Here is a 144,179-nt window from a genome sequence, read left to right on the forward strand (position 1 = left end):
GAGCTCGACTCCGTACTATGGGGACTGCGGACCACGCCGAATCACACTACCGGATACACACCATTCTTTATGGTGTACGGCGCAGAGGCGGTACTGCCCTGTGACATAATTCATGACTCACCTCGAGTGCAAATGTATGAAGAGAAAGAAGCCGAGCTTGATCGGCAGGACAGTTTGGACACCCTGGAGGAGGAGCGTGACGTGGCAAAAGCCCGTTCCGCACTCTATCAGCAACAGGCTCGACGGTATCTAAGCAGAGAAGTACGGGCCAAAAATTATAACATTGGCGAACTCGTTCTACGCCTACCGGAGAAGAAAAAGAACAAGCTCAAGCCCAAATGGGAAGGTCCCTTCGTTATCGACAAGGTTCTGACCGGTGGAGCGTACCGTCTGCGGGATGCATCGGACAATCGACTCGAGCCAAACCCATGGAACGCAGCCAGACTCCGAAGGTTCTACGCCTAGTGCCGGACTATGTGTTCGTCTCCTTACCTCCGTCAATTTTTTATATATACGTTATTTGTCTTTTGTCTCTTTCTTTCTTCCCTTTTGTTTTCTTCACGACCTTAAAAGGGTAAAATGCGTCGTGATTGCACAATCTTGACGCGCTAGCCGTGCTCATTATACCTCGGGGCTTCTTATACAGAAGCTTAATATAATTATATTCCGGGCTCTATGCCCCACACATGTGTTGCTTCTCCACATGTACCTTTTTTCGCCATTATATGCATCAATATGACTTAAGTTTTGGCCAAGATGGGTTGCCTGGCTCTTGTGTTTATGCCCTACGTTCCCGTTAATTTGGCTAGGGCATAAGGGGAGCACCTCTGCGATTGTTACTGCCGGGTCAGCCGGATGTGTACCTCAGACTGGGTGAAGCCGAAAGCTAGCGTTCTTAAGGGAATATTCGGTCGGTGAACAAAAGATGACTTTTATTTATTGTAATACATGCTCCCAGATGTTTATATCCTGCATCTCTTTTCGAAGTTCGGACATGCACATTAATGCATGCGTACCCAGGGAAAGGAACCCTTAACGGAACTATTCTCCCTGGAAGATGTTTCTTACTATCCATGTAATATAACATAGCTAGTTGGGTACTTGTCTGTTCAAGCACTTATGACCCCTACGCCTGGTTTCCACGCGTACCCCGGTTTTTACATAACTGAGCGGGTATTCGGATACACTCCGGACTGTCGGGTCCGGAGGTCGAAGCGAAAAGGTCCGCCATGAAAAATGATTTACAATCTGGCTAGGGACAATATATGTCACTTGAAGTACACAGTCACTTAGACTGACTAAATTCTTCCTCTATACCATCCAACATGCTGTCTAGCCTACAATCCTGTTGGGAATACTTTGCGGCTAATTTTACCTGGTCATACACCAAACTGACGGGGATCTCTTTCCCATCAAACCCCACAGGTCCGACCTCGGCCATGTGGTTCGGGTCAGCCTTGGTATATCGCGTCTTCACCATGGCCCAGGCTTCCCTTGCACCTTGTCGGCAGGCTGATATCTTCCATAATCGGAAGCGTCGCCGCGCTCCCTTGAGCTTTTCTACAAGCTCTCCCATGCCTCCTGGCAGGGAGGCGGATGGCCACAAGGCTTGGGCAATGCCCTGCATCACCTGCCGAACTTGTTCGTGCAGTTGTGAGAGCTCTGGTAGAAGATCACCCGCAGACCCGGGCATCTCCTCCGCGGGACGACCCGTCAGCATACCTACAGATATAACTCTGTTAGCCAGTTTCTTCGCCGAACTCTATACAAGTTCGTCCGAGCACTTACTAAAAATGCCGCGTCGAAGCCTCTTATTCTCCTTTATGGAGTCAGCAAGCTGGGCTCGAACATCTTTCAGTTCAACTCCCAGCCGGGTATTGGCATCTTGGAGATCGTTTTTCTCCCGCCTAACCCGCGTAAGCACGCGCTCGCTAGCCTTTAGCTGTCGTTGAGCATGTTGCTCATCCCCTAGCACGACCTCCGGATTCACTCCAGGGTCATCTACAGAATCTATTGTTAGATTTGCAAGCGTGTCGCATACTACCTGGTACATGTCATTCTTTGCAATAGAAACAATTGTTACCAGATGGGGCCTTCTCGGACTCCTTTACTGCGGCAACTGTGGCCTGAAGCCGGGCTTTGCACTCCTCCAGCTCTTGAGACAACTGGGTATTCTTCTCCATAAGAACCTATGCAAACAACGATCCTTAAATCAGTTGTGCCAACTGTTTCAAGTCTCAGGGGCTACTGATATACATAATTATTAGATTTTCTTACCCGTATATCCTTTACATACTGGTCCGTGGCTCTGGCAAGACCATTTTGAGCAGCTCAGATGTACGCGTCTCCTGAGTTGAAGGCATCGAACGCCTCTTGGGAGAAACAAGCATCGCGGAGTACGGCCCGGCGACGCCTGTGATTCATGGCACTTTCCACTCCGGAATTCGTAGCGGACAGCCTATACACATCCTCTGTAGGAGGAGCATCCGGTGTTGGCCCCATGTTAGCGTCCGCCTCTAAGTCCGTCCCTGGAGCGCGACTGGTGGAGGCGTGGTCGGCAACCTCTCCGGATATAGTCTGGCGAGCGTTTTTCCTACTAGGAAACATGGACGTTATTATATTTTAAAAGACGACAACCACGGAGCGGGGTTATTTTTCATACCTCTGCGACGGCGTCTCAGTCCTGACCGCCTTCCTTTTAAGCCTACCCGGCTTCGGTGCCCCTTGTTGGAGAGTCACTGCGGGTTCGGCATGGCGTCCCGAAGGCCTTCCCTGTAAGGCACCATATGTGTGAGGTAGGTGAAGTATAGGAAAAGGGATCCTTCTCGGAAGTTGGGACTCCGGTTTTACTTACATGCGATGCAGGGAGTAGTCCAGGATAATCGGCTATGATGGCCACCAGGGCATCGTCGCAGCTTAATTGATAGAACGTCCTGTCAATGAGCTCCACAAATGTGTCCGGATCTTCTTCGAGTCTGGGGTCGAGGGCCCGGTCAGGGTCCTCTAGTTGTGGAGGCGGGCTGTGGACCTCCCTCACAGCTTTTCGCAGTTCCTGCTATGAAATAGCAAGGTAAATACTTATGACGAAGAATGCGGGAAGGTTTGGAGTAAAAAGTAGCAGCTCACCCAGCTTGGGGGGTTGTACGTGGAGAATCCATCCCGTGGCTTAATGCGGATGAACTCCTCTTCCTCTCCTTTATATAAATCAGACATTATTTTTGCTAGAGCAGCGACGGAGTCCGGTCCCTTACGACCGCAGCGGGTGGCATCGTCTTCTCCATTGAAGTGCCACATGGGTTGTTCCCGATATTGAAGTGGCTGCACCCCCGCATTATACATATTGACATAACCTCAATTATCGTCAACCCTGATTGGGCCAGCGTCTTTATCCGGCCCATCAGGTAAAGGACTTCCCCATTATCTTCCTCCTGGGGGCTCCGAGGGCGCCAGCTGTGGCGCTTCTTCAAGGGAGCATTGTCGAACTCAGGGAGGCCCATCCGAATAGGTTCCGGAAGGGGGACGTCCTCCATATAAAACCACTCCGAAGGCCAGTCTTCGGATGTATTCTTCGGAGTACCGGACAAGTATCCAGTCCTGGCGATGCGCCATATCTCGGCTCCACCCACTTGATATATTGACCCCTCCTGTGTACGGGGTACGAGGCAGAATAGCCTCTTCCATAGCTCGAAATGAGCTTCGTAGCCCAAAAACAGCTCACAAAGGGCGACATAGCCAGCGATGTGTAATATGGAGGCGGGAGTAAAGTTATGCAGCTGGAGGCCGTAGAACTCCAGGAGCCCGCGGAGGAACGGATGGATTGGAAATCCAAGCCCCCTTAATAAGTAAGGGATAAGGCATACCCGCTCCCCCATGGAAGGGTTGGGAAAGCACTCCGCCTGCTCCCCGCCATTGTAGGTGGCGAGCCCGGCTCGAACGGGGACCATATACGCTGGAGGGAGAAATCCCTGGGTCTGTAACTCTACCAATTGGCTGTGTGGGACGGAACACTTCTTCCAATTGCTTGGCTTATGGCTACAGGAGCGAGAGGAGGATCTGCCGTGACCGGCCATGATGGGATGGGCTTTTCCGGGCGCGCTCCGATGGATACTCGCTGTGGGAGGATGGTGTGATCTGAATCTGAGGATCCCCGTCTCTTTAAATAGATGATTTACTTAAATGGTTAGGGTGGCAGGTGTAAAAATGCCCTGACTTCTCGCATTCGCTCGACACGTGGAGGATAGCCATTATTAGGCGCAGAAGCTAAGGAGTGCAACATTCATGGGAAGCCGGACACTACTCGACATGTACTCAGAATTTGGAGAAGAACCCGCCTTGCAATGCCGAAGACAATCTGCGCGCCGGACTCATCGTCATTGAAGCCTGGTTCGGGGGCTACTGAGGGAGTCCTGGATTAGGGGGTCCTCGGACAGCCGGACTATGTCCTTTGGCCGGACTGTTGGACTATGAAGATACAAGATTGAAGATCTCGTCCCGTGTCCGGGTGGGACTCTCCTTGGCGTGGAAGGCAAGCTTGGCAATTCGGATCTGTAGATCTTCTCCCTTGTAACCGACTCTGTGTAACCCTAGCCCCCTCCGATGTCTATATAAACCGGAGGGTTTAGTCCGTAGGACAACGACAATCATAATCATAGGCTAGCTTCTAGGGTTTAGCCTCTACGATCTCGTGGTAGATCAACTCTTGTAATACTCATATCATCAAGATCAATCAAGCAGGAAGTAGGGTATTACCTCCATCGAGAGGGCCCGAACCTGGGTAAACATTGTGTCCCCCGCCTCCTGTTACCATCCGGCTTAGACGCATAGTTCGGGATCCCCTACCCGAGATCCGCCGGTTTCGACACCGACACCCCCACCCCAATTCGGATTGGGCTTGGGGGGGGCCCACCTTGGCCGCCTCCTCCTCTCTCCCACTAAGGCCCATAGACTCCCCGGGGGGTTCCGGTAACCCCTCGGTACCCCGGTAAATGCCCGAACTCACCCGGAACCATTTCGATGTCCAAACATAGCATTCAAATATATCGATCTTTATGTCTCGACCATTTCGAGACTCCTCGTCATGTCCGTGATCACATCCGGGACTCCGAACAACCTTCGGTACATCAAAACACATAAACTCATAATATCGATCGTCATCGAACGTTAAGCGTGCGGACCCTACGGGTTCGAGAACTATGTAGACATGACCGAGACTCATCTCCAGTCAATAACCAATAGCGGAACCTGGATGCTCATATTGGTTCCTACATATTCTACGAATATCTTTATCGGTCAAACCGGATAACAACATACGTTGTTCCCTTTGTCATCGGTATGTTACTTGCCCGAGATTTGATCGTCGGTATCTCAATACCTAGTTCAATCTCGTTACCGGCAAGTCTCTTTACTCGTTCCATAATGCATCATCCCATAACTAACTCATTAGTCACATTGCTTGCAAGGTTTATAGTGATGTGCATTACCGAGAGGGCCCAGAGATACCTCTCTGACAATCGGAGTGACAAATCCTAATCTCGATCTATGCCAACTCAACAAACACCATCGGAGACACCTGTAGAGCATCTTTATAATCACCCAGTTATGTTGTGGTGTTTGATAGCACACTAAGTGTTCCTCCGCTATTCGGGAGTTGCATAATCTCATAGTCATAGGAACATGTATAAGTTATGAAGAAAGCAATAATAACAAACTAAACGATCATCGTGCTAAGATAACAGATGGGTCAAGTCAATCACATCATTCTCTAATGATGTGATCCCGTTCATCAAATGACAACTCTTATCCATGGCTAGGAAACTTAACCATCTTTGATCAACGAGCTAGTCAAGTAGAGGCATACTAGTGACACTCTGTTTGTCTATGTATTCAACCATGTACTAAGTTTCCGGTTAATACAATCCTAGCATGAATAATAAACATTTATCATGATATAAGGAAATATAAATAATAGCTTTATTATTGCCTAGGTATGACACCTAGATCGGATATGAACTCCTTCATCCAGACTCCTTCATTTGCTGCTTCCGAAGCAGCTATGTACTCCGCTTCACACGTAGATCCCGCCACATCGCTCTGCTTGGAACTGCACCAACTGACAGCTCCACCATTCAATAAAAATACGTATCCGGTTTGTGACTTAGAGTCATTCGGATCAGTGTCAAAGCTTGCATCGACGTAACCGTTTACGACGAGTTCTTTGTCACCTCCATAAACGAGAAACATATCCTTAGTCCTTTTCAGGTATTTCAGGATGTTCTTGACCGCTGTCCAGTGATCCACTCCTGGATTACTTTGGTACCTCCCTGCTAAACTAATAGCAAGGCACACATCAGGTCTGGTACACAGCATTGCATACATGATAGAACCTATGGCTGAAGCATAGGGAATGGCTTTCATTTTCTCTCTATCTTCTGCAGTGGTCGGGCATTGAGTCTGACTCAACTTCACACCTTGTAACACAGGCAAGAACCCTTTCTTTGCTTGATCTATTTTGAACTTCTTCAAAACCTTATCAAGGTATGTGCTTTGTGAAAGTCCAATTAAGCGTCTTGATCTATCTCTATAGATCTTGATGCCCAGTATATAAGCAGCTTCATCGAGGTCTTTCATTGAAAAATTCTTATTCAAGTATCCTTTTATGCTATTCAGAAATTCAGTATCATTTCCAATCAACAATATGTCATCCACATATAATATCAGAAATGCTACAGAGCTCCCAAAGTCTGTATAAAACCATATGCTTTGATCACACTATCAAAGCGTATATTCCAACTCCGAGATCCTTGCACCAGTCCATAAATGGATCGCTGGAGCTTACACACTTTGTTAGCACCTTTTGGATCAACAAAACCTGCTGGTTGCATCATATACAACTCTTCTTTAAGATATCCATTAAGGAATGCAGTTTTGACATCCATTTGCCAAATTTCATAATCATAAAATGCGGCAATTGCTAACATGATTCAGACGGACTTAAGCATCGCTACGGGTGAGAAGGTCTCGTCGTAGTCAACTCCTTGAACTTGTCGGAAACCTTTCGCAACAAGTCGAGCTTTGTAGACAGTAACATTACCGTCAGCGTCAGTCTTCTTGAAGATCCATTTATTCTCTATGGCTTGCCGATCAACGGGCAAATCAACCAAAGTCCACACTTTGTTCTCATACATGGATCCCGTCTCAGTTTTCATGGCCTCAAGCCATTTTGCGGAATCTGGCCTCATCATCGCTTCCTCATAGTTCGTAGGTTCGTCATGGTCAAGTAACATGACCTCCAGAACATGATTACCGTACCACTCTGGTGCGGATCTTACTCTGGTTGACCTACGAGGTTCGGTAGTAACTTGATCAGAAGTTTCATGATCATCATCATTAGCTTCTTCACTAGTTGGTGTAGGAATCACTGGAACTGATTTCTGTGATGTACTACTTTCCAACTCGGGAGAAGGTACAATTAACTCATCAAGTTCTACTTTCCTCCCACTCACTTCTTTCGAGAGAAACTCCTCTAGAAAGGATCCATTCTTAGCAACGAATATCTTGCCTTCGGATCTGTGATAGAAGGTGTACCCAACAGTCTCCTTTGGGTATCCTATGAAGACACATTTCTCCGATTTGGGTTCGAGCTTATTAGGTTGAAGCTTATTCACATAAGCATCGCAGCCCCAAACTTTAAGAAACGACAACTTGGGTTTCTTGCCAAACCACAGTTCATAAGGTGTCATCTCAACGGATTTAGATGGTGCCCTATTTAACGTGAATGCAGTCGTCTCTAAAGCATAAGCCCAAAATGATAGCGGTAAATCAGTAAGAGACATCATAGATAGCACCATATCCAGTAAAGTACGATTACGACGTTCGGACACACCATTACGCTGTGGTGTTCCGGGTGGCGTGAGTTGTGAAACTATTCTGCATTGTTTCAAATGAAGATCAAACTCGTAACTCAAATATTCTCCTCCACGATCAGATCGTAGAAACTTTATTTTCTTGTTATGATGATTTTCCACTTCACTCTAAAATTCTTTGAACTTTTCAAATGTTTCAGACTTATGTTTCATCAAGTAGATATACCCATATCTGCTCAAATCATCTGTGATGGTTAGAAAATAACGATACCCGCCACGAGCATCAACACTCATCGGACCGCATACATCAGTATGTATTATTTCCCACAAGTCTGTTGCTTGCTCCATTGTTCCGGAGAACGGAGTCTTAGTCATCTGGCCCATGGGGCATGGTTCGCAAGCATCAAGTGATTCATAATCAAGTGATTCCAAAAGCCCATCAGCATGGAGTTTATTCATGCGCTTTACACCAATATGACCTAAATGGCAGTGCCACAAATAAGTTGCACTATCATTATTAAACTTATATCTTTTGGCTTCAATACTATGAACATGTGTATCACTACTATCAAGATTTAGTAAAAATAGACCACTCATCAAGGGTGCATGACCATAAAAGATATTACTCATATAAATAGAACAACCATTATTCTCTGATTTAAATGAATAACCGTCTCGCATCAAACAAGATCCAGGTATAATGTTCATGCTCAACACTGGCACCAAATAACAATTATTTAGGTCTAAAACTAATCCCGAAGGTAGATGTAGAGGTAGCGTGCCGACGGCGATCACATCGACTTTGGAACCATTTCCCACGCGCATCGTCACCTCGTCCTTAGCCAATCTTCGCTTAATCCGTAGCCCCTGTTTCGAGTTGCAAATATTAGCAACATAACCAGTATCAAATACCCATGCGCTACTACAAGCATTAGTTAAGTACACATCAATAACATGTATATCAAATATACCTTTCACTTTGCCATCCTTCTTCTCCGCCAAATACTTGGGGCAATTCCGCTTCCAGTGACCAGTCTCTTTGCAGTAGAAGCACTCAGTCTCAGGCTTAGGTCCAGACTTGGGCTTCTTTACTTGAGCAGCAACTTGCTTGCTGTTCTTCTTGAAGTTCCCCTTCTTCCCTTTACCCTTTTTCTTGAAACTGGTGGTCTTGTTGACCATCAACACTTGATGCTCCTTCTTGATTTCTACCGCCGCAGCCTTTAGCATTGCGAAGAGCTCAGGAATTGTCTTATCCATCCCTTGCATATTATAGTTCATCACGAAGCTCTTGTAGCTTGGTGGCAGTGATTGAAGAACTCTGTCAATGACACTATCATCGGGAAGATTAACTCCCAGTTGAGTCAAGTGGTTGTGGTACCCAGACATTCTGAGTATATGTTCACTGACAGAACTATTCTCCTCCATTTTGCAGCTATAGAACTTATTGGAGACTTCATATCTCTCAATCCGGGCATTTGCTTGAAATATTAACTTCAACTCCTGGAACATATCATATGCTCCATGACATTCAAAACATCGTTGAAGTCCCGGTTCTAAGCCGTAAAGCATGACACACTGAACTATCGAGTAGTCATCAGCTTTGCTCTGCCAGACGTTCATAACATCTGGCGTTGCTCCTGCAGCGGGTTTGGCACCTAGCGGTGCTTCCAGGACGTAATTCTTCTGTGCAGCAATGAGGATAATCCACAAGTTACGGATCCAGTCCGTGTAATTGCTACCATCATCTTTCAACTTAGCTTTCTCTAGGAACACATTAAAATTCAGCGGAACAACAACACGGGCCATTTATCTACAACAACATAGACATGCAAAAATACTATCAGGTACTAAGTTCATGATAAATTAAAGTTCAATTAATCATATTACTTAAGAACTCCCACTTAGATAGACATCCCTCTAATCATCTAAGTGATCACGTGATCCATATCAACTAAACCATGTCCGATCATCACGTGAGATGGAGTAGTTTTCAATGGTGAACATCACTATGTTGATCATATCTACTATATGATTCAGAGCTCGACCTTTCGGTCTCAGTGTTCCGAGGCCATATCTGCATATGCTAGGCTTGTCAAGTTTAATCCGAGTATTCTGCATGTGCAAAACTGGCTTACACCCGTTGTATGTGAATGTAGAGCTTATCACACCCGATCATCACGTGGTGTCTTGGCACGACGAATTATTGCAACGGTGCATACTCAGGGAGAACACTTATTCCTTGAAATTTAGTGAGAGATCATCTTATAATGCTACCACCGATCTAAGCAAAATAAGATGCATAAAGGATAAACATCACATGCAATCAATATAAGTGATATGATATGGCCATCATCATCTTGTGGCTTTGATCTCCATCTCCAAAGCACCGTCATAATCACCATCGTCACCGGCGCGACACCTTGATCTCCATCGTAGCATCGTTGTCGTCTCGCCAACTATTGCTTCTACGACTATCGCTACCGCTTAGTGATAAACTAAAAACAATTACAGGGCGATTGCATTGCATACAATAAAGCGACAACCATATGGCTCCTGCCAGTTGCTGATAAGTCTATTACAAAACATGATATTTAGCACCATGTCTTGACCATATCACATCACAACATGCCCTGCAAAAACAAGTTAGACGTCATCTACTTTGTTGTTGCAAGTTTTACGTGGCTGCTACGGGCTGAGCAAGAACTGTTCTTACCTAGGCATCAAAACCACAACGATTTTTCGTCAAGTGTGCTGTTTTAACCTTCAACAAGGACCGGGAGTAGTCACACTCGATTTAGATAAAGTTGGAGAAACTGACACCCACCAGCCACCTATGTGCAAAGCACGTCGGTAGAACTAGTCTCGCGTAAGCGTACGCGTAACGCCGGTCCGGGCCGCTTCATCCAACAATACCGCCGAATCAAAGTATGACGTGTTGGTAAGCAGTATGACTATTATCGCCCACAACTCTTTGTGTTCTACTCGTGCATATAACATCTACGCATAGACCTGGCTCGGATGCCACTGTTGGGGAACACATTAATTTCAACAAATTTTCTATGCACACGCAAGATCCATGTAGGTGATGTATAGCAACGAGAGGGGAGAGTGTTGTCCACACCCTCGTAGACCGAAAGCGGAAGCGTTATGACAACGCGGTTGATGTGCTCGTATATCTTCACGATCCGACTGATCCTAGTATCGAAGATACGGCACCTCCGCGATCTGCACACGTTCAGCTCGGTGACGTCCCGCGAACTCTAGATCCAGCTGAGGTCGAGGGAGAATTTTTTCAGCACAATGGCGTGGTGACGGTGATGATGAAGCTACCGGCGCAGGGCTTCGCCTAAGCACTGCAACAATATGACCGAGGTGGAAATCTGTGGAGGGGGGCACCGCACACGGCTAAACAATCAACTTGTGTGTCTATGGGGTGCCCCCCTCCCCCGTATATAAAGGAGTGGAGGAGGGGGAGGGCCGGTCCTCTCATGGCGCGCCCAAGGGGGGAGTCCTACTCCCGGTGGGAGTAGGATTCCCCCTTCCCTAGTTGGAGTAGGAGAGGAAGGAAGGAGGAGAGAGGGAGAAGGAAAGGGGGCCCGCCCCCACCCCAATTCGGATTGGGCTTGGGGGGGGGGGGCGCCCCCACCTTGGCCGCCTCCTCCTCTCTCCCACTAAGGCCCAATAAGGCCCATAGATTCCCCGGGGGGTTCCGGTAACCCCCCGGTACTCCGGTAAATGCCTGAACTCACCCGGAACCATTCTGATGGCCAAACATAGCATTCCAATATATCGATCTTTATGTCTCGAACATTTCGAGACTCCTCATCATGTCCGTGATCACATCCGGGACTCCAAACAACCTTCGGTACATCAAAACACATAAACTCATAATACCGATCGTCATCGAACGTTAATCGTGCGGACCCTACGGGTTCGAGAACTATGTAGACATGACCGAGACTCATCTCCGGTCAATAACCAATAGCGGACCTGGATACTCATATTGGTTCCTACATATTCTACGAAGATCTTTATCGGTCAAACCGCATAACAACATACGTTGTTCCCTTTGTCATCGGTATGTTACTTGCCCGAGATTCGATCGTCGGTATCTCAATACCTAGTTCAATCTCGTTATCGGCAAGTCTCTTTACTCGTTCCGTAATGCATCATCCCGTAACTAACTCATTAGTCACATTGCTTGCAAGGTTTATAGTGATGTCCATTACCGAGAGGGCCCAGAGATACCTCTCCGACAATCAGAGTGACAAATCCTAATCTCGATCTATGCCAACTCAACAAACACCATCGGAGACACCTGTAGAGCATCTTTGTAATCACCCAGTTACGTTGTGATGTTTGATTGCACACTTAAGTGTTCCTCTGGTATTCGGGAGTTGCATAATCTCATAGTCATGGGAACATGTATAAGTTATGAAGAAAGCAATAACAAGAAACTAAACGATCATCGTGCTAAGCTGACCGATGGGTCAAGTCAATCACATCATTCTCTAATGATGTGATCCCGTTCATCAAATGACAACTCTTGTCCATGGCTAGGAAACTTAACCATCTTTGATCAACGAGCTAGTCAAGTAGAGGCATACTAGTGACACTCTGTTTGTCTATGTATTCACACATGTACTAAGTTTCCGGTTAATACAATTCTAGCATGAATAATAAACATTTATCATGATATAAGGAAATATAAATAACATCTTTATTATTGCCTCTAGGGCATATTTCCTTCAAACAGTTCTCTGCCGAAAGCCGTATGTGATTATTATTTGATCGAACACGCCTACTTTCTAGAAACTGTGTGGGTTGTTTGAGTTCATCGCCCACAGTGCTGTCTGAGTAACTGTCTGCAATAGAAACCCCAATAAGTAGGGTAATTAGCCTATTAGCGATAATCCATGTACTAATCAAATTGATATTTCTTATAAAACACACCAGATATTTGAAATCCGTATGACAACAACCATGATTTCATAATCGAATTACATCAGATAGCTTCGGCACTCAGTTACGCCATTACACAACAGCACCAAGTTTCACATGCAAAATCGAAAACCTTTGGAAAGTAGCATCATACATGGTAAATAGACAGATGCATGTCATCTAGGAAACTGCGGAAGCGGAAGGCAAATATTGAGCCTTTAGTGATGTTGAATGTCCTTGCAACTTTAGGCTAGTGGCTATGGATAATTGCCCGCCCAACCTTCGTCCTCTTTAGGAAGACTTCAATATTATACAGTGGGTGTTGAATGAATACCTTCCTCGCCTCTTGAACATGCAGGTGGTTTGAGAGGTAATCATCGGTGAATTGCTTTGAAAAGTACTGAAAACAAAGATATGCATAAATCGCTGTTATACATTTTGAAATAGTGCAAGGGGTAAAAATGAAGGAAATATGCCCTAGAGGCAATAATAAAGTTGTTATTTATATTTCCATATATCATGATAAATGTTTATTATTCATGCTAGAATTCTATTAACCGGAAACTTGATACATGTGTGAATACATAGACAAAACAAAGTGTCCCTAGTATGCCTCTACTAGACTAGCTCGTTAATCAAAGATGGTTAAGTTTCCTGACCATAGACATGTGTTGTCATTTGATGAACGGGATCACATCATTAGGAGAATGATGTGATGGACAAGACCCATCCGTTAGCTTAGCATAACGATCGTTTAGTTTTATTGCTATTGCTTTCATCATGACTTATACATGTTCCTCTGACTATGAGATTATGCAACTCCCGAATACCGGAGGAACACTTGTGTGCTATCAAACGTCACAATGTAACTGGGTGATTATAAAGATGCTCTACAGGTGTCTCCAAAGGTGTTTGTTAGGTTGGCATAGATCGAGATTAGGATTTGTCACTCTGTGTATCGGAGAGGTATCTCTGGGCCCTCTCGGTAATGCACATCACTATAAGCCTTGCAAGCAATGTGACTAATGAGTTAGTTATGGGATGACGCATTACGGAACGAGTAAAGAGACTTGCCGGTAACAAGATTGAACTAGGTATGATGATACCGACGATCGAATCTCGGGCAAGTAACATACCAATGACAAAGGGAACAACGTATGTTGTTATGCGGTTTGACCGATAAAGATCTTTGTAGAATATGTAGGAGCCAATATGAGCATCCAGGTTCCGCTATTGGTTATTGACCGGAGATGTGTCTCGGTCATGTCTACATAGTTCTCGAACCTGTAGGATCTGCACGCTTAACGTTCAATGATGATTTGTATTATGAGTTATGTGATTTGATGACCGAAGTTTGTTCGGAGTCCCGGATGAGATCACGGACATTACGAGGAGTCTTGAAATGGTCGAGAGGTAAAGATTCATAAATTGGAAGGTTGCATTCGGACATCAGAATGGTTCTGAGTGATTAGGGCATTTTTCCGGAGTACCGGGAGGTTACCGGAACACCCCGGGGAAAGATATGGGCCTTATGGGCCATAGGAGGGAGGCTAACCAACCCACAAGGGGCTGGTGTGCCCCCCACAAGGGAGGAGGACGAATTGGACTTGGGAAGGGGGCGCCACCCCCTTTCCTTCTCCTACCCCTCTTCTTCCCCTTTTCCCCCTCCGGTAGAAGGAAAAAAGGGTGGGGCCGAATCCTACTAGGACTGGAGTCCTAGTAGGACTCCCCTCTCCCTGGCGTGCCCCTTGTTGGCCGGCCTCCTCCTCCCCTCCTTTATATACGGGGGCAGGGGGGCACCCCAAAGGCACAACAGACAATCTCTTAGTTGTGTGCGGTGCCCCCCTCCATAGTCCAACACCTCGGTCATATCGTCATAGTGCTTAGGCGAAGCTCTGCGCCGGTAACTTCATCATCACCGTCACCACGCCGTCGTGCTGATGAAACTCTCCCTCGGCCTCAACTGGATCAAGAGTTCGAGGGACGTCACCGAGCTGAACGTGTGCAGATCACGGAGGTGCCGTGCGTTCAGTACTTGATCGGTTGGATCGTGAAGACATTCAACTACATCAACCGCGTTACTAAACGCTTCCGCTTTCAGTCTACGAAGGTACGTGGACACACTCTCCCCGCTCGTTGCTATGCATCTCCTAGATAGATCTTGCATGATCGTAGGTAATTTTTTTGAAATACTGCGTTCCCCAACAGTGGCATCCGAGCCAGGTCTATGCATAGATGTTATATGCGCGAGTAGAACACAAAGAGTTGTGGGCGATAATAGTCATACTGCTTAGTAGCATGTCATACTCTGATTCAGCAGTATTGTTGGATGAAGCGGCCCAGACCGACATTACATGACCGCGTTCATGAGACTGGTTCTACCGCCGTGCTTCGCACACATGTGGCTAGTGGGTGTCTGTTTCTCCAACTTTAGTTGAATCGAGTGTGACTACGCCCGGTCCTTGTTGAAGGTAAAAACAACACACTTGACGAAAAATCGTTGTGGTTTTGATGCGTAGGTAAGAACGGTTCTTGCTAAGCCTGTAGCAGCCACGTAAAACTTGCAACAACAAAGTAGAGGACGTCTAACTTGTTTTTGCCGGGCTTGCTGTGATGTGATATGGTCAAGACGTGATGATATATAAATTGTTGTATGAGATGATCATGTTTTATAACAGTTATCGGCAACTGGCAGGAGCCATATGGTTGTCACTTTATTGTATGAAATGCAATCGCCATGTAATCACTTTACTTTAACACTAAGCGGTAGCGATAGTCGTAGAAGCAATAGTTGGCGAGACGACAACGATGCTTCGATGGAGATAAAGGTGTCAATCCGGTGATGATGGTGATCATGACGGTGCTTTGGAGATGGAGATCAAAGGCACAAGATGATGATGGCCATATCATATCACTTATATTGATTGCATGTGATGTTTATCCTTTATGCATCTTAGTTTGCTTAGTACGGTGGTAGCATTATAAGATGATCTCTCACTAAATTTCAAGGTATAAGTGTTCTTCCTGAGTATGCACTGTTGCTACAGTTCGTCGTGCCGAGACACCACGTGATGATCGGGTGTGATAAGCTCTACGTTCACATACAATGGGTGCAAGCCAGTTTTTGCACACGCAGAATACTCGGGTTAAACTTGACGAGCCTAGCATATGCAGATATGGCCTCGGAACACTGAGATCGAAAGGTCGAGCGTGAATCATATAGTAGATATGATCAACATAGTGGTGTTCACCATTGAAAACTACTCCATCTCACGTGATGATCGGACATGGTTTAGTTGATATGGATCATGTGATCACTTAGATGATTAGAGGGATGTCTATCTAAGTGGGAGTTCTTAAGTAATATGATTAATTGAACTTTAATTTATCATGAACTTAGTACCTGATAGTATTTTGCATATCTATGTCGTAGATCAATAGCTCGCGATGTAGCTCCTCGTTTATTTTTGATATGTTCCTAGAGAAAAACTATGTTGAAATATGATAGTAGCAATGATGCGGACTAGGTCCGTGATCTGAGGATTATCCTCATTGTTGCACAGAAGAATTATGTCCTTGATGCACCGCTAGGTGACAGACCTATTGCAGGAGCAGATGCAGACGTTATGAATGTTTGGCAAGCTCGGTATGATAACTACTTGATAGTTTAGTGCGCCATGATTTACGGCTTAGAACCAGGACTTCAAAAACGTTTTGAACGCCACAGAGCATATAAGATGTTCCAAGAGCTGAAATTGGTATTTCAGACTCATGCCCGAGTCGAGAGGTATGAGACCTCTGACAAGTATTTTGCCTACAAGATGGAGGAGAATAGCTCAACCAGTGAGCATGTGTTCAGAATGTCTGAGTACTACAATCGCTTGAATCAAGTGGGAGTTTATCTTCCAGATAAGATAGTGGTTGACAGAGTTTTCTAGTCACTATCACCAAGTTACTAGAACTTCGTGATGAACTATAATATGCAAGGGATAACGAAAACGATTCCCCGAGCTCTTCGCGATGCTGAAATCGGCGAAGGTAGAAATCAAGAAAAACATCAAGTGTTGATGGTTGACAAGACCACTAGTTTCAAGTAAAAGGGCAAGGTTAATAAAGGGAACTTCAAGAAGAATGACAAGCAAGTTGCCACTCCCATGAAGAAGCCCAAAGCTAGACCCAAGCCTGAAACTGAGTGCTTCTACTGCAAAGGAAATGGTCACTGGAAACGGAACTGCCCCAAATACTTGGCGGATAAGAAGGATGGCAAAGTGAGCAAAGGTATATTTGATATACATGTTATTGATGTGTACTTTACTAGTGTTTATAGCAACCCCTCGGTATTTGATACTGGTTCAGTTGCTAAGAGTAATAACTCGAAACATGAGTTGCAAAATAAATAGAGACTAGTTAAGGGCGAGGTGACGATGTGTGTTGGAAGTGATTCCAAGGTTGATAAGATCACCATCGCACACTCCCTTTACCTTCGGGATTAGTGTTGAACCTGAAATAAATGTTATTTTGTGTTTGCGTTGAGCATGAATATGATGGATCATGTTTATTGCGATACAGTTATTCATTTAAGTCAAAGAATAATTGTTATTCTGTTTACATGAATAAAACCTTCTATGGTCATACACCCAATGTAAATGGTTTATTGAATCTCGATCGTAGTGATACACATATTCATAATATTGAAGCCAAAAGATGCAAAGTTAATAATGATAGTGCAAGTTATTTGTGGCATTGCCGTTTAGGTCATATTGGTGTAAAGCGCATGAAGAAACTCCATGCTGATGGACTATTGGAATCACTTGATGCTTGCGAACCATGCCTCATGGGCAAGATCACTAAGGCTCCGTTCTCGGGAACAATGGAGCGAGCAACTGACTTATTGGAAATAATACGTACTGATGTATGCGGTCCGATGAGTGTTGAGGCTCGCGGCGGGTATCATTATTTTCTGACCTTCACAGATGATTTGAGCAGATATAGGTATATCTACTTAATGAAACATAAGTCTGAAACATTTGAAAAGTTCAAAGAATTTCAGAGTGAAGTAGAAAATCATCGTAACAAGAAAATAAAGTTTCTACGATCTGATCATGGAAGTGAATATTTGAGTTATGAGTTTGGTCTTCATTTGAAATAAAGTGGAATAGTTTCGCAACTCACGCCACCTGGAACACCACAGTGTAATGGTGTGTCCGAACATCGTGACCGTACTTTATTAGATATGGTGCGATCTATGATGTCTCTTACCGATTTACCACTATCGTTTTGGGGTTATGCATTAGAGACAACTGCATTCATGTTAAAATAGGGCACCATCTAATCCGTTGAGACGACACCGTATGAACTGTGGTTTGGCAATAAACCTAAGTTGTCGTTTCTTAAAGTTTGTGACTGCGATGCTTATGTGAAAAAGCTTCAACCTGATAAGCTCGAACCGAAATCGGAGAAGTGCGTCTTCATAGGATACCCAAAAGAAACTGTTGGGTACACCTTCTATCACAGATCCGAAGGCAAGATCTTTGTTGCTAAGAGTGGATCCTTTCTAGAGAAGGAGTTTCTCTCGAAAGAAGTGAGTGGGAGGAAAGTAGATCTTGATGAGGTAATTGTACCTGCTCCCTTATTGGAAAGTAGTTCATCACAGAAATCAGTTCCAGTGATTCCTACACCAATTAGTGAGGAAGCTAATGATGATGATCAATGAAACTTCTGATCAAGTTACTACCGAACCTCATAGGTCAACTATAGTAAGATCCGCACCAGAGTGGTACAGTATCCTATTTTGGAGGTCATGTTAGTTGACCATGATGAACCTATGAACTATGAGGAAGCGATGATGAGCCTAGATTCCGCAAAATGGCTTGAGGCCATGAAATCTGAGATAAGATCCATGCATGAAGAACAAAGTGTAGACTTTGGTTGACTTGCCCGATGATCGGCAAGCCATTGAGAATAAATGGATTTTCAAGAGGAAGACATACGCTGATAGTAGTCTTACTATCTACAAAGCTCGAATTGTCGCAAAAAGTTTTTGACAAGTTCAAGGTGTTGACTACGATAAGATTTTCTCACTCGTAGCGATGCTTAAGTTTGTCCGAATCATGTTAGCAATTGCTGCATTTGATGAAATTTGGCAAATGGATGTCAAAACTGCATTCCTTAATGGATTTCTTAAAGAAGAGTCGTATATGATACAACAAGAAGGTTTTGTCAATCCTATAGGGGCTAACAAAGTGTGCAAGCTCCAGCGATCCATCTATGGACTGGTGCAAGCATCTCGGAGTTGGAATATACACTTTGATGAGTTGATCAAATCATGTAGTTTTATACAGACTTGTGGTGAAGCCTGTATTTACAAGAAAGTGAGTGCGAGAACTACAGCCTTTCTGACAAGTATATGTGAATGACATATTGTTGATCGAAAATGATGTAGAATTTTCTGGAAAGCATAAATGAAAGGAGTTTTTCAAAGAAAGACCTCAGTGAAGCTGCTTACATATTAGGCATCAAGATCTATAGAGATAGATCAAGACGCTTGATAAGTGTTTTCAATGAATACATACCTTGACAAGATTTTTGAAGTAGTTCAAAATGGAACAGTCAAAGAAGGAGTTCTTGCCTGTATTGCAAGGTGTAAAGTTGAGTAAGACTCAAAACACGACCACGGCAGAAAATAGAAAGAGAATGAAAGTCATTCCCTATGCCTCAGCCATAGGTTCTATAAAGTATGGTATGCTGTGTACCAAACCTATTGTGTACCTTGCCATGAGTTGGGCAAGGGGGTACGATATTGATCCAGGAGTGGATCACTTGACAATGGTCAAAATTATCCTTAGAAGACTAAGGGGATATTTCTCAGTTATGGAGGTGATAAAGAGTTCGTCGTAAAGAGTTACGCCGATGCAAGCTTTTACACCGATCCGGATGACTCTGAGTCTCAATCTGGATACATATTGAAAGTGGGAGCAATTAGCTAGAATAGCTCCATGCAGAGCACTGTAGACATAGAAAATTTGCAAAATACATATGGCTCTGAATGTGACAGACCCATTGACTAAGCTTCTCTCACAAGCAAAACATGATCACAGCTTAGTATTCTTTGGGTGTTAATCACATAGTGATGTGAACTAGATTATTGACTCTAGTAAAACCCTTTGGGTATTAGTCACATGGCGATGTGAACTAATCATATGGTGATGTGAACTATTGGTGTTAAATCACATGGTGATGTGAACTAGATTATTGACTCTAGTGCAAGTGGGAAACTAAAGGAAATATGCCCTAGAGGCAATAATAAAGTTGTTATTTATATTTCCTTATATCATGATAAATGTTTATTATTCATGCTAGAATTGTATTAACCGGAAACTTGATACATGTGTGAATACATAGACAAAACAAAGTGTCCCTAGTATGCCTCTACTAGACTAGCTCGTTAATCAAAGATGGTTAAGTTTCCTGACCATAGACATGTGTTGTCATTTGATGAACGGGATCACATCATTAGGAGAATGATGTGATGGACAAGACCCATCCGTCAGCTTAGCATAATGATCATTTAGTTTTATTGCTATTGCTTTCATCATGACTTATACATGTTCCTCTGACTATGAGATTACGCAACTCCCGAATACCGGAGGAACACCTTGTGTGCTATCAAACATCACTAACTGGGTGATTATAAAGATGCTCTACAGGTGTCTCCAAAGGTGTTTGTTGGGTTGGCATAGATCGAGATTAAGATTTGTCACTCTGTGTATCGGAGAGGTATCTCTGGGCCCTCTCGGTAATGCACATCACTATAAGCCTTGCAAGCAATGTGACTAATGAGTTAGTTATGGGATGATGCATTACGGAACGAGTAAAGAGACTTGCCGGTAACAAGATTGAACTAGGTATGATGATACCGACGATCGAATCTCGGGCAAGTAACATACCGATGACAAAGGGAACAACGTATGTTGTTATGCGGTTTTACGGATAAAGATCTTCGTAGAATATGTAGGAGCCAATATGAGCATCCAGGTTTCGCTATTGGTTATTGACCGGAGATGTGTCTCGGTCATGTCTACATAGTTCTCGAACCCGTAGGGTCCGCACGCTTAACATTCGATGACGATTTGTATTATGAGTTATGTGGTTTGATGACCAAAGTTTGTTCTGAGTCCTGGATGAGATCACGGACATGACGAGGAGTCTCGAAATGGTCGAGAGGTAAAGATTCATATATTGGAAGGTTGCATTCGGACATCAGAATGGTTCCGAGTGATTCGGGCATTTTTCTGGAGTACCGGGAGGTTACCGGAACCCCCCGGGGAAAGATATGGGCCTTATGGGCCATAGGAGGGAGGCTAACCAGTCCACAAGGGGCTGGTGCGCCTCCCAAGGGAGGAGGCCAAATTGGACTTGGGAAGGGGGCGCCACCCCCTTTTCCTTCTCCTACTCCCTCTCCTTCCCCTTTTCCCCTCCGGTAGAAGGAAAAAAGGGTGGGGCCGAATCCTACTAGGACTGGAGTCCTAGTAGGACTCCCCTCTCCCTGACGCGCCCCTTGTTGGCCGGCCTCCTCCTCCCCTCCTTTATATACGGGGGCAGGGGGCCACCCCAAAGGCACAACAGACAATCTCTTAGCCGTGTGCGGTGCCCCCTCCATAGTCCAACACCTCGATCATATGGTCGTAGTGCTTAGGCGAAGCCCTGCGCCGGTAACTTCATCATCACCGTCACCACGCCGTCGTGCTGACGAAACTATCCCTCAGCCTCAACTGGATCAAGAGTTTGAGGGACGTCACCGAGCTGAACGTGTGCAGATCGCGGAGGTGCCGTGCGTTCGATACTTGATCGGTTGGATCGCGAAGACGTTCGACTACATCAACCGCGTTACTAAACGCTTCCGCTTTCGGTCTATGAAGGTACATGGACACACTCTCCCCGCTCGTTGCTATGCATCTCCTAGATAGATCTTGCGTGATCATAGGTAAATTTTTTGAAATACTGCGTTCCCCAACAAAAAACAAGGTAAAAGAGTTAGTACAATCCTATAGTTGACTGATGTCTTCTTCATTGTGCAAACAAAGATCTTGCTGTTATTCTTCGCAAGTTTCTTCATCCTAACAATCTTTCTGATTTTCTTGACTTGACTGATATTCATGGACATCTCATTTACTCGTATGCAAAATGGGTTGAACAGTGGATCTAAGCCTGTGACAGCAGGACCTACATGTGCAAGACCAAATTGTAAGAAACCTAAATATTAGAATGATTCCTGCAACTGCACAATAATGTGCTATTAGCAAAAGAACTATGCATGAGCAAACCTCGATGGTAAACCGCAGTGTCTCCCATTGTTTCCCTGCAACACACATAAGGAAGATCTTGATCAGGTTAACTGAGATTTGCCATACTATCAGTAGACTATGTATTGAGTACAACCAAATTCGATTTATTTCACATGCATAACAATACAAAACTGTACCCTCAGCAAATGAAAATCAAATTGTAGAATGAACCAAACAGTTAAATGGACAGCAGACCAAATGAACCAAAACAGTTAATTGAGCACAACATTGCAGAATAGAAACATGTACTAGAAGATAAGAAAGTTAACAAAACAAAGAATGCTCGAGAATAGTACTAGGAAATGTAGCAATTGTTGGACCAAACTGTTAACTGAACATTACATTTCAGAGGACCAAACTGTTAACTGAACATTACATTTCAGAGGACCAAACTGTTAACTGAACATCAGATTGCATATTAACATTACAGAGGACAAATCACTAGAAGGCACTGGCGGTGGCCTCGAGAAAACAACACAAACTATATTTTAAAGTAGACAACCACGTGGCGGTGTCGACGGTGGCCTCGAAGACGAGGTGCTCCTCCAAGATCTGGCGGTCGGCACGCATGGCAGCCATAGCAACGTCGTGCGCGTGTGCGGCCGTGATTTGCTTCTCCGCTGCTAGATGCTACTGAGCTCCACGTTATACTGCGTGCAAAATGGCTGTGGGCGACGCTTAATTGGAGGAGGGGGACAATGATTTCGGCGGAAGGTGTCGTGCCGTCGGTCGGGGCATGTGGGACGGGAAAGGAGGAGGATTGTGTGGGTGGGGTGTGGATTACCTAACCATATCGATGAGGCCGCGCAACAAGGAGAAGGGTCGGCGGCGAGGAGGCGGCGCTGCAAGAAGAAGGGTCGTCGGCGAGGAGGCGGCGCTGCAAGAAGAAGGGTAGCCGGCGAGGAGGCGGCGCTGCAAGAAGAAGGGTCGTGGCGAGGAGGCTGAGCTGCCAGTAAGTAGCAGTGAAGGTTTGAACTTGGAAAGCAAGGAGGAACAGTGGAAATGTGGCTTTTGGTGGGAGGGAGGGGGCGGGGAGATAGATATTTCCGCGGTGGCAGAAAAATTTCGCTCGGTGCCGCGAGAAACTAGTGCGCATGTGTGGTTCAAGCGGGGGCGGTGGACTATAGACAACAAAGCTTCCTGCGTAAGCCAGACAAGACGGTGCACCAAGATATTTTATATCACATCCCACACGATTCTTTCTAGCAAACTGTTTGTAGTATACCTGATTTTTTCATTATGTTTTGAAAGACAAAATGGCGTTACAGAGGGAAAGGATGGTGTTTGAATTGCTAGAACATTTATGTACAGTGAACATGCAACTACATGAGTGTCATGTTTAAATTTGGAATTATTCCAGGTTCGTTTGGAATTTTTATGCATTAATTGAGTTTCTAGGCATTTAAAGTGCATAATTCAAATTTGAACTACAAGCACATGCTCCAGTGCACCAAAGTTTGTTGAAAAAAAAATCACATGTGTGTCTTTGGGTGAATTTATAGGTCCCATGCAAGAAATGGTAATGAAATTCAAACATCTGGGCGTCGTGGCTCGGCCGGGAACATTGAGTAACTTGGTTTTTAAATTCCTGGAAATTCAAAACTCGCCTGAAAATCATGAAACTTGGCATGGTGTCATTTCATGGCACCAACATGCTGTAGTAAAAAAATTGGCCACATTTGGACAAGTATTTGGTATAAGCTTCTTGCAAACCGGAGCTCTCTCAAGAAGAATCGTGGTTCCCGAGGGGGGACATGCCACCTTTGTGTGCGGAACGATACACGCTGCCTCCCCCCTTGATTTTACAAAGGCAACATAGAACTATATGAGTGTTGTGTTAAAATTTGGAATTATTCCAGGTTCATTTGGACTTTCTTATACATTAATTGAATTTCTGGTCATTTAATGTGCATAATTCAAATTTGAACTACAAGCACATGCTCTAGTGCACCAAAGTTGGTTTGAAAAATCACATGTGTGTCGTTGGATGAATTTCTAGGTCCCATGCAAGAAATGGGAATGAAATTCAAATATCTGGGCGTCGTGGCTCGACCGGAAAGATTGAGAAACTTGGTTTTTTAATTCATGTAAATCCAAAACACGCCTGAAAATCATGAAACTTGGCATGGTGTCATGACATGGCACCAACATGCTGTGGTAATTTTTTGGGCGAAATTGGGACAAGCTTTGGTACAAGCTTCTTGCAAATCGGAGCTTCTCTCAAGAAGGCTCGTGGTTCCGAGAGGGAACGTGTTACATCCGTGTGCGAAACAACATACGTACACTCCCTTCTCCCACCTTAATTTTTTTACACAGGCAAATTAGACCAAATGAAAGTATCGTGCTAAATTTTGGAATTATTCCGGGTTCGTTTGGCCTTTTTTATACATTAATTGAATTTCTGGGCATTTAATGTGCATAATTCGAATTTGAACTACAAGCACATGCTCCAGTGCACCAAAGTTGGTTGAAAAATCACATGTATCTCCTTGGGTGAATTTTTAGGTCCCATGCAAGAAATGGGAATGAAATTCAAACATCTGGGCGTCGTGGCTCGGCCGGAAAGATTGAGAAACTTGGTTTTTTAATTCCTGTAAATCCAAAACACACCTAAAAACCATGAAACTTGGCATGGTGTCATGACAGCACGCACATGTTGTTGTAAATTTTTTGGCCAAATTGGGACAAGCTTTGGTATAAGCTTCTTGCAAACCGGAGCTTCTCTCAAGAAGGCTCATGGTTCCGAGAGGGAACGTGTCACCTCAGTGTACGAAACGACATACACTGCCTTCTCCCGCCTTAATTTTTTTACACAGGTAGATTAGACCAAATAGAAGTATCGTGCTAAAATTTGGAATTATTCTGGGTTCGTTTGGGCTTTTTTATACATTAACTGAATTTCCGGACATTTAATGTGCATAATTCAAATTTGAACTACAAGCACATGCTCCAGTGCACCAAAGTTGGTTGAAAAATCACATGTGTGTCCTTGGGTGAACTTGTAGGTCCCATGCAAGAAATGGGAATAGAATTCAAACATCTGGGCATCGTGCCTCGGCTGGAAATATTGAGAAACTTGGTTTTTTAATTCTTGTAAATCCAAAACACGCCTGAAAATCATGAAACTTGGCATGGTGTCATGACAGGGGACCAACATCCTATGGTATTTTTTTGGCCGAATAGGGACAAGCTTTGGTATAAGCTTCTTGCAAACCAGAGCTTCTCTCAAGAAGGCTCATGGTTCCGAGAGGGAACGTGTCACGTCCGTGTGCGAAATGACATATACCGCCTTCTCCTGCCTTGATTTTTTACACAGGCATCTTAGACCAAATAGGAGTTTCATGCTAAATTTTGGATTTATTCCGGGTTTGTTTGGCCTTTTTATACATTAATTCATTTTCTAGGCATTTAATGCACATAATTCAAATTTGAAGTACAAGCGCATGCTCTAGTCCGCAAAAGTTAGTTGGAAAATCATTTATGTGTACTTGGGCGAACTTCTAGGTCCCATGGAAGAAGTGGGAATGGAATTCAAACATCTGGGCGTGTTGGCTCGGACGGAAACATCAAGAAACTTGATTTTAAAATTCCCGTAAATCCAAAACTCGCCTGAAAATCGTGAAACTTGGCATGGTGTCATGACATGGCACCAACATGCTGTGGTAATTTTTCTGTCCGATTTGCAAAGGCGCACACATTAACAATCAACAAAGTCATTTTGGAACAAGTGCTGTCACATTACAAATCGGAAACACAAGTATTATTGAAACCGTGGGCGTTCTACTTACCAATTACGTGCCGCCACGCGTCCCCTTTTTTTGGCTAGGAGGTGCCGTGCGGGGTAGCTATTTGAGTACGGGAGGCGTGCGATCAGACCCCTGCGCGTGCTCATCGAGAGGAGAGGCCTTTGACCTCTATCCGCCACGCACCTCCCTCCCAACGTCTCCATTAATGGCGCTCGAGCCCTTGTTTCACGGCGTGGCTATGTCTCACTGAATTGAGATTTAAGAGAGAAAAAAGAAAATCTAAAAAGAAAGTTTTGCACGGATCTTGATGCAAGATCCGACAGACCTATATAGCATCGACTGCGACTTATAGCAAGATTGATGAATATAAAGACGATGACAGTGGATAATAATTGTCTTACATATTTAGGAACATAATTAAAAAAGCCACATGCGACAATGCCCGAAATACACAAGGGCAAAAGAAGAAGGAAGACAACGATCTGGCTCGCTGATCTCTACTTTCTTGATGCATTGTTGCAGGCCGCGGGAACTAGTCTCCGCGGCGAGCGGCGATGAGCTCTTTTGTGTCCTCAAGATGCTGCTTGAGAGCATCCACGGATTCCTCCACCAGCCTTTTGCGCTTAATGCGCAACATGGCATTCTCTTCCATAAGTTTCTCGACGATGACGCTGGTCCTCTTCAACAAGGCAGTGGTCTCCTCCTGCTACTCCGTACTTCTGACGATCTTCGCCCTCAGCAGGTCGTGCTTGGCACGGAGCTTCGCATTGCTCTCCTTTAGTTGCCGGATGACGCCGGTAGCCTATTCAAATGAGGCTTTCATGTCGTCCTGAAACCTCGCCCAGCTGGAGATCTGATCCATATGGCTATGGACGATCACATGCATGCGCCTGTAAGAGTCCTCGTGCCTGCGAGACATTTTCCCAGGCCGCCGCAGCGCGGGAGGACATCTCTGCTGCATTCGCGGCGCGGCAGGATATCTCTGCTGCTTCCGCAGCGCGACCGGACTAGTCTGCTGCATCGACGGCGCGGCGGGACCTCCGTGCTGCTTCGGCGGCATGGTGGGACCTCTATGCTGCTATGGCCACACGGCAGGACATGTCAGCTGCTTTCGCGGCGAGGCAGGACATCTCTCGTGCTTCCGCTTCCATGCTCGCCTCTCCCTGGTGGCAATCTCTAGACCCAGAACTCACGCTCGCCATGGTAGACGCAAGGGAACGATGATGAATGACTTGTTTGTTTTTGTGGATGAGGATTTGAGGAGGAATGTGCAGTCATCTTGGAGTAGTAGTATTTATAACTGAGTACTAATACGCTCCTAAGTGGGAAATCATTTAGGTTTTGATCGGTGTGAACAAGTTGCAATTAAATATAGCGTGGTAGTAATTTGGAATGTGATGGGATGCAGGCTCAAAATTTATTCACGGTTCTATAATTTCTAAGTGCGGCACTATTCTCGGATGGCGTAACGTGGGCACGCTTTCTCGGCCACATACGTGGCGTTTGCACCATAGGGTGCACCGCAATAGGCAATGTCAGCACACGTCTTGTTCCAACAACCGTGCGCGCTCGTTATTACCATCGCGCATGCTTCTTTTAATTAGAATGTGTGCCCGTCTAGCGCACATACTGTGGGGTAATGCAGCAGAAAACAAAAATTTCCGACCTACACACCAGCCCAGGACCACTATGGAGGCTGCATACAAGGTTTGATCTTTTTTGTTACCGACTCGTAGCGCAGCGGAAGTAGAGTCGATGACGATCGGCGGTGCAGATCTCCGCAGCTAGGATTTACAACCTCCTAACCGCAAGGATGTATACCCTCATCTGCCCCTCGGACAGCCCTGCAGGAGGTGGTCGGACAGTCCCCCGGACGGTGTCGCGGACAGCTCTTCAAGAGGACCTTCGAAACTCGGACGGTCACTCGGACAGCCCTTCGGGAGGACCTTTGAAACTCGGACGGTCACACGGACAGCCCTTCGGGAGGCACTCTCGAACTAAGACCGAAACTACGATCTCTCTACAAAGTTGCACACATACGGTGTCATCTATCCGGCAAGGCTTCGCCGTCCAGAACTAGTTCCCACCGAAACCCAGAGAACCTTTCGGCTCTACGAAACTATTTCGCGGGGAGGGAGAGAGAAGCCAGATCATTGCAATGGCACTTGTATGTGAGAAAGAGTGAGTGTGGAGAGTGCCTCTCCACCTCTATTTATAGGAAAACCGAAGGGGTAGGGAGCACATGAAAACCCCAAAATGCCCACACTTTATGTCACACATAAAGGGCATAAAGGGCATAAAGGGATGACAAGTGGAGCCCCATGGAGGAGCTGCACCCTCCAATGTCCCACCTTCATGGGGGCCCCCAAAGGGTGTTCCTTGATCCCCAAGTCCTTCTAGAAGCCTTTTGGGAAAAGCCCCAAAAGGTGGCTTTCCATAAATATCCCAAAAAGCACTTTCACTATTCACGACGACATTTTTCAGCGTCCGTTCGAACTGAAAATATTTATGTGGGCTTAGAACATTTCCAGTACCCACTAAAATAATTTTCAACGCATTCTGAAACAATTCCGGATTAGTGATTTTCATCTGTGAAAAGCATCTGAAGTGGTTCCGGCAGCTCCGGAGCATTTCCAGCTTTTATCCCGAAAAATCCCAGAAAGTTTCCAGAATGACTCTGGCACCCTCCAAGAATTATCAGGCATGTGCCGAAACCAATTTGACTTAATAGTATATCCCTAAATAACTTTTCGGTTTCACCGAAACTCATCCGATGACCTCTCTCTGCGGAACTTTTCCGCTGTTCGAAACTTTTTCGGTGATTTTCTCTCAGACTCCCTGTCTAGTATTCAGTAGACAGATGACCCTTAAGCGTGTGACCCTATAGGTTCGGTGAAGTATAGACATGACCCGGAACCCCTTCCGATCAATGATCAACATCGGAGCCGTGGACACCCATATTGACCCCTATACCCACACGAATGAATATTCGAGTGAATCTCCAGTTGCAGCGAGCTATTCCTGTTGCTTCGCGATATGTCACAAACACCCGAGGTGAGATTTATTGCATCCCCGTGGACGAACAATTTGTCCACCATGCAAGTTACATCGTTACCGGTTTTGTTCTCTTTTCTCGTTTCCGTGTTCCGGCATCCCTATGATCAAATCACACTGTGTCTGGCGAGACGATGATGTATACCGTAACACCGAGAGGGCCCGAGAATATCTCTCCATCGTCGGAGGAGCAAATCCCAATCTTGAGCTATCAAGTTACTTGACACACTTTTCCATGAACCCGTAAGCCACCGTAATAGCCACCCATTTACGAATGACGTTTAACAAACCCCAAAGTTCATGAAGCAAGTATGAAAAAACTCGATACTCTCATGGTCTAAGGAATTATGCAAACATTAACCATCTCTGTGTTATCAAACATAAACTTGTGATGAATGAATCTCATAGCATAACATCAATCCAGGTCGATTCAACACAAATGTTCTCTTAACATTGTGTCCTCAAAGTTGCTGGCATAGACATGCCCATGATCAGGAAAATAGAACCATCATGCAACACTTGAGCTAGTCTTAGAGGCCAGACTAAGAATACTTCTTACCGTTTATTATTCCACACGTGCATATGAGTCTTCCTCCGAGCCTCGTGTTATTGCAGACTCGATAACCATAGCAGTTATAGCATGGAACATAAACATAATTATGAATTTGGAGATAAATAATATCATTCATTATTGCCTCTAGGGCATATATCCTACACATACGTTGATCTGTCTAACTGTTTCTGTTTGTTGTGGCTAATCGCAAACAATTCATCCGTGTGAAGTGTATGCCATCAATCGCAGGCACTTTGATCTGGCTGACTATTTCTGTTCTGTTTCCTAATCGCAAACGGTTAATCCTTCTGAAGCGTATGCCCTCAATCGCACACACCTTTATCTAGCTGCCCGTTTCTGTTGTTCCTCCTCATCACAAATAGTTAATCCAAGTGAACTGCATGCCGTATATCGCACACGCCTTCATCTGGCTGCCTGTTTATGTTCTTCTTCCTCATCGCAAACAGTTCATTGAACTGAACCGTATGCCCTGCATCGCACACGCAACTAAAATCGGAACCGTGTTTGATGCATCTTTCATCGCAAACATTTTGCACTTTTTTTCCTGATTTTTTTAGATTTTACTATTCATGGTGGTATCAAAAGAGCTAAAACTCGGATGTGCACTTTCCAACACTTTTTTCATGAATGCAAATGACACTGACATATAGGTGATGTTTTTATGAACATTTTGGTATCTTATTTGCATTTTTCTGATTTAGTATGAATTAGTTATGAAGTGTTCAAACTGACGGTCAAACAGTCAAAGGGCAAAAGCATAAGAGGAGCAAAGTGACTTGGACAAAACCGGTGACTTTTGGGAATTAGGGGTAAAACAGACTAGTGGGACACAACTAGGGGCATAAATCTAATTATCCCTAAATAATATCATTTATTATTGCCTCTAGGGCATATCTCCTATAGACTCCCACTTGCACTAGAGTCAATAATCTAGTTAATGCTAATGCACTTTACACCTATGGCGTACTAGTGTAAAAAATGCTTCGCATGTGGTATAGCCTGATGTCCATCGGATCTGACAACTTCAGCTCCGTGTGTATCTCTGCATATCCTCGCGTTTTCACGCTTTCACAAAATTCATATTTTGTGCGGACTTGGCTTTGCATATATGTGAATCATTGGTCGAAACCTGATTCCTCAGACAGAGTTATGGAGCAACTATCTGCAATAGTGTCCCATTGACCAAAGCCTTCTTGGAACCATACTAAGTTCATGAATGAACTATATGATTCAACATCTTTGTCTTTGTCGCTTCTAAAGCGGCAACATACTTCGCCTCTATTATAGAATTCACCACAGTAACTTGTTTGGAACAATTTCCAACTAACTGCACCACCATATTGTGTGTACACAAAACCCTCAATTTTAATCGAAAATCGCATGGAGAAATGATGAAGATTGTATCGATGTAACCTTTTACAACGAACTCTTCATGATCTCCACTTGCGAGAAAACATGTCATCAGTGCTACTTTAGTACTCAATGATCTTTTTTCACTGTTGTCCCATGATCAATACTTGATCACTTTGGTATTTAAACTCGCAACAGCTTGGGAGTATTGGACATATCTGGTTGTTTTACATACCATGGAATACATGATTAATCCAAACACATGAGTGTGTGGAATCTCCATCATGTATTTTGCTCATCAGTGTTTTGGGACACTGATTCTTGCAAAAACTCTTTCCATGTGACTTCGGCAAGAATCACTCCTTGTCGTTCTTAGTGCTAAACAGTTTTAGCATCTTGTCAATATGTATTTTTGCTCAGCCCCATTAGGTAAATCTATCTCCATAGATAATTATGCCTAATATCAAGGCTATTTAGCCCAAGTGCTTCATCGGAAAACTATTTTCAAATGAAGTCCTAATTCGTGTCAAGAAATTTATTTGCAATTAACAATGTGTCAAGCACACAAGGTTTTCAGAAATATTATTATGCTCCCACTTACTTTCTTGAAACCACAAGCATCTTCGTTACCCATTGATGAAGTCAAATCCCCTTTGACCATTTCATCAAAAACAAAGATTCCAACTCCATTTTGCTCTCTTCTGTCCATTGCTGGAACTCTGAAGTTTGCATACTTACTAGCATACTCTGGACTAACAAAATACTTTGGATTATATCACATACAAGTCATAGGTTGTATTTCCACTTCATGGAAATTCTTTTGTCATCCATGTTTCATATCTCATGTTTGAAATATGTATTAATTGCTAGTTTAACCCGAACCAAATTTAAGCATTGCTACGGTGAGATAATCTCATTGTAGGCAACTCCTTGAACTTGTTATTGCAACAAGTCGAGCTTAATGGATAAAACATTTTTACCGTATCAGTTTATAGTCCCATTACAATCCGGTAGACTCTAGGTCTTTCGGAGGGTTTATCAAGATTTTAATCTTGAATCATTTATGGAAACTATCTCGGATTATATTGGCATTTAGCTAATTCTAGAGTCAGGGCCCATCAACACTTCCTTGTGTATCGTAGGTATACTGTTGTCTAACAACAATATCTCGTTTGCGCACCTGAGAGGTTTGCACGAGCTTTGCCTACGTTGTTCAGCTGCAAGTTCGAACGAAGTCCATACATCTCATGTAGAGGCTTCCGCATCAGTCACAGTAGGCAACTCTGGAATTACTTCCAAGGTTCCTTTCCTTTGACCTGATGACGAAGATACTTGTTATCTCATTGAGTTGCACTGGCCTCCCACTCACCTTTTGCAAGAACTATTCTCTATAAAAGCATACCATTTTGTGGCAAAATCCTTTGCCTCAGTATAGTGGTGGGGGAATACCCAATGACTTTGGATAACTTACAAAGTATCACTTGTCCGATTTGGAATAGGTATGTAACCTTTTACACAAGCCCCGTATTCCAAATGTTAAGAAAAGATATATCATGGTTAGGCGTATCATACCATGGCGTCATTTCAACAGACCTGATGGAGCTCTTTTCAGTGTAAAAACCGCAGTCTCTAAAGCATTACTCTTTAAAAGTGACAATGGCAAATTTATTTATGTCATCTTTGATCTTACGATGTCATAAATGGTTTGATTACATCTTGAGAGACATTCCACTCATAGTGGTGTTCCGGGAGTTGTAAGTTATGTAACTCTTTTCACAACTCATCAGACATTCGCTAAACTTGTAACTCAAATATCCCCTTCTGCAATCAAATTGCAGAAACATAATTTTCTTGTTACAATAACTTCTACTTCATTTTTGAAAACCTTTCGAATGATTCCAAAATACCCAGACTTACGTCTCATCAAGCAAATATCCATATATCTACTTGAGTCATTTCTAAAGATATATAAATCCACTACTTGCAACAACATTTATTGAACTACACACATCAAAATGTATGATCACCAATAAGTTTGTTGCTCGTTCCTTATGGCCTGTGAACGGTATTTCAGACACTTCACTTTTCGGAGGAAAGTTGCAAGTGTCAGATGATTCAAAATCAAACGACTTCAAAATCCATCATAATGGAATTTTTCCATGCGGGTTTCTCCAATGTGACCAAATGAAGTGCCACACATGTGTGGTATTCTCATAGTCTTGCGACATTTAGCGTCAGTGTTATGGATGTATCATTTTACCATCAATATTCGTAACATACATCCCATCTTGGATGGAAGCATGGCCCTTCATGTTATTCATAATACTGAACAACAATTGTTCTTTTATGAACAACCCTTTTGCAATAAACATTGTGCAATGGGCTAGAGTGTAAGAAACTCTAAAATGAATTATGAAAGTAAACACAGAGGTAATATATTAATATCATTATACATAACATACATCTCATTCATAATGAAAGTATGGCCCTTACGTTTATTCATAATACAGAACATCAAAAGTTCTCTTATGAAATACCTTCTTGCAAGATACCTTATGCAAAGGGCTAGAGTGTGAGAAACTCTAAAATGAATTATGAAAGAAAATACATAGGTAATACACCGATGGAAGGTATAGTAACTTTTACTATGTTCCCAACATGTATTAAAACCTCATTCCTGGCTAGTCTTTTTAGGCGGTAGTAGTTCTTGCATGGATTCGCAACAGAATGCAATCGGGCGGGTATCTTTGTGATCAACTCACAATACCCAAGAATTAGTGATTAACAAGTTTAATCATAATTCCCAAGAACTATTTCTTCTGACCAGCCTTCTATACATCAATAACTTGTATGACATTCATACATGAGCTGGATATTCCAGTCATTTTTCTTTCTGCCTTTATACTTCTAATAGCTTAACTTTTAGTATTTCTCCTACTCTCAGAAGAAGCACCCAACTTAAGAGTGGTGTTAGCTCCGGACTTCCTAGGCGTGTAAGTCATACTAACACCCTTTGAACACTTCCTTTCTCATTAAGTTGTTGTTTTATTCACCTTTCATCATATGACAGGCGTTCTTCTGGATCCCTCTCTTACCAGTCTAATGCATAGTAAACACTTTACTAATAATTTGCAAACAAACATTGCTTTGGATATTTCATATCTTTCAGCCTTTGTTTGTATCTGAAAATTAATTTTCAGTTCCATGAATATCACATAACTATCCCAAACTTTCGAAGTTCGAGTTTCATTGAAGCAAACATATTGCACTTGACCGCAACTGAATTCTAGCTTTTGGATCGAAGGATGAGAGTCTCATCATCCATAGCATTTAGCGGGAGTATACAGAAAGCATGCGATAGGACAAAGTCCTTCTCGGCACTTTTGAGGACAATCCTCACATTACTTTACCAATCGTAAAGTTTCAACCAGATATTTAACAGCTATTCAATTTTAACAGGGAAGGTGGAAACACGAGCCATTATTCTACAACTATTTTGCAAGAAACACTTAGACAGTGTTCATAATTAATTGCACTGAGAATTAAACATGTTAATTCAACAGTGCACTCCCACTCAAATCAATATCTCTCATAATTAATTTTGAGTGATACAAGATCCAGACTTCAATTCATTGCCATAGAATCATCATCTCATAACGGGAATTTTAATCGGTAGGCCAACTTGCCGATCACATCTCTATGTGACTCTTGCTCATCTTTCGATGCGTGTGTCCCGAGCTCAGGACGATCCTGCCATGAACGTCAAGACAACCAAGTGATCTTGCTGCGAGGTCTGACCTCACCCGCCTCACACTTCTCTAATCGTTCGTACCCATGCATCCATGGCGCACCCCGAAAAGATAGGTGCCGTGACGGTGCTACACTTGGGAGAACACTAACTACTTGATATTTTAGTGAGAGATCACCCTAATAAAAAGCAACTACCGCGCAATAAAAAAGGGTGCATCAAAGGGATAAACATCTCAGGCAATTCATAATAGCATGATATGGTATAGCCCTTTATGACGGAGAAGTCTTTCATTCCTTTGTCTTCGGCATTCGCGTCGGTGTTCACCTTCACGAAGATTGCCACCACCTTGTCGATGCACCAGATAATATTGCTATCTCTATAGCTAATAAAATAAGTGCATTACTTAAGGTTGACACGCAGGTCATTAAAGTGACAATCATATGGCTCCAGCCATCATGCCGAATCATGACACGCAGGTCATGTTAATCAATTTACATCATATAGTCATCTCATAGATAATCAAATCATTATGAGCACTGCTATACCACATCACATGCACATGCAAAACCCAAAAAGAGTGAGTGTGGAGAGTGCCTCTCCACCTCTATTTATAGGAAACCCAAGGGGTAGGGAGCACATGAAAAACCCAAAATGCCCACACTTTATGTCACACATAAAGGGCATAAAGGGATGACAAGTGGAGCCCCATGGAGGAGCTGCACCCTCCAATGTCCCAACTTCATGGGGGCCCCCCAAAGGGTGTTCCTTGATCCCCAAGTCCTTCTAGAAGCCTTTTGGGAAAAGCCCCAAAAGGTGGCTTTCCATAAATATCTCAAAAAGCACTTTCACTATTCACGAGGACATTTTTCAGCATCCATTCGAACTGAAAATATTTATGTGGGCTTAGAACATTTCCAGTACCCACTAAAATAATTTTCAACACGTTCCGAAACAATTCCAGATTAGTGATTTTCATTTGCGAAAAGCGTCTGAAGTGGTTCCGGCAGCTCCGGAGCATTTACAGCTTTTATCCCGAAAAATCCCAGAAAGTTTCCAGAATGACTCTGGCACCCTCCAAGAATTATCAGGCATGTGCCGAAACCAATTTGACTTAATAGTATATCCCTAAATAACTTTTCGGTTTCACCGAAACTCATCCGATGACCTCTCTCTGCGGAACTTTTTCGGTGTTCGAAACTTTTCGGTGATTTTCTCTCAGACTCCCTATCTAGTATTCAGTAGACAGATGACCCTTAAGCGTGTGACCCTATAGGTTCGGTGAAGTATAGACATGACCCGGAACCCCTTCCGATCAATGATCAACATCGGAGCCGTGGACACCCATATTGACCCCTATACCCACACGAATGAATATTCGAGTGAACCTCCAGTTGCAGCGAGCTATTCCTGTTGCTTCGCGATATGTCACAAACACCCGAGGTGAGATTTATTGCATGAACAATTTGTCCACCATGCAAGTTACTGTGACACCCAAAATTTTACTTGGCCTTTTCAAAAAATTTATTTGACTTGAGGGAGGTGATTTAAATTTTTTCTTCAAAAGAACCCTCCCTTTCAAAATATTTTCTTTATGGCAAGAGTTTTATTTGGTTTCACCCAAGACTTGATTTTGGTCTTGGAGATTCTTTCTTTTATTTGGACTCATACCAAAATACTTCTCTCTTGGAAAAATGTCTTTTGAAAATTTCTTTAAAAATGCCCTATGGCTTTTGGAATGATCCTTTTCCACTTTCAACAAATCTCTCTTGCCATGACCTTAGTGAAAATCCTCTTCCATAAGCCTTTCCCCACATTTGGATCATGATGTACCTCAACTACAGCAAGTTGGACCTCTCCATATATTTATTTCTATTTATATCTTATCAAAAGCAATTTCTGCCTTCTATTCTAGCTCTTGGAGTTTTTCAAAGGAGCTACTCTTTCTGTTTTGATTTTTGCCTCCAAACCAACTTCCCTAGATAGTCCTTTGAACCCTCAACCTAGATCAATGAAGATCCACTGGTCTCCAGTTCAAATTTTTCAAACTATACTTCCTGCAAGTTTGGACCTGATTTGCCAAATTTGATAAAATTCATTCAAATCCTTCTCCAAAAATTCTGAGAAAAATCAGGCAGCCTCTGGGTGCATTGAGAGGTCACCTCACCAAGTCCCAGCTCCAGGAAAATTTTTCTTCACACCATATCATTTCATCGAACACCTTCAGAGCACTGTCAATGTCTTGTTCAGTCAAATTCAGTTAACAGTGTCTGAACCACTTTCGTTTCTTCAGTGTCCGTTGCCAATCTCACCAGTGCCCCGGCGTCGCCGTGTTTCCTGTCCCCTCCCCCTTGTCCTCTGCACCGCACGAGCGCCTGGAAGGTTGCGGACGTCGACGACGAGCAGCAGGAGGTGCGCCGCCCCGTGACCGACGCCAGCGGCGGCTTTGCGGCCGCCAGAGAGAGGCGCAGCGCAGACGGCGCCGTCCAGCGCCGCCCAAGCCACCGGAGGCCGCCGCGTGGTCTTCCACTCCCCCATGCGCGCTGCCACCCTCGTCGTGAACCGCTAGGCGCGGAGCACCCTCTCTGCCGCCGCCGTGCCAGTACGGCGACCCCGACGAAGACCGGCGCCATTACACCATGCCCGACCGAGTTTAGCAGTGGAACGGGACCAGTAACTCCCACTGATGCTGCCTGGCCACCTAAACCCCCTGCCAATCCACTGCCTCGCCGTAATTGCACGCCGGAGATTCTCCGTTCACGGCCACCCCCTCGAGCCGCCTATAAATAGAGGCCCCGAGCTCCAGCTAGTACCCACACCACCTCTGCACTCCACCAAGACCCCGCCTAGCCACTGGAAGAGCCCCGAGGGAGTCTCCTTCCTCAACTCCGGCCGCCGCGACCCGCCACGGGATCCAGCTCGATTCGCTCCCGTGCGTGCACCTCTGCCTCCCATCTCTTGCCAGTAGCTCTCTAGTGCATCCCTCCTTCTGACCCGCGCTTCAATTCGAAGTTTGCAGCACACCACCGGAGTTCTCCACCATCGCCCGAGCCGCCGTCCGCCGGAGAAAGTGTCGCCGTCGACGTGGTGCTCCCCGACGCCCAAGTCCACCACCCACCGACGCGGAAGGACACGCTGATACTCTTGGTACACTCCGATCTCCCTGACTCGCCGTGGTTCGACGCCGGCGGACCACCGCAGCCTTCGGGCGCCGGCGAGGTTTTTCAAACCTGACATGTGGACCCCCCACGTCAGCCTCTCTTCTTTCACCCCCGAAGCGTTTTCTGTTGGCGCCTTCGGGCAGAGTACGTTTTCTCTGTGGGCTGGCGCGTTTCTATTCGAACCGTTTTCTGTTTTCTCAGTTAAGCCCCTCGAACTTTTCTGTTTCATTACAGATGAGTCCCTGGACAGAAACCCTTATAACTTTTTAATAAAAAGTGATTTTTGAGTGATTCTTTTTCTGACAGTCTTATAATTTTGTCTAGTTTTTTATGGGATTTATTTGAAAAAAATTGGAACAACTTTTATGCACGCGTTGGTTTTCACGTTAGTATGCATTTTCGCTATACCGTAGGTTCCGGGAGAGGTGACGGAGCCGCGAACTTCGCCGAGCTAGACTCCGACTTCTCCGAACCAGGCAAGCATGTTTGAACCTTTGATATGATAGGTGTTTTGCATGTTTGCGTGAAAGGTTGTGCATGGCATATGAGTATCGGTGAGTATCTCGTTGCATGTGAGGCAACTACCCGTGTGTTCCAAAGTTACTGTGATCTCTGATGAGAGATGGCCTAGTCATGTGGTGACATGAAGGGCAGTAAGGTGGTACTGTTGTAGCATGCCAGCCTTACGTCATCCGATAAATTCCGACGTTAACGTGGACGGAGTCACGTTATCGTTCTTCCCCCTTCCGTGCTACCACATGTTTTCTGCCAGAATGCGGTTTAGTAAGTTGGTAACCTCTTTCCGTGTACACACCAAACAGAGGGGCCGGGATGAGGGTTCCATGGCCCTGGATTAAAGCCAGTCATCCGGTCAGGGGGCATGGGTGTTTCCGGTTGGGACCGAGAGGGGGGCACCCCTTAGAGCGCGCATATAGAAATTCGATCCCATGCTACGCGAGGTTGTAGCCTCCCCGTCTCAAGGTTTTTCTTGAACGTTGCCGAGGGTGATTCCTGGCTTCGGAATGTTGAATGGGTGTGTACTGGTTAGATGTGTTTCTTCCAAAACACCGTAAACGGAACTAGTCCCCGTGACTACTGAAATCCGTTGGCTGTGGTTAAAGTGCAAACTCTGCAGAGTCAAATCCTTCCGAGTCATCGTATCCATGGTCAAGTGACGTGATCAGCGTATCCATGTCTATGTCAAAACCTCGTGGTATTTTTCTTTCTGGTAAGCGAGCGTGAGTAGCAAACTTGGTTGAAAGTTATTCCTGTGGATGGACTAACCCTGTTGTTTATCTCATGCCTGATTATTCTCCTGATATGATTTAAAATTCATGAGCTACTAAGTTATGAATAGAAGCCCTTTATGTGATGTCGCTCAGACGTCCGACTGTGGCATGTTTGTCTTTTACTTTCAATATAAGCCCTTTATGTGATGTCGCTCAGACGTCCGACTGTGGCACGTACTGCCTTTTATTTTCAATATAAGCCCTTTATGTGATGTCGCTCAGACGTCCGACTGTGGCATGTACTGCCTTTTATTTACTATTATAAGCCCTTTATGTGGTGTCGCCCCGACACCCGACTGCGGCATTATTGTTCCTGCATTTTCCTCTCGAGGAGTTATTCAGACCCTCGTTTGGCACCCAGTATTTATTTTGGGATTTCGAGAGGACTACCGCCCGACTTCTCTTTTATTTCCCGTGCATTATTGTCTCTATGTCTGAATGCACTTGTTAATCTGTTCATATGCTCATGTTACATTTGTTATATCTTATGTCCGAACTGTCTTGCGAGTACTTTCATAGTACTCACCTGGCTTGTTGATTTGGCCAGATGTTGACGAAGGCGATCTCATGGATGAAGAGTTTGATAGTGAGTCCGACGCCTAGAGGAGTCCCAGTCAGCCCCGTGCGATCCTGGATATTGGTCACTTGTATTATATACGCTTCCGCCACCCGCAATAAGTCTCCTCGAGCCTCACTCCGACGCTCGAAGAGTTGTTAGTTTTTCAGGAGTCTTATCACCCACATCGCGGTGATATTTCCACCACCACTCCTATCGTGAGCTAGTAGTTATGCCACCCTATCCGCCATTATGTCTTAATGGTGTGCATGTAATAAATTGTTGAGCAGTCTCCGCTCAACTTTGTATTATATTCAGTACTCCTGGTATTTTCTTCTGTGACCAAGATATTGTCTACCAGTGAGAAGAAATTCTTCTTTACTGGTCCGTAAAAGGGATTGGTCTCTCAATAAATATTTTATTGAGAAACCGGTCATGACAAGCTTGGTATCAGAGCCAGGCTGACTGTAGGAAGCCACTAGGTGCGATCGCTAATCGGTTATTAGCGTCTTTTGTGCTTTTTCAGCATTTTGCAATTGTAGCTATTTTCTGTTGGTCATCATAAATTTATGACATGACTACTCAGAATTTTTGCCTACTTTTGTAGATGGCTGGCAGCAACTGCGAGACTCGAGTGTTCACGAACGTGCCCGAGGGGTTTGTCAAACTCCTCGTCTCCATCACCAAGCTCGCGATCGGGCCAGCGACTCGTCCGGAGTTCACGCTTTACCAGCACAAGCTCAGCGACGACGTGTCTATGCACCAAGCCGTGGTGCAATTCAAGGGAGGACGTTCTGCATCTCGCCACTTCCGTTTTGTGGGAAGGGCCATGCCTACGGAGAGGCATGCCATGCAGATGGCTGCCCGGGAGGCGATAGCTCGCCTTCGGGACATCCTTCCTATGATGAAGACTCGTCGCTACCGCTACCTCCCATGCCATGTGCCATATACTTGTCACTATGCATTCGCCTGCCATCGGGGAGAGCGAGATGAAGCCATCGAGATGGTCGTGGAGTACCTCAAGGCTCTGGAGGAATCCTTCGACAACCTCGTGGACGATCTTGTGGCTGCCCGCATGGACTTAGTCCGGGGCGGTCCTGCCTGCAGGAAGGAGCTTCTCCACACGGCACCGCCTCTGACATTCGTCTCGTCTTCAGCCTCTTATGCACCGGCCATTTTGGCCACTGCTCGCCGTCTGCCTACCACTGAGGAGTTCGACAGAATCATCGCTCCTACTCCAGTCAGAGCTGCACCGCCTGCCGCACCCGCACTGCCGCCTGCCGCACCCGCGCCATCACCGCAGCGCAGTGTTACGCGCCAGGAGCCTGCTAGAGAGGAGGTGGAGGTTGAATCTCCTGCACCGCTGAGCCTTGCCCTCGGCAAGGGAAAGGACATCGTCACCATCTCCGACTGAGAGCGCCGAGTAACCGCGCGTTATGTCTGCTTGTATGATGTGTTTTATCTGTACGCTAGTTTGTATTAGTGTGTTCGCTGCATTCCGGAGGAGTGTGCTAGTCTGAATAACATGTCAGGATTGTGTACGCACATCCTGAGTGCTGTATCGTGTGTTTGCTTTTCGCGTGTAAGATTGGTGTTAAGCAGTTCTTCTCCGTGCGAAATCGTTTATGTTTTCTTGAAAAATCTTGAGGTCTTTTAATATTTTTGCCTTTGCAAGATTTTCCTTGTGCCACACAGTCCTTCTCATATAATTTTGCAAAATAATACCCCAGACTGGAAAAATGTCTCGTCCGTGGACTCGTTCCATGCCCAATCAGCCAGAAGAAGTTTATGGGACACAGACTAGCAACAACTTCACTCAGGGACAGTCCAGTCAACAGGACAGCGAAGCAGCCCTGTCTCAAGTATGCCGTCTCTTCGAACAAAGCCAGCAACAGCACCAAGAGATGATGAATCACGTCATCAATATGGGAAACCACCGTGAACCCTATCAACCACATTCCAAGTTGTCTGAATTACAGAAGACTCGCCCTTCAACGTTTGCTCACACCGATAGGCCGCTGGAAGCCGATGATTGGCTTCGTGACATCGAGAGAAAGCTGATTATCGCTCAGTGCTCAGACCATGAGAAGGTGCTTTATGCACCACACTACCTTACTGGAGCAGCTGCAGCATGGTGGGAAAACTTCCTACACATGCATCCCAGTGAACACAACATCACCTGGGAAGAATTCAAGGAAGGCTTTCGTGGGGCACACATCCCCAGGAGCATCATAAAAATCAAGAAGAGAGAATTTGACGACCTCAAGCAAAGAGGCATGTCAGTGACAGAATACAACGGTCAGTTTACCCAGCTATCTCGTTATGCCTACGACGAGCACATGACAGAGAACAAGAAGATGGAAAAATTCCTGGACGGCCTGGCACCGGCACTAAGATGCCAACTGGTTGTACACACTTTCCCGGATTTTAAGACTCTGGTTGACAAGGCCATTACCTTGGAGAATGAGCGCCGTAGTCTGGAAGATATCCGTAAGCGAAAGAGGGACAAGACGACTCTTGCTCGCAACAACCGAAGCAAGACTGAGGTTCCAAGGATAGAAGCAAGGAAATCCACGACTACTGATCTAAGGCCAGTCAGACAGTTTCATGCCAGGGACAAGGAATTCACGTACCGTCCAGGGGTCACATGCTATGCTTGTGGTGAAGAAGGGCACTATGCTAAACAGTGCCCAAAACCAAGGAACTCGGCCCCCAAGCCGAACAATGGTGGAAACAATCCAGCCCCCAAGCGCACCAATTTCAATCCCAACAACAACCACAGGAAGGGTCACCTGAACCATGTGACCAGGGAAGAAGCGCAGAATGCCCCAGACATCGTGCTCGGTACGTTCCCTGTCAACACAGTACCTGCCACGGTTTTTTTGATTCTGGAGCTTCCCATTCGTTCGTTTCGAAGAGTTTTGTTTTGCAACATGGTTTTCCGATGCTTCCCTTGGAAAAATCTATGATCATCAAGTCCCCCGGAAATAAGCAGATCGCTCAGAGTTACTGCCAAGGAGTGATCATTGAGTTCAAAGGACTAAAATTCCAAGCAAATCTCATCGTGTTGGAAAATAAAGGACTGGATGTCATTTTAGGGATGGACTGGTTGACCACCAACAAAGGATTGATTGACTGTTTCAATCGGACCGTGATACTCACTCACCATCACGGCAAGACAATAAAGGTTACAGCTCAAGAAAGGCCACGGTCACGGCAACCAAAGCTGAACAAAGTGGACATTTTAGAACTGAGAAAAGTTCCAGTGGTATGCGAGTTTCCTGACGTATTTCCTGAAGAACTACCGGGCATGCCACCAGACCGAGAGATAGAGTTCAGCATTGAACTAGCACCTGGCACCGCTCCCATCTATAAGAAACCTTATAGAATGGCACCCTCAGAATTGGTGGAGTTGAAGAAGCAGATAAAGGAACTATTGGACAAAGGATTTATTCGAGCCAGCTCCTCACCATGGGGTTCGCCCATATTATTCGCTAAGAAAAAGGATGGGACACTGAGACTGTGTATAGACTATCGAGCTCTCAATATGGTCACCATCAAGAACAAATATCCGATGCCACGGATAAATGATTTGTTTGACCAGCTCGCACAAGCCAAGGTGTTCTCAAAAATTGATTTGAGATCAGGATACCATCAATTGAAAGTACGGACAGAAGATATCCCTAAGACAGCATTTACCTCCAGATATGGATTATATGAGTTCACAGTGATGCCTTTTGGACTAACGAACGCCCCCGCATATTTCGTCCACCTCATGAACAAAGTGTTCATGAAATTCATGGACAAGTTTGTTGTGGTGTTCATCCACGATATTCTGGTATATTCAAGGACACCAGAAGAGCATGCTGAGCATCTCAGAATTGTCTTGGGAGAATTAAGGAAACACCAGTTGTACGCCAAATTTAGCAAGTGTGAATTTTGGCTAAGGCAAGTTGGTTTCCTAGGCCATATATTGAACCAAGAAGGCGTGGCCGTAGACCCAGAAAAGTCAAAGCCATACTTGACTGGAAGCCACCTGCCAACGTGACAGATGTGTGGAGTTTCCTGGGAATGGCCGGATATTACAGAAGATTTATTGAAGGATTCTCCACTGTGGCAAAACCAATGACCCAGTTGCTCAAGAAAGACAAGAAGTTTGTATGGACGGAAGCATGCGAGAGAAGCTTCCAAGAGCTTAAGAAGAAGCTAACAACCGCACCGGTCTTAACCGTGCCAGACATACACAAGAGTTTTGAAGTATATTGTGACACGTCCCGAAAGGGCCTCGGATGTGTGCTGATGCAGGATGGCAAAGTTGTCGCGTATGCTTCCAGGCAGCTACGGAAGCATGAGGAAAACTATCCAACACATGACTTGGAACTAGCAGCGGTCATCCATGCACTCAAGGAGTGGAGGCACTTTCTGTTGGGAAATCGTTGTGAAATATATACGGACCATAAGAGCCTTAAATATATTTTCACACAACCGGAGCTAAATTTACGCCAACGACGCTGGTTGGAATTGGTCAAGGACTATGATGTCGGCATTCACTACCATCCAGGGAAAGCAAATGTAGTGGCTGATGCCCTTAGTCGAAACCCCAGCCCGGACAACGACGGTCCGCAAAACTTGAGGCCTGAGTTTCAGCAAGAGTTCGCTAGGCTCAACATGGTGTTAGTCTCTGAGGGCACCGTATCAAATCTGGAGATACAACCCACCCTAGTGGAACAAATTAAGAAGGCTCAACAGGGACATCCCAGCATCGAAGGAATAAAGAAGAAAATGAACTTTGGTAAGACTTCAGAGTTTGTCACAGACAGTGAAGGAATATTATGGTACGGAGACAGACTTTGCGTACCTAACATTGAGGAACTCAAGCAACAAATCCTAACCGAAAGCCACACCGCTCCATACTCGATCCATCCTGGAGGAACCAAAATGTACAAAGACATTCAGGAAAGATTTTGGTGGCACGGTATGAAAAGAGATATAGCCGCATTTATTGCTTGTTGCGATTCATGTCAGCGCATCAAGGCCGAACATCAAAAGCCAGTAGGGCTACTCCAGCCAAACAGGATACCGGAGTGGAAATGGGATGAAATAGGAATGGACTTCATCGTCGGACTACCTCGATCACAATGCGGAAATGACGCCATATGGGTCATCACATACCGACTAACCAAGGTTGCTCATTTCATTCCCGTGAAGACTACCTACTCCACACAAAGGCTGGCCAAGCTTTATCTCTCCCGTATAGTTTGTTTGCATGGAGTCCCAAAAACTATAATATCCGATCGAGGCACCCAATTTGTCTCCAAATTTTGGGATCACCTGCAACAAGCTCTAGGCACGCAACTAGCTTTCAGTACAGCGTACCACCCTCAAACTGATGGACAAACGGAACGTGTGAACCAAATCCTAGAGGACATGCTGAGAGCCTGTGTACTCACCTATGGATCCAGTTGGGAAGAAATTTTGCCGTATGCCGAGTTTGCTTACAACAACAGTTACCAAGCCATCTTACAAATGGCACCCTTTGAAGCATTGTACGGACGGAGGTGTCGTACCCCACTGAATTGGTCAGAAACAGGTGACAGCCGTATCTTCGGCCCAGACATACTTAAAGAGGCCGAGGAGAAAGTTAAGCAGATCAGGGACAGACTCAAGACAGCACAAAGCCGACAAAAGAGCTACTACGATCAAAAACATCATGAGGTCAGCTTTGAACCCGGTGATTCCGTATACCTATGAGTGTCTCCTATGAGGGGCCTGCAATGGTTCAAAATTAAGGGGAAGCTAGCCCCGAGATTTATCGGACCATTCTGTATAGAGGCACGAAGAGGCACAGTGTCCTACAAACTAGACTTACCCAAGGAGCTGTCAGACGTCCATGACGTGTTCCATGTCTCACAATTGAGAAAATGTGTAAGTAACCCGGAGAAGCATGTACCTCATGAAAGCGTTGATATACAACCAGACCTCACCTACAGAGAGAGGCCAGTAAAGATTTTGGAAGAGTCTGAAAGGAGGACCCGTCAGAAAACAACAAATTTTTTCAAAGTTCAGTGGAGTAACCACACTGAGGATGAAGCTACATGGGAAAGGGAAGATTTTCTCCAAGCAGAGTATCCATATCTATTCGAGGATCAGCTGAAATCTCGAGGACGAGATTTTTCCTAAGGGGGTAGGTGTTGTGACACCCAAAATTTTACTTGGCCTTTTCAAAAAAATTATTTGACTTGAGGGAGGTGATTTAAAATTTTTCTTCAAAAGAACCCTCCCTTTCAAAATATTTTCTTTATGGCAAGAGTTTTATTTGGTTTCACCCAAGACTTGATTTTGGTCTTGGAGATTCTTTCTTTTATTTGGACTCATACCAAAATACTTCTCTCTTGGAAAAATGTCTTTTGAAAATTTCTTTAAAAATGCCCTATGGCTTTTGGAATGATCCTTTTCCACTTTCAACAAATCTCTCTTGCCATGACCTTAGTGAAAATCCTCTTCCATAAGCCTTTCCCCACCTTTGGATCATGATGTACCTCAACTACAGCAAGTTGGACCTCTCCATATATTTATTTCTATTTATATCTTATCAAAAGCAATTTCTGCCTTCTATTCTAGCTCTTGGAGTTTTTCAAAGGAGCTACTCTTTCTGTTTTGATTTTTGCCTCCAAACCAACTTCCCTAGATAGTCCTTTGAACCCTCAACCTAGATCAATGAAGATCCACTGGTCTCCAGTTCAAAATTTTCAAACTATACTTGCTGCAAGTTTGGACCAGATTTGCCAAATTTGATAAAATTCATTCAAACCCTTCTCCAAAAATTCTGAGAAAAATCAGGCAGCCTCTGGGTGCATTGAGAGGTCACCTCACCAAGTCCCAGCTCCAGGAAAAAATTTCATCACACCATATCATTTCATCGAACACCTTCAGAGCACTGTCAATGTCTTGTTCAGTCAAATTCAGTTAACAGTGTCTGAACCACTGTCGTTTCTTCAGTGTCCGTTGCCAATCTCACCAGTGCCCCGGCGTCGCCGTGTTTCCTATCCTCTCCCCCTTGTCCTCTGCACCGCACGAGCGCCTCGAAGGTTGCGGACGTCGGCGACGAGCAGCAGGAGGTGCGCCGCCCCGGGACCGACGCAGCGGCGGCTTTGCGGCCGCCAGAGAGAGGCGCAGCGCAGACGGCGCCGTCCAGCGCCGCCCAAGCCACCGGAGGCCGCCGCGTGGTCTTCCACTCCCCCATGCGCGCTGCCACCCTCGTCGTGAACCGCTAGGCGCGGAGCGCGCTCTCTGCCGCTGCCGTGCCAGTACGGCGACCCCGACAAAGACCGGCGCCATTACGCCATGCCCGACCGAGTTTAGCAGTGGAACGGGACCAGTAACTCCCACTGATGCTGCCTGGCCACCTAAACCCCCTGCCAATCCACTGCCTCGCCGTAATTGCTCGCCGGAGATTCTCCATTCACGGCCACCCCCTCGAGCCACCTATAAATAGAGGCCCCGAGCGCCAACTAGTACCCACACCACCTCTGCACTCCACCAAGACCCCGCATAGCCACTGGAAGAGCCCCGAGGGAGTCTCCTTCCTCAACTCCGGCCGCCGCGACCCGCCACGGGATCCAGCTCGATTCGCTCCCGTGCGTGCACCTCTGCCTCCCATCTCTTTCCGGTAGCTCTCTAGTGCATCCCTCCTTCTGACCCGCGCTTCAATTCGAAGTTTGCAGCACACCACCGGAGTTCTCCACCATCGCCCGAGCCGCCGTCCGCCGGAGAAAGTGTCGCCGTCGACGTGGTGCCCCCCGACACCCAAGTCCACCACCCACCGACGTGGAAGGACACGCTAATACTCTTGGTACACTCCGATCTCCCTGACTCGCCATGGTTCAACGCCGGCGACCACCGCAGCCTTCGGGCGCCGGCGAGGTTTTTCAAACCTGACATGTGGACCCCCCACGTCAGCCTCTCTTCTTTCACCCCCGAAGCATTTTCTGTTGGCGCCTTCGGGCAGAGTACGTTTTCTCTGTGGGCTGGCGCGTTTCTATTCGAACCGATTTCTGTTTTCTCAGTTAAGCTCCTGGAACTTTTCTGTTTCATTACATATGAGTCCCTGGACAGAAACCCTTATAACTTTTTAATAAAAAGTGATTTTTGAGTGATTCTTTTTCTGACAGTCTTATAATTTTGTCTAGTTTTTTATGGGATTTATTTGAAATTTTTTTGGAACAACTTTTATGCACGCGTTGGTTTTCACGTTAGTATGCATTTTCGCTATACCGTAGGTTCCGGGAGAGGTGACGGAGCCGCGAACTTCGCCGAGCTAGACTCCGACTTCTCCGAACCAGGCAAGCATGTTTGAACCTTTGATATGATAGGTGTTTTGCATGTTTGCGTGAAAGGTTGTGCATGGCATATGAGTATCGGTGAGTATCTCGTTGCATGTGAGGCAACTACCCGTGTGTTCCAAAGTTACTGTGATCTCTGATGAGAGATGGCCTAGTCATGTGGTGACATGAAGGGCAGTAAGGTGGTACTATTGTAGCATGCCAGCCTTACGTTATCCGATAAATTCCGACGTTAACGTGGACGGAGTCACGTTATCGTTCTTCCCCCTTCCGTGCTACCACATGTTTTCTGCCCGAATGCGGTTTAGTAAGTTGGTAACCTCTTTCCGTGTACACACCAAACAGAGGGGCCGGGATGAGGGTTCCATGGCCCTGGATTAAAGCCAGTCATCCGGTCAGGGGGCATGGGTGTTTCCGGTTGGGACCGAGAGGGGGGCACCCCTTAGAGCGCGCATATAGAAATTCGATCCCATGCTACGCGAGGTTGTAGCCTCCCCGTCTCAAGGTTTTTCTTGAACGTTGCCGAGGGTGATTCCTGGCTTCGGAATGTTGAATGGGTGTGTACTGGTTAGATGTGTTTCTTCCAAAACACCGTAAACGGAACTAGTCCCCGTGACTACTGAAATTCGTTGGCTGTGGTTAAAGTGCAAACTCTGCAGAGTCAAATCCTTCCGAGTCATCGTATCCATGGTCAAGTGACGTGATCAGCGTATCCATGTCTATGTCAAAACCTCGTGGTATTTTTCTTTCTGGTAAGCGAGCGTGAGTAGCAAACTTGGTTGAAAGTTATTCCTGTGGATGGACTAACCCTGTTGTTTATCTCATGCCTGATTATTCTCCTGATATGATTTAAAATTCATGAGCTACTAAGTTATGAATAGAAGCCCTTTATGTGATGTCGCTCAGACGTCCGACTGTGGCATGTTTGTCTTTTACTTTCAATATAAGCCCTTTATGTGATGTCGCTCAGACGTCCGACTGTGGCACGTACTGCCTTTTATTTTCAATATAAGCCCTTTATGTGATGTCGCTCAGACGTCCGACTGTGGCACGTACTGCCTTTTATTTACTATTATAAGCCCTTTATGTGGTGTCGCCCAACTGCAGCATTATTGTTCCTGCATTTTCCTCTCGAGGAGTCATTCAGACCCTCGTTTGGCACCCAGTATTTATTTTGGGATTTCGGGAGGACTACCGCCCGACTTCTCTTTTATTTCCCGTGCATTATTATCTCTATGTCTGAGTGTACTTGTTAATCTGTTCATAGGCATCATGTTACATTTGTTATATCTTATGTCCGAACTGTCTTGCGAGTACTTTCATAGTACTCACCTGGCTTGTTGATTTGGCCAGATGTTGACGAAGGCGATCTCATGGATGAAGAGTTTGATAGTGAGTCCGACGCCTAGAGGAGTCCCAGTCAGCCCCGTGCGATCCTGGATATTGGTCACTTGTATTATATAAGCTTCCGCCACCCGCAATAAGTCTCCTCGAGCCTCACTCCGACGCTCAAAGAGTTGTTAGTTTTTCAGGAGTCTTATCACCCACATCGCGGTGATATTTCCACCACCACTCCTATCGTGAGCTAGTAGTTATGCCACCCTATCCGCCATTATGTCTTAATGGTGTGCATGTAATAAATTGTTGAGCAGTCTCCGCTCAACTTTGTATTATATTCAGTACTCCTGGTATTTTTCTTCTGTGACCAAGATATTGTCTACCAGTGAGAAGGAATTCTTCTTTACTGGTCTGTAAAAGGGATTGGTCTCTCAATAAATATTTTATTGAAAAACCGGTCGTGACAGTTACCTCGTTACCGGTTTTGTTCTCTTTTCTCGTTTCTGTGTTCCGGCATCCCTGTGATGAAATCACACTGTGTCTGGCCAGACGATGATGGATACCGTAACACCGAGAGGGCCCGAGAATATCTCTCCATTGTCGGAGGAGAAAATCCCAATCTGGAGCTATCAAGTTACTTGGCACACTTTTCCATGAACCCGTAAGACGCCGTAATAGCCACCCATTTACGAATGACGTTTAACAAACCCCAAAGTTCATGAAGCAAGTATGAAGAAACTCGATACTCTCATGGTCTAAGGAATTATGCAAACATTAACCATCTCTATGTTATCAACCATAAACTTGTGACGAATGAATCTCATAGCATAACATCAATCCGGGTCGATTCAACACAAATGTTCTCTTAACATTGTGCCCTCAAAGTTGCTGGCATAGACATGCCCATGATCAGGAAAACAGAACCATCATGCAACACTTGAGCTAGTCTTAGAGGCCAGACTAAGATTAGTTCTTACTATTTATTATTCCACACGTGCATATGAGTCTTCCTCCGAGCCTCATGTTATTGCAGACTCGATAACCATAGCAGTTATAGCATGGAACATAAACATAATTATGAACTTGGAGATAAATAATATCATTTATTATCGCCTCTAGGGCATATCCCCTACACATACGTTGATCTGTCTAACTGTTTCTGTTTGTTGTGGCTAATCGCAAACAATTCATTCGTGTGAAGTGTATGCCATCAATCGCAGACACTTCGATCTAGCTGACCATTTCTGTTCTGTTTCCTAATCGCAAATACTTAATCCTTCTGAAGTGTATGCCCTGAATCGCACACACCTTTATCTAGCTGCCGATTTCTGTTGTTCCTCCTCATCACAAACAGTTAATCCAAGTGAACTATATGCCGTATATCGCACACACCTTCATCTGGCTGCCTGTTTATGTTCTTCTTCCTCATCGCAAACAGTTCATTGAACTGAACCGTATGCCCTGCATCGCACACGCAACTAAAATCGGAACCGTGTTTGATGCATCTGTCATCGCAAACATTTTGCACCTTTTTTGACTTTTTTTACATCATCGTTTGCGATTAATGCATCGCACACAGTTTCGTCAAAGGGTCTCTGATCGTAGTGTCACGATAGCAGCATCCTGCAGTAGTGTTCTGCCTACTACTACCTCCACTACTTCCACTTGCTTTGGAGGAGTACACAAGCTTCTGTTGCCCATTTTTTTTCGCGCTATCTGGACGACAGTTACACGGTAGTACCGCCTTGGGCGGAACTTTGGCTCTGGCATCGCTCCAATACCGCTCGCTCATCTGTATCCCGCGACAATTAGTGGTAGTACTGCTGAGCGCAGACGGTAGTCCCGCTCCGGCGGCACTACTGCTCTAGTATCCCCACTAATCCTTTGTGTATCTTGTTACTCTTTGGGTGTTTGGATACCCTAGACGGAAGAGGTCACCTTGGATCCACATTCCATTGTGGTTAAGCTTCATGGTGGTGTTGGGAGCCTCCAATTAAGTTGTGAAGAGAGCCCTAACCTTGTTTGTAAAGATTCGGTCACCACCTTCAAGGGCACCACTAGTGGAATCAAGGCATCTTGCATTGTGCGAGGGCGTGAGGAGAATAGGATGGCCCTAGTGGATTCTTGGGGAGCATTGTGCCTCCACACCACTCCAACGGAGATGTACCTCCCCCTAAAGGGACGAAACTTCGGTAACACATCCTCGTCTTCAACAACTCCACTTGTGATTATTCCTAACCTTTGCTTTGTGCTAGCTTATATTGTGTTTATACCTTGTGCTTGAATGTGTGCTTGTTTGAAAGTGCAACTAACCTAGGGTGGTTTTGGTAATTAATAACAACATATACATAATTGAACATTAGCCTATTCAATGACTATTTCAGGAAAGTACAATGTAGGTATGGTAAGGAAATGTGAATGTTGATCCCTCAAATGAAAAAGAACATTGATTGGCAATAGCTCCAAGACTCTAGATTTTTGGTTAAGTGATGCAAGGTCACATTGAGTCCTTAGGAAAGCCAATACTATTAAGAGGATGAGGTTTTGATCACGAGTCATTTGCTCAAGTGCTTGAAGATATTGCGCCAAAACCCTCAGCCACACCCTCACAATCCAATTTTTCCAAACCTCTAAAGTTATTCTTGGTCCCACCAAAACACTTACATATAGATCCACCAAGGTACATCAGAGCCACTGCCTAAACCTAGAAACTCGGTCTCATCAAGATGACATTCGGCCCTACTGAAGTGTGCGTGCCAACTCTCTGTAACCCACCGTGTTCATTCTGGAATTACCGAGTGAAACCGATCGGAACTACCGAGATGTGGAAAGTGCTTAAGTCATCACTAATCAGTCCCACCAAGTGGATTCATCTGGTCTCACCAAAGCATCTGAAGTTCAAACCTTTTACACTAATCTGTCCCTCGACTTTTTGACCCGATTCCACCGAGGTGTGCATAAAGGTGTGTAACGATTGGTGATGGCTATATATACTCCACCCACACCACCTACTCTCAGTGAGACCAACAAGGATGAATCCACCACTTCCCATATCCATTTTCTGAGAGAGAACCACCTAGACTTATGTTGAGATCAAGGGATTCCACTCCAACAATTTGATCCTTGATTTCTAGCCCCCTCAAGTTGCTTTCCACTCCAATGCTTCTCCCACCACCATGCCAAATCTGTTAGAGAGTGATTGAGTGTTGAGGAGACTATCTTTTGAAGCACAAGAGCAAGGAGTTGATCATCAACAACAATATCTATTACCTTTTGGAGAGTGGTGTCTCGTAGATTGGTTAGGTGTCACTTGGGACACTACTGGAATCAGCTAATTTGCCATCTGCCAGCTCTTTGCCGTCTGCTAGCTGACGGCAAAGAAGCTCTTTGCCATCAGCTACCCAAAAGCAGACGACAAAGAAATGGCAGACGACAAAGAAGCTCTTTGCCATCTGCGAGCTCTTTGCCGTCTGCCAGCAGACGGCAAAGAGGCAAAAGGGCGGACGGCAAAGAGTGGCGGACGGCAAAGAGGAGACTACCTAACGGCCCGTACCCCCGCCCGTTACTCTCTGTTCTCTCCCTCTCTCTCCTCGCCGACGCGCCCCACCACCACACATCCCACCCCACCGCCGCCGCCACTGCCCGCCGCGCGCCGCCGCCCGGTCGCCCCACCACCCCGCCGCCCCACCGGCCCCCCGCCCCGTCGCCACTGCCGCCCGGCGCCGTCGCCCCACCACCCGTCGCCCCGGCGCCCCCCCCGCGCCCACCGCCGGCCCCCCGCCGCCCCCCGCCCCGTCGCCCCCGCCGCCCCGGCGCCCCGCCCCCCCCCCCCCCGCGCCCCACCGCCCGGCCCCCCGCCGCCCCCCCGCCCCGTCGCCCCCCCGCCCCGGCCCCCCGGCGCCCCGGCCCCCCCGCGCCCCACCGCCCCGGGCCCGGTGCCACCGCCCCAGGCCGCCCCGCACCCCTCCTCCACCGCCCCGCCCCCCTCCTCCACCGGCCACCTCCTCCACCGGCCCTGCCCCAGGTGAGCTGTACCTCCTCTTTTTTTCCTTTTTTTTTTCTGTTTTTTTAGTTTTAGGTTTATGTTTAGTTTAGATTTAGATTTAGATTTAGTTTTAGGTTTAGTTTAGTTTAGTTTTAGGTTAGATTTAGTTTTTTCCTTTTTTTCTGTTTTATTAGTTTTAGGTTTATGTTTAGTTTAGATTTAGTTTTAGTTTTAGTTTTAGTTTTAGATTTAGGTTTAGTTTTAGGTTTAGTTTAGTTTGAGGAAAGAAGAAGAAGAAGAGAAAAAGAGGAGAGGAGGAGAAGAAGAAGAGGAAGAAGGAAAGGAAGAAGAAGAAGAGGAGGAGGAGAAGAAAAAAGGAGAAGAGGAAGAAGAAGAAGAAGAAAAAAGAGGAGAGGAGGAGAAGAAGAAGAGGAAAAAGGAAAGGAGGAAGAAGAAGAAGAAGAAGAAGAAGGAAGAAAAGGAAGAAAAGGAAGAAGAAGAAAAGGAAAAAAGAGGAAAAAACCTCGACCCGACACGGCACTCCGACCCCGACCCGGCACCCCGACACGACACCCCGACCCCTAGACCCCGACCCCGACACCCCGACCCCGACACCCGGACACCCCGACACCCCGACCCCGACACCCCGACACCCCGACCCCGACACCCCGACACCCCGACCCCGACACCCCGACCCCTAGACCCCGGAGCCTCCAAATCATGTGGAGTTGAACCAAGAGTTTGTAAGGGCAAGAAGACCACCTACTTCGTGAAGATCTACCCCGAGTGAGGCTAGTCCTTCATGGACATAAGACACGATGTCATAGACAAGGTTGCTTCATCGTGGACTGTTCGTGGGTGGAGGCCTCTGTGTACTCGCACAGCCGTTACCCTCCACGGGTTGAAGTCTCCATCAACATGGACGTACGATAGCACCACCTATGGGAACCACGCCAAAAATAACCATGTATTCATTGTGTTTGATATCTCTGATGATCCTTTATGTTCATATACACAAAGACTTTACTTTCCGCTGCCTACTATCTAGATTTGCATGTGTAGGGTGTTGCTTGACTTGTGTGAATTGATAAAACTTGCCAAGAACTAAAATTGGGAAAAATGTTTAGTTTTTATTTGGTCAAGTAGTCAAATAACCCCCTCTAGACCTACTTGTGATCCTACAAATGGTATCAGAGCTTTGGTGTCCATTGCATTAGTTTAACCACCAAGGGGAGTATTGCATCTAGTGAGGGAAATTACCATCGTAGATGTCCATATTTTGATGGTACAAACATTGTTAGTTGGAAGCATAAAATGAAATGCATATTCTTGGTCATAACACCGCCGTTTAGGCAGTTGTTTGTGTTGGCTTGCAATGTGAATTCTTTGAGGATGGAAAAGAACCGGATCATGAACCAACCGCAGAAGAGTTTAAGATGTTGCAATACAACTTTCAAGCATCAAGATTAGCCGTCTCGAGAATGCAAAGGAAATTTGGGATACTTTGGTTGATACACATGAAGGTACCGAGTCCGTCAAGGAATCCAAGTTGGATGTGCTAAAAAGTCAACTTGAAAAGTTCAAGATGAAGGATGGTGAAGGAGTCGTGAAAATGTACTCTAGGCTTGCTCTCATCACAAATGAGATTGCCGACTTGGGAAGTGAAGAGATGACTGACAAGTTCATCATCAAGTGAAGAGATGACTGACAAGTTCACCCTAACATGATACCGTGTGCACATTGATCCGAACACATACACTAAATATCATTCTTACCTAAGAGATGGTTAGGATGCCAATATGGAGGATGAGGATTGGAACTCAGATCTCCCTTTGTGCGGTTCCATTGAAATCGACCAACGGTTTTGGTGTGACATTTCAGTTAAACTGCACAAAAAACTTGTCACTTCTTTTAAGAAGTGCTTTGTGAAGTGCACCAAAAGGTCGCAATAGCAACGAGGTAAAATGGATATCCATGTTTGCACAAAAGCCACAAAGGAAACAATCGGAGTCTCAAACAATTACTGACAAAAATAATTGGTTAAACTTGTCCTGACTTATAACAGTGGCATGGCTTCATTTTACCAAGGGCATAAGATTAAGAAGAACTAAATAGTTGCTATAATGGCATGGGATAGTGGGTGCACCAGCAGTCCAGCACCATGTACCTAAACCGGGGCATAAAGTGGTGATGCAGGGTTTGTTACCTTGAGAAACAAACATCCGAGCAACATATCTGGGTTGGTCCCATTTCTGTTCACTTTAGCCACCTATTCGTATGTGTGGATAGCAAATCTAGTCCTGGTCATACTAGTGTGTACAACGTTCCCCCTATATTTCCCTTTTCGACCAAGAGACCGGTTGGATAGCCAGTCTGTACTACTTTCACCCCCTTTCTTTTCTATTTGTACCAAGTCCTATACACATACTACATCCTTTCCCCTTTCTTTCTTGTTTGAACCAAGTACAAGATTTGACTCCATGAAGTAGCTTTCCTCTAATAATAGAAAAAATTAGGTGGCGTTGGACTAGCCGATTGAGCCTAGCTACGTGGGGGGGGGGCTGAGAGGTAGAAAATGATGCACATGTAGCAACGTGGCGAGTTGGGGAAGTAGAGCAAAGCTGGTTTCGAAGGAAGATATACCTGAAGGTCGTCGGGGTGTGGCTAGGTGGGGGGCGGGATGTCGGATCCGCCCACACTACAACATCGACGAAGGGATTGGAGGACCTCCCGCGCCAGCACTTGGCCAGAGATAACAGTGCGGCCGGTAGTGAGTCTCCTCCCTCGCCGTCGACGACGGCCTAAACGCCGACCTCCTCCCCGTCCCCGATGGAGGGGATGCATACGGATCTATGGCCAGCGCTGAGCAGAGAAAGAGAGTGTGACCACCGCTATCTTGTTTAGATCTGGAGAGGACGAGAGTGTGTGAAGAGAGCAACCCTAGCAAGCAAGCGCGGAGGCTCATGTATATATACACACACGTATAGTGTAGTTTTCTTTTTTCACTCCATCAAAACAATCGTTTAAAATTGTGTACGTGCCAGGTCGCACTTTGTATCGTTCACGTGTTGTACTCGACCCTCCATAAAGTGAACAACCACCCACTCGTAAAATTTGTGAACAAGCCCACGACTCAAACTATCGGAAATGTGGGCTGCACCAACATGCAATATTATCTATATTTTGTATGTACAATTTTTACCACATATATAAGTAGCAAACTTTTAATGCATGTCACCAAAAATTATATTGTTGGACTCCTATTTTTATGGTGTACCGATTTTGCCACATACAATTATATTTTATGGAGTACTATTGGTAGCTCCTCCTCTGTCGTCAAAATTGTTTCTATGACTAGCCGCTCTATTACATTATTTCACGGGTGTCGTGGGTTCGTCACGGCAGATGTCCTAGCAAAAGGACTTAGTCGTGGAGCCATCGCAACGGTTAGCTTAAAGGGGTTAAACCGGACAAAGGACACAAGGAGTTATACTGGTTCGGCCCCTTGCGGTGAAGGTAAAAGCCTACGTCCAGTTGTGATGGTATTGCTGTGGTCTCGAGGATCAAGGAGCGGAATCGCTTTACCTAGATCTCGATCTGTTGTTTCTTGTCCTTGAACCGCCGCCGGGTCGTGCCTTTATATACAAAGGTCGACGCCCGCCGGCTTACAGAGTCCCGATGCCGGTTTATACACAGACCGGCTCGGTCTCTACTTTGTCATACCTTATAATACAAGTCATGAATTACATGGCGGTTTATAACTACATGCCTTAATCTACCTTTGGGCCTTGGGCCTTCAGTCTCTGTAGTAATCCGCTTTATCCTTGTCTTCTTGGGCTTTAAGTATAAACAATCCATTATGGGGATAACCCGGCTATCTTGGCCGGTTTATACCTAGTAGTAATATCCCCAACATTAGGCCCCAGATTGATTTGAACTGGTTCATGTCTATCTCCAAAACCTTGAGAAAATTTCTTCTTCCATATCTTCGCATAAATCTTGTAAACGGCCATGACGTCATCATCCAGAATCATAATAAACCGCCATGACGTCACCTTGTCGTTTTAAATGGTATATTCCTCACCTTCATTAACGAGCCTCTGATAATCGAGGCGACAAATCTGTCACATATCCGGTTTTTAGGCTCCTCGATTCTCGCGCTTGACCTTTATCCTTTTGTCCTTATAAATACGGCCGAGGGCCCTTTCCATCTCCCCCTTCTCTCTTTGTCTCCTTCTTCTTCCTCGCGATGTCTCAGAACCCGAGCTCTGCCGCCGCCGTCGACCTTCGTATCTGCATCAACCAAGGCCGCTGCATCAACCTGATCGAACCAGAGCAACATGGCGCTCCTCCGCTGTTCCGCAGCATCAGTGAGTTCGTTTCCTTTTCAACCTTAGATCTGCATTAGGGTTCCGCCGTTCGTCGGTGTTCTTCCCTGTTCATCTTCTTTCTATTCTTAGATCTCATCACTTGACTTGCAACTGATAGTAGAAGTAGGCAATGATAGTCCGGCGTTCTTTGCCAACCTCAGAAAACACCTTTTACTGCCTGAGATCCAATCAAACAAATGTGTTCTTCCACTGCCACCATTTTAGGTTAAATTTATTTCCTCTTTTTAGAACTGCGGCAAATCCAAATTTATACCACCGATCTGTGAAATCTGTTTGCGCCATACTTAGAAATTTTTGTAAATTTGTAACCTCTTTACCATTGTGGGAGGTTTATCCTTGAACCTGTGATAACTCATCATATACCATTAGCCCTCTGTTAAACAGCCAACCTGTTTTAAACCGGATATTGTGCTTCCATCATTGCACCGATTTGTAAGTTATAACCATGAACATTAAACCGGATATTATGCTTTTTTTCCAGCTTGTCACCAGAAATGGCCAAACAATTCTTTTCCTGTAATTGGGTTCCTTCCCGGGTTACAGAGACGCAGCTGGCTGGGTGTGTTACAACAGGCGCTTTAGCAAGTAGGAACACTATCCATTGGCGAGTCCCCGGTCTAGAATCTCCTCCTGAACCCCAAGACGGAGAAGTTATTGTATTTGTTGATCACCTGAGCCGAGGCTTCACTCCTCCCGGATCAAAATTCTTCCGTGACGTGCTTGCTGCCTTTCAAATCCATCCCCAAGATATCGGTCCAAACTCCGTATCCAATATTTGTGACTGGCAAGTATTCTGTGAAGCATACCTGCAAGAGGAACCCACTGTTGATCTGTTCCGGGATTTCTTTTATCTAAACCGCCGTACTGAGTTCACAGATGGCCCCAATACTGAACTAGGCGGGGTTTCAATTCAGAAGAGGAGAGATGTTGATTTCCCTCATGCCAAGCTCCATAGTCATCCTAAGGACTGGAATCAGATTTGGTTCTACTGCCGCAACACTGCCCCAGCCAATGAAAATCCTTTGCCGGGTTACCGTCCACACCGGCTTACCCAAGCTCATCCCTTTCCTCAGCGGTTGACCGCCCAAGAGCGAGCAAAATATGCCCCTCAACTGGCAAAGCTCAGAGCCTTTATTGCAAATGGGCTGACAGGCGTGGATTTTGTCCGATGCTGGGTTTCATGGAGCATTTTACCTTTAAGCCGGTGGCCCGGTTTAATGTGTGAATACACAGGGGATCTGAAAGATCCGCAACGCCATATTGACATACAGTTGACTGATGATGAAGTCACTGAAGCTGTTAAAAAGATGCTTAATGAGCCAATAGAAGCATGCAGCAAAACCGGGCTTAGTCCTTTCTATGCTGCCAATAAACCGCCAAAGGTATAATCTACCGTATTTCTGCCTTTATCCATCCTTTGTTAAATTTCTCCTTTGATGACTTATTATTTGTATATGCAGGCCGATGATCCATTCGGAAGAGAAAATCACAAGATAAACCGGTAAAGAATCCTCAGATTAAGATCAAGGCTTCAAAAAAGCCTGCGAAAAGAAGGAACGTTGAACCGTCCGAGCCTATTATTGATGATGATCCGGATTCAGAGGTAGAGCTTGACTCTCTCAGTTCACTTTTTATACACCTTATTGACAATGATCATTCTCAGGATGAAGCGGAAGCCAGCCATGCTGATGAGGTAACTATTCTTTCTTATGATTCTGATCCTATGCCAGTACCAAGAATCCGTCGAGCCGTTCGAAAAGAAAAAATTTCATGCCCTCTTTCTTATGTGGACCCGCAGTTTCTTTTAAAGACGCAGCAGCATGAAGCTCGCCGCACAACTCGACACAATGGCCAAGTGGTGTCCTCCTCCGGTTTACCAAATTCACCGGTTCGCAAACGCCGCCAAGAGGTTGCTTATACTCCTGAGATCCTTTACCCTAAAAAGGGTTACATCCGATATCCTCTTAATCCATCTGACTCAAATTATCAGGGAACTTCCCATTCATCTTCCGGTGAGTCGTCAGCAACGCAACTTCCTCCTCTGAAAACCATCCCTGGGTAAGCATAATATACTCTTAACTCTTTGGTCTTGTATTATTTTGTCATATTGATCTTCGTGTCTGCTCTCTTTCAGTGCTAAAGCCAGACCAAGCAAGAAGGCTAGATTGAATATGCCAACCGACCATGAACCGGCTCCTGAACCAGAGAAAACCCCAGAAGCTATTGACCCGGAAGCTAACATTGTCATTGATAATCCGGAACCTTAAGCAACCGACACACTTGTTAAACCGGTAGAAAATATTCCGCCAAGCCAGTCAACTGACCCACTAAGCCCAACTGTTGATCCGCCAAGTCCAGCTAAAGCATCCGATAAACCGCCAAGCCCTGCCAAGACTACAGACGATGATGTTGTCGTAACTGGTCTTGGTTTCAGCTCCCTTGGTCGTCCTGTCGCTTTATCAAAGCATAGCGCCAGAGAAGAAATATCTGCTATGGACAAAAGGAAAGGGAAATCCGATTTATCCAACTACACCAACCTCAGCGCTCAAGACCTTCATTCTGGTTTTTTAAACTGCTTGTACACAAACCGCGACTTTGAAGACGGTTTAGTAGGCCTGATGAAGGAGTGGTATGAGGTAAATGTCACTTTCGCTTTGCATAAGTATTCCATTAGCCCCCAAGGGCCGGTTCATAACATTGGTTTGAACCGGGTATTGAATCGATATTTGCATTTTGCTGGTGTAGCCCCAACCGACTTATATCTTTTAGAATGAACCGGTACATCCTATTAATCTCACTTATAATGTTGATAACCCATCTAAATCTGAATGAATACGCATTAGCCCCCAAGTTTCAAGTAGATAACTTGTTATATGCTTGAGACTTCAAATGAATAGCTGATAAGAAGCAATCCGCATTAGCCCCCAAGTGACAAGTAGATAACTTGTTATGTGCTTGAGACTTCAATGTTGTAACTTATTATCTGTATGTTGCAGACTGAGTTGTCCAAAAAAGACTCCCAAATCACTGATCTCCAAGGGAACATTAAGTCTCAGCAGGACGAAACTTGCAAAGTCAAGAGCACACTGACCACCGCTTTAACAACCATGGAGCAGCTGAAGGAATCCTTCAAAGGCGAACGGGCAGAGTGGGAAATTGAAAAAGCCACATTGTTAAAGTGGGCAGAGGATGCAGAAAACGCCCTTAAACCGGTCATAGAGGAGCTGAGCAGCCTGAAGCGGCAGATTGATGCTATGACCTCTGCCATCTTTGGTAACAATCTTTTCACCAATCTGTAACAACACCAGTTATAAAAACTTCCGGTTTAATAATAATTTGATCGGTAGCCGTGTTACTCATCTTGGCACAGATATGCGCAAAAAATTGAAGGCCGTCTATACTTTGGCAGAGCAGCTTGATACTGGCGCGCAACGGGCCATCTGCACAGCTTCCAATAACCATCCGCCCCCGTCTCTAATCAAGGAAACACTGGAAAAATTGTCTATGATGACTGCCCGGATTGTGGAATTGAAGAAATCCGCTGCTAGGTCGGGTGCCCTTACTGCATTGACGCGCGCCAAGGCTTGGATCTCTGACCTTGATCCGGAAGACATTGGTAATGGTTATCCAAGCCAAAAAGAGGACGGTTCAGAATTCAGCAATGACGATCTCCGGGCTATCACGAGAGAGATGCGACCACTGGCAAGTAAGTTGGCTGAAGATACTAACTTGTCAATTTACTAGAACGTGTATGACGCCAGCGGCAAGCGAATAAGTGCTCAAACTTATGACGTGGAAAATCTGATCCTGCCGATCCGTAAGCATACTTACGCTCCTGATGTTGAACCGTCTGATCTTATACACGACGAAGATGTCTTTCAAGCCTTAACAGGGATTGATTGGACGACTATTGACTTCCAGCCACTGGGTGGAGAGAAGGAGGATGAACCGGCGCAGGAAGATCCGCAACCTTCACATCAACCTGAAGCATAATCCGGGAGCCGGTTTAATTTGTTCTTTTTGTCATCCTTATGAAAAACAATCATTCTTTTGGGCAGTCAAAATGCCTTGTAATAGGCTAGCTGGAACAGTTGATCTGATATGCCATCGTGCATACTTTTTTGCACACAATATTGTTAATCCGTCATGCTATGTTTGCTGACGATCTTTATCGGTTTATACTGTCCTGTTTCTGCATAAAACAAAGTAAAAACTGTCTTGGCGGTTTACCGCCGGACGGGTCATAATGCCCAATATATAACCAAGGTTGATAACCATAGCTTTAAATAATGAAATATGAAACATGTCATACCTGTGATATTGAATCACTTTGTTGGTTTACCAACATTCTTGTAATAAGGGTGACGACCCAAATACTGAGTATTGATGACTCAAACCATGTTATGCTGGTATATAATAAGTGATGCCGGGTTATGATAACCACCGGTTCATACGGATGACTTATAATCAGGCCGGGCCATGGGATGCCGGTTTAGCTCAAAACTTTAACAAGGGAGAAACAAAAAACTGACCAATAAAAACCAGAGGAAAACTTGTAGTCGAGGCTTTTCAAGGGCTGCTAGGCCCAAAAGTGAGGCTTTTCATGGGCTGCGAGGCCACTGGGTTAAACTGTTTTGCAAAGCCTTTTAAGATGGTCCTCCGTCTTTAACCAATCGCCGGTCTATCGTTGACAAGTTCAGGGTCATATGCGATTGACTTGTCAAGTTGGCGGGTCATACCAGGTGTACCTGGGCGGAGTGACTTACTTAATGAAGGCAGGTTAACCCGGGATTTCTTTGTTCATTGCGATAGCAAAGAGTCCCCAAAAAACATTTTGAGTTGTGCTCAACAGGTGCCTATGTTTGAGTTGTTCTTGACGACACTCTTTGACCCCATGTAATGGCATTGCGCCAGCCAAAAGGTGTAGCTATGGTTTGTACACAACCAAGCCCCCAGTGACTTACTGTCGTGGCTTTTGAGCCAGCCAAGAGGTGTAGCTATGGTTCAAATATGACCAAGCCTCCAAGTGACTTTCTTTCGTGGCCTTGAGCCAGCCAAGAGGTGTAGCTATGGTTCAAATATGACCAAGCCCCCAGTGACTTTCTTTCGTGGCCTTGAGCCAGCCAAGAGGTGTAACTATGGTTCAAATATGACCAAGCTCCCAAGTGACTTGTATTGATAGACTACTGTAGAAGCTGAATCAAAGGGTAAACCGGATGTCGCTTTCCAAACAGAAACCTCCGTGTAACCACTCATGATATGAGAACAGCAGATACCCCGCTTTAGCTGAGGCTCCGGTTTATTATATTGATCATAATATATACATAGTCAAAATATGTACATGATAGGAGCCGATGGCTCAGGTGTAGTAAGGCCGTAGATGAGCTATGTTCCATGGCCGGATCGTCTCCTCCTCTGACTTGCGTGAGTCTTTATGCTCTCGAACATCAATGAGGTAATATGATCCGTTGTTCAAATTCTTGCTGACCACAAAGGGCCCTTCCCAAGGCGGGGATAACTTGTGCATATCGGTCTGATCTTGGATAAGCCGGAGCACCAGATCGCCTTCTTGAAAAGCTCTGGTTTTAACCCGTCGACTGTGATAACGCCGCAGGTCTTGCTGATAAATCGCCGAGCGAGCCGCCGCTACGTCCCGTTTCTCGTCCAACAGGTCCAACGCATCCTGGCGTGCTCTTTCATTATCAGCTTCAACATAAGCTGCCACTCGTGGTGAGTCATGACGAATATCACTTGGAAGGATAGCTTCCGCTCCATAAACCATGAAGAAGGGTGTATAACCCGTAGATCTATTGGGGGTGGTGTTAATGCTCCATAAAACAGAAGGCAACTCTTCAACCCAACAACTTGGTGTTCTCTGCAAAGGAACCATAAGCCGAGGCTTGATCCCCTTCAAGATTTCCTGATTGGCTCTCTCCGCTTGACCATTAGACTGGGGGTGGGCCACTGAAGACACATCAAGACGGATGTCTCTCTTTGACAGAACTCCTCCATAGCACCTTTAGACAGATTCGTGCCATTGTCTGTTATAATGCTGTGTGGAAAACCAAACCGGAATATTACCTTTTTCATAAATTGAACCACCGTGGCTGCATCACACTTGCTAACTGGCTCTGCCTCCACCCACTTGGTAAATTTATCAACCGCCACCAAGAGGTGGGTCTTCTTATCCTTAGACCTCTTAAAGGGTCCAACCATGTCAAGCCCCCAGGTTGCAAACGGCCAGGTAATTGGAATCATCCTCAACTCCTAAGCCGGAACATGAGCTCAGTGTGCAAACTTCTGACAGCCATCGCACCTTTTGACCAAGTCCTCAACATCAGCATGAGCTGTCAGCCAATAGAAACCGTAACAAAAAGCCTTACCACCAGGGACTTTGAACCGGCATGATGACCACAGTCACCTTCGTGTATTTCGCGCAAAATTTCACGACCTTCTTCAGGAGAAACACAACGTTGAAAAGCCCCTGAAACACTGCAATGATGTAGCTCGCCATTGACAATAGTCATGGACTTGGAACGCCGGATTATCTGCCTGGCCAGAACTTCATCCTCTGGTAACTCACCCCGGTTCATATACGCCAGATACGGGATCGTCCAATCCGGGGTGACATGAAGCGCCGCCACCAACTGAGCCTCCAGATCAGGAATAGCTAAATCCTCCTCCGTGGGTAGTTTGACCGACAGGTTATGCAAAACATCAAGAAAAACATTGGGCGGCACCGGTTTACGCTGGGAGCCCAGCTGGATTAAAGCGTCCGCCGCTTCATTCTTTCGCCGGTCTACATGGTCAACCTGATAACCCTTAAAATGACCTGCAACAATATCCACCTCTCGACGATACGCTGCCATGAGGGGGTCCTTGGAGTCCCAAGTACCAGAAACTTGTTGAGCCACTAGGTCTGAGTCACCAAAACATTTAACCCAGCTCAGATTCATCTCCTTAGCCATCTGAAGACCATGGAGCAGGGCCTCGTACTCAGCTGCATTATTAGTACAAGGAAACATCAAGCGGAGAACATAACAAAATTTGTCACCTCGAGGGGAAGTAAGAACCACTCCAGCCCCCGAGCCCTCCAATTGCCTAGATCCGTCAAAATGAATCGTCCAGTAGGTGTTATCCGGTCTATCCTCCGGCGCTTGCAACTCCGTCCAGTCATTGATGAAATCCACGAGTGCTTGAGACTTAACGGCCATGCGAGGCATATATTTTAATACAAAAGGCCCAAGCTCAATAGCCCACTTAGCAACCCGGCCAGTCGCTTCTCTGTTCTGGATGATATCTCCCAAAGGATCAGAACTGACCACAGTGATGGGATGGCCCTGAAAGTATTGCTTCAGCTTCCGGCTCGCCATAAAAACCCCATATACAAGCTTCTGCCAATGAGGATATCTCTGTTTTGACTCAATGAGCACCTCACTGATATAATAGACCGGCCGTTGAACCGGATACTCCTTTCCTGCCTCCTTGCGCTCCACCACAATAGCCACGCTGACAGCCCGAGCATTAGCAGCCACATATAACAGCAATGGTTCCTTGTCAATGGGAGCAGCAAGAACATGTGGTTCGGCAAGCTGCCTCTTTAGAGCCTCAAACGCTTCATTAGCCGCATCACTCCAGACAAAGTTGTCCGTTTTCTTCAGCATTTGATATAAAGGGATGGCCTTCTCCCTGAGGTGACTTATGAACCGGCTTAATGCTGCAATCCGGCCTGCCAGTCGCTGAACATCATTGATGCATTTCGGTTTAGCCAGTGAAGTAATAGCCTTGATCTTCTCCGGATTAGCTTCAATGCCCCTGTTAGACACCAAAAAACCCAAAAGCTTGCCTGCCGGCACACCAAAAACACAGTTGGCCGGGTTGAGCATCATCTTATAAACCCGGAGGTTACCAAAGGTCTCCTTTAAATCATCTATTAATGTTTCCTCCTTCCTGGACTTCACCACAATATCATCCACATAAGCATGAACATTGCGCCCAATCTGGTTATGAAGACAATTCTGAACACAACGCTGATAAGTTGCCTGGGCACTCTTGAGCCCAAAGGGCATAAACACATAGCAGAAGGCTCCAAAGGGAGTTATAAAAGTTGTCTTCTCCTGGTCCTTAACTGCCATCTTGATCTGATGATAACCTGAATAAGCATCCAGAAAACTCAAACGCTCACAACCTGCTGTAGCATCAATGATTTGATCGATACGGGGGAGGGCAAAAGGATCAGCTGGACACGCTTTGTTCAAGTCCGTGTAATCCACACACATACGCCAGGTACCATTCTTCTTAAGCACCAGCACCGGATTAGCCAACCACTCCGGATGAAAAACTTCAACAATGAATCCTGCCGCCAAGAGCCGGGCTACCTCCTCACCAATGGCCTTGCGCCTCTCTTCATTGAACCGGCGAAGGAACTGCCGGACCGGTTTAAACTTGGGATCAATATTAAGGGTGTGCTCAGCGAGTTCCCTCGGTACACCTGGCATGTCAAAAGGCTTCCATGCAAAGATATCCCGATTCTCACGGATGAACTCGATGAGCGCGCCTTCCTATTTCGGATCCAGATTTGCACTGATGATGAACTGTTTGGATGAATCGCCGGGCACAAAATCAACCATCTTAGTCTCATCAGCCGATTTAAACTTCAAGGCCGGATCATGCTCTGTGGTTGGTTTCTTCAGAGAAGTCATATCCACCGGATCAACATTGTCCTTATAAAACTTCAACTCCTCTGTTGCACAAACTGACTCAGCATAGGCCGCATCACCTTCCTCACACTCCAAAGCAATCTTGCGGCTTCCATGTACTGTGATAGTTCCTTTATGACCCGGCATCTTGAGCTGTAGATAGACATAACAGGGTCGTGCCATGAACTTAGCATAAGCCGGCCGTCCAAACAAGGCATGATACGGGCTTTGGATTTTAACCACTTCGAAAGTCAATGTCTCTGCTCTTGAGTCATACTCATCTCCAAAAGTGACGTCCAGAGCTATTTTACCAACCGGATAAGCTGATTTGCCAGGCACCACACCATGGAAAACAGTGTTCGACGGTTTAAGATTCTTATCTGTCAACCCCATACGACGGAAGGTGTCATAATATAAGATGTTGATACTGCTGCCTCCATCCATGAGCACCTTAGTGAACTCATAACCTCCAACCTGAGGCGCCACCACCAACGCCAAATGACTTGGATTGTCAATCCGGGGCGGGTGATCCTCTCGGCTCCAGACGATAGGCTGCTCAGACCATCGCAAATAGTGAGGTACTGCCGGTTCAACCGAGTTCACCGCTCGTTTATGAAGCTTCTGACCGCGTTTGCATAAGCTGGTGGTGAAAACGTGGTACTGTCCACTATTCAACTGCTTTGGGTGACTTTGGTATCCTGACTGTTGCTGCTGCTGTCCCTGTTGGTTATAACCACCCTAGTTGCTCTGATTGCCTTGATTGACATGTCCACCCTGGTTGCCTTGGAATCCTGAACCGGAGTTGCCTCCTCCATAACCCGGCCCATAAGACCCGGACCATGAACCGCCGGACGGTCCATGATCATTCCGGAAGAAATCTGAAATTTTGAATTCTCGCATGATATAACAATCCTTCCAGAGGTGCGTGGCCGGTTTGTCCTGTATTGAATGCTTCGGGCAAGGCTGGTTCAACAGGAAATTCAGGCGCTCCGGATTAGGACTGGGCTCTGCCCTTCTTGGGGGCAGCTTTCCTTTACGACGCTGACCATTACTCTGTGTATTGGTGTTAGCCACAAAATCTGAATTATGATCTGCTTTCCGCTTACCATTGTTATTGTGGCCCGTCGGATTATGGTTCAACGGATTATGCGTCTGCCCCTTGGCGTTGCCGCTCTTCTTTCCCTTCCATGTCTTATCATCGTCAGACTCGGGGTCCTTGGTACTATCAGAATCAGCATACTTAACCAGAGCAGCCATAAGTGTTCCCATGTCATTGCAGTGACGCTTGAGCCGTCCCAACTTCAACTTTAAAGGCTGGAACCGACAATTACCCTCTAATGTTATAACCGCCGAGTCGGCATTGATGCGATCCGAAGACTGTAAGATCTCTGAAACCTGGCGTACCCAACGGGTTGTTGACTCGCCTTCACCCTGAACGCAGGCGGCTAAATCCACAATTGACATAGGCTGCTTGCACGTGTCTTTGAAGTTTGCTATAAACCGGGCTTTTAACTCAGCCCATGACCCAATGGAATTAGCTGGCAAGCTTTTCAACCACGTGCGAGCTGTTCCATCCAACATCATAGCAAAATATTTTGCACATGCCGCTTCATCTACATCCAACATCTCCATAGCCATCTCATAACTCTCAATCCATGACTCGGGGGCACATCAGCGGTGTAATTAGGTACCTTACGGGGGCCCTTGAAATCTTTGGGCAGCTGTACATTGCGCAAAGCCGGGACGAGGCAGGGCACACCCCAAGAGCTGAAAGTAAGGCCTTGTTCTACGGAGGCCACCGGACGAACCGGGGTGAGCTGAAGGTCCTGCGCTGGATTAGGTCCTCGAGGAGCGTCTCTGTTCCGCGCACTGCTTGACACAGCCGGCTCATCGATGTGCCTGCTATAACTCCGGCTCAGACGTGGGGTTGCATGAATTCTGTCTCGGCTATATGAATAAGTCTGCTGCTGCATCATGGCCGTCTGAAGAAGATCCCTAGCACGCCGCGTCTCAACCGCCGCTGGGGATTCACCCTCCATTGGAATAGAAGCTAAACGTTATGCGGCGGCAATTATGTTATCTAAAGGGGTGGAAAAATGACCCGGCGGCGCCGGTACATCCTGTAGCGGGTTATTGGTCCGTCTAGGGGGATCCGTCACCCGTGGCTGATCCGGTGCTCCGGTCCTCGGCGTCTCGATCCGGTTCACCGCTGCCGGATTATTGGTTCCTGCTCCTGGCGTGCTAAAGAGATTCGTTGCCTCATAAACCGATGGTAGTCGTGACCAATTCCTTCTCCTTAACACGTCGTTTGAAGCGTTCTGATCCAACAGGAGTCGATAATTTTCCGCCTGAATCCGCTGTGCTTGTGTCTCTAAAGCTGCCCGTTCCTCAGCCATCCTAGTTTCTTCGGCCGCTAAGTCCTCCTTAGCTTGGGTTATCTCATCCTTCAGCTTAGCCACCTCCGCATTATGCTGATCTTGGGTGTCGGCGGTAACTTGTGTGGCCAGTAAGGTCGTCCAGGCGTCCAATAAACCGGACAAGATTTGGGCCGGCCGGCGCGCGGGGCCTCCCGCCCCAGTTGCCGATCCTGAAATTACTGCTGCCGCGGATGAAGATCGCAATGTGGGTTGAGTTCCAGCCATGAAGATCGCAACCCGGTTCGACGGTTCAAAGGGGTCCGAAATACTGTCGCCATCAGAACAACCCCCAAACTCGCCATCTTGCAGTTGGTACAGTGACTCGGTCTCCCCGGTGGACGACTCGCCATCTGAGTAGACAACGGTCTCGCCATCGGACGCCGGTTCAAGTTCCGCACCATTGATGAATCCTACGAACGCACGCTTTATGGCGGGCTGAATCCGGGCAGGGCTTGCACGCCGAGCCGTCTCGACGAGGTCGGTGCAGGTGTCCGGCTCAGGGCCCGGTTCGCCGATCTTGCCGATGAAGACGTGAATTCCTCCAAAGGGGACCCGGTACCCGTACTCGATTGAGCCGGCCTCGGGGCCCCAGCCTGCGTCGTCGATGTAGAGCCTGCCGCGACGACTCTTGGTCATCCGGCCCACGGCGTATCCCTTGAGCCCTTCGAAATTGCCCTTCAAGAACTCGAAACCATCGCGCGATAGCCCCACGATGGGCGCCAACTGTCGTGGGTTTGTCACGGCAGATGTCCTAGCAAAAGGACTTAGTCGTGGAGCCATCGCAACGGGTTAGCTTAAAGGGGTTAAACCGGACAAAGGACACAAGGAGTTATACTGGTTCGGCCCCTTGCGGTGAAGGTAAAAGCCTACGTCCAGTTGTGATGGTATTGCTGTGGTCTCGAGGATCAAGGAGCGCAATCACTTTACCTAGATCTCGAGCTGTTGTTTCTTGTCCTTGAACCGCCGCCGGGTCATGCCTTTATATACACAGGTCGATGCCCGCCGGCTTACAGAGTCCCGATGCCGGTTTGTACACATACCGGCTCGGTCTCTACTTTGTCATACCTTATAATACAAGTCATGAATTACATGGCGGTTTATAACTACAGGCCTTAATCTACCTTTGGGCCTTGGGCCTTCAGTCTCTGTAGTAATCCGCTTTATCCTTGTCTTCTTGGGCTTTAAGTATAAACAATCCATTATGGGGATAACTCGGCTATCTTGGCCGGTTTATACCTAGTAGTAATATCCCCAACAACGGGCATGCGGGCCATCAAGCACTCGGGCCTGCGTGCCATCCACCATCACAACGAAGTGCTACAGGCGAGACTCACAGTCACCCCTGTGTGGCAGTCATGACCCGTCATATCAAAAAACCCACACCTTTACCAGCAGTAGTAAAGTTGCCTGGTAAGTTGGACGGACAAAGCAACCATCATTTCACTGGAACGCTCGTTGAATCCCTTTCTCCCCTATCTTGAAGGACACCACACACCCAGCTACTCACTTCTGCCAATTTTCTTCTCCACTATCAATGAAGGAAAGGTGAGTGAATCAGTGCTGCTGCTCTATTTTCCTTCCAAGAATCTTCTTTTTGCGAAGGACCAACCAATCCTCACTGCCTATTATTTCCCCGTTCTCATTGTGATTGTGGTTTCCTTTCGATTGCTTTTTGTTTGTCAGTTTATTGATGGATCCTAGAGCACTGGGCAAAGAGTTGCCAGTGGACAACCCACTCAAGACAGAGATCTCCAGGAAGCGAGCACCGGCCAACGAGTTGGCAATGTTGGTGGGCAAACCCATGGAGATGAAGAGCTCCAAGAAGTAATCACTGGCCAAAGAGTTGACGATGTTGGTGGACGAACTCCTGAACATAGAAAGCTCCATCCATAGCAAGGGCCCTATCATGCCTACATGAGAAACTCTAATGGCCACCTACGAGAGGCTTAAGGCCGGGTTTGAGGAGATAGTCATCGTCGAGGAGCAGTATTCCCCTGGCAAGGGATGGTTCAAGGAGATGGCCCCGGAGGGATGGGATCCCCGGATGAGCTGCCCAAGGTAAGAAAAAAATGGCTTACCATAACTGTGGTTTACGTGCTTGCTAATATGTTAGGGTTGTGCAGGTGCCGGTGGACGTCCTTGATGATTCCCATGCCGCGGCCCGTCCTGTGGACATTGCCTCAGAGATCGATGACAAGAAATAGTTGGTCGGGCTAATCTTTCAACATAGTTTGCATTATGTTTAATTACCAGAACAATGTGTGCTATGAAACCATCTAGCACTAGCGTACTGTCTTGTGTGGGCGGTACTTGCTACTTCTGTTTGATAGTGAATCATGTTAACCCTCTTCAAGTTATGGAAACAGTTGTATCCTCACCAGCTTTTGATGTAATATATGGCATGCTTAGATGTAAGTTTGCACTGTTTATCATATAAGCAGGGCTTGTTTGATGAAATAATTGTTTGATGATTCTTGGTGTCAAACCTCGTCAGATTCCGCGCTGTGTTAGTAGGCTAGCTACTATGCGAGCTATACTACTTGCAAACACTAACTGAAGAGAAATGTTGGGGCTGATCACCTCATTCTACTACACTAGTAGGTCTGGCGGTTGATCGGCCAAAAACCCACGCTCCTAAAATTATAGGCTTAAAGATCGATCAGACAACAACCCACAATTATACAGTAATGTACAGATGCGATGCATTCCAAGTTCAACATTCACATCAAACTCAAAGAGCTGGTTCATGGATACATTCATATTAATAGCCGGCATTTGGAACACATGATAAATTGGTACTTGTAACATGCGTTAATGTGTATTTTTTGTGGGAAGCGTGAATGTGTAGTTGACGTCGTACTTTTGGAGTGGCTATAGAGAGTGTGTGTACGTGTGTTAGAGAGGGGTTGTGGGATGGAGAGAGATCTGGAGAGAGAGAAAGGCCCTCCATTTATTTTTAGTTGTCAACAAAATCATACACAAACGTACAAATCCTAGAACATTGGCGTACAAAAACTTTCAAACGGTGCAATTTATAATACATTTCCATTAAACCAACTTTGGAAGGAGTATAACTCCGACTTTATTAAAACATGGCCCACCTCACATTATCACCACATTTCTTAGAGTCCGTGCACGACGGGTGGGCGATCTCTTCTCCCTTCCCATCTCTCTCTTCTCAGCCGACGCTCGACAGCGATTTAATTTTGGCTATAGACGGTTTATCCAATTTCAGTCCCACATGTCAGTGAAAATGCAAGACAACGTGTGTTCCCTTCGGTGAGCGGCGTGCCAGACCGACCGTGGGGGTGTGACAGGAATGTGACATGCATGCTTTATGTGTGACACCTTTTCCTTTTGAACTTGTAAAGTGTAACACCCTTCAAAAAAACTTGTAAAGTGTAACATTTTCTTTCACTTGTTCATGCGATGGACCGATAGTTTGGCCTGGTCGTTTTCTCACATACGTTCCCACATGTCAGTGATATGCCGTGCTACAGTGCCGTCCAGTCTTCGTGTGTGGTAACAGTATTGCTGAATGTCGTGTTACTTTGGTTCACCGACATGCGGGTCATGCAGTGCGCGGGCCCAAATGCCATCCACCAAATTAGAAGGCGGTATGCAGGCGGAGAGTCACCCTGGTCGTAACACGGCAGTAACGAGACGTCATATCACAAAACCCCACCTCCCCGCAGTCTAAGTTGGACGGACGAAGCAACCATCATTTCACTCTTTGCTGCATCCCTGTCTCCCTCACCATCTTCAAGAAAGCTAACACTCGCTTGTGCCATTGTTCTTCTCTCCCAATGAAGGGAAGGTAAGCGGATCCGTGATGTTGGTATATTTTCTTTCAAAAAAAAACACTTTTGCAAAGTAGTAACCGATCCTCACTCTCTTTTTTGTTTCATTGTCATTGTGATTGTGTTTTCCTTTCAGTTGTCTTCTATTCGTCAGTTTCATGATGGATCAAGCAGAGCCAGGCAAAGATCTGCCAATGTCGGAGCAGACACGGGAGGCTGATCCCCACAAGACAGAGAACACCAAGAAGATGGAGGCCACCACCGAGCCGACCCCAGATACGCTCACGGCCACTACTGAGATGGTCAATGCCACGTTTGAGGTTACAACCCCTGTGGCCCTGGAGGAGCAGTTTTCCCCCTTCGTGGATGTCTCCCCCCACTGAGCTATCCAAGGTGATTTTCTTCTTTGCCTATCTTGATTATGGTTTTTCATCTAAGTATGTGGTGATAAATAATGCAAGATTTTATTAGCTCCGATGCCAAGCTAACTTCCCTGGCATGCATTCTTTTGACTCTACACAGTGGTTTAAATAACTTGTGTTCTAAATACTGGAAAGTAATTCAGAATTCATTTCTGTTTCAATTAGGTCCCTGATGCATACAAGGATTGCGTGGTTGTACATGTCACTCGCTATGAGGCAGATGACCTGAATATATGCACTGGGAAAACAAAGTTCTTAGGTTGTTCGATCCTGGAAGCCAGTTGCACTTATACCAAAGACGAGAAGTATTCCAGCCACACTGTTGTCAGGTGTGTTGTCTAGGGTGTACTGAAGCACAAGAAGTTCAAAGCTACTCCTTCATTTGTGAGGCATACTATTCTTGTCAAGCTTACGCAGGAAGATGATGTGGCATGCCTCGACAAACAAGTTTATGACTGGCAAGCCCCGGGGTTATCTTCAAGAAGGTTGACAGGATTGAGCTGCTGCCGGATGTCCTCCATGATGTTCATGGCAAGGTCTATCTTGTGTCCATCACAAATTAGATCGATGGCATGAAATAGTTGGCCCAGTTAGTGTTTCAAAGTAGTTTGGATTGTGTTTAATTACCCGAACCTTGCGTATTATTGAGCCCTCTGGGGGTAGTACTCTATTTGAATCCGTCTATGGGAACTACTGATACTTTTGTGTGCCCGCGAATCATGTGAGAGCCATCGTAATTGTTGCCGAAACAGATGCATCCTTACTAGTTTTTTCATGTAATATGGCATGGTAAGACAAGTTGTCACGGTTTATCATACGAGCAGTGTGTGTTTGATGAAATAGAGTACTTGTTCGACAACTGTGCGTCGACATATACATAGGGTACATAAGGCTGGTTAAGTACTTGTAAACACTGTTGGTGCTACCCCACTTGTAAGAAGTTGTGCAAAACACAACACATTGGCTCAGCTCGCTTCAACACTAGAAAAGTCGGCTATCAACCAGCTGACAATCAATACTCTGATGTCTGACATATGAGCAACTACGTATCTTGTTACAGTGGTTCATGCAGTTAACTAAGGCCACAATGTAAATTCCAAACGTTCACATGCTAGTCCAACATTCATGTGGAACATTCGCATTAAACTTGGCTTCATAAAATACTTCAAAAGCATAAGTTCAACAATTTTATACATCTCAATGATTCATAGAACATAACCAATATTTACTACTTCACAGAAAAAGACAAAGTTGTGAGAAGGTTTACAAATCAGGAAAAATCAAGCAAGGCTTCTCTGAGCAATGGGCCTCCCTAGGCAGGCTTTAATTTCCTGGAGTTCACTCTGGTTTTCTTGTTGCCATCATCCATGGTTAGGTTCTCTCATGCCAGAATAACCAATTATAATTGTCTTCTGAGTTGGAATACTAAATTGAACCATGTAGTGGACTGACCATCTGAACTTCTTGTGCAGATCCACTAAATTTAAGCACCGCTATTTGCAAAAATAAGTAGATCACTGCTACTTCTTGAGAGATAAGTATTTCCCTTCTATCACTGGGTGAGGACACCGCAAGATTGAACTCAAAACAAAGCACCTCTCCCATTGCAAGAAAAACCAATCTAGTTGGCCAAACAAAATCGATAGATCGGAGAGAAATACAAAGCTATCTTAATCATGCATAAAAGAGTTCGGAGAAGACTCAAATAATATTCATCGATAATTTGATCATAAACCCACAATCATTGGATCTCAACAAATGCACCGCAAAAGAAGATTACATTGAATAGATCTCCAAGAACATCGAGAAGAACATTGTATTGAACATCAAAGAGAGAGAAGAAGCCATATAGCTACTAGCTATGGACCTGTAGGTCTATGGTAAACTACTCACACATCATAGGAAGGGCAACAAGGTTGGTGTAGAGGCCCTCCATGATCGAATCCCCCTCCGGCGGAGTGCCGGAAAAGGCCCCAAGATTGGATCTCACGAGAATAGAAGCTTGCGGCGGCGGGAAAGTATTTTCGGTGTGCCCTCTAGTGTAGGGGGGATATTTGCATATTTATGGAGCTGGAATTAGGGTTAGAAGAGCCATGGGGGGCCCACAAGCCTTGGAGTCATTCCGCCTAGGGTGCGACCTATGGGCTTGTGGCCCCTGACGGTGTCCTGGACTAGGGGGTACTCACCACGTCGTCTCCCGACCAGGTGCCTGGCCGTCAAGGGCCTTCATGTGTGGGTTAACACCCAAACTGACTGAAAGTGTCCTGGACTAGGGGGTACTCACCACTTCGTCTCCCGACCAGGTGGATCGGGCCGAGGACCCCCATGGCGGTTCACTAATGGGCCACTTCAGGCAGCCCATGACGAATACAAGGAAGACTCCACAAAACATGGCGCCCAAGCCAAGGACTCCTCTCAACCCTAGGACTTCGATACATTATATAAACCAAGGCCAGGCTAGTCAATAGATGAACTCATATTCATTAAAACAATCTCATGGTGATACATGCACTCTGTACTACACCCCATATGAATACAATCAAAAGCAGGGCGTAGGGTATTATCTCTTCGAGAGAGCCCGAACCTAGGTAAAAATCTTGTGTCCGTGTTAGCATCGCTCCAAGACGCCTAGCTTAGGACCCCTACTATGAGATATGCCAGATATAGAACCGATACCGGTGCTTTCATTGAGAGTCTGTTGGGTGATCGTCACAGATTGATAGGATGATCAGGTGTTATATTTCCACTTTTTCTGTTTTGCGTAGATCAAATTGTTTGCAAAAGTATCTTTACTTTGTCTACTGATCGAGCTTGTGAAACAATTTGTGCGACCGATCAACGGTTCCAAGGATCCGCCCTTGCGCGGATATGTCTACATCAAGTCTGAGAACAGAGGACAAGTCGAGCTTACAATTCTCGGGAAATATTCATGGAAGTCCACAACACCCGTACAAGTTTTTGGGGCTAAAGGTATGCGTGGATATACTGGCACCAGATGGCGGCGCACGCTTAGAGCGGCGGCGGCAAGATGTTTGGCGGCTGAGCTCTGCGGCAAGATCGGTTCGATCGAGCCGATACGTCCGCTCTACGCTGAGACTCGTGGACCTGCTGTAAAATAAAAAATGGGATTAGTGGCCACACTACAACTTTTTGGTTCCGCATGTGGTCCTCGGGACAACCACGAGGCTGTACACCTTTTTCCAGCTTCGCAGGAGATCAAGAGATGTCCTGCTTTCCTCTTCATGTGGATCACAAGGAAAGTCAATTAAATTGTTTTTTTAGATTCAATCAGTGTCATTAACTCACCAACTTATACTACTACTTTTAGTCCTAGCACAAGCATGGATTTCGAGGTTTAATTGATAAGACCTCTTCCAATGCAAAGGTTCTTAGGCTAGTCATAGTGGGAGTAAGGGCATCTCCAATGGTTGTAAGATAGTTGTTGGTAGACTTTGACATATAAGATTTTTGATGATGTGTCATACAATAAATGAGGAAATAGAGGATGGTTGTATGTACATGAACCAACACCCCTTGCACAAGCTCCAATGTAGAATGAGAGAGCACCTTATTTATTATCTCACATCCTATTTGGCAAACTAGATACAACCCATTGGAGTTGTTGTATGTTAAGGTGTTGGTTGATGACATGGCATATTTTACCAACAAGCTAACATACAAACTGTTGGAGATGCCCTAACGTAGGTAGTAACATAGCGCACTCCAAGAAAATTTTGCTTATGTGGCATGTAGTTAATGAGGAGAGAGGTGTTTAGAGTAACATAATATGTTACTCTAACATAGTGCTTCCCGACAAAGGATGAGTCTACAAGCTAATAAGTGAAGCCATCTATGACACTAGTACTATGTTACTTTGCGCTATGAATGTAGTAACTTATACTAGTGTCATATGCATGACACTAGTATAAGTTACTCCCCACTATGACCAGCTAGATGAGGTGCTAAGTGCATTAAATACCTTACCAACTCAACTCCCCAATGCATAGGTGCTTAAGTTGTTGTTGCTAAGCACACTTTATTTAATGAGTTAGCACCTAAAGTCTTTCATGCATTGGTCAAATTGTTTCATTTAAGTGGTTTGCCTAGGTTCTTGCGCTTGGCATTGGTTCTTCCTGGGGTCACCAAAGTGCTCTCTCTCCTCCTTAAATGTTGTGCCATGTCATTTTTTTGCTTATGTGGCATGCTTAGTACCTGTCCACGGTGGAGCACTGTGAAGGGCCTAAATACTTCACCTTGCTTTGCTTGTTCACGTGAAGACTAAACCTAATACTTTACTTTTGCTATTTTTTCAACAATTGCTGTTGCAACTTCTCGTGGAGGTCAACGTGGCAAGAAAATCTGTTTTCCTACCTTGAGCTGCTGCCCATCGTCCTCTGATCGATTAACATCACCCGAGGAAAACCGCGGCCAGGATCTATGGCTAGTCATAGTGGGAGTAACTTAGGTACTACCTCCTTTTTGGTTTATAGGGCTCAATTCAAAAATCTCACCAACCAAGGTAGATGGTGAGTGGTGGAACAATTTTTGTAGTTTGCAAACACTCAATTAATGCGCTTGTATTCCTAAAAAAATGTGTTTACCAATGCATTAATTTCAATGCATGCATAAAGTATATGCATTGGTCAATTTTCTCTTAATACTTGCATGCAATGATTTATTGCACCTTGAAATCTGAACATATGATGGGGAACAACCAAATTGAGAGTTATAATGGGAAAACTAAAATTTTGGGATGAGCCCTATAAACCGGAAAGGATGGAGTAGTAACATAAAACATCCCAAGATAAATTTGCTTATGTGGTATGAAAGTTAATGAGGAGAGAGATGCTTCTGGTAACATAATATGTTACTGTAACATAACACACCCCGAGGTAAAATGAGTCTATATCTCAATTAATGAGGGCTTGCATGTTACCATCCATATGTTAGTACCCATTATAAAGGTAGTAACATAGACTAGTGACATATGCATGTTACTAGTCTAAGTTACTCCCCACTATGACCAGCCTAAGGCAGTACGCACACGCCCCAAAGCCTAGGGTTGCTATTGCCCCAATCACATGGCAGTCATGCACCTGCGTGGAAGCGCCCATTAGGTTTTTCTTCCCTCGCTTAAGGCATCCTAACGTGCTACTGATCACCACGACCGTCCAAGCAAAGAAGCCTAATCAGCTAAGTTGTTTTTTTCTTTTCAAAGGGAACACAACGGAGTTGTACTTCTAGTTTGATTCCTTTTATGTTCTAATATTGTTACTCCATGTTAAGCACATTTCTTGAGATCTGATCGGTGTGAAGGAAATATGCCCTAGAGGCAATAATAAAGTTATTATTTATTTCCTTATATCATGATAAATGTTTATTATTCATGCTAGAATTGTATTAATCGGAAACATGATACATGTGTGAATACATAGACAAACAGAGTGTCACTAGTATGCCTCTACTTGACTAGCTCGTTAATCAAAGATGGTTATGTTTCCTAACCATGGACAAAGAGTTGTTATTTGATTAACGGGATCACATCATTAGGAGAATGATGTGATTGACTTGACCCATTCCGTTAGCTTAGCACTCGATCGTTTAGTTGCTACTGCTTTCTTCATGACCTATATATGTTCCTATGACTATGAGATTATGCAACTCCCGTTTACCGGAGGAACACTTTGTGTGCTACCAAACGTCACAACGTAACTGGGTGATTATAAAGGTGCTCTACAGGTGCTTCCAAAGGTACTTGTTGGGTTGGCGTATTTCGAGATTAGGATTTGTCACTCCGATTGTCGGAGAGGTATCTCTTGGCCCACTCAGTAATGCACATCACTATAAGCCTTGCAAGCATTGTAACTAATGAGTTAGTTGCGGGATGATGTATTACGGAACGAGTAAAGAGACTTGCCGGTAACGAGATTGAACTAGGTATTGAGATACCGACGATCGAATCTCGGGCAAGTAACATACCGATGACAAAGGGAACAACGTATGTTGTTATGCGGTTTGACCGATAAAGATCTTCGTAGAATATGTGGGAGCCAATATGAGCATCCAGGTTCTGCTATTGGTTATTGACCGAAGACGTGTCTCGGTCATGTCTACATTATTCTCGAACCCGTAGGGTCCGCACGCTTAAAGTTCGGTGATGGTTATATTATGAGTTTATGTATTTTGATGTACCGAAGGTAGTTCGGAGTCCCGGACGAGATCGGAGACATGACGAGGAGTCTCGAAATGGTCGAGACATAAAGATCGATATATTGGACGACTATATTCGGACATCGGAAAGGTTCCGAGTGGTTCGGGTATTTTTCGGAGTACCAGGGAGTTACGGGAATACGGGGGAAGAAGTATATGGGCCTTATTAGGCTTTAGGGGAGAGGGAGAGGCAGGCCGCGCGCCCCCCATTGACTAGTCCGAATTGGACTAGGGGGAGGGGCGGCGCCCCCTCCTTCCTTCTCTTCCCTCTTCCCTTTCCTTGACTCCTACTCCTACTACTTGGAAGGGGGGAATCCTACTCCCGGTGGGAGTAGGACTCCTCCTAGGGCGTGCCATAGAGAGGGCGGCCCTCCCCCTCCTCCACTCCTTTATATACGGGGAGGGGGGCACCCCTTGGAGACACAACAATTGATCTCTTGATCTATTAGCCGTGTGCGGTGCCCCACTCCACCATAATCCACCTCGATAATATCGTAGCGGTGCTTAGGCGAAGCCCTGCGTCGGTAGAACATCATCATCATCACCACGCCGTCGTGCTGACGGAACTCTCCCTCAAGGCTCGGCTGGATCGGAGTTCAAGGGATGTCATCGAGCTGAACGTGTGCTGAACTCGGAGGTGCCATGCGTTCGGTACTTGATCGGTCGGATCATGAAGACGTACGACTACATCAACCGCGTTGTGCTAACGCTTCCGCTTTCGGTCTACGAGGGTACGTAGACAACACTCTCCCCTCTCGTTGCTATGCATCACCATGATCTTGCGTGTGCGTACGATTTTTTTTTTGAAATTACTACATCCCCAACACGGTGAATAGTACATCGTGGATGAGCTATACTAATTCACGTGGAGGCACCACATTAGCTAGCTTTTTATCTTCCAGGTGCTTCAAGTGCAGCTTGGCCAGTTTCATGTTGATGATCCAAGTTCGTCCACATCATCGCACGGTTTGGACTATGTCGCACCGCGCCGAAAGTTCTGACTCATGTTAACGAATCCAACTTCGGCGCGTGGACCATATTTTCTTCTATAATTTACTTTCCGTAAATCAATTATGCAAATATTTCTCTTATTTTTGTCATCATTATTTTTGGCTTGTACTGTTTATATGTGGGCAGGAAAACTACTTCACTTGCACCACCTCGGTGAGCCGGCATTGTCGCCCCTGCATGGACCAAGATGTTCCATCACCTTAGCGAGCCCACCCTACGTCGGCAACGACGCACCGTCATTTCTTCGAACAGACATCCACATCGCCGACCTGTTTTCGACACATCGGTTGACGTGGGGGCCTTGGTGCTGCCCTGCCGACTAGTTCCGTCACCATGGCTAGACCAGGGGCGTCACTATCGCTTCGTCGATCTACTTCAGGGACTTTGGCGTCATCCTGCCGACCTACTTTGTCTGCTCGGCTGGACCGGGGGCTTCGCCTCGCCACATCGGTAGTGTTGTGTTGTCACTTCATCAAGACGAGCTCTACACTCGGGCACCTCAGGATCGGCTTGGGGGGCTGGGACCTCGACCTGCCACAAGCTCGGATCACGTCATCAACACCGAGAACATTAACCAGCTAAGTCGCTTTTATGCTCAACTTTTTTCAATTTTTTATTTGGTTCAACCAAGCGTTATGTTTTTGTCTTAAACAAAAAGCTTGTTTGTTAAAAACACCTCTTTTTTCATGTTAACTGGGGGATCTTAAAATTTATATGAGCCATTTTATAATAAATGTTTTCTTCTAAGTCGTTGCAAAGTCTTTTTCTACCACCCCTTTCTCGACTCGAGTGTGTGGTCAATAGCCGGATAGCCTGGTTTCTCTCTAAAAGCCGCTTGAGTTTAGTTTGCTAAACTGGCCTAAGAAGCACCCCACCTTCGGGATAGGAGGTTGAAACCGAAGGCTGACCCACTTGAAGTCTTAAGATCGGATGTATGTTGTTAAAGCACGACGTAAGCACAAACTAATTTTAAGACCAATGTTTTGATTGGCACCAAAAAACTTGATTTAGTTCATACGTCAAGTTTTTACATAAGTATTTTAGCCTTTCGAGCTTATGGCACTTTTAAGCTATTTGTATGTTTTCTTTTAGGAAGCGGGACGTCCTTATGACCGAGGTGCCCTGCATAATAATTCAGCTCGGGAGATATTCTCCATCCCGTAGCTTGACATCTTTCCTACCGACCTACACCTCGGCGTTGGCGAAATGCATATGACATCTGGACTAGTTCCCGAGGAGATCCGATCCTTAGGTTGGTCGGCCGCACCCAACCTGAGTCTCGAGGGATACTGTGTGTCTCCGGCATAACTCTCACAGTACAAGGTCGGATGCCTTTAAAGCATCGGCAATATCAATGGGGGTGACTAGAGCTGAACCCACCAAAAGCCATGGTACTCTGAGGAGTCCTCGGCAAAACATTCTCGGATATTGCTTTATATGCACCAGTTTTGAGTTGTGTCTTCGGTCAATAGTTGGGTTGCCCAGCTCCTGTGATTGCCTCCTACATTCCGCTTTGTTCAGCTAGGTGTGCAAAGGTTGAACCACTGTGATTGTACTTCTGATTTAACTGGTCAAGTACCTCGGTGGAGAAAGCCGAAAACTGACTGTCACAATGAGTGCAAACTGGTCAGCGATCCGATGACTCTGTCAAACTATAGATCGATAGAGGTTACCTCGTGGGCCTTTCATAAAATTGGTCGAAATGTTAATGGCTTGACCTCGGCTGATGCCGAACTCTAACTGGGAGCTAATAACTGGCCTCCCAACTTTAAGCTCCTATGACTAATTGAAAGTTATAAAGCCTGCATATCTGATTGCCTCGTTTTCCGTTAACATAACCGCCACCGGGCACCGAGACGTCGGCTAAGGTTTGTCATGTTAGTACAGAAACACCCTGTGTAGCATCTATAAAGGGGTAGAAGCCGACAATGGGCCTCTTTCAGATTATAAACAGCTGCAATAGAGATTTTGCCTTCCGTAATCATCGTTATAAAGCAATAAATATGCATCAATTTGACTTCAGATTTTGGCCAAGCTGGTTTGCTTTGCTCCTGTATTTACACCCTACGTTCCCGATTGTTCGGCTAGGGGGTAAAGGGAGCACCTCTGTGATTGTTACTACCGGGTCATCCGGGTTAGTACCTCAGACTGGGTGAAGCCGAAATATAGCTATCTTAAGAATATAATTGGTCGACAACAACGGAAGTGAAAATTGTGGTTCATTAAGACCACAGAGTTCGGGAACTTTACCATAACTAAATCCTCAATATTTTCCTCCCACATTGATCGGAGTTGAGGCTTCACGGTCATGGTCAACATGATAGCCTGGGAAAAGGAACTTATAAAGGAACTATTTTTCTCAGAAGATGTTTCTTACGTTAAATAGTAATATAACACACCTCTTCGTGTACCTTTGTTTATAAAGCCGCATGGCCGGATTCCCTTGTTTGCCGTAAATCTTTGCCCTCATAAAGGCTTTATATAGTAGAACAAACACTCCCCGGCTACTGGCCGAGGAGGTTGAAGCCGATGGTCGATCAACAAAGTTAATGATGTAAAATACTTGGATACATAGAATTGTTACACATAAATTGTGATTAAAGTCAATTTACTCTGAATATTGATCCTTAATTCGGCCACCCGTGCCCAAATTAAGGCTCGGGGGCTACTAGGTTTTGTGCTTCTCCATTAAAAGCCATTAAAGGGGTACAGATCCCCTGATCCGATATTTCCTAGAAAATTTACAAAGTGCAAACAATTTCTGAGGAGATTACGATCCTCGAGTTGGTCGATCGCACCCAACCTGAGTCTCGAGGACTATGCACACCGCATTTCCATTTTTACATATGCAGCCGAGCTAGGAGTTGATCCTCAGGCCGATTTTGCGAATCGACCTGAGTCTCAGGGGCTATTGGGATCAGCGGTTTCATGTTTTGCTTCAGGTGCATCTCGAATTTTAGGCCGACACACACCTTGAGGGCTACTAGCTATATATCTCGGCAGAGAATGAATTGCACCAATCGAGAAAAATATATCCGCAAAAAACCAACCCAAGACCGAGGTGGTGCACCACCTCGAATGCAGTCCGGCATAAAGCTCAGATACAAGTGGCTGGCTCCATAGAGGGCATTTACGGCATTAAGCTCGGCTGAACTCCTTCAACTTTTTCGAACCAAGGTGATCTATGACACCTCAGATGCAGTACGACATTGGAGCTTCGATACTGTACGACATTGGAGCTTGGATGCAGTCCGACGTAGGAGCTCGGCTGCAAAAAGACACCTTGCATGCAGTCCGGTGTTGGAGCTTGGATAGAGTCTGGCATTGGATCTCGGACGTGAGAGGACACCACCGCACGGGAAACACTTTGAACCCGAGGTGTGGCGTAAAAAATAACAAGGCATTGATAAAGGCCGAAGACTTAAAGTGCTCCTCGGATGCCCAATGTGTAAACTCTTCGGATTCACTTCAGCAATCCTCAAGATCGAAGATCGAAAGATTTTTTGAACCAGTTTTCGAGACGGACGACCAAAGATGAAGAACAATTTAGAAGAACCGAGGAGCGTCCCCAACTTGAAGACCGGTTCAGGGGGCTACTGACGGTGTCCTGGACTAGGGGGTACTCACCACGTCGTCTCCCGACCAGGTGGATCGGGCCGAGGAACCCCATGGCGGTTCGCTAATGGGCCACTTCGGGTAGCCCATGATGAATACAAGGAAGACTCCACAAAACTTGGCGCCCATGCCGAGGACTCCTCTAAACTCTAGGCCTTCGGTACATTATATAAACCGAGGCCAGGCTAGTCAATAGGTGAACTCATATTCATTTGAACAATCTCATGGTAGATACATGTACTCTGTACTACACCCCATATGAATACAATCAAAAGCAGTACGCATGGTATTATCTCTTCGAGAGAGCCCGAACCTGGGTAAAATCTTGTGTCCGTGTTACCATCGCTCCAAGACGCCTAGCTTAGGACCCCTACTATGAGATATGCCGGATATAGAACCGACAACCCCCTCGTCTCTCTTCTAGCCTCATCCCGAAGCTTCCTAGGTGTCTTCTGGTCCAAGAAAAATCCTCAAAAAGTTTCATTTCGTTTGGTATGGATTTTCTGTAGCAGACAAAAACAAGGAAAAATAGCACTTGGCACTGGGCACTTGGCACTAGGTGAATAGGTTAGTCCCAAAAAATAATATAAAATAGCATCACAATGCATATAAAACATCCAAGATGGATAATATAATAGCATGGAACAATAAAAAATTATAGATACGTTGGAGATGCATCAAGCATCCCCAAGCTTAATTCCTGCTCGTCCTCGAGTAGGTGAATGATAAAAACAGAATTTTTGATGTGGAATGCTACCTAACATGTTTATCATGTAATCTTTTCTTATTGTGGCATGAATATTCAGATCCATAAGATTCAAAACAAAAGTTTAATATTGATATAAAACAATAATACTTCAAGCATACTAATAAAGCAATCATGACTTCTCAAAATATCATGGCTAAGGAAAGTTATCCCTACTCATATAGTCTTGTCATGCTCTATGTTCATCGCACAAAGTATAAATCATGTACTACCTCGGTGTTAGTCAACCAATTGTTTCATACTTTTGATGTTCTTAAGCTTTTTTAACTCTCATGCAATACATGAGCGTGAGCCATGGATATAGCACTATAGGTGGAATAGAAGGTGGTAGTAGACAAAAAGAAGGGAGAAAATCTCACATTAACTAGGCAAATTAATAGGCTATTGAGATGCCCATCAATTGATATCAATGTGAGTGAGTAGGGATTGCCATGCAACAGATGCACTAGAGCTATAAGTGTATGAAAGCTCAAAAGAAAACTAAGTGCGTGTGCATCCAACTTGGTTGCTCAGGAAGACCTAGGGCACTTTGAGGAAGCCCATCATTGGAATATACAAGCCAAGTTCTATTATGAAAAATTCGCACTAGTAATATATGAAAGTGACAAAATAGGAGACTCTCTATCATGAAAAACATGGTGCTATTTTGAAGCACAAGTGTGGAAAAGGATAGTAACATTGTCCCTTCTCTCCTTTTCTCTCATTTTTATTTTTTATTTTCCCTTTTTTATTTTTTTCTTTTGGGCTCTTTGGCCTCTTTTTTTCTTGTTATTTTGGGCTCTTTGGCTTCTTTTTATTTATTTAAGTCCGGAGTCTCATCCCAACTTGTGAGGGAATCATAGTCCTCCATCATCCTTTACTCACATGGGACAATGTTCTAATAATGATGATCATCGCACTTTTATTTACTTACAACTAAAGAATTACAACTCGATATTAGAACAAAGTTATGACTCTATATGAATGCCTCATGCATAGGAAAGCACTATGGCAATGATGGTATGTGTCATAATAAAATAGAACGGTGGATGTTGCATGGCAATATATCTCGGAATGGCTATGGAAATGCCATAATAGGTAGGTATGGTGGCTGTTTTGAGGAAAGGAATAAGGAGGGTTTAATGCATCGGCGAAAGTTGCATGGTACTAGAGTGGCTAGCAATGGTGCAAGGGTGAGAGTGGGTATAATCCATGGACTCAACATTAGTCATAAAGAACTCACATACTTATTGCAAAAGTTTATTAGCTCTAGAAGCAAAGTACTACTACGCATGCTCCTAGGGGAGTGGTTGTTACGAGTTAACCATCACGCGCTCCCGACCTCCACACAAAGGAAGACAATCAAGGATAAATTGTGCTCCAACTTCATCACATAACGAGAGACCATACGTGCATGCTACGAGAATCACAAACCTTAGGGCAAATATTATTACTAAAGCACAAGTACTCACTAGCATGACTCTAGTATCACCATCTTTATATCTCAAAACAAATGCAAGGAATCAAACTTCTCATATATTCAATGATCTTCATGAAAGTTTTTATTATATCCCTCTTGAATACCCATCATATTAGGACTAAATTTATAACCTAAAAAAATTGACATACTATTTTTAAGACTCTCAAAGTAATATAAGTATAGCATGAGAGTTCATCAATTTCTTCAAAATAAAACCACCGCCGTGCTCTAAAAATATATATGTGAAGCACTAGAGCAACTACCTAGCTCAAAAGATATAAGTGAAACACATAAAGTATTCTAATAAATTCACAATTAATGTGTGTCCCTCTCAAAATGTGTGTACATAGAGGATGATTGTGGCAAACTAAAAAGCCAATAAAGCAAAGACTCATATAATACAAGATGGTCTAAGCAAAACACATATCGTGTGGTGAATAAAAATATAGCCCCAAGTAATTTACCGATGGTTTGAAGACGAAAGAGGGGATGCCATCCGGGGCATACCCAAGCTTAGATGCTTTGGTGTCCTTGAATATTACCTTGGGGTGCCTTGGGCATCCCCAAGCTTAGTCTGTTGCCACTCCTTATTTCGTAGTTCATCGAAACTTCACCCAAAACTTGAAAACTTCACAACACAAAACTCGTGAGACCCGTTAGTGAAACAAAGCAAATAACCACTTTAGGTACTGTTGTAAACTCATTCCAATTTTATATTGGTGTTATATATACTGTATTCTAACTTCTCCAGGGTTTATAACCCCGATACTACCCATAGATTCATCAAAATAAGAAAACAACACAATGAAAACAGAATCTGTCAAAAATAGAACACTCTGTGGTAATATGGACTTTAACCAAACTTCTGTAACCAAAAAAATTCTGAAAAATTAGGTAAACAGAGGCAATTTGTATATAAATCTTGTGTAAAAAGTTCAGAATTTTATCACACTCCAGTGAATTTTAACAATTCTGCAACTGGACGCAAAAGTTTCTGTTTTTCAGCAAAATCAAATCAACTATCACCCAAGATCATCCCAAAGGTCTTACTTGGCTCAAACAGTAATTAAAACACTAACACACAATTATTACATAAGTAATATTGCATATTTATTCAAGAATAGAAGCAAAAACAAAAAACACAAAATAAAATTGGGTTGCCTCCCAACAAGCGCTATTGTTTTACGCCCCTAGCTAGGCATAATGAATAGATCTAGGTATTGTCATCTTTGGTAGTGAATCCATAAGTGGCCCTCATAATAGATTCATATGGTAACGTAATTTTATTTCTTGGAAAGTGTTCCTTGCCCTTACTTAATGGAAATTGAAATCTGATGTTTCCTTCTTTCATATCAATAATTGAACCAATCGTTCTAAGGAAAGGTATACCAAGAATAATAGGGCATGTAGGATTGCAATCTATATCTAGCACAATAAAATCTATGGGCACACAATTCCTTTTTGCAAAAATAAGAACACCATTAATCCTTCCCATAGGTTTCTTAATAGTAGAATCTGCTAGATGCAAATTCAAAGAACAATCATCAAGTTTATGGAAACCTAGCACATTACATAAAGTTTTTGGAATAGTTGAAACACTAGCACCCGAATCACATAACACATAGCACTCATAATCTTTAATCTTAATCTTAATAGTTGGTTCCCATTCATTATAAAGCTTTCTAGAGATTGAAACTTCCAACTCAAGTTTTTCTTCAAACGGTTTCATCATAGCATCAACAATATGTTTAGTAAAAGATTTATTTTGATTATACGCATGAGGGGAATTAAGCATAGACTGCAAAAAGGAAATACAATCAATAAAAGAACAATTATCATAACTAAAGTTGTTGAAATCCAAAAGAGTGGGCTCATCACTAGTTAAAGTTTTGACCTCGCCAATCCCACTTTTATCAATTTTTTTCATTAAGATCTTCACCCTCCAAATTATTGGGACGACTTCTAGCTAAAGTTGGCTCATCTCCAGTCCCTTCTTTATCAAGTTTTATATTATAAAACAAAGATTCAATATGAGTCACACCAGTCACTTTAAGGTCTTCATCATGATTATCGCAAAAACTAGAAGACCACACTTTTTCTAGCCATTCTCTCTTAGCACGCATCCTAACGGTTCTCTCCCTACTTTCATTAATAGAAATTTGAATAGCTTTCAGATACTCATTAATATAAAGCTTGGGTGGCATAGATCTAATCTTAAAAGAATCAGTCTCATGGGAAATTCTATCAACGTTTCCAGCCAAATCATTAATCTTGAGCAATTTTTCTTCCACCATAGCATTGAAAATCTTTTGGGAGTTTATCAAATCTTTAGTATTGCTCTCAAGATTAGAGGGTATCTTATTATAATTTCCATAATAATTGTTGTAGGAATTACCATAATTATTAGAGGAATTACTAGGAAACAGCCTAGGATTAAAATTACCTCTATACGCGTTATTACAAAAATTGTTCCTACCAACAAAATTCACATCCATAGATTCATCATTATTCTCAATCGAAGTAGACAAAGGAATATCATTAGGATCAATAGGAGCACTCTTTCTAGCAATCAATTTCATAAGTTCATCCATCTTTCCACTCAAAGTACTAATTTCTTCAATCGCATGCACTTTTTTATACTAGTAGAAGATCTTTCGGTATGCCATTGAGAGTAATTTGCCATAATATTATCTAGGAGTTTAGTAGCTTCTCGTAATGTGATTTCCATAAAAGTACCACCCGCCGTGGAATCTAAAAGATTTCTAGATGCAAAATTCAATCTGGAATAATTTTTTTGTATAATCATCCATAAACTTAAACCATGAGTAGGGCAATTTCTTATCATCAATTTCATCCTCTCCCAAGATTGTGCAACATGTTCATGATCAAGTTGCTTAAAATTCATTATATCACTCCTAAGAGAGATGATCTTAGCCGGAGGAAAATACTTGGAAATAAAAGCATCTTTACACTTATTCCATGAATCAATACTATTTTTAGGCAAAGAAAAAACCAAGTTTCAGCATGATCTTGTAGGGAGAATGAAAATAGCTGCAATTTAACAATATGATTATCCTCTTTTTTCTTTTGCATATCACACAATTCAACGAAAGTATTTAGATGGGATGCAACATCTTCATTAGGACTACCAGAAAATTGTTCTTTCATAACAAGATTCAACAAGGCGGCATTAATCTCATAAGATTCCGCACTAGTGGCGGGAGCAATCAAATTAGTAATAAAATCATTATTATTAGTGTTGGAAAAACCACACAACTTGGTATTTTATTGAGACATCGTGACAAAGCAAGCAATCTAGCACACAAGCAAACAAAAAGGCAAACAGAAAGAAGGCAAACAGAAAGAAGGCATTTTAGAAGTGGGGGAGAGGAAAATGAGAGGAAAATGGCAAATAATGTAAATGCAAGAGATGAGAGTTTATGATAGGTACTTGGTAGGCTTGATGTAGATCCTCCCCGGCAACGACGTTATAAATTCTTCCTGCTACTTCTTGAGCTTGCGTTGGTTTTTCCCTTGAAGAAACTAATCGTATTCCACGTTAATACGTGTGCTCAGTGGACAATATATAACATGTAGAGTAAAAAAGCAATGCAGCAAGTGTACAACCTCTTTGGCGAAGCCATGTCGATCTCAACATCATTGGGTTGGTCGCTGAGGATGCTGTGGCTGTCGGAGGAGGGGAAGAAGCTCTTAGGCGTCTCGAGATGGAGCCAAGGGTACTGCTCCACTGTGATGGAGGGTTTCATCGTTGGAGCAGCTCTGGTGAGGTGTACGACGGCGAGGCTGAAGCAGGACAAGTCAGACAACGTTAACCTGAAGTGGTATTTGATACGTCTCCGTCGTATCTATAATTTTCTATTGTTTCATGCCAATATTATACAACTTTCACATATTTTTGGCAACATTTTATAAGATTTATTTGACTAACATATTGATCCAGTGCCTGATGCGTCTCCAACGTATCTATAATTTTTGATTGTTCCACGCTGTTATATTATCGTTCTTGGATGTTTTACAATCATTTTATAGCAACTTTATATTATTCTTTGGGACTAACCTATTGACATTGTGCCCAGTGCCAGTCGCTATTTTTTTGTTTTTTACTTCGCAGAAAATCAATACCAAACGGAGTCCAAACACAATGAAACTTTTTGGAGATTTTTTTGGACCAGAAGGCACAAGTTGGGCCAAGGAAGTACCAGAGGAGGGCTCCGAGGGGAGCACAACCCACCTGGGCGCACCTGGGGGCCCAGGCATTCCCTGGTGGGTTGTGCCCACCTCGGCCGCCTCCCGCATCGCCTCTTTGCTCTATAAATACCCCAATATTCCAAAAACCCTAGGGGAGGCGACGGAAATCAATTCCAGCCGCCGCAAGTCCAGAAACCACAGATCCAATCTAGACACCATCACAGAGGGGTTCATCATCCTCATTGGTGCCTCTCCGATGATGCGTGAGTAGTTCATTGTAGGCCTATGGGTCCGTAGTTACTAGCTAGATGGCTTCCTCCCTCTCTTTTGATTCTCAATACAATTGTCTCTTGGAGATCTATTTGATGTAACTCTTTTTGTGGTGTGTTTGTTGGGATCTGATGAACTTTGAGTTTATGATCAAATCTATGTTTTTATCCATGAAAGTTATTTGAGTCTTTTGATATCTTATATGCATGATTACTTATAGCCTCATATTTCTTCTTCGAATCTTTGGTTTAGTTAGGCTGACTAGATCGATTTTCTTGCCATGGGAAGAGGTGCTTTGTGATGGGTTCGATCTTTCGGTGCTCAATCCCAGTGACAAGGGGAAATGACACGTATGTATCATTGCTATTAAGGATAACAATATGGGGTCTATTCCTACATGAATAGATCTTGTCTACATCATGTCATCGTTCTTATTGCATTACTCTGTTTCTCCATGAACTTAATACACTAGATGCATGCTGGATAGCGGTCGATGTGTGGAGTAATAGTAGTAGATGCAGGCAGGGGTCGGTCTACTAATCTTGGACGTGATGCCTATGTATTGATCATTTCCTGGATATCATCATGATTATTTGAAGTTTTTATCAATTGCCCAACAGTAATTTGTTTACCCGCTGTATGCTATTTTTCTCGAGAGAAGCCACTAGTGAAATCTACGGCCCCCGGGTCTCTTATTTATCATATTTGCCTTTGAGATCTATTTTTATTTGCTTTAATTTTCAGATCTATTAATCCAAAAACGCAAAAATACATTGCTGCAATTTATTGTTATTTATTTTATCTTGCGTTCCAGCGAGATCTATTTATCCAATGTACTACAATTTTACCTATCTTTTTAGTCGTGAGGGATTGACAACCCCTCTTTTACGTCGGGTTGCAAGTATTTGTTCTTTGGGTGCAGGTACCGTTCACGTAGTGTTGTGTGGTTCTCCTACTGGTTCAATAACATTGGTCTCTTCACTAAGGGAAATACCTACTGTAGCTGTGCTGCATCATCCCTTCCTCCTTGGGGAAATACCGACGTAGTTCAAGCCACATCAAAAGGAATTTCTGGCGCCGTTGCCAGGGAGACATCATCAACATCTACCAAGTTCCTAATCACAAATCGCATCTCCTTGCAATTTACATTATTTGCCATTTGCCTCTCATTTTCATCTCCCCCACTTCACAAAAATTTGCCGTTTTATTCGCCCTCTTTTTTTCGTTCGTCGTTTTTCTCGTCAGATCTGTTTTTGAGTGCTATCTTGTTTGCATAGTCATGATGTCTCAAATAAAATATTATGATGTTCCTTACCCCAGTATTTTGCTTGAAATTGAGAAAAGTACTAAGGAATATATGACTACACAATTTGAGCACAATAAATATTTTACCGAAGAACTTAAGGAGCACTCCGTGGTGCTAGATGCTATAACAAAACAACTTGATGATATTAGTAGAGAAGTTTGCAATCTCCAATCTAAGTATGATTTTGCTAAAAGTTTGCTAGATAAAATATCAGATGCACAAGCTACCCTCGTAAATCAAATGGCCGCTAAACCTATCTTGTTAGAAGATAAAAATGGCCGCTAAGCCTATCAGGCCCCTGCCTCCCATCGCATCTTCAAGCAGTTTGCCCGTGAGGTGAACGCGGCACTCCCCAAGATTGAGGCCACGCGTCCACTCAGGTGGTCCAAGTGCACCATCAGCTTCAGCTCGTTTGACCAGCTCAAGTGCGCGGCAACTGCCGGTGCCCTCCCGATGCTCTGCTCACCCGTCATCAGCAACATCCTCGTCACCAAGACCCTCATCGATGGCGGTGCGGGGCTCAATGTTCTAACCATTGAGACGTTCGACCGCCTCCAAGTGCCCTATGACCAGCTGCAGCCCACCAAGCCCTTCTCAGGGGTGACTGACGGCTCCACCACCCCGATAGGGCAGATTCGCCTCCCTGTCACCTTTGACAAGCGCGACAACTACCGCACAGAGCTCATCGACTTCGACGTCGCCCACATCCGTCTTCCTTACAACGCCATCCTTGGGTATCTGGCCCTGGCCAAGTTCATGGCAGTGAATCATCATGGTTACAATGTCCTCAAGATGCCAGGGAGCCGCGACATCATCATGGTCGCCTGCGAGCAGAAGGACGCAGTGTGCCCTCTCGAGCGCGCCTACCAGGCTGCGGCGGTCGAGAACCCAGACGACAAAGGCGCCATCTACCCTCCTGAGGCTGTCCCCAAGAAGAAGAAGCTGCTGCTCCGCCAAGAACCTCAGGAGAGTGGGGTGTCCGATGGCACCACCTCAGGACCTGCGCCCGCGGACGGGGCGCCTCCCTCTCTTGCATAGGAAGGCGCACCCGGCGCCCCTCTCAGGCTGGGCTCGGGGCTCTCCTCTGGAGGGCCTTTGACCTAGCCAACGCCACGAGGGGAGGTGCTCGGGCACCACGTGGAGGCGTGCTTCAGCGCACGCTTCCACTAGGAGGGCACAAGGCACGGGGTGCCAGGTGCTCAGGAGTTCATCACCAAGGCAACCGAGGAGCTTCAAGAGGCGAGAGCTATGCGCGGCGACCGCCGACCACCACCCGGTGTGGCTCCTTGTCCTAGCGAGGACAGCGAGCTGCACGCCTGCGTCAACATCCTAATACGTCTCTAGCGTATCTATAATTTTTGATTGTTCCATGCTATTATATTATCCATCTAGGATGTTTTATATGCATTTATATGCTATTTTTATGATTTCTGGGACTAACCTATTAACCTAGAGCCCAGTGCCAGTTTCTGATTTTTCCTTGTTTTTGAGTTTTACAAAAAAGGAATACCAAACGGAGTCCAATTGACGTGCCAATTTTTGATGATTTTTTATGGACCAAAAGAAGCCCCCGGAGTAAAAGAGTTGGGCCAGAAGAGTCCCGGGCTGCCCACGGGGGTGGGGGGCGCACCCTACCCCCCTGGGCGCGCCCCCCTATCTCGTGGATGACTTGGAGACCCCCCTGACATGAGACCGATGCCAAAAATTCCTATAATACAGAAACCCCCAGAAAGAAACCTAGATCAGGATTCCGCCGCCGCAAGCCTCTATAGCCACCAAAAACCAAGAGGGACTCTGCTCTGGCACCCTGCCGGAGGGGGCATCCATCACCGGTGGCCATCTTCATCATCCCGGCGCTCTCCATGACGAGGAGGGAGTAGTTCACCCTCGGGGCTGAGGGTATGTACCAGTAGCTATGTGTTTGATCTCTCTCTCTCTCTCTCTCGTGTTCTTGATTCAGCACGATCTTGATGTATCGCGAGCTTTGCTATTATAGTTGGATCTTATGATGTTTCTCCCCCTCTACTCTCTTGTAATGGATTGAGTTTTCCCTTTGAAGTTATCTTATCGGATTGAGTCTTTAAGGATTTGAGAACACTTGATGTATGTCTTGCATGTGCTTATCTGTGGTGACAATGGGATATTCACGTGATCTACTTTATGTATGTTTTGGTGATCAACTTGCGGGTTCAGTGACCTTGTGAACTTATGCATAGGGGTTGGCACACGTTTTCGTCTTGACTCTCCGGTAGAAACTTTGGGGCACTCTTTGAAGTACTTTGTGTTGGTTGAATAGATGAATCTGATATTGTGTGATGCATATCGTATAATCATACCCGTGGATACTTGAGGTGGCATTGGAGTATCTAGGTGACATTAGGGTTTTGGTTGATTTGTATATTAAGGTGTTATTCTAGTACGAACTCTATGATAGATCGAACGGAAAGAATAGCTTCGTGTTATTTTACTACGGACTCTTGAATAGATCGACCAGAAAGGACAACTTTGAGGTGGTTTCGTACCCTACAATAATCTCTTCGTTTGTTCTCCGCTATTAGTGACTTTGGAGTGACTCTTTGTTGCATGTTGAGGGATTGTTATATGATCTAATTATGATATTATTGTTGAGAGAACTTGCACTAGTGAAAGTATGAACCCTAGGCCTTGTTTCAACGCATTGCAATACCGTTTTCGCTCACTTTTATCGCTTGTTACCTTGCAGTTTTTATATTTTCAGATTACGAAAACCTATATCTACCATCCATATTTCACTTGTATCACCATCTCTTCGCCGAACTAGTGCACCTATACAATTTACCATTGTATTGGGTGTGTTGGGGACACAAGAGACTCTTTGTTATTTGGTTGCAGGGTTGTTTGAGAGAGACCATCTTCATCCTACGCCTCCCACGGATTGATAAACCTTAGGTCATCCACTTGAGGGAAATTTGCTACTGTCCTACAAACCTTTGCACTTGGAGGCCCAACAACGTCTACAACAAGAAGGTTGTGTAGTAGACATCACATCCCTGGGCTCAACAGGGCCGCATCTCAGGAGCACTTCTGGCCATCGCGCGTTGGTCGGTGCGAGGGCCCCCTCACAGCTACGTTCGCATGCCTTTCAGCCTACCGAACGTGGCTGTTACCTTCCAGCGACTCATGCAGGGCGCCCTGGCAGCTCGCGAGGCCAGGCGTCAGGAATACTGATGGAGGAGGAGCCAGAACCTCCGGGGTCCCCCGGGAACCGGCCACTGAACGACTCATGAGGAGCGACTTCTTCATCACGCGTCTTTAGCTACTTCAACATCTCTTCAGCAATGGTGCCAGGTGACATTTTCTATTTTATTCAATTGGGGGCGCCCCTCGGGGTGTATTATCCCCAGACCGCATGGGCCTGTCCCTGCGGCATGTATCCTTCTACGTCTTTTGATTTGTTCAGTTGGGGGCGCCCCTCGGGCTGCATCATCCCCAAGCCGCATAGGTCTGTCCCTGTGGCATGTACCATTTTTCGCATCTATTAGAGCTGGCTTACCTCCTTCCATGGGTTGCTTTATGATTATCATCTGCCTGTCCGGTTCTTCGTTGCCATGAATGTCGTACGCCCTTGCAAACCCACCCACGACTGCCTCATGATTAAGGGTGGGCACGGCGTCTGTGCTCCGGTCCGTCCTTGCAGCATCGCTAAACCCAAGTGGCTGAGCTCTGGCTCGCGGGCCAGCTCCCATGCACGTCATGTCCGATGGTCCTTGGTGCCTTGTTCTCGCATGAGCTAATCGCGTGCGGATGAGCTAGGGCGCGCGACCCGGTGCCTCGTCACCACGGGAGCCCCGCGCCGGTTGTCTTTCTTCAGGACTTTCGCATGAGAAGACTGGAAACGGCGTCTGTGCTCATGTCCGTCCCTGCAGCGTCGATAAACCCAACGACTGAGCTCTGTCTGGCGGGCCGGCCCCGTTCACGTCACCTCCTGGGGTGGTTGGTGTTTGGCCTTTTCATGTGATAACCTAAGGAGATTCATTCGGTGCAGGTTGCCAAACCATCTCGCAGGACTATCACAAGTGTCCCGAATCAAATTCAGGCACAACCCACCTTGAGGTAGGGCCTCGTGAGTCCCGCGCTGGCTCACGAGTGCCCATACACACCTCCTCTAGCCTTGCCGTGCAAGCCACGTGTCAAGGCAGGGCTGTACACGCCCCGGGGGCTCCACTTAGAGGGAGCCCCCACCCACGCACCAGTGGAAGCACCATGCTCCGCGCTGGGAGTCGACACGGTCGAGGAGCGGCTATGCCCGTGCAAGAGCGAAAGCACCATGCTTCGCACCGGTGATAAACAACTTAGGGTGGCCTCACGGCCGTAATAACCTCAGGGAGCCGCCAGGCTCGGTGTTCAGCCTCCCCGCAACCCTTTCCCTTTGGGAGAGTCGCACGAGGGGGCTGGGCACGGGGGCTACGCTTAGGTCACGCCTAGCATACGCCACCCTGCCAGGTCCCTCGGACCTGGTCTTCGCGCGCCCCTCCCGAGCGGGACCTTGACAAGGAAAAGGTATGAAGGTCTGTTCGTACGTCAAGGGGGACTCCTGAGCATCGCGACTCAGGAGCCTAACTGGTCACGTAGCCCCTCACCCCTTGGTATCGTCCTGGTGATCCGGACGACCCAACGGTGGCTGGGGTATGCGCGGGGCCGGGCCTTGCCGACGCAGAGCGCTAAGGCCTACTCTCGCATCTCCTTCCCGAGGGCTGTTTGCACGTTAAGGGGGACTCCTGAGCATCGCGACTCAGGAGCCTAACTGGTCACATAGCCCCTCACCCCTTGGTCTCGTCCTGGTGATCCAGATGACCCAACGGCGGCTGAGGTACGCGCGGGGCCGGGCCCTGCCGTTGCAGAACTTTAAAGCAAACGGAAAGGAAATCGCATAATCCTAGCAAATTATTACAAAACATACTGTCTCTTAAAAGTACCAAGCATAAGTTTTTACGCCTCCATGAGGCACGATACTTGTTGCAGTACTTAAACAGAGGGTAGCGCCGCCGTCGAGCTTCTTCTTCAGCCTTGGACACTGCCATCACCCGCGAGGGGAGTTCCATCGTCGACGACGTCGCCGTCACCCGTGCCATCAGCTGTGGTCGTGGGGTCGACGACGCCGTCAGCCGTGGTCACGGGGTCCATGGTGAGGAACTTCCACATCAGGGCCTCCACCTAGCCCTTCATGGCTTCAGCAGCGGTGGTGTAGCACGCCGGGTCCATAGGCTCGAGCAAGGCGCCAAAGTTGGAGCTGGGGTCGCGAAGATGGAGGTGGTTGAAGATGCATGTCGCGGCCGAGGTAGAGAATGTGTGGGCTTCTCCTTCCACCAAGGGGCCAACCCCAACGACGATGCCCTCGAGCGCCGTGGCGAGCTTGGGGAGCAGCTCAGCGGGGCCTTCCTCCAAGGTCACCGACGGCTCCTTCAACCCCCTCCCGTAGAGATCCTGAAGTGCCTTGCGGGACCTCTGCTCGAGGGAATCAAAGGTGGCATGCCCCACGGTGGCTGCTTCCTCAGCCTCGGCAAGGAGTTTTGCCCTGGCCTCCAGCTGGGCCTTCTCTGCCTCCACCTCCTCCTTTAACTTCTCCAGGCGGCCGCGCTCTGTGGCCTGCTTTTGGGCCGCTTGCTCCAGCTCGGTGTCGCGATCGGAAACTGCAGCTTCCCAGGCCTTCAACTCCTCCTCCTGCACCTCGAGCCGACAGGTCTCGGCGGCCTGCCTATCACAGAGGGCCTTCAACTCGGCCTCTGCCGCTCGGCAGCGCTCCTCGGCGGCCTTGGCGTCCTTCACCGCCGTGTCACGGGTGGCCGCGGCTAGGCCAGCTACCTGTCGGCCGTCTTTGAGGCTGCCACGGCCTAGCCCCAGGCCGCCCTGACAGACGCGTCGGCCTAGAGCCACCCTGAGATCAGCTCCAGGCGCCCCGACACCATGCACTAGTCGGGGCTCTAAAGATCATCCCGAAGCTAGCCCAGCGCGGAGAGAGCCTCCTACAGAGCACCGGGCGCGGCAGAAGATCCACGGTTTGGAGGCATGATGGATGGGGAAGGAGATGGCACCAGTGTCAAGACCGGTGAGGCAGCCGCGGCAGAAAGGGCCTGGGGCTCTGGAGCCCTCGGGACCTCAGCAAGAGAGCTGTGGGCGGGCGCCTCTGGAGCCGGCCTAGACACAGGGATTCCCTTCTCCTAAGGCTGGGCCTCCGAGCCTCGGGAGGATAACCCTGCCGCGGGAACACGCGAACCGGCCTCGTCCTTCTGCGCCGGAGGCGGCACGACCGCGGCAAGCTGCTTGGCCTCGGCGGTTCTGGCCTCCTCCTTCCTCCTTTTTACCGCCGACGTTGCCCTGGCCGCAGAAGAGGGAAACATCAAGACACTACACCAAGAGCAAGAAGCAAAGACAAGACGACACACTTATTGGTCCGTGGCAACGTAATCCCTCGTCCTCTTCAAAAGCACAAGGCCCCCAGGCTTCATGGGCATGGGAGCCGTCACGCCCTCAGGGACAGATGGGCGCACGGCCGGCTCTGCAATGGTGGCGGCTGGCGACGAGGCAGAGGTGTCGCCTCGGGAAAGCAGTGCTGACTTGCCCTTCTTCGGGACACCCAACTTCAGCTTCTTCGGAGGGGTGCCCCTGGACCTCGTGGTGACCCCGGCGGAGCGCGGCGACTCCCTGACTGGGTGCTCGCCGGCATCTCATCATCGGAAAGGACACGAAGGAGATCGGTCTGGCGCGGGGGAGAAGTCTCCCTACACCTTCCCAGGTGTCGGTGTACAAAAGTAGGGGCACACCTTTGTACCCCTTTACTTGTGCATGGGCAGTCGGAGCCGCGCGCCACGGCCACACTAAGCAGGGCAGAGGAGGGGAGCCGGAGAGAAGCCGAAGCACATGATGGCCAAGGCAACGCCAAGACCAAAGATACCAAAGAGCGAGAGGGCGAGGTGGACTCCCCCGGCACGGCCCTTGCCGGGCAGCCTCCGCGGCCCCGGCAAGAGCCTTGCCGGGGCAACTTGCCCAATGCTAACAAAGCGAGCCACCCTTGAGCTCACGAGTTCCAACTCAACCAACCACATTGGAACTAGGGCTCGGGAGGCACCTCCGTGGTAGCATGCAAATCTTTGTCAAGACCATAGAGATATGAGATCAGATGAGAACCAGAAGACGGCGACCCTCGGCGGGATCCTTGCCGAGGAGATCGACAAGACCCCCGGCAAGCGCCTTGCCGGGGATGACTGCAACGCCACGGCAAGACCCTTGCTGGCCCCCCCGCAAGGCTCTTGCCGAGGGTGTCAGCGGGGCCACAGCCAGGCCCGCATCGACCGAGACTCCACCGCCGTCCCCAAGCAGCTGCTAGCTCAACCAGCGGGGCAGGCACCTGCGTGGCGACGGGCGGCCTCTACGCCAACTCAGCGAACACCTGCGTGGTGGCATGCAGATCTTCGTGAAGACCCTACCACAGTGCCACCTTAGCTGCCTGCCAGCCTACATGGCGCCGCATGCACCGCTGGTCTGGGCGCGTGTCGAAGCAAGGCGAGGCGGCAACGATGGGACGGGCCTCGTTCCCATCCCCAATGAATCTAAGAGACACCTAAGCTACGCATTAAATGCGTCTTGTCCTGTAACACGAGCGATAATCTCGCAGCACTGTAGGCCTTTCCACCTCCTGTGTGCCACTGTGGCAGCCCCTTTCGACTATAAAAGGAGGCCCTTGGCATACTGGAGAGGGATTCGTCTCTTTTGAACTACGCAGCCACCATAGCTAGTTCGAGAGCTCAAGAACTCTCTCAAATACACACCAAAGCAGGACTAGGGTATTACGCGTCCTCGCGGCCCGAACCTGGGTAAACGATCCTTGTGTTGACTACTAATCCTACTCTTCTCACAACACCGCGCCCCTGCAACCGTAGTAGGGATTCTTGTGATCCCATAGGTGTCGTTTCCCACCGACATCTTTGGCGCGCCAGTTAGGGGCGCAATTGTGAGAATCTGGTCTAGTAGTTAGCCAAGCACTTCTTCATCGCCATGGCTCCCAAGAAGAAGACGGTCACGGTGATCGGCTCGTCGGGAGCCGAACAACCCGTGCCAGTGCGGGTGAGCAGCGGGCCGGTCGCGGACAAGACCCGGGCCGCAGTCCGCGAGCACCAGCATCACTCTGGCAGTCAGAGCCTGGCGAGCGGCGTCGTTCGTGCGCCAGGCGATAGGCCGCACGCCGCCAAATCCAAAGACGGAGTTGGGCCGCCCGCAGGCGGTGCGGGGCCCTCCAGGAGTGTCGTTGTGCCACCCACGGGCAGCGCAACAACCTGCAAGACGCCCACGCCGGCGCCCACATCGCGCTCTTCCCAGGGTGTGCGCGACGAGCAGCACCACCACGCTGGAGACCCCGGACACCGCCGTGGGAAGAGCCCTGTGCATCGTCCGCGTGACGAAGGAGTCTAGCATGCTCGCCGAAGTGCTGGCGAAAATGGCACGCCCGTTGGGCCGTGGTAGAGCTCCTTCTAATGTAGTTAGAAGTCAAAGCGCTCCACGGTCCACGCAGCTGTCACCACCACCCACGCCAACAGAAGCTTTGGCGCGCGCGCAGCTGCTCCTCGACTTCCCTCCTGCTGCGGAGAAGCTCGACTAGTGGAGAGCCACCATCCGGAGCCTCGTCGCCGTCGCCAATAAAGATGATCCGCGACCGGCGGGGCCTTCGGGCCGGCGCTCCGTCGAACCACCGCATGCCAGCGGTGGAGGGGCCGGGGGTGCTGCGGCCACGGTGCACTCTCCTCCTCCACGCCAGCCACCGCGGGTGTCGGTCCGTCGCGATGACGCTTGTGATAATATTTCCATAGCGTCGTCCGACCCACGGACCCACCGCGACCAACGCCAAGTTCTTCGAGAACGAGCCCACGAAGATGCTCGAACCACTATCGAGCGCCGGCGCGATACGCGCCACCAGTCGGACAAGCGGGCGGGACCCGCTATGGACCACCCAGCGCCGGGGAGCTCCGGCGGCCTACCTTACGAGGTGGGTTGCCCAGCTTTTACCCGTGAGCTGCGGCAGTTCCAGTGGCCGTCCCACCGCACGTTCAAGCCCGACGTTGGCGAGAAGTACAACGGCAAGACCCATCCGTCAGAGTTCCTCAGCATCTACACCATCGCGATGCAAGCTGCTGGAGCTCGCGACGACAAGGTGCTTGCCAATTACTTCCCGTTGGCACTGAAGCCCAACGTCATGTCTTGGTTGATGCACTTGTCGGCGGATTCCATCTCTTCTTGGTCGGATCTGTGCCATGAGTTTGTTGGTGCCTTCACCGGGGGCCACCAAGCTCATGGCCAGGCCAGTGATCTGCATATCATTCCCCAGAAGGAAGGGGAAACCCTGCGCAAGTACATCCAGAGGTTCAGCCAGGTGCAGTACAACATCCCCGATGTTCATCCCGCCGCCGTGATCAACGCGTTCCATCAGAACGTGCGCAACCGCAAGATGCGCGAAGAGCTGGCGATGAACAAGGTCAAGGATGTGGCCGAACTTTATGTTCTGGCCAATAGGTCCGCCCGGACTGAAGAGGGAAGGAAGTACCCCGGCGCGGAAACCGACTCTACTGATGAAGACACCGCCGCCCCGACGAAGAAGGGCCGACGTCGTAACAGGAAACGCAAGGGCAAGACCGTGCTTGCCGTCGAGGGATCCGACAGCACCGGCGCCACCAAGAAGGCCAAGGCAGATGACCCCGGCAAGGAGATTGCTGGGTGCGCCGCCTGCCGGGCCTTGGCAGCTGCCGACAAGCCAGGAAGCTCTGACAAGCAGTACTGCAAGATCCACCGCACCAAGGGCCACGACCTCCAGAACTGCCGACATGTCGAGCTGCTTGCTGAGAAGCAAAAAGCTGAGTACGAGAGGCGGGACAAGGAGAAGGGCCAGGATGGTGCCGAGGGATCCGGCAAGAAGCGTGGCGGCTAAGGAGGCTGCGGCGGCAAGGATAACCAACAAGAGAGGTCCGCTCGGGGCCACGACAAGAAGCAAGAAGATGATGATCATGATGAGGACGACGAGTCTGGCGAGCAAGAGTTCCAGAAGGCTACAGAGGCCATGTGCGTCGATGGTGGCGCCTCGCTGCATACTTCTCACTGCCAGCTCAAACAGTGGGCGCGTGAGATTACAGCAGCGGAGCCCTCGTCCGATGCTCAGAAGCCGCTAAAGTGGTCCAGCATGCCCCTCATCTTTGACGCCGAGGATCACCCTGACCACACAACTGCAGTCGAGTGTTTGCTGTTGTTGGTTTCACTAACGATACGCAACCTCAAGGTGAACAAGATGCTGGTTGACGGCGGGGCCGGTCTGAACTTGATCTCACCCATTGTGATCAAAAGGCTGCAAATTCCTGATGGAGACCTCGAGGAAACGGGCACGTTTCAAGGGGTCAACCCGAGGAGGAGTCAGCCAAAGGGGAAGGTCACGTTGCCCGTGACGTTTGGAGGCGAGCTGAACTACAGGACGGAGAGGATTGTCTTCGACGTAGCCGAGATCCCCTTGCCCTACAACGGGATCATCGGCCGCCCGACACTGGCCAAGTTCATGGCGGCGGCGCACTACGCCTACAACACGCTGAAGATGCCTGGGCCCATGAACATCATCACCGTCCCCTCCGACAAGAAGGACGCGCTGATCTGCGCCGACCTACTCTACCGGGAAGCAGTTGCAGCAGCTGCCGCCAAGGCACTTGCTCCTGCCGCTGAAGCCCCGGGAGGGAAGAAGAAGACCGGCAAGACCTCTCGCACCCACTCCGGCAAGCGCACCTCTTCGGAGTGTTGTGCTACCGTCGAGGACGTGCCAGAGAGCTCCACCGGCAAGAGCAAGAAATCCAGAGCTACGCCACCAGAGACCAAGAAGGTGTCCGTCAGGGAGGATGGCACGGGAGGGGCTTTCACCATAAGCTCCACCCTCGACAGCAAATAGGAAAGCGCGCTCGTCACTTTCCTGTGGGCGAATGTCGATGTGTTTGCATGGCAAGCATCTGACATCCCCGGCTTCCCAGGGAAGTGATTGAGCACCATCTCGCTGTCTGTCCCCATGCGCGACCCGTCAAGCAGAAGGTCAGGAAGCAAGCTTTGGAACGGCAGGAGTTCATCACAGAGGAGATCAGGAAGTTGGAAGCAGCGGGCTTGGTGAGGGGAGTGCTCCATCCGACGTGGTTGGCCAATCCGGTAGTGGTGCGCAAGGCAAACGGGAAGTGGAGGCTGTGTATTGATTACACAGATATCAATAAGGCTTGTCCTAAGGACCCCTTCTCGTTGCCGCACATCGACCAGATTGTTGACTCCACGACCGGGTGTGATCTGTTATCATTCCTCGATGCCTACTCGGGCTACCACCAGATCTTCATGACAAGAGAAGACGAAGAGAAGACAACATTCATCACCCCATGTGGTACGTACTGCTTTTTACGGATGCCTTTCGAGTTGAAGAGTGCTGGCTCAACATTTGCAAGGGCAGTCCAAATTGGTTTGAACCCCAGCTACATAGAAATATGGAAGCCTATATGGATGACATAGTGGTCAAAACCAAGGACAGGGCAACTCTTGTACAAGACTTAGAAGAGACGTTTGCCAACCTGCGCAAGATCAACCTCAAGCTGAACCCTGCGAAGTGTGTCTTCGGCGTCCTGTCCGGCAAACTTCTCGGGTTCTTCGTGTCACAGCGTGGGATCGAGGCAAACCCAGACAAGATCAAGGCTATCGAGCAGATTGAGGTGCCCAAGCGGATCAAGGATGTGCGTCGGCTCACTGGCTACGTTGCCGCCATCTCCAAGTCTGCAGAGTGCGCCCTTCCTTTTTTCAAGATCCTGAAGAAGGCGGGCCCAATGGAGTGGACCCCAGAGGCCGAAGCGGCGTTGCAAGACCTGAAGAGATACCTTTCCTCTACGCTGATACTAGTTGCACCAAAACCACAAGAACCGTTACTGCTATCTGGCGGCGACGAACCAAGTGGTCAATGCCGCGCTAGTGGCGCAGAGGGAGATTGACGAAGAGGCGGTGGCAACAGTTGGAACGGCAGACGGCAAGTCAGAGACTCCCCCGACAGGGCCTGGTGCCGGCAAGGCAAGGCTCCCGGCAGAGACTGACGCCGTCAGGGCGGGGCCCGCGCGGCCAAATGAGGTGGTGCAGAAGAAGAAGAAGATGCAGCACCCGGTTTACTTTGTCAGCTCCCTCTTGCGGGGGGCTAGGTCAAGGTACTCCGGTGTGCAGAAATTGCTCTTCAGCCTCCTTATGGCCTCGAGGAAGCTGTGTGATTACTTCCAAGCCCACAAGATCACCGTCATCACGCGCCTCCCGTTGAAACGGATACTGCACAACCCAGACGCAACTGGAAGGATTGTGGAGTGGGCCTTGGAATTGTCAAGCTTTGGGTTGAAGTTTGAAAGTACTTCAACCATCCAGAGCAGAGCCCAAGCGGAGTTCATTGCAGAATGGACCTCAACGCCTGACAAAGAGATCCAGGAGACCACTCTCCCCGGCAAGGAAACAGCTCGCCAATGGATTATGTACTTTGACGGAGCTTTCTCGCTGCAAGGCACCGGTGCTGGTGTGCTGCTCGTCACACCCACCGGAGAGCACCTCAAGTATGTAATCCTGATGCACTTTCCCAGGGAGATGTCCACCAACAACACTGCTGAATACGAGGGATTGCTTGCCGGTCTCAAGATCGCGGCAGACCTTGGAGTAAAAAAGCTCATCGTCCGGGGTGATTCACAGCTTGTCGTCAAACAAGTCAACAAGGATTATCAGAGCCCGTTGATGGAGGCCTACGTAGATGAGGTGAGGAAGCTGGAAGAGCGCTTTGACGATATACAAGCAGGGCACGTTCCCTGAGCGGAGAACGATATCGCTGACTACCTGTCAAAGCGCGCTGCATTCAAGCTACCTGTGGAACCAGGTACCTTTTTGCTTCGGTTGACTCAACCATCCGTCGAACCATCAACGAAGCAGAAAAAGCGGAGGAAATTAGGATCCGGCAGGTACTTTCCCGCCGAGCCCTCAGGGGCCGCCAGCAAGGGTGTTGCCGTGGGCCCTGAACCTACCAAGGAGCGACCGACTCCGGCAAGCCGTCAAGCCCTGGCCGTAGAGACGGCCGCTCCCATGGTAGAAGAAATGCCTTTGGTCCTTGCCGTCGAGCCCCAGGCTCCGGCATGGGCGCATCATACCGTCTAATTCCTCCAAACAGGGGAGCTTCCTGAGGAGTAGGAAGAAGTGGAGAAAGTAGCCCGTTGGTCTGCTATGTATCAGTTCATCGATGACGTCCTGTACAGAAAGAGATCGAACGGTGTGAAATTGAAGTGTATTCCCCGGGAGGAAGGACTGGAGCTGTTGGCGGAGATACACGGAGGCATATGTGGCTCCCACATAGGGTCGAGGGCCCTTGCCGGCAAGGCGTTCCGGCAGGGTTTCTTCTGGCCCACTGCCCTCCAGGATGCAACAGCACTAGTAACCAAGTGTGAAGCGTGTGAGTTCCATTCAAAGAAGCTTCATCAACCAGCTCAAGCCCTTTTCGGTCTGGGGGCTCGACATACTGGGCCCCTTCCCCCGTGCTGTCGGGGGCTTTGAATACTTGTACGTTGCAATCGACAAGTTCACAAAGTGGACGGAGGTGGAAGCAGCAGGAAGGTGACAACACAGTCAGCCGTCAAGTTCTTCAAGGGACTACTCTGCCATTTTGGTGTGCCAAACAAAGTCATCACCGACAACGGCACGCAGTTCACAAGCCACACCTTCATGCAATGCATCCAAGACCTCGGCAACAAGGTCTGTTTTGCCTCCGTGGCACACCCACGGAGCAACAGCCAAGCGGAGAGGGCAAATGCTGAAGTGTTGCGAGGCCTGAGGACAAAGACTTTTGACAAGCTGCGCAAGAGCGGAAGGCGCTGGATCGATGAGTTGCCGACGGTTCTTTGGTCGATCAGGACGACGCCAAATCGAGCCACCGGCCAGACACCCTTTGCCCTGGTATACGGGGCACAAGCAGTTCTCCCCACAGAACTCGCATACGGGTCACCTCGAGTGCTCGGTTATGACGAGCTTGAGCAAGAGCAATTGCGGCAAGATGACGCAACGCTCCTTGAGGAAGATCGTCTTCGGGAGGCTGTGAGAGCACCACGCTACCAGCAAGCCTTGCGCCGCTACCATAGCCGCAAGGTTCATGCCCGAAGCTTTGAGGAAGGCGACCTTGTTCTTCAGCGCGTTCAGTCAGCCAAGAATACCAACAAGTTGACGCTGGCGCAGTCCGGCTAGAGACCGAAGATGTTGTCCCAGTGAGCAACTCCTAGAACATCGAGCATCTTCGCTAGTTTTACCCATAAGACGCGGCTTGCTGGGCCCCCCGGCAAGCCACCTTTTGTACAAGCTTTGCCGGCAAGGCATGTAACCCTCTGTACAAAGCCAGGCGTAGACCCTGAGCATAAATAAATGAAGCGCTAGCGCCCTAAGTTATAGCATGCATGCTAGGTTAAGTCTCTTCCTCGGTTAGGGTTGATAGTGCTTAGCGGCGACTAACCCCTAGCCTAGAGGTCGAGTGTGCGTCTTTCTGTCCTCTTTGGTTCGCAGGGCACGTGGACATATCTCCTGAGCCGCTTGGGAGAAAGAGGATGGACCGGTGCTCCGGCCCCGGCAAGCCAGGATCGCCGGGGGCTGAAGACACAAGGATCCAACCACGGCAAGCCAAGGTTGCCGGGGGCTGCGGATTCAGATAAGTCTTTTATCCCCTGTTATGCACTTCCGTATAGAACCGGGACATATGAAACCTCGTTTATATTCTTAAAACCACCATACTCCCCTTTTCCCATACCCAAGTGCTACCCCCTGGGTCGGAACTTGGTCGTAGTCGCGGTGGCAAGAGAAATGAACGAGGGGCCTAACCCTGCTTCGCCCCTGCCTCCGCCAAGAGCGTGAGAATGGTCGACCAAAGCGGGGGGACGACAAGGCCTATTGCCGGGCGACAATGTTTACCTTAGAAATAACAAGGATTCGTCCTTGGCATGGGCCTCGCTCACACACAAAGAACCCGACAAACACCCTTTTTCATTAAAAATGTCCCATACAGGTACAGTTCGTACGGAATAGAAATATGATCAAGGGGATTACAAGTCTAAAAATTAACAAGTGCCCGCAGGCTTACAAACTAAAAAGAGATAAGGTGCCCGTAATCCCTTTCTTGTCCCTCTCCTCAGGAGGTGAAACAAGACAGCAGGAGGGCGAAAGGAGCGCCTAGGCGAGGTGCGAGAAGCAGAAGGCGCCAAGAGAGCATCCCGATGCCGGCGGAGGGGCTGGAAGATGAGGCAACAACCCGACAATACGCGACGAAGGCGTTGGTGCCCGCGTACTCCAAGTTAACGGCCGCCGCCCGCCTTCTTCGCCTTCTCCGGCCCTCCTACGCCAGCCACCCAAGGAGGCGATGGGGAACGCGCCAATGGAGAGCTTGACGGGGAAGGCCCTCGGCAGGGCGCGAGGCCGAGGGAGGGGTGATGAGATCAGTCGAAGTAGGGATCGGCATCCTGCCGCCCGACTCCCTCGTCGTCGCTGTCGCTGTCCTCCTCGTCACTCCCTCTCAAGGAGGAATCTTCATCGTCGGAGGAGCTCTCCACATAGCACTTCAGGCGAGTTCCAAGATCTCCGAAGACCTTGACGGAGAGTAGGCCGCCCTCCATTAACTTGAAGTAGAGGACGAGCCCCACCGTCAGGCTATGGATGCGAGCAAATGTCTTCCATCCACGACGGAGATACATAACATGCGGAGCGGGGAAGTCAACCTCGACCCGCGTACCGCCGGTCCCGCAGTCCCTCATGTGCAATCTGAGGGTATGGGGTGGATCGAGCTCCATCTCCTCAGCGAAGGGGTGGGGAGAGGGAGACGACGACGTGGTGGCCGGCGCAGCCTGATGAAGAACTCGCAGGGCTGGTCCCCGACGTGACCCTGCATCGCGGGAGGCACCGCTGGCGGAGGCACGGCCGCCGCGCCACCTCGTCCCCCTCTCCACCGACCGCCGCGGCGACCTCGGCCACGCCCCCTCCCCTTCCTCTCATGGCTGGCTCCGCTGCCATGGGTTCGTGGGAAGGGGGGACGCACTGACGAGAAGCAACCCTCGCCACCACCGTCGAAGGCCCAACACCTCCTCTCGCCATGGTAGGTGGAAGAAAGAAGCGGAGGTGGAGGAGGATGGATGCTGAAGGAATGTGGGATGACGCCCCCTCCCCCCTCCTTATAAAGGGGCGGGATCGAGGCTCGGCCGCCCCACTCAGCCAATCCAGCCGTCGGAGGCGCAGGGAATCAGGACCGACCCGCTGCCCCAATCAACGACGGACCAGTTTCCCACCTCCACCGCCCGCCACTTGCATGAAGGACGCGTGGCGAGCGAGCAGGGTTGAAAAGACGGGTGAGGCGACCGTTCCCCGCCCCGTGATCGGGGGGGGGGGGTGGGGTGGGGCGTGGGCGCCTTGAAGACTGCGACCCAAGTCCATCCGGTAAATGAAGCGCGCCTCCACGCCTCCCTCTTTTTAGGGGGAGGCGCGAGCCGCCTCCTTACCGCAATGTGACGCATGCATGCGAGAACCGCCCCACGCATGCCCCCACGTCACGCACGATCCTCCACAACCTGCAGGTCGTGGGGAAGCGCAGCGGATGAAGAGTTACTGCGGTGAAAATCCGCCCCGCCTGCCCGCGCACCGTTCTCGGCCTGGCCCAACAACGTGTCACGCTTATGTGTGGCCCAGGCCCGGGGGCTCCTGTCGGTGTACAAAAGTAGGGGCACACCTTTGTACCCCTTTACTTGTGCACGGGCAGTCGGAGCCGCGTGCCACGGCCACACTAAGCAGGGCAGAGGAGGGGAGCCGGAGAGAAGCAGAAGCACAAGATGTCCAAGGCAACGCCAAGACCAAAGATACCAAAGAGCGAGAGGGCGAGGTGGACTCCCTCGGCAAGGCCCTTGCCGGGGCAGCCTCCGCGGCCCCGACAAGAGCCTTGCCGGGGCAACTTGCCCGATGCTAACAGAGCGATCCACCCTTGAGCCCACGAGTTCCAACTCAACCAACCACATTGGAACTAGGGCTCGGGAGGCACCTCCATGGTAGCATGCAAATCTTCGCCAAGACCATAGAGATATGAGATCAGATGAGAACCAGAAGACGGAGACCGTCAACGGGATCCTTGCCGAGGAAATCCACAAGACCCCCGGCAAGCGCCTTGCCGGGGACGACTGCAACGCCACGGCAAGACCCTTGCCGGGCCCCCGGCAAGGCCCTTGCCGAGGGCGTCAGCGGGGCCACAGCCAGGCCCGCGTCGACTAAGACTCCACCGCCGTCCCCAAGCAGCTGCTAGCTCAACCAGCTGGGCAGGCACCTGCGTGGTGACGGGCGGCCTCTATGCCAACTCAGCAAACACCTGCGTGGTGGCATGCAGATCTTCGTGAAGACCCTACCACCGCGCCACCTCAGCTGCCTGCTTGCCTACATGGCGCCGAATGCACCGCTGGCCTGGGCGCGTGTCGAAGCAAGGCGAGGCGGCAACGGACGGGACGGGCCTCGTTCCCGTCCCCAATAAAGCTAAGGGACACCTAAGCTACGCATTAAATGCATCTTCTCCTGTAACACGAGCGATAAGCTCGCAACACTGTAGGCCTTTCCACCTCCTGTGTGCCACTGTGGCAGCCCCTTTCGACTATAAAAGGAGGCCCTTGGCATACTGGAGAGGGATTCGGCTCTTTTGAACTACGCATCCACCATAGCTAGTTCGAGAGCTCAAGAACTCTCTCAAATACACACCAAAGCAGGACTAGGGTATTACGCATCCTTGCGGGCCGAACCTGGGTAAACGATCCTTGTGTTGACTGCTAATCCTGCTCTTCTCACAACCCCGCGCCCCGGCAACCGTAGTAGGGATTGTTGTGATCCCATAGGTGTCGTTTCCCACCGACACCAGGTCGCCTCCGAGTTTGCCCTCTGCTCCTCCTTAGGGTAACCGGAGGACACCGACACCAGGGAGCCTAGGGGCTGGGAAGGCTCCAGCGGCACGAGCCCCTGCTTGTTAAAGACGAGCATGGCGGCGGTACAGCAGAAGATGGGTGTCCGGGGGGCAACCTTGGTCCTTCGCGAGCAAGGTGCGCACGACCTTGTTCAGCTCCTCGGCGGACAAGTTGTCCGGGCGCAGCCGGAGGTCGCCTTCCGCGCCCTTGAACCTCCACAGGGGGCGCGAGTGCGCCTGGAGCGGAGCCAGGCACTGCGTCAGGAACTCCTTGACGATCATGGCTCCCGTCAGCTTCTCCGCCTTCTGGTCGTCCGCCTACAGGTCGGCCACCATCTTCTCTAGCAACTGCTCCGCCCAGGGATTGGTGAGCTTCTCGTGAGACCATCCTTCCTGGGGCGTCGGCAACCCGGTCGGCATCTCCAGCTGAGGGTATGAGCGCTTGGCGTCCATGAAGATCCACTTGTTCCGGAAGTCTTCCACCTTCTTCCCGGCCCGCGAGAACGCGTTGCTGCCGTTGGCCGTGATGAAGCTGGCGCACCCCGAGCACTGGCTGCCATTGATCCGGAGGTAGAAGAAGTGGCAGAACAGCACCGCGGAGGGCATCCCCCCCCCACAAACGCCTCACAGTAAAAGGCGAAGATTGATAGGAGGAGGATGTAGTTGGGGTGAAGATGGAGGGTGCGGAGCTTGTAATGGCGAAGGATGGTGTAGAAGAAGCTGTAGAAAGGGGGAACAAGCCCAGGGAAGATGCTGTGCAGGAAGAAGGGGGTGAAAGGTGCTGCCCAAGGTTTCCCGCTTGGCGGAGCCCACCCGGAGCGCCGTCTCTCCCCCTCGTTGCTGCTGCTCGCCATTAGTTGGAGTGCGACGGCGAGGTGCTTCTCCTCGGCAACGGTGGACGTGCTTAGGGCTGGCTCGAACCAAGAGGTTGGGCGTGCGGCCATGGTAGAGGACTTCGCCTTGTCGGTGGCCATCGGTTGTGGGCTTGGGGAAGAGATTCGGTGGATCTGGAGGTTTTCTGGGCGGAAGTAGAAGGGGATCAGGAGCAAGACGAAGGAAGGGCAATGAAGGCTCCACAGCGGCCGCCAGCCTTTTTGTCAGCCAGGAGCGGTTATCGAGGCAGCATGGGGAAGCGGAGATGCCCACGTCCCATCAATCACCATGCGCCGACCGAGGTCACATGCGGTTAGGGCCCGCGACGCTCCGCACTTGCCCTTCGGCTTCGCCTTGAAGCCAAGTTCGAGCGCGCCTTGGGCCCGGGGGCTACTGTCGGCATTCTAGGAAAGGGGGTACCCAGACTTGCCTACCTGCGGCCCACGGTGTGGCTCCATCAACGGCCTGGTACGGCCGAGCTTCAATATCAACAACTCAAGACCCTCGTGAGGGGCCAAGCCTCGTGAGGCGGACAACATCAAGACCTCCACGAGGGGCGGCCTCCTCAGGCAAGCTCCCGAAGAGTGGAGATCTCTATGCAAGGCTCACCTCGTGAGGTTCAGATGACGTGAGCCATGATGACCAAGGCCAGGCAGGCGCCAGAGGGTGCAGTGTACCAGTTTCCTTTTTGGTGCTAAGGAGGCAAGCACAGGCGCGGACTCCCGGGGAATCAACCAATGGTTTCCATTCCGGTGCAACAAGACCAAGACCGCCAGGACGGCAGGACGGAGGTCATCGCCGAGCCCACCGCGGTGTCACGACCAGAGGCCTTTGCAGGTGAAGACTACTTTTGTCAGGATAGCACGTTCTAGCTGTCCCCCTTTGTCGTGGAATTGTCACGGCAGATGTCCTATTGGAAGGACTTAGTCGTGGAGCCATCGCAACTAGGTTAACTTAAAGGGGTTAATCGGGACAAAGGACACAGAGGGTTTATACTGGTTCAGCCCCTCGCGGTGGAGGTAACAAGGCCTACTCCAGTTTGGGATTGCATTGCTTGGGTTTCGATTACCAGAGAGCGAATACGCTTGACCTAGCTCTCGATCTCTTGTTTCTTGCCCTAAGCTGCCGTCGGGTCGTCCCTTTATATACACAGGTTGACGCCCAGCGGCTCACGGAGTCCCGGCCGGCTCATACACAACGTGTCCGGCTCGGTGACTAACTACGCTTGCCTTACAAAACAAGTCATACACATATGGTGGTTCATCCTCTTGGGCCTCAAGTCGCCTCTGGGTCTTGGGCCGTCCACAGGCTTGTATGATCCGCCATCTTCATTGATTAGTCACAAATGGTATGACCCGGCCCCTCCTAGGCGGTTCAGACCCAATAGTCATATCCCAACATTAGGCCCCAGGTTGATTTGAACTTGTTCATGTCAATCTTCCATACCAGTCTTGTCAAAATGTTGCATCACCTGTTTGAGAAATCTTGCTGTAACCCGCCATGACGTCAGCTCATGAAATCTTCTTAAAGCGCCATGACATCACTTCGCATTAACTTTGCACGAGGCCCAGAACATCTTAATTGATCCTTATCTTTAATAACCATCCCGAAAATCGAGGCATCCATATAACCACATGATTGTTTCGGCCTCCTCGATTCCCGCGCATGCCTTGTATCCGCCCCCTTATAAATAGGGATAGGGGTCTTTATCATTTTCACCCCTTCCTTCGTCTTCTTCTCGCGTCTTCTCTGCCGCTCGAGCTCCGCCACCACGACCTTCGACTGCTGCACCGACCCAGGCCGCTGCATCGGCCTGATTGGATCAGAAACTCTAGCGCACCACCGCTGCTCCTCGTCTTTTGTAAGTGAACCTTTCTTTCTATCTCAAATCTGCGTTTAGGGTTTGGGTAGTTCATCAGCGTTCTTGCTGTTCTTTGCTGTTTCCTTCAACTCCAGTGGCTTTTAATCTGGATGGGCTACGAAACTTGCGCGGAAGTAGTTTTAGCGTTCCTTTTTATCATTAGAGTAACATCTCCCCGTAGAAGATCTCATTGAAACATCCACACTTTCCACTGCTGCCACCTTAGGTTTAGAATTTTACTGCCTTTTCTAAACTGACATAGATCCAAAATTATAACTTCAGCTTGCGAAATCTGTTTGTCCACCACTTAGCAATTTTTTCATTTGATAGATTTGAATCACCAAAAACTGCCATGGTGGCTTATGACATAAACCGTGACCTGTTATATATCACTAGGCCCTGTTTAAGCCGCCATCATTTACCTCATAGTCAATAACTCTGCAATATCCTTCCGGCTTAACAGCTGCATACTTTGAACTGTACCTGCATAAATATTAGCCTTGTACAGCGATTTAAACGATAACTTGTAACTCGCCAGATATCTGCCGGTTTAATAACATCTTTGAACCGCCTTGTGTAGGCTGAGCACCCAACCATGACTAAGACCGTTACATCATTCGACTCGGTCCCATCCATTGTTACCGAGGCAATGCTCCAGGAGTATGTCAAAATTGGCTTCTTACCAGCAAAGAACATCATTTAGTGGCGTATTCCAAAACCAAACGAAATCAGACCTCAACCACATGATGGTGAAATTATTGTTTTCACTGATCACATGAACCGGGGCTTCTCATCGCCCAGTTCAAAATTCTTCCGTGACATTCTGCATTTTTTCCAACTTCATCCTCAAGACATTGGACCCAATTCTGTGTCAAATATCTGCAATTTCCAAGTCTTCTGCGAAGTATATCTTCAAGAGGAACCTAGCGTTGAACTCTTTAGAGAGTACTTTTACTTGAACTGCCAAAATGAATTCACTGACGGGCCCAGTCAGGAACTTGGAGGGATTTCAATTCAACGACGTAGAGATGCCATTTTTCCTTATGCTAAACTTCCAAGCCATCCCAAAGATTGGAATAAAACTTGGTTCTACTGCAAAGATACTTCTCCTGCTAATGAGAACCGCATGCCCGGCTTCCGCGACCAACAGCTCAACCCGAAGCATCCTCTCCCGACCGGCTTACCACTGCTGAATGGGCCACACTTGCGCCTACCTTTTCAAAGGTTAGAGCTCTATTGGGCAATGTATTGACCGGGGTTGACCTAGTTCGATGCTGGGTAGCTTGGAGGATCATACCTTTAAGCCGCTGATCCAGTTTAATGTGTACATATACCGGCGACACCAAAGACTCACTATATTACAGTTCAACACATTTGACTGACAAAGCCATCAATGAGATGACCAAGACTCTTCTCAATGAGAGTTTGGAGAGCTGCAACCAAGTGGGGTGAAATCCCTTCTGCACACTCAACCCGGCACCAGATGTAAGTCTGTTCGGTTTATATACTTTACTTCATTGTTCATAGAACCTGGAAATCCCCAACCTTTATTGTAATTTATTGCAGACTAAATCGGCCTTTTGGGATAAAAAGTATGATGAAAAAGCCGCCAAGAGGGCCAGGGCTAAGACCAAAGCCGTGAAGAAGAACAAGAAGAAATCCACTGTTTCTGATCTGTTCAATTTGGATGAAGATGATGATGAGTTGGAGGTAGACCTTGATTCCCTTGGCTCTTTTTTCATCCATCTTATTGACACTGATTGCTATCAGGATGACGCGGAAACCAGCCAGGCGGGTGATGATGAGGTAACTATTATTTCCTCTGACTCAGAGCCCTTGCCAAGCCAGAAAATTCAACGAGTGATCCGGAAAGTAAGGTTTTCTAACACTTTAGCTCACCTAGGTCCCAACTTTATTTTGAAGCAACAATAGCATGAGAACCGGCACAGAACCCGGACTAGTGGAGGTGGAGAACTTTCCTCCGGCTTGCCCAACACGCCAGCCCCACGCAAGCGCTGGAATGAGGTACTTCGAAAAAAATCCAACTCTTATTTATTCTCAGGCAAATTTTATTCATCAAATAGTCCTCCTGACTCAAATTACCAGGGAAACTCTCACTCTTCGTCCGGCGATTCATCTCAGACTCTACATCCGGCTTTCAAGACTGCTCCCGGGTACCAACTTCATCTGATCTTTTCAACATCTCTAAACTCATACTGACTTTTTTTAATCCTCTTGCAGTGGGAAAGCAAAGCCTAGTAAAAAGGCTAAGATAAACAAGCCAACAGAGGATCCCAAGACTTATGAACCAGAAAAGCAAGCACCCATTTCTGAGGCCTCCGTGCAACAATCAGATGAACCTGCCGATAACCCGCCACCAGAAAATCTTGGTACCTCTGCTGATCATATAGTTGTTGACCCCTTGGGCGCTGAACCGCCGATTCCAGTCAAGCCTTCAGAACCAGACACTGAGGAGGTTCTGATCACTGGCACTGGTTTCCAAGAACCGGGGAATCCTATTGCTCTAGCAAAACATTCTGCCAAGGAAGAATTGGTTGAAAGGCACCAGGTCAAATTTGACATGGCCAACTATTCTCATCTGAGTATGAGCGAAATCCTCTCCGGCTATCTTAATCAAATACACAGCAGTCGTGATCTGGAGATTGACATGGTTAAGCACATGCATCAGAAACATGAGGTATCAACTCTCGCTTTTACATAAGTTATATTCCTTTGGCCCCCAAGTCTACTGAATATGATAGAATATAATATACTGTAGACTTGTTAGATAATCTATAGCTTATGCATCTGAATCAAAACCAGCAGCCCCCAAGGGCTGGCTTAAACTTATTAAGATAAGCCGGGGCTTTCAATAATTAATTTTGCAGCTATAGCCCCCAAGGGCCGGCTTAAACTATTAAGTTAAGCTAGGTCTTCAGTAATAATGATCAATTTTGCAGCTGTAGCCACCAAGGGCCGGCTTAAACTGTTAAGTTAAGCCGAGACTTCAGTAATAATGATCAATTTTGTAGCTGTAGCCACCAAGGGCCGGTTGAATCCATATGATTAAACCGGGACTTATCATTGTCAAATAACAAATCTTTATTCACTCATGCAAACTGGGTTATCTTTTGAAAAAGTATGAACCGTGGTCATCTGCCATTGCATCGTAAGAGAAAACTGCGCATGCATTAGCCCCCAAGTGCCAAGTGCTATTGCTTGCAAAGAGCTTGGGACTTAGCAATATATAGTGTGGTATAAAGTAACTTTCTGCACACATTAGCCCCCAAGTGCCAAGTGCTATTGCTTGCAAAGGGCTTGGGACTTATCAATATATACTGCTTCATAACTGTGCATACTTGTTTGAACCTGCTCTTTTCAGGAAGCATCTAGTCAATTTCAGTCTCAACTGACTGATTTAAAAACCCGACTTGAAGCACAAGAATCTGAAACCCGGAAGGCTGACTCCAAGTTCAAGTTTAGCTTGGATGAGAACTCAAAACTCAAAACTGAGTTTAATACTGAGAAAGCTGCCTGGACTGAAGAGAAGGCTTCCCTCATCAAGAGAGCTGAAAAGGCTGAGGCCTCATTAGAAGAGGCACCACAGAACTTAGTGGCTTGAAGCATCATATCAATCAGATGACTTTTGCTATCTTTGGTAAGACCTGTTATATCGTAATGACCTTCCACCTTCCATGTTATAAACCGCTTGGTGACTTAATCATCATATGCCGTGCAGGTCCCAGAAGCAGCAATCTTGGGAAAGAGATACTGATAAAGCTCAAGGCGGTTTATACATTAGTAGAACAACTATACACTGGAGCTCAGCGTACAATAGCCACCATCTCCCCAAGTAATCAAGCCCCGTCTCTTCTCAGCAACGTGTTAAGCCAACTTTCTGTTCTGCCTGCCCGTATTGAAGAAAACAAATGGCCAGCTACTAGAGTCGGTGCCATTACGGCTTTAAGCCGGGCAAAGGCATGGCAGTAAGAATTAGACCCGGCCGAGCTAGCCACTGGCTGCCCTCGGTTCAAAGAGGACGGGTCTGCTTTTGTTAAGAAAGATTTTGCTGCGTGTGTGAAGGAGATGCGTCCCTTGGCGAGCCTGCTTGTTGAAGAAACAGATCTGACCAAATATCAGGCGGCTTACATCGCAGAGAACCAGAAAATGCCCATGTCGGCTTACAAAATTGCAGATCTTATCCCAGCAATTCGTAAGCACACTTTTTCCCCTGACATCGATCCGTCTGAGCTTATTGATGATGAAGCTGAATTTCAAGCCTTGACTGGCATCAATTGGTCATCGCCTGACTTCTAGACGGTGGAGGGAGAAGAAGAACCGGCGCGGGATGACCCGGAAGCCTCAAACCGCCAAGACCAGGAGAGCTGATCCGCAGGACGGTTCTCAGTTTTTATCATGAAGCAATGCCTTTGAAAAAAACACTTAATCATTTGGGCTCGGGGAGCCATGTAATACGCTAGCTAAACTCTGATCTGCCGTGCCATCGTGCACGTTTTGTTTGCATAACACCGCTGATCCGTCAGTTGAAGATCTGCCACTTATGCTTATGATATCATCAATTATGCAGATCAGATTTATCATTTTTCTCGCATACAAATAGATCACAAGTGCCCTGGCGGTTTACCCCAGGGCGGGTCACAATACCCCATATAAAAACCACTGGTGACTAAAATAGTCCATAACTAGGGCCGGTCTAATCACAACCTCATATAATTATAACAAAATACCATACCTGTGATATTTGCTCATACTGCCGGCTTATCATACCTCTGCAGTAAGGGTGACAACCCAAAGATTGAGAGCACAATGCCCTGTTCAATTGATTCATACTGCCGGCTTACAACACCACATGTAGCAAGGGGTAATATCCCAAAACTTAGAGCACAACGCTCTAAGCACATAAAATCATCATATACTGGCGACTTAAAGTCCAAAGCCAGGCCGGGTTAATAAACTCTGGATAGATTCAGATATGAACCATAAGGCAACATATTCCTCATCGGTTTTCAATAATGTATTAACATGTCACAAGAGATGAATCTCAAAAAATGTTCAAATCAAATATAAATCAAAAAACAAGGATTTCACAGGCTGCCAAGCCTCAAAGTCAAGTGCTTTTCAAGGGCCGCATAGCTGCTGAGTTAAACCTTCAATCAAACCTTGTAAGCCGGGCCTCACATGACCAATCGCCGTTTTAACTTTGACAAGTTCCGGGTCTTTATAAGATTGACTATCAAGAGTATGGCGAGTCATTCTAGGATTGCCTGGGCGGAATGGCAGACTTATAAAGGCAGGATAACCCGGTTTTTTTGGTGAATACACCGGGCGTCCAAGCCTATTACAAGGGTCGTCAAAACTTTTTCTATTAACAAGAGCCCCCAAGTAATATTTCATTCCAAGCGTATCAGCCGGATTAGCAGGGTAGTCATAGCTATGCTCAATGAGAAGGAAGCCCCCAAGTATTTGGTAACTATGGCGTACAAGCCGGATCAAGAGGGTAGTGATAGCTATGCTCAATGAGCAGGAAGCCCCCAAGTGATCATATGAAATGACAATAAAGACTCATTATTCTCATAAATGAAACGACATAGTCCCTGAATTATTAGGGATGTCGGCCTTATTATATTCATCATAATATATACATTGTCAAAAATTGTACATCACAAGAGCCAGTGGCTCGGGTTTAATAAGGTCGGAGATGAGCAATATTCCACGACCGGCGGGTCTCCTCCTCCGACGTGCGTGAGTCCTTGTGGTCTCGAACATCAACAAGGTAGTATGACCCGTTGTTCAGATTTTGCTGACCACAAAGGGCCCTTCCCAAGGTGGGGATAGCTTGTGCATATCAGTTTGATCCCAGATAAGCCGGAGCACCAAATCGCCTTCTTGAAAGGTCCTGGTTTTAACCCGGCCGCTATGATAAACGGTGCAGATCTTGCTGGTAAATCGCCGAACAAGCCACCGCAAGGTCACGCTCTTCATCCAATAGGTCAATAGCATCCTGACGTGCTTTTTCATTATCAGCTTCAACATAAGCCGCCACACGGGGCGAATCGTGACGTATGTCACTAGGGAGAACCGCCTCTGCTCCGTAGACCATGAAGAAAGGCGTGTAACCCGTAGATCTGTTGGGGTGGTATTGATGCTCCATAGCACTGAGGGTAATTCCTCCACCCAACAACCCGGCGTCCTCTGCAAAGGGACCATAAGCCGGGGCTTGATGCCTCTCAAAATTTCTTGATTGGCTCTCTCAGCTTGACCATTGGACTTGGGGTGAGCCACTGATGACACATCAAGTCGAATATGCTCGCGTTGACAAAACTCTTTCATAGCACCTTTGGACAGATTAGTGCCATTATTAGTTATAATGCTGTGGGGAAAGCCAAAATGTAAAATCACCTTTTTGATGAATTGAACCGCTGTCGCCGCATCACACTTACTAACCGGCTCTGCTTCAACCCACTTCGTGAATTTGTCAACCACCACCAAAAGGTGGGTCTTTTTATCTTTGGACCTTTTGAAAGGCCCAACCATATCAAGCCCCTAGACTACAAACGGCCAAGCAATTGGAATTATCCTCAATTCTTGAGCCCACACATGAGCTCGTCGTCAGAATTTCTGACAACCATCACATTTACTGACCAAATCCTCTGCATCAGCATGAGCCATTAGCCAATAAAATCCCTGACGAAACGCCTTGGCCACGAGAGACTTAGAGCCGGCATGATGACCACAATCCCCTTCATCAATCTCTCGTAAAATCTCATGGCCTTCTTCAGGAGAAACACAACGTTGAAATGGCCCTGTGACACTGCGATGATGCAACTCTCCGCGGACAATAGTCATTGACTTAGACCTCCGGGTTATCTGCCTGGCTAAAGTTTCATCTTCAGGTAACTCGCCCCAGGTCATATAAGCCAAATATGGGACAGTCCAATCAGGAATAGCGTGAAGAGCCGCCACCAGCTGTGCCTCCGGGTCAGGAATAGCAAGATCTTCCTCTCTAGGCAATTTGACTGAAGGATTATGCAAAATATCAAGGAAAACATTGGGTGGCACCGGCTTACGCTGGGACCCCAGCCGACTTAAAGCATCAGCCGCCTCGTTTTTCCTTCGATCAACATGCTCTACTTGATAGCCCTTGAAGTGACCAGCAATAGCATCCACCTCTCGGTGATAAGCCGCCATGAGTGGGTCCTTAGAATCCCAGGTGCCTGAAACTTGTTGAGCCACTAAGTCTGAGTCACCAAAGCACCTTACCCGGCTTAAGTTCATATCCTTAGCCATCCGAAGACCATGGAGCAAGGCCTCATACTCAACTGCATTGTTAGTACAAGGGAACATCAACCTTAAAACATAACAAAATTTATCACCTCGAGGGGAAGTCAAAATAACTCCAGCCCCCAAGCCTTCCAATTGCCTGGATCCATCAAAGTGAATAGTCCAATATGTGCTATCCGGCTTCTCCTCGGGTATTTGCAGCTCTGTCCAATCATTGATGAAATCCACAAGCGCTTGAGATTTGATGGATGTGCAGGGCATATACTTCAAACCATGGGGTCCAAGCTCAATAGCCCACTTGGCTACCTGACCCGTGGCTTCTCTGTTTTGAATAATATCCCCTAGAGGAGCAGAACTAACAACAGTGATGGGATGACCCAGAAAATATTGCTTGAGCTTTCGACTAGCCATGAACACCCCATACACCAGCTTCTTCCAATGCGGATACATGTGCTTGGACTTAATGAGCACCTCACTGATGTAATAAACCAGACGCTGAACCGGGTATTCCTTGCCTGACTCCTTCCTTTCCACCACAATTGCCACGCTGACAGCTCAGCTATTGGCAGCCACATATAACAACAAAGGCTCTTTATCAATGGGAGCAGCAAGAACCGGTGGCTCAGCCAACTGTTTCTTCAAGGGCTCAAACGCCTGATCAGCAGCATCACTCTAGACAAAATGATATGTATTCTTCATCATCTGGTATAGAGGGATAGCTTTTTCACCCAGCCGGCTTATGAACCGGCTTAAGGCCGCAATACGACCCGCCAGACGCTGAACATCATTGATACACGCCGGCTTAGCCAGGGAAGTGATAGCCTTTATTTTCTTCGGGTTAGCTTCAATACCTCGTTCAGAAACAAGAAAACCCAAAAGCTTGCATGTTGGTACGTCAAAGACACACTTGGCCGGGTTAAGCATCATCTTGTAGACTCGGAGATTGTCAAAGGTCTTTTTCAAATCATCTATCAAGGTTTCTTTCTTCCTGGATTTCACCACAATATCATCCACATAGGCATGAACATTGTGCCCAATCTGATCATGAAGGCAATTTTGCACACACCGCTGGTAAGTCGCCTAAGCACTCTTGAGCCCAAAAGGCACAGACACATAACAGAAGGCTCCAAAAGGAGTGATGAAGGCTGTCTTCTCCTGGTCCTTAACTGCCATCTTGATCTGATGATAACCAGAGTAAGCACCCAAAAAGCTCAAACGCTCACAACCCGCCGTAGCGTCAATGATCTGATCAATACGGGGGAGAGCAAAAGGATCAGCCGGACAGGCCTTGTTTAGGTCTGTGTAATCCACACACATACGCCAAGTACCTTTTTCTTAAGTACCAGCACCGGGTTAGCCAACCACTCAGGATGAAAAACTTCAACAATAAACCCAGCTGCCAAGAGCCGGGCCACTTCTTCACCAATGGCCTTGCGCCTCTCTTCATTAAAATGGCAAAGGAATTGCTTGACCGGTTTAAATTTTGGATCAATATTAAGAGTGTGCTCAGCGAGTTCCCTCAGTACACCTGGCATGTCTGAAGGTTTCCATGCAAAGATGTCCCGGTTCTCACGGATGAACTCGATGAGTGTGCTTTCCTATTTCTGATCCAGATTAGCACTGATACTGAACTTCTTGGATGAATTGCCAGGAACAAAGTCAACTAGCTTAGTTTCATCAGATGATTTAAATTTCAACAGGGGGTCATGCTCTGTGGTTGGCTTCTTCAAAGATGTCATATCCGCCGGGCCAACATTATCCTTGTAAAACTTCAACTCTTCTGTTGCACAGATAGACTGAGCATAAGCAGCATCGCCTTCTTCACATTCCAAGGCTATCTTCTGGCTTCCATGCACTGTGATAGTACCCTTGTGACCTGGCATCTTAAGCTGCAAATAAACATAACAGGGCCTTGCCATGAACTTAGCATAAGCCAGCCGCCCAAACAGAGCATGATAAGGGCTCTTGATTTTAACCACCTCAAAGGTCAACATCTCAGATCTGGAATCATGATCATCACCAAAAGCTACTTTCAAAGATACTTTGCCCACTGGATACATTGACTTACCAGACACCACGCCATGAAAAATAGTGTTTGACGGTTTAAGATCTTTGTCAGTCAAGCTCATGCGACGGAAAGTTTCATAATAAAGAATATTAATGCTGCTGCCCCCGTCCATGAGCACCTTAGTAAATCTGTACCCTCCAACCTGAGGCGCCAGCACCAGAGCCAAGTGACCCAGATTATCAACCCGGGGTGGGTGATCCTCACGGCTCCAGAGAATAGGGTGTTCAGACCATCGTAAGTAACAGGGAATCACCGGCTCAACTGCGTTCATTGCCCGTTTATGGAGCTTCTGATCCCGCTTGCACAAACTTGTTGTGAAAATGTGGTACTACCCACTATTCAACTGCTTCAGGTTACTCTGATAACCAGACTGCTGCTGCTGACTCCCTTGACCAGACTGCTGATTAAAACCACCTTGATTGCCTTGGCCCTGGAAACCGGAATTTGAACCGTGACCACCGTAACCAGGACCGTGAGAGCCGGGTCCTGAGCCGCCGTTCGGTCCATGATTGTTCTGGAAAAAATTGGAATTTCTATACTCCTTCATAATGAAGCAATCCTTCCAGAGGTCAGTGGCCGGCTTCTCGTGCGTACCATGCTTTGGACAAGGCTGATTCATCATTGCCTCAAGGTTAAACTTTGGTACTCCAAATTGGGCCGGCTTACCCTTGCGGCGCTGATTATTATTCTGCGTATTAGTGTTAGCAACAAAGTCTAAATTGCCATCATCCTTGCGCTTACCATTACCACCTTGACCTGCCGGGTTATGTTGCTGCCTTTCGTATTGCTGCTCTTCTTTCCCTTGCCCGGCCTCTCATCATCAGACTCGGGGTCCTTGGTACCATCAGCGTTGGCATACTTGACGAGAGCCGCCATTAGCTCCCCCATGTCATTGTAGTGACGCTTAAGCCGCCCCAGTTTCTGCTTCAAAGGGAGGAAACGATAGTTCTTCTCCAACATCAGGAATGCTGAGTCGGCGTTGATGCTGTCCGACGAGTGGATACCAGCTGAGATCCGGCGCACCCAATGGTTTGTTGACTTGCCCTCGCCTTGGACACAAGAAACCAGATCTAGGATTGACATAGGCTGCTTGCATGTGTCTTTAAAGTTTTGGATGAAACGAGCCTTCAACTCTGCCCATGATCTGATGGAGTTAGCGGGGAGCCCCTAGATAACCCACAAGTATAGGGGATCACAACAGTTTTCGAGGGTAGAGTATTCAACCCAAATTTACAGATTCGACACAAGGGGAGCCAAAGAATATTTGAAGGTATTAGCAGCTGAGTTGTCAATTCAACCACACCTGGAGATTAATTATCTACAGCAAGCAATCATTAGCAAAGTAGTTTGATAGTTTTGATAGTAGTGACAGCAGCAATGGTAATAGTAACAGTGATAGCAGTAATATTGTAGCAAGTGTAATAGTGATGATAGCAGTAGTAACTTAGCAGAAACAATATAAGATAAATTGTAGACATTGGATCAATGACTTGTTGGATGATATTCATCATGTGAGAGTTATAACCTAGGGCGATGCGGCACTAGCTCCAGTTCATCGATATAATGTAGGCATGTATTCCGTAAATAGTCATACGTGCTTTATTAAAAGAACTTGCATGACATCTTTTGTCCTACCCTCCCGTGGCAGCGGAGTCCATATTGGAAACTAAGGGATATTAAGGCCTCCTTTTAATAGAGATCTGGAACAAAGCATTAACACATAGTGAATACATGAACTCCTCAAACTACGACCATCGCCGAGAGTGGGCCCGGTTGTTGTCACTCCGGGGTTGTCGGATCATAACACGTAGTAGGTGACTATAGCTTGCAGGATCGGATCTAAAACATGGATATAATGATGAATTCATAAATGGTTAAGATCTGAGTTCATGGCACCCGGGCCCAAAGTGACAAGCATTAAGCATGGCAAAGTCATAGCAACATCAATCTAAGAACATAGTGGATACTAGGGATCATGCCTAACAAAACTAACTCGATTACATGATGAATCTCATCCAACTCCTCACCGACCAGCGAGCCTGCGAAGGAATTACTCACTCCCGGTGGGGAGCATCATGGATTGGCGACGGAGATTGGTTGATGATGACGAAGAACGAACATCCCCCTCTCCGGAGCCCCAAATGGACTCCAGATCTTCCCTCCCGAGGAAGAACAGGGCTTGGCGGCGGCTCCGTCTCATGGATCATGATAATTCTTTCTCCTTGATTTTTTCTCCAAAAATAGGAATTTATAGTGTCAGGGTTGAGGTCTGCGGGGCCACCAGGTGGGTACAACCCACCTTGGCACGCCACGAGAGGGGGGCGCGCCCTGGTGGGTTGTGCCCACCCAGGGGCCCCTCTCTGGTGGGTCTTGGCTCTAGAAATTCTCTTGTATTCCACAAAAAATCCTCGCGAAGTTTCGTTCCATTCCGATAACTTTTATTTCTGCAGAAAAACAACACCATGGTAGTTTTGCTGAAAACAGCGTCAGTCCGGGTTAGTTTCATTCAAATCATGCAAATTAGAGTCCAAAACAAGAGGAAAAGCGTGAGAAAAAGTAGATACGTTGGAGACGTATCAAATCCCCCAAGCTTAAACATTTGCTTGTCCTCAAGCTATTCAGTTGATAAACTAAAAGTGAGAAAGAAAAACTTTTACGAACTCTTTTGCTCTTGTTTGCCTAAATGAGCTTAAACAACACCCAGGTTTTCAGCCAACATTATAACTAACCATGTCAACAATAACTCTTAAAGATTATAAACATTCATATCAATGACATAATCAGCTAGCAAGCAATAATAAGATATCTCAAACGGCAACACGCTGTCAAAAAAACCATGATATAATATGACAATAGTGGTATCTCGCTAGGCCTTTCTGAGACCGCAAAACATAAATGCAGAGCGCCTCCAAAGTTCAAGCAGCGACTAAACATTGTAATTCATGGTAGAAAAGATCCAGTCATGATGCACCCAACATTAGCTACACATAATGCATAAATCATGACAGTTGTGCTCTACTCAGTTTCTGGTGCTTGTTTTAGAGGGTGATGACACAACATAAAAGTAAATAGAAAGTCCCTTCGCAGAGGGAAGCAGTGATTTGCAGAGGTGCCAGAGCTCAGTTTTTAAAACAGAGATAAATGATTATTTTGAGACATGCACCTTTCTTATTCACTTCACGACCATCAGTTATCAACATCTTCCATGCTATGCACGCTAGTGGCGGTTCCCAAGCGATAAAAGTAAAGGTTTACTCCCCCTCCACCATCAATCACACTCCACGGCTCGTCCGAAACAACGGGTGCCGTCCATTCCAACATCAATCCCGGGGGAGTTTTGTTTAATTATTTGCATTTTTAGTTCGGGACTGGGAATCCCTATTACGGCCCATTTTCTCGTGCCATGGCGAGTGAATAAACACTCGACCTGAGAATAACCCGCTTAGCATGGAAGATACCGACCACCTCCTGTCGTTTCATGAACGATCCAGGTACACAAAAGGATAATTTTTTAGAAGTTTTTAGAGGTGGCACATGCAAATTTACTTAGGATGGTAGGGTAATACCATATATAGGTAGGTATGGTGGACTCATCTGGAATAACTTTGGGTTCAAGGTTTTTGATGTACAAGCAGAGTTCCCACTTAGTACAGGCGAAGGCTAGCAATTAAGATTGAGAAGCGGCCAGCTAGAGAGCAACAACGGTCATAACCATGCATTATGCATAAGCAACATTGGACACTAGCATGAGTAGGATATGAACACCATGAACATAAATATTATAGAGGCTATGTTGGTTTTTATTCAACTACATGCATGAACTTGTACCAAGTCAAGCCACTCGAACATTCAGAGGAGGATACCATATCATCATATTACATCACAATCATTTTAACGCTATGTTGATATCCAAGATAAATCATTATCAACTCCCAGCTACTTATGCATGGCATGAGAAACTATAATCTCTAATTGTCATTGCAAATATGTTTAATCATAATGGGCTGAAGCCTGGATACTAGGTTAAACATATTTACACAAACAGAACAAGTCGAGTTCATACCAGTTTCTCTTTGCCACGTCCAGTTCATCGAATATTGTCATTATTGCCTTTCACTTGCACGACTGAATGATATGAAAATAATAATAGTGCAAGAGTGCCATGGACTAAGCTGGAATCTGCAAACATTTTATTCAACAGGAGAAGACAAGGTAAAATGTGCTCTTTATTAGTTCCACGATTATTCATATAAGAGCCACTCAACATTTTCATCGTGGTCTTCTCCTCGGTACAACTCGAATAAAAAAGAAAAGAAATTCAGAGAAACACACTGAAATATTTTTGGAGTTTTTGGTTTTCTTCAACAAGCAAATAAAAAGCAAAAACGAGAAAAACTATTTACACGGGAAAGCTTCCAACAAGCAGAAGAAGAACAAGGAAATCTTTTTGGGTTTTCTTTTTAATACTACTACTAAGCATGCATAGGAGTAAATTACTACAACTAATTTTTTGGTTTTTCTAAAGTTTTTCAAAAACACAAGAAGAAAGAAGGAAAATAAATCTAAGCATGGATGATACAATGAAAAAGTGTGAGCACCGACAGATAGAATGATATGTGAACATGAATGTAGTGTCGGTGAGAACACGTACTCCCCCAAGCTTAGGCTTTTGGCCTAAGTTGGTAGTCAATCAGTAGCCTGGATCATAGTAGGGATCCTGAGGAGCGGGCATCCACTCACCCACTGTTGAGGCTCCGCCTGTGCTGCTACAACAGCTTGGGCGTTTCGGTAGGCGATGATGTCCTCCGGCATAATCCTATATTCGCCCCTGGCAACAGAATCAAACAAAGCAGGAGCAGGCAATGGAATAACATCACGAGTCCTCACACTAAAGACTAGGTTATATGGAACGGCAATATCAGCATGATCATGTGCAAGAAAGTGATGGTGATCCATGGCTGCACGGTCTAGGTAAACCTTGGTCAGAGGGTAATCATGAGGGCGTATTTCAACCTCGAAGTGAGCCGCCAAACGGTAGCAAAAATCTCACCATGTATTTTACCCTGGGATTTGTTAAGATGCATGCGACGAGCCACGATAGCTCCCAAGCTATGCGTGTTGTCGCCCACAAGTGCACAACGTAAAACAGTAAGGTCTGGTGAACTAAGTGCACCCACCTTCTCCCTAGCAAGCAAGCATTTGGTAATAAAAAGTGCAAAGTAACGAACAACAGGAAAATGTAAGCCAGCGGTAGTGATGGCTGACACTCCTCTCTCATCTCCCACTGTCAAAGTGCGACAAAAGGCCTCAAACTCGGCCGGCCTAGGCTCAGCCAAGCTCCCATCAGACGGGATCATGCATATGTCACAAAATTCAGTAAGTGGTATCTGATGGTTTTCATCATATAAGTCAAAGCTCACTTCAGGAGGATTATTTCTAGGCAAGAAAGTAAAACTTTGAACAAATATGTTTGTGAGGATTTGGTGCTGGTCACACTCATCTGCATGAAGTCGGTGAGGCCGGCATTGGCAATATATTGCATGAACTCCTCATGAATTCCAGCCTCTTGCAGGAATGGGGTGTGCGGCCATTCGCACGGCCGTACCTCCGCCAACCTCCGAGGGTGGAGATCACTGTCAGAAGACTCCCAATAACACCCTTGGAGTTCTTCTTTGGGCCAAACTTCCTGAAGATATTCATGTCCGCGTACAATTTTTCCTATGAACAAAAAATCTGAATTTTTAGTTCACAAAATTTTCTCAACAAAACTTCAGAAAATTGATAGCAACTACTCATAGGGATACATAGAGGCCATACCAAGCATTCAAACTACATAGAACACTAAGAATTCAACATGCAAGCACATCTACAGCAGCACCAAGAGTAGCCAATTATTCAAAGTATAAACCACTAAAACAAAAACTAATTGGACAAATGGTGGAGTCACATACCAAGCAACAATCCCCCGAAACAGTTTGAGAAACGGAGCTTCGAGCAAAGAGATCGAAATCCGCGGGTTTGAGCTCAAGAACACGGGAGAGAGAGCAATGGGGATTATTTTCTGGAGGTAAGTGATGATGTGGGCTAAAGAGATAAGTGAGGGGGCCCACAACCCACCAGGGCACGCCTGGGGGTCCTGGCGCGCCCAGGTGGGTTGTGCCCACCTGGTGCACCTCCCTCTGGTATTATTTGCACCAAAACTTCATAAATATTTAGAAAAAGTCATGTTCAATTTTCAGGGCATTCTGAGAACTTTTATTTTTGGGTCATTTTTTATTGCACGGGAAATTCAGAAAACAGACAAAACATGGCATTTTATTTTATTTAACTAATAACAATAGAAAAATAAAAAGTAGGGACAGAAGGTAGTGTTTACTAAATTCATCAACTTCATACCGCTCATAAATGATTCATTAATAAGGTTGATCACGTCTTATTAACAACCACTTTCGATTAGCATGAAACCAAAGAACTTTCGTAAATCACTAAGTTACCTCAATGGGGATATGAATGTCCCCAACAATAAGCATTTCATATTTCTTTTTGGCAGTAGGTAGAGGTATTTGAAAACTTCCAATAGTGATTGTCGGAGATTTTTCAGTAACATTAATACAATTCACTTGGAATTGTTTCTTCGGAAAGTGCACCGTATGTTCATTACCATTAATACGAAAAGTGACCTTTCTTTTATTGCAATTAATAACAGCCCCTGCAGTATTCAAGAAAGGTCTACCAAGGATAATCGACATGTTGTCGTCCTCGGGCATCTCAAGTATAACAAAGTCAGTCAAAATAGTAACATTAGCAACAACAACGGGCACATCCTCACAGATACCGATAGGTATGGCAGTTGACTTGTCAGCCATTTGCAAAGATATTTCAGTAGGTGTGAATTTATTCAAGTCAAGTCTTTTATATAAAGAGAAAGGCATAACACTAACACCAGCTCCTAAATCACACAAAGCAGTTTTCACACAATTCTTTTTGATGGAGCAAGGTATAGTTGGTATACCCGGATCTCCAAGTTTTTTAGGTACTCCATCTTTAAAAGTGTAATTAGCAAGCATAGTGGAGATTTCATCTTCCGGTATTTTTCTCTTATTAGTGATGATGTCTTTCATATACTTTGCATAAGGAGGCATTTTCAAGATATCAGTCAAGTCAGTACGCAAGAAGACTGGCATCAGCATTTCAGCAAAGCGTTCAAATTCTTGATCATCTTTCTTTTAGTTGACTTGGGTGGAAAAGGCATAGGTTTTTTAACCCACAGTTCTCTTTCTTTACCATGTTTTCTAGCCACAAAGTCTCTTTTATCATACCTTTTATTTTTGGGTTGTGGGTTATCAAGATCAACTGGTGGTTCTATCTCAACATCATTTTCTGGTTCCTTATAATTATTTGTTTGAGTGTCTTCATGAACCTCGTCATTATATTTTTCATTATCACTAGCTAGGTGAGTGTTCATTACCAGACTCAGTTTCAGCATCAGAGATAGAAGTTTCATTTTCATTATCAGGAGGTTTTTCTATTTCAGGTTCACTAGAAGTGTGCAAAGTCCTATCATTTTTCTTTTTCTTTTTCTTTCTAGAAGGACTAGGTGCACTAGTGTTATTTCTTTGTGAATCTTGTTCAATTCTTTTTGGGTGTCCCTCAGGATAAAGTGGTTCCTGAGTCATTTTACCTCCTCTAGTTGCAACTCTAACAACAAAGTCATGCATATTATGATTCATTTCATCAAGTAATTCTCTTTGTGATTTAGCAACTTGTTCTAGTTGAGTCTGAACCATAGAAGCATGTTTTCCAACACCTCTAACATCATTTGAAATTCTAAGTAACAAGTCACTCAAGCGAGCAATCATATCAGAATTATATTTCAATTGTTTCATAACATTTGCATTGAAGTGATCTTGTTTTCTAATATAGTTTTCAAACTCATAAATGCATTAACTAGGATGCATATTATGAGGATTATCATTTTCATTGAACTGCATTAAAGAATTTACCTCTACCACCTTAGGCACGGGTGGTGTATTAAGCCCATGTATTTCGTCAATAGGAGGTAAATTTTTAACATCCTCAGCTTTAATACCTTTTTCCTTCATATATTTATTTGCCTCTTGCATATCTTCAGGACTGAGATATAATATAACCCTCTTCTTCTGAGTGGGTTTAGCCGGTGGTTCAGGAAGAGTCCAATCATCATAATTTTTCAGTATGTTATTCAATAATTCTTCAGCTTGTCCAACAGTTTGTTCCCTAAAAACACAACCAGCACAACTATCTAGGAAGTCGCTAGAAGCATCGGTTAGTCCATTATAGAAGATATCAAGTATTTTATTTTTCTTAAGAGGATGATCAGGCAAAGCATTAAGTAACTGGCAAAGCCTCCCCCAAGCTTGAGGGAGACTCTCTTCTTTAGTTTACACAAAGTGAAATATTTCATGTAAGGCAGCTTGTTTCTTATGAGCAGGAAAATATTTTTCAAAGAAGTAATAAATCATATCCTGGGGACTACGCACACAACTAGGAGAAAGAGTATTGTACCAAGCTTTAGCATCGCCCTTTAATAAGAAAGGAAATAATTTGAGAATAAAGTAATAGCGAGTTGTCTCATCATGAGTAAAAAGGGTGGCTATATCATTCAACTTAGTAAGATGTGCCACAACAGTTTTAGTTTCATAACCATGGAAAGGATCAGATTCAACTAAAGTAATTAACTCTGGGTCAACAGAGAATTCATAATCCTTATCATCAATAAAGATAGGTGAAGTAGCAAACTTAGGATCACATTTCATTCTAGCATTCAAAGATTTTTCTATGTACTTGCATAATAATTTCTCTAGATCATCTCTATCATTGCAAGAAAGAATATCTCTAGTTGTTTCTTCACTCATAACATAACCTTCCGGTACCTTAGGCAATTCATATCTAGGAAGGCTAGTTCTAGCAGGTGTTTCAGGAGTTCCAGTTTCAAGCTCATCATCATATTCAACAACATCATGTTGTATTACTCTAGCAATTTGTTCATCAAGAAATTCACCAAGTGGCACATCATCATTATCAAGCAAGGTACTAGCATCATCATAAGCATTATCCATAGTAGAAGTAGCATCATCAATAACTTGCGACATATTAGAATTAATAGCATGTGGTGGTGTTCCAAGTTTACTCATAATAGAAGGTGAATCTAAAGCAGAACTGGATGACAGTTCCTTACCTCCCCTCGTCTTTGAGGGAAATATCTTAGTCTTTGGATCCTTCAGATTCTTCATAGTGATAATATGATAATAATCCCAAGTGACTCAACAAATATAGCTATGCTCCCCGGCAACGGTGACAGAAAAAGGTCTTGATAACCCACAAGTATAGGGGATCGCAACAGTTTTTGAGGGTAGAGTATTCAACCCAAATTTATAGATTCGACACAAGGGGAGCCAAAGAATATTTGAAGGTATTATCAGCTGAGTTGTCAATTCAACCACACCTGGAGATTAATTATCTGCAGCAAGCAATCAGTAGCAAAGTAGTTTGATAGTTTTGATAGTAGTGACGACAACAACGGTAACAGTAACAGTGATAGCAGTAATTTTGTAGCAAGTGTAATAGTGATGATAGGAGTAGTAACTTAGCAGAAAAAATATAAGATAAATTCGTAGGCATTGGATCGTGACTTGTTGGATGATATTCATCATGTGACAGTTATAACCTAGGGCGATACGGCACTAGCTCCAGTTCATCGATATAATGTAGGCATGTATTCCGTAAATAGTCATACATGCTTTATTAAAAGAACGTGCATGACATCTTTTGTCCTAACCTTCCGTGGCAGAGGGGTCCATATTGGAAACTAAGGGATATTAAGGCCTCCTTTTAATAGAGAACCGGAACAAAGCATTAACACATAGTGAATACATGAACTCCTCAAACTACGATCATCATCGAGAGTGGGCCCGGTTGTTGTCACTCCGGGGTTGTCGGATCATAACACGTAGTAGGTGACTATAACTTGCAAGATCGGATCTAAAACATGGATATAATGATGAATTCATAAACGGTTCAGATATGAGTTCATGGCACCAGGGCCCAAAGTGACAAGCATTAAGCATGGCAAAGTCATAGCAACATCAATCTATGAACATAGTGGATACTAGGGATCTGGCCCTAACAAAACTAACTTGATTATATGATGAATCTCATCCAACTCCTCACCGAACAGTGAGCCTACGAAGGAATTACTCACTCCCGGTGCGGAGCATCATGGAATTGGCGATGGAGATTGGTTGATGATGATGAAGAACGAAGATCCCCCTCTCCGGAGCCCCAAACGGACTCCAGATCTGCCCTCCCGAGGAAGAACAGGGCTTGGCGGCAGCTCCGTCTCGTGGATCGCGATAATTCTTTCTCCCTGATTTTTTCTCCGAAAGTAGAAATTTATAGTGTCAGGGTTGAGGTCTGCGGGGCCACCAGGCGGGTACAACCCACCTGGGTGCGCCACGAGAGGGGGGCGCGCCCTGGTGGGTTGTGCCCACCCAGGGGCCCCTCTCTGGTGGGTCTTGGCTCCAGAAATTCTCTTTTATTCCATAAGAAATCCTCGCGAAGTTTCGTTCCATTCTGAGAACTTTTATTTCTGCACAAAACAACACCATGGTAGTTCTGCTGAAAACAACGTCAGTCCGGGGTTAGTTTCATTCAAATCATGCAAATTAGAGTCCAAAACAAGAGGAAAAGTGTGAGAAAAAGTAGATACGTTGGAGACGTATCACCCCTTCAACCAAGTACGAGCCGGCCCATCCAACATCATGGTGAAGTACTTAGCACATGCAACATCACTAACATCCAACATCTCCATGGCAATCTCATAACTCTCAGTCCAAGCCTCAGGGGGCTGATCTGCTTGTAATTAGGCAACTTACAAGGACCCTTAAAATCCTTAGGTAAACGCTCGGTATGCAGAGCCGACACTAAACACGACACACCTAAGGTTCTAGAGGTCACACTTGCCTCCACCGAAGCTGATGGATAAACCGGAGATTGTTGTTGAGCCACCAGCTGAGCCGCCTGCTCAGCCTCCCGACGCGCCCTGCCCTGAACCACCAAAGCCTGGGCATTATTACCTCCGTGCGCTGAATCATGCCCTCGAGGCTGGTTACGGTGTTGCTCACTGCTTGAAACGGTGGGAGACTCAATGTGCCTGCTATAACTCCAACTTGGTCGAGGGGTTGAATGAATCCGCTCGCGGCTATAAGAATAAGCCGCCTGCCAAGCCACCGCTGTGTGAAGAAGCTCTCTGGCCCTCCGTGTCTCTACCGCTGCTGGAGACTCGCCTTCAACTGGTAGAGCCACCAACTGCATTGCCGCATCAATCATATTATCCAAAGGATTAGAATAATGACCCGGAGGCGTCGAAACATGTTGAGGTGGAGTATTATTCAAACGTGGCGGGTCCATCACACGTGGCTGAATCGGCGCTCCAGTCCTAAGCGCTTCGACCGCCCGGTTCACCACCGGCGGGTCACTGGTCCCTGCTCCAGGTGTATTGAAGAGGTTCCTTGGCTCATAAACCAGGGGTAGATGACTCCAGCGCCTCCTCCTCATGACCTCGTTTGAAGCGTTCTGATCTAATGTGAGCCAGAAGGACTCTGCCTGAATCCGTTGTGCCTAGGCGTCCAAAGCAGCCCGCTCCGTAGCCATCCTAGCATTCTCAGCCGCCAGTTCTTCCTTGGCTTGAGCTATCTCATCACGTAGCCTTGCCACATCCACCTTGTGCTGTTCTTGAGTGTCCGGGGTTACCTCCACCCCCATCAAAGTTGCCAGAGCCTCCAATAACTCTGTGAGAACTTGAGCCGGCGGGCGCGCAGAGCCGCTAGCACCAGCTGCCACTGCAGCTGTTGAACTGGAGGTCATAGCCGCGGCGGTTGTTGAACCAAGCGCCGGCTGTGTACCGGCCATGAAGATCGCGACCCTGTTCGGCGGCTCATAGGGGTCCGGAATACTGTCACCATTGGAACAGCCCCCAAGCCGGCCGTCTTGTAGTTGATACAATGAATTAGTCTCGCCTGTGGACGACTCACTATCAGAGTAGATGGCCATCTCACCGCCACATACAGATACTTCCTCATCTTCCGCCCCATGGATGAAACCAACAAAGGCGTGCTTCATGGCGGGCTGAACCCGGGCGGGTCGTGCACGCTGAGCCATCTCGATGATGTCGGTGCAGATGTCCGACTCAGGGCCCGGTTCACCGATCTTGCCGATGAAGACATGGATTCCGCCGAAGGGGACCCGGTACCCGTACTCAATTGAGCCGGCCTCGGGGCCCCAGCCTGCATCATCGATGTAGAGCTTGCCCTTTAAGAACTCAAAACCACCATGCGCCAGCCCCACGGTGGGTGCCAACTGTCGTGGAATTGTCGCGGCAGATGTCCTAGCGGAAGGACTTAGTCGTGGAGCCATTGCAACTAGGTTAACTTAAAGGGGTTAATCGGGACAAAGGACACAGAGGGTTTATACTGGTTCGGCTCCTTGCGGTGGAGGTAACAAGGCCTACTCCAGTTTGGGATTGTATTGCTTGGGTATTGATTACCAGGGTGCGAATACGCTTGACCTAGCTCTCGATCTCTTTTTTCTTACCCTAAGCCGCCGTCGGGTCTTCCCTTTACATACATAGGTTGACGCCCGGCGGCTCACGGAGTCCCGGCCGGCTCATACACAACGTGTCTGGCTCGGTGACTAACTACGCTTGCCTTACAAAACAAGTCATACACATATTGCGGTTCATCCTCTTGGGCCTCAAGTCGCCTCTGGGTCTTGGGCCGTCCACAGGCTTGTATGATCCGCCATCTTCATTGATAAGTCGCCAATGGTATGACCCGGCCCCTCCTGGGCAGTTCATACCCAATAGTCATATCCCCAACACCCTTCGAATTTGGTTGTTGTGGGATCCCTTCCCGCCTTTGTTTGGGAAGAGGACCAAGGCTACTATATATAGGACCTAGCAACCACCGTAGGGGGATGGATCATTCAGATCATCCCCACACCCACCAGCTCATCGAGCACAAGAACACCTCTCCTCCTGAGGCTGTTCTCCCACTATACTAGTTCATCCTCAGCCCCTCGAGGCCAATCCACCACAAAGCAGGAGTAGGGTTTTACACCACAAGGTGGCCCGAACCTGGGTAAACTGTTGTGTCTCTTTTCCATTCAGTTCGTTGAGCTAGGCCGTGAGACTAGCGAGCATGAAGACTGGAGAGGACAAGTTCTTAGCACACACCCCAGAGTTTGAACCTCTCAAGGGTCTGCGGAACCCGAAATCCAAATTTTTTTGGACCAGAAGACACAAGTTGGGCCAAGGAAGTACCAGAGGGGGCTCTGTGGGGAGCACAACCCACCTGGGTGCGCCTGGGGGCCCAGGCGCGCCCTGGTGGGTTGTGCCCACCTCGGCCGCCTCCCACACCACCTCTTTGCTCTATAAATACCCCCAATATTCCAGAAACCCTAGGGGAGACGACAAAAATCAATTCCAGCCGCCGCAAGTTCCAGAAACCACAGATCCAATCTAGACACCATCACGGAGGGGTTCAACATCCTCATTCGTGCCTCTCCGATGATGCGTGAGTTGTTCATTGTAGACCTATGGGTCCGTAGTTAGTAGCTAGATGGCTTCCTCTCTCTCTTTTTATTCTCAATACAATGGTCTCTTAGAGATCTATTGATGTAACTCTTTTTGCGGTGTGTTTGTTGGGATCCAATGAACTTTGAGTTTATGATCAGATCTATGTTTTTATCCATGAAAGTTATTTGAGTCTTTTGATCTCTTATATGCATGATTACTTATAGCCTCGTATTTCTTCTTCGAATCTTTGGTTTAGTTAGGCCGACTAGATCGATTTTTCTTCCCATGGGAAGAGGTGCTTTGTGATGGGTTTGATCTTACAGTGCTCAATCCTAGTGACAGAAGGGGAAATGACATGTATGTATCGTTGCTATTAAGGATAACGAGATGGGGTCTATTCCTACATGAATAGATCTTGTCTACATCATGTCATCGTTCTTATTGCATTACTCCGTTTCTCCATGAGCTTAATACACTAGATGCATGCTGGATAGCGGTCGATGTGTGGAGTAATAGTAGTAGATGCAGGCATGAGTTGGTCTTCTAATCTTGGACGTGATGCCTATGTAATGATCAGTGCCTGGATATCATCATGATTATTTGAAGTTTTATCAATTTCCCAACAGTAATTTGTTTACCCGCCGTATGCTAGTTTTCTCGCGAGAAGCCACTAGTGAAATCTACGACCCGCGGGTCTATTATTTAACATATTTGCCTTCGAGATCTATTTTTATTTGCTTTTATTTTCAGATCTATTAATCCAAAAACACAAAATACCTTGCTGCAATTTATTGTTATTTATTTTATCTCGCGTTCCCGCGAGATCTATTTATCCTATCTACTACAATTTTACCTATCTTTTTACCCGTGAGGGATTGACAACCCCTCTTTTACGTCAGGTTGCAAGTATTTGTTCTTTGTGTGCAGGTACCGTTCACATAGTGTTGCGTGGTTCTCCTACTGGTTCGATAACCTTGGTCTCATTACTGAGGGAAATACCTACCGTAGCTGTGCTGCATCATCCCTTCCTTTTTGGGGAAATGCTGACGTAGTTCAAGCCGCATCAGTGCCCAATGTCAGTTCCTATTTTTTTGCATGTTTTTTGCTTCGCAGAATATCCATATCATACGAAGTCCAAATGCGATAAAAATTTACGGATAATTATTTTGGAATATTTGTCATTTTTGGGAGGTGGAATCAACGCAAACGGGGGCCCACAGCTCCCAAGATACACCAGGGTGCGCCCCAGGCCCCAGGCGCGCCCAGGTGTCTTGTGCCCTCCTCGTACGTCGGTTGGAGCTCTACTTCTGGCACAAGAAAGTTTATATCTAGAAAAAAATCTTGTTAAAATCTCAGCGCAATCGGAGTTACGGATCTCCAGATATTTAAGAAACGGTTTTCGGCCAGATCTAGGGAACGCGAAACAGAAGAGAATAAAGAGTGAGATCCAATCTCGGAGGGGCTCCCGCCCCTCCGCTGCCATGGAGTCCATGTACTAGAGGGGTAACTCTCCTCCCATCTAGGGGGAGGCCAAGGAAGAAGAAGAAGAAGAAGGAGGGGGGCTCTCCCCCCTCTCTCCTGATGGCGCAGGAATGCCACCGAGGCAATATCGTGTGACGGCGATCTACTCCAACAACTCCATCATCTTCACCAACAACTCCATCACCTTCCCCCATCTATATTCAACGGTCCACTCTCCCGCAACCCGCTTTACCCTCTAATTGAACATGGTTCTTTATGCTTCATATCATTATCCAATACTATGTTGCCATCCTATGGGTTAATCACGATCTTGGTTGGTATGAGTGTATATTTCATTATGCTGCTGTCCTACGGTGCCCTCCGTCTCGCGCAAACGTGAGGGGTCCCCGCTGTAGGGTGTTACAATATGTTCATGGTTCTCTTATAGTGGGTGGCGTGAGTGACAGAAGCACAAACTCGAGTAAGGGGGTTATGGCACATGGGAGTAAAGAGGACTTGATAGTTAATGCTACAGTTGGGTATTACCTTCAGATCTTTAGTAGTTGTTGATGCTTGCTAGAGTTCCAATCATAAGTGCATATGATCCAAGTAGAGAAAGTATGTTATCTCATGCCTCCCCCTCATATAAAATTGCAAGAATGATTACCGGTCTAGTTATCGATTGCCTAGGGACAATTCCGCAAACCCTATCACCACTTCTCCACACTCGCTTTATTAATTTGTAATTTTATTAAAACAACAACTAAATTTTATTTTCACATTCTTATTATCTTGCAAACCTATCCCACCACACCTACAAAGTACTTCTATTTTTATTCTTGTTCTAGGTAAAGCAAACATTAAGTGTGCTTAGAGTTGTATCGGTGGTCGATAGAACTTGAGGGAATATTCGTTCTACCTTTAGCTTCTTTGGGTTCGACACTCTTATTTATCGAATAAGGCTACAAACGACCCCCTATACTTGTGGGTTATGAAGACCTTTTTCTGACGCCGTTGCCGGGGAGCAATAGCGTGGGGTGAATATTCTCGTGTGTGCTTGTTTGCTTTATCACTAAGTAGTTTTTATTTTCTGTTCTAAGTTGTTCTCTATCTTTAGTTATGTATATGGAACACGAAATACCAAAAAGTTAGTTCTACTTGCTACTCATAGAGAAGGGGAACTTCCTAAAACCCTCGATGCTTGCTATGTGAAAAATATTAAACACTACTTTGATAATCCTGAGAAAACCCCATTCAACTTGATAATGGGAGACACATTGGATCAACGTGAATCCTTTAGGGATTATCGCTTGACTCAAAATGGGAAACTGTTATGGGATCAAATTGAGATGTTGCATTGGTATGCTTGGAATTTATGCCAGAGATATGATTTCACTTGTTGCTCTAGGATGCATGCTCCACACCTTCCCTTTTCTTGCAAATTTAATGATAATGAAACCTTAGCTTCTTATGCTAATGGTGGATATGATTACTATGATGTGGAACAAATAGAAGAATTTGTTGCTTTTAAGGGTGCTTATGAAATTGAATCTTTGTTTGAAAAGTATGAAGATTTTGATGATTCAGTTTATAGACTTAATTTTTTTGCTATAATTAAATATTGCTATGATAATTATAAATACAAATCCGATATTGATCTATTTATTGAGAAAGTCTCCGTTGTCCAAGAAGAGACTAATATTTTGCAGGAGTCTATGGAAGAAGGAATTGATGAAACCGTGAGCTCATTCGATCAAAAATAAGACGAGGAGTGCGAAGAACAAAAGGAGGAAGAGTGGATTAGCTACCCATGCCCACCTTCTAATGAGAGTAACTCTTCAACTCATACATTATTTAATTTCCCTTTATGCTTACCGAAGGATGAATGCTACGATAATTGCTATGATCCCATTGTTTCATTTCAAATATCCCTTTTTGATGAACTTGATGCTTGCTATGCTTGTGGCCAAGATGCCAATATGAATTATGCTTATGGAGATGAACTTGCTATAGTTCCTTATGTTAATAATGAAATTGTTGCTATTGCACCCACACATGATAGTCCTATTATCTTTTTGAATTCTACAAACTACACTATATCAGAGAAGTTTGCACATATTAAGGATTGCCTTGATGGGTTGCCTTTTACCATCGCACATGATAATTTTGATGAATATAATATGCATGTGCTTGGTGCTCCTACTTGCAATTATTATGAGAGAGGAACTACATCGCCGCCTCTCTATGTTTCCAACACGATAAAATTGCAAGAAACTGCTTATGCTATGTATTGGCCTTTACTTGATGTGCATGAATTTTTCTTGTATGACATGTTGATGCATAGGAAGAGAATTAGACTTCGTCATTGCATGATATCTATTTCTTTGTACTCACTACTAAATGCCAAATCATTGTTAATTAAAATTGACTTTGATATACCTTGGGATCCGGGTGGATCCATTACTTGAGCACTTTATGCCTAGCTTAATGGCTTTAAAGAAAGACCTGCCAGGGAGACAACCCGAAAGTTTTAGAGAGTCATTTTATTCTGTTGTGTGCTTTTATAAATTTAAAAATAAAAAAATATAGAGGGGAACCTAAAACTTTTCCAAAAAGAAAACTTTTCCAACCTTTAGGATGATTAGATTGCTTGTTGGTATGTGCGGTGTTAAAAGAGAAACTTTGGCCGTAGTGCGTGATTTTACATTTTTTACTGGAACGCCAAAAGTTTCTGAAATTATTGCACAGTATTGCTATGCAAAATGTTTATTTTGTCCTAGTTGTTCAGAATTTTTGGAATTACAGAAGTATGATCAAAGTTCAGGTTACTACGGACTGTCCTATTTTTGACAGATTTTGTTTTTGATGCATTGTTTTGATGAAACTATCGATTCTATCGGTGGTACAAGCCATGGAGAAGTTATAATACAGTATCAAAAATGCAAAAACAAAATATGAATTGGTTTGCAACTGTACTTAAAGTAGTGATTTGCTTTATCATACTAACAAATCTTACCGAGCTTTGTGTTGAGTTTTGTGTGGACGAAGTGATCAAAGATCGAGGAGGTCTCGATATGAGGAGAAGGAGGAGAGGCAAGAGTTCAAGCTTGGGGATGCCCATGGCACCCCAAGTAAATATCCAAGGAGACTCAAGTGGCTAAGCTTTGGGATTCCCCAGAAGGCATCCCATCTTTCTTCAACAAGTATCAATATATTTTCGTCTTCATTTCGTTCACGTGATATGCGTAAATCTTGGAGCGTCTTTTGTGTTTAGTTTTCATTTTTCTTTTATTCACCATGCTGGTATGAGATATTCCATGGTTGATTTATAGAATGCTCATTGCACTTCACTTATATCTTTTGGGTATGGCTTTATAGAATTCTTCATGTGCTTCACTTATATCATTTGAAGTTTGGATTGCTTGTTTCTCTTTGCATAGAAAACTGTTATTTGTAGAATGCTCTTTTGATTCACTTATATTTATTAGAGCATGGTCTTTTGTAGAAAGATTTAAAATCTCTTGCTTCGCTTATATCTATTTAGAGAGTCAACAAGAATTGGTCATTTGCATGGTTAGTCATGAATCATACATAAAACTTGTGGATCACTGAAGATGATATGTTTGATTCCTTGCTAGTTTTGCAATATTATAGGGATGATAATATGTGGAAGGTACTAGTAAAAGGTTGCCGTTAGTAAGAATATTGGTGTTAAGGTTTGTGATTCCCGAACCATGCATGTATAGTCTCTCGTTATGCTATGAAGTTGGAGCATGATTTATTATTGATTGTCTTCCTTATGAGTGGCGGTCGGTGACGAGCGATGGTCTTTTCCTACCAATATATCCCCCTAGGGGCATGCGTAGTAGTACTTCGCTTTGAGGTCTAATAAACTTTTGCAATAAGTACATGAGTTCTTTATGACTATTGTGAGTTCATGGAATATACACACTTTTTACCTTTCCGCAATTTGCTAGCCTCTACGGTACCGTGCATTGCCCTTTCTCACCTCGAGAGTCGATGCAAACTTCGCCAGTGCATCCAAACCCCATGATATGATACACTCTAACACACATAAGCCTAATTATATCTTCCTGAAAACAACCACCATACCTACCTATTATGGCCTTTCCATAGCCATTCCGAGATATATTGCCATGCAACTTCCACCACTTCCGTTTTGATGACTTGAGCATTCATTGTCATATTGCTTTGCATGATCGTAAGATAGCTAGCATGATATTTCCATGTCTTGTCCGTTTTTTGATATCATTGTTACGCTAGATCATTGCACATCCTGGTACATTGCCAGAGGCATTCATATAGAGTCATACTTAGTTCTAGGTATCGAGTTGTAATTTTTATTTCTTTTGAGTTGTAAGTAAATAGAAGTGTGATGATCATCATTATTCATTATTAGAGCATGTCTTAGTGAGGAATGGATAATGGAGGCTACGATTCTCCCACAGTCGGGATGAGGCTCCGGACGAATGAAAAAAAGAAAAAGAGAAAGAAAAAAAGAAAAAGTTGAGGCCAAAAAGAGCCCAAGAAAAAAGAAAAAAAGGAAAAAAAGGAAAGAAAAAATGAGAGAAAAGAGAGAAGGGGCATGCTAATTCCACACTTGTGCTTCAAAGTAGCACCATGTTTTTCATATAGAGAGTCTCCTATGTTGTCACTTTAATATACTAGCGGGAATTTTTCATTATAGAGTTAGATGCACACCCACTTAGTTTTCATGTTGAGCTTTCATACACTTATAGCTCTTAGTGCATTCATTGCATGGCAATCTCCACTCCTATCATTGATATCAATTGATGGGCATCTCCATAACCCGTCGGTTAGCCGCGTCGATGTGAGACTTTCTTACCTTTTTGTCTTCTCTATATTTACCCCTATCATCATACTCTATTCCACCCATAGCGCTATATCCGTGGTTCACGCTCATATATTGCGTGAGGGTTGAAAAATCTGAAGCGTGTTAAAAAGTATGAACCAATTGCTCGGCCTGTCATCGGGGTTGTGCATGATAAATACTTTGTGTTGAAGACATAACATGACAAGACTATATGATTTTTTATGGATAGGTTTCTTTAGCGTTGATATTTCGAAAGACATGATTGTTTGTTGGGATCCTGAGTATTGATGTCTTTATGTCAAATTATAGACTATTGCTTTGAATCATTCATGTCTTAATATTCATGCCATGATTAGATATATGATCAAGATTATGCTAGGTAGCATTCCACATCAAAAATTATCATTTTATCATTTACCTACTCGAGGACGAGCATGAATTAAGCTTGGGGATGCTGATAGGTCTGCGCCGAATATATAATTTCTGATTTGTTCATGCCAATATTATACAACTTTCACATATTTTGGCAACATTTTATATGATTTATTGACTAACATATTAATCAAGTGCCCAGTGCCAGTTCCTGTTTTTTGCATTTTTTTTGCTTCGCAGAATATCCATATCAAACGAAGTCCAAACGCGATAAAAATTTACGGAGAATTATTTTGCAGTATTTGTGATTTTTGGGAGGTGGAATCAACACAAACGAGGGCCCACAACTCCCAAAATACACCAGGGCGCGCCCCAGGCCCCAGGCGCGCCCAGGTGTCTTGTGCCCTCCTCGTAAATTGGTTGGAGCTCTACTTCGGGCGCAAGGAAGTTTATATCCGGAAAAAACCATGTTAAAATCTCAGCGCAATCGGAGTTAAGGATCTCCGGATATTTAAAAAACGGTTTTCGGCTAGATTTGGGGAATGCAAAACAGAAGAGAACAGAGAGGCAGATCCAATCTCGGAGGGGCTCCCGCTCGTCCGCCGCCATGGATGCCATGGACCATAGGAGGAACTATCCTCCCATCTAGGGGGAGGCCAAGGAAGAAGAAGGAGGGGGCTCTCTCCCCCTCTCTCCCAATGGCGCCGGAACGCCGCCGGGGTAATATCATGTGACGGCGATCTACTCCAACAACTCTGTCATCTTCACCAACAATTCCATCACCTTCCCCCATCTATATTCAGCGGTCCACTCTCCCGCAACCCACTATACCCTCTACTTGAACATGGTGCTTTATGCTTCATATTACTATCCAATACTATGTTGCCATCCTAGGATGTTTGAGTAGATCTATTTTCTCCTATGGGTTAATCGTGATCTTGGTTGGCATGAGTGTATATTTTATTATGGTGCTGTCCTACGGCGCCCTCCGTCTCACGCAAACGTGAGGGGTCCCCGCTGTAGGGTCTTGCAATATGTTCATGGTTCTCTTATAGTGGGTGGCGTGAGTGACAAAAGCACAAACTTGGGTAAGGGGGTTATGGCGTATGGGAGTAAAGATGACTTGATACTTAATGCTATGGTTGGGTTTGACCTTAATGATCTTTAGCAGTTGCAGATGCATGCTAGAGTTCCAATCATAAGTCCATACACTACTGCAGGATGCTGCTAACGCGACACTAAATTCAGGGACCATTTGACAAAAGTGTGTGCGATGCATTAATCGCAAATGGTGATGTAAAAAAACTATCAAAAAAGATGCAAAACGTTTGCAATGGTGGATACAACAAACACGGTTCAGATTTTAGTTACGTGTGCGATGTGGGGCATACGGTTCAGTTTAATGAACTTTTTGTGATGAGGCAGAACAACAGAAATGGGCAGCCAGATGAAGGCGTGTGCGATATATGACATACAGTTCACTCGAATGAAGTGTTTGTGATTAGGAAACACAAAAGAATGGTCAGCCAGATCAAGGTGTGTGTGATATACGGCATACGGTTTATTCGGATGAACTGTTTTCGATTAGGCAACGCAATAGAAACGGTTCAGCTAGATGAAGGTGTGTGCAATGGATGGCATACAGTTCATTCCGATAAACTAATTGTGTTGAGCTAAGAGAACAGAAACGTTTCGTGTAAACAAGATGTGTGTGATACGCGGCAAACATCCAATTACATAGTTGGCTAGTACACACATGACATTTCCACACACCAAAGTAAACTATTACATGCATAATTAACTAGGATAAACGATCATCTGATCATCATCTACTTCTTGTGATGCTTGCCGCCACTGCTCTACTAGGATAAACAGAACAATATTCTTTAATGTGAATAGTGTGCTCTGTTGG

This window comes from Triticum aestivum, chromosome 5D (genome assembly GCF_018294505.1).
Source record: "Triticum aestivum cultivar Chinese Spring chromosome 5D, IWGSC CS RefSeq v2.1, whole genome shotgun sequence".
NCBI lineage: Eukaryota > Viridiplantae > Streptophyta > Magnoliopsida > Poales > Poaceae > Triticum > Triticum aestivum.